This window comes from Rosa rugosa, chromosome 5 (assembly GCF_958449725.1).
Source record: "Rosa rugosa chromosome 5, drRosRugo1.1, whole genome shotgun sequence".
Lineage (NCBI taxonomy): Eukaryota > Viridiplantae > Streptophyta > Magnoliopsida > Rosales > Rosaceae > Rosa > Rosa rugosa.
The window spans coordinates 16911818-17054685 of NC_084824.1; the positions used below are offsets into that span (position 1 = coordinate 16911818).

The 142868-nt window shown below is 39.5% G+C and overlaps 9 protein-coding genes, 3 long non-coding RNA genes, 1 other non-coding gene and 1 pseudogene across 18 annotated transcripts in view; 3 read left to right on the forward strand and 11 right to left on the reverse strand.

The window, feature by feature from the left end:
• Positions 1-383, forward strand: part of LOC133712751 (uncharacterized) — a 2418-nt gene extending 2035 nt beyond the window's left edge. Inside the window, exon 3 of the mRNA XM_062138855.1 lies at positions 1-383. This exon is cut by the window's left edge and continues 81 nt beyond it. Within this exon, the coding sequence (XP_061994839.1) occupies positions 1-166 (166 nt within the window). The 3' untranslated portion in view covers positions 167-383.
• A 31594-nt stretch (positions 384-31977) lies between these two features.
• On the reverse strand, positions 31978-33091 carry LOC133707962 (uncharacterized). Its single transcript, XR_009845463.1, has 3 exons — positions 32906-33091; positions 32461-32653; positions 31978-32375 (listed from the first exon to the last, which is right to left on the reverse strand). It is a non-coding gene; the product is annotated as an uncharacterized LOC133707962 (long non-coding RNA).
• Positions 33092-40826: 7735 nt separating this feature from the next.
• Positions 40827-44357, forward strand: LOC133711026 (protein NRT1/ PTR FAMILY 5.10-like). Of its 3 annotated transcripts, none has more exons than XM_062137189.1 (4): positions 40827-40977; positions 41149-41273; positions 41372-41565; positions 42728-44357. In XM_062137189.1, the coding sequence occupies exons 2-4, from the start codon at positions 41195-41197 to the stop codon at positions 44177-44179; spliced, it is 1725 nt and encodes a 574-aa protein (XP_061993173.1). In that variant the 5' UTR covers positions 40827-40977; positions 41149-41194; the 3' UTR covers positions 44180-44357. The 3 variants fall into 3 exon arrangements, with proteins under 3 accessions (XP_061993173.1, XP_061993171.1, XP_061993172.1); XM_062137187.1 differs by having other exon boundaries at positions 41372-41598; positions 42728-44355; XM_062137188.1 differs by having other exon boundaries at positions 40837-40977; positions 41146-41273; positions 41372-41598.
• A 16378-nt stretch (positions 44358-60735) lies between these two features.
• Positions 60736-63612, reverse strand: LOC133711275 (protein NRT1/ PTR FAMILY 5.10-like; the record flags this gene model as incomplete). The annotated part of the gene is made up of 2 exons (XM_062137425.1): positions 60736-62568; positions 63304-63612. Coding segments are annotated over 2 exons (2142 nt in total), but the record flags the coding sequence as incomplete, so codon positions are not given.
• Positions 63613-63821: 209 nt separating this feature from the next.
• Positions 63822-66826, reverse strand: LOC133712937 (uncharacterized). The gene is made up of 4 exons (XR_009847668.1): positions 66604-66826; positions 65425-65715; positions 64745-64793; positions 63822-63984 (listed from the first exon to the last, which is right to left on the reverse strand). It is a non-coding gene; the product is annotated as an uncharacterized LOC133712937 (long non-coding RNA).
• Positions 66827-71760: 4934 nt separating this feature from the next.
• LOC133711068 (uncharacterized) lies at positions 71761-75671 on the reverse strand. 2 transcript variants are annotated; one of them, XR_009847052.1, is made up of 6 exons: positions 73599-75663; positions 73358-73403; positions 72815-73225; positions 72686-72736; positions 72134-72208; positions 71761-72009 (listed from the first exon to the last, which is right to left on the reverse strand). XR_009847052.1 is itself a non-coding variant. In XM_062137245.1 (6 exons), exons 1-5 carry the CDS (start codon positions 73685-73687, stop codon positions 72181-72183), a joined length of 336 nt encoding a protein of 111 aa, XP_061993229.1. In that variant the 5' UTR covers positions 73688-75671; the 3' UTR covers positions 71761-72009; positions 72134-72180. The 2 variants fall into 2 exon arrangements, 1 of the variants encoding a protein (XP_061993229.1); XM_062137245.1 differs by lacking the exon at positions 72686-72736 and having other exon boundaries at positions 72815-72909; positions 73148-73225; positions 73599-75671.
• A 2640-nt stretch (positions 75672-78311) lies between these two features.
• Positions 78312-80418, reverse strand: LOC133709690 (probable acylpyruvase FAHD1, mitochondrial). The gene is made up of 7 exons (XM_062135508.1): positions 80249-80418; positions 79998-80163; positions 79826-79878; positions 79298-79360; positions 79020-79070; positions 78803-78920; positions 78312-78683 (listed from the first exon to the last, which is right to left on the reverse strand). Exons 1-7 carry the CDS (start codon positions 80342-80344, stop codon positions 78571-78573), a joined length of 660 nt encoding a protein of 219 aa, XP_061991492.1. The 5' UTR covers positions 80345-80418; the 3' UTR covers positions 78312-78570.
• Positions 80419-82438: 2020 nt separating this feature from the next.
• Positions 82439-88417, reverse strand: LOC133712088 (protein GAMETE EXPRESSED 2). 2 transcript variants are annotated; one of them, XM_062138165.1, is made up of 17 exons: positions 88283-88417; positions 87879-88199; positions 87426-87764; positions 86882-87208; positions 86481-86687; positions 86320-86405; positions 86067-86208; positions 85349-85657; positions 84980-85104; positions 84606-84823; positions 84304-84531; positions 83960-84189; positions 83593-83831; positions 83329-83488; positions 82989-83155; positions 82802-82893; positions 82439-82715 (listed from the first exon to the last, which is right to left on the reverse strand). In XM_062138165.1, the coding sequence occupies exons 1-17, from the start codon at positions 88356-88358 to the stop codon at positions 82598-82600; spliced, it is 3384 nt and encodes a 1127-aa protein (XP_061994149.1). In that variant the 5' UTR covers positions 88359-88417; the 3' UTR covers positions 82439-82597. The 2 variants fall into 2 exon arrangements, with proteins under 2 accessions (XP_061994149.1, XP_061994150.1); XM_062138166.1 differs by lacking the exons at positions 87879-88199; positions 88283-88417 and having other exon boundaries at positions 87436-87568.
• A 774-nt stretch (positions 88418-89191) lies between these two features.
• LOC133712807 (uncharacterized) lies at positions 89192-91248 on the forward strand. The gene is made up of 4 exons (XR_009847615.1): positions 89192-89558; positions 90534-90803; positions 90891-91044; positions 91117-91248. It is a non-coding gene; the product is annotated as an uncharacterized LOC133712807 (long non-coding RNA).
• Positions 91249-99276: 8028 nt separating this feature from the next.
• Positions 99277-99368, reverse strand: LOC133713260 (small nucleolar RNA R24). Its single transcript, XR_009847926.1, has one exon. It is a non-coding gene; the product is annotated as a small nucleolar RNA R24 (small nucleolar RNA).
• A 1655-nt stretch (positions 99369-101023) lies between these two features.
• Positions 101024-103682, reverse strand: LOC133711276 (uncharacterized; annotated as a pseudogene).
• Positions 103683-103749: 67 nt separating this feature from the next.
• Positions 103750-105694, reverse strand: LOC133711277 (uncharacterized). Its single transcript, XM_062137427.1, has 5 exons — positions 105205-105694; positions 104896-105080; positions 104683-104787; positions 104415-104598; positions 103750-104318 (listed from the first exon to the last, which is right to left on the reverse strand). Exons 1-5 carry the CDS (start codon positions 105692-105694, stop codon positions 103750-103752), a joined length of 1533 nt encoding a protein of 510 aa, XP_061993411.1.
• A 3313-nt stretch (positions 105695-109007) lies between these two features.
• Positions 109008-113274, reverse strand: LOC133710513 (lipoamide acyltransferase component of branched-chain alpha-keto acid dehydrogenase complex, mitochondrial). Of its 2 annotated transcripts, none has more exons than XM_062136600.1 (8): positions 112832-113274; positions 112534-112689; positions 112284-112409; positions 111193-111566; positions 110785-111032; positions 110490-110578; positions 109778-110005; positions 109008-109484 (listed from the first exon to the last, which is right to left on the reverse strand). In XM_062136600.1, the coding sequence occupies exons 1-8, from the start codon at positions 113000-113002 to the stop codon at positions 109371-109373; spliced, it is 1506 nt and encodes a 501-aa protein (XP_061992584.1). In that variant the 5' UTR covers positions 113003-113274; the 3' UTR covers positions 109008-109370. The 2 variants fall into 2 exon arrangements, with proteins under 2 accessions (XP_061992584.1, XP_061992583.1); XM_062136599.1 differs by having other exon boundaries at positions 112534-112698; positions 112832-113273.
• A 17828-nt stretch (positions 113275-131102) lies between these two features.
• Positions 131103-132918, reverse strand: LOC133711278 (uncharacterized). Its single transcript, XM_062137428.1, has 4 exons — positions 132481-132918; positions 131699-132340; positions 131397-131474; positions 131103-131276 (listed from the first exon to the last, which is right to left on the reverse strand). The coding sequence occupies exons 1-4, from the start codon at positions 132916-132918 to the stop codon at positions 131103-131105; spliced, it is 1332 nt and encodes a 443-aa protein (XP_061993412.1).
• Positions 132919-142868: the final 9950 nt, after the last annotated feature.

Here is a 142868-nt window from a genome sequence, read left to right on the forward strand (position 1 = left end):
TTATAATTCAGTAGGCGGCAAGGATTTCATACACAAAGGTGGTTTGAAGAAGTATGTGCCGTTTCTAGAAGAGGTAGTCGTAATGGAAGGAGTTGCCCATTTTATCAACGAAGAAAGGCCTAAAGAAATTAGTGTACACATCCATGACTTCATCAAGAAATTCTAGTGATGATTGAGATATGCATTTCATTTCCCTGTGTTGTGTGTTGTCACTGTTGTGTGGTGTGTCTTGTACTCCGACTGGTGTTTCTATTGTGCATTTCTTGCCTGGTGCTTAATTGCTAGCTGTTGCGGTCAATTTCATACCATTCCTCGACTTGTTCTTACAGTTGTTTGTGTCTCGGTAATAATCGAATATATAATTTGGCATTTCATTTGTGTAACTTGTGTGATACATCTCTGATCTCTCACTAGGTTCGATCTGCTTTGTTGATAACCGAAATTCTGAAATGTCAATCGAGCTTAGGTGTAGAGAAACTCAGCCATATATATGTAGAATCAAAACTAACAATCTCAACATCACCATTTCCTATTTTCACTCGCCTTTCAACATCCATTGTGCTAAATCGTTGAAATCTTTCGGCTAAATATTGTGATTGTTTCCTTTTGTATGAGTATTAAAGTAAAAGGCTACAAACGATAAGTAGTAGCACAGTCCAGGGCTACTACATGATTCCTCATTTGCCATAAGACCAACTTCACCCAAGTCCATGGCTCTGAATCCAATTAATCAATAGTCAGCTTTTCACCGGCTCGAGAAATACAGAAATCCATCTGTGGCTATAGCCTTTCTTTGTGTCCTAAGAGCGAGAACTGTGGAGACAACCAAAAATGTCTGAGATGTTATCTACGACGATCCGGCTTTCCTGATTACATGCAATCTGCCTATCTCAACGTGCCAAGCAGCAACACAGCATAGCATATTACAAGCCATTCCATAGCCGAATCTCAACGGCAGAACCTCTGATATCTCAATTCTGTTTGTTACACTTCCTAGGTAGTAATCTTGTCATTCAACTTTGCAATTAGGATTACTGAGTACTGTATAATGTTTATTACGACTCTGAAATGTTGGTTTTTTTATAGGAATACTTTACATATTTTCTTTATCTTTGTTATGAGTTTATAATCCTCAATCTTTTTTTTATTTCTTTTTCAGAAAAACAAATCACAAGTTAAAGCCATGAGGCCGGGTGTCATGGGCCAACTTTGCGATGTGCAAAGAGGACCGCGCGGCACTTGCAAGTAAGTAAGTCAGCCAAACTATGCCGACTAGGAACCCCTCCCTAAAGAGCATATCGGACTTACATGAACATGACAGAAGGAAACATGAAAAAGATCGAGGAGACTAAATGCTAAATAAAATAAATTATATAATTTGTAAATTACCAAAACATCCCTAGCACACAAGTAAACCAACCAAATGCTTGACTAATGACCCTGGACATGGTTGCTTGTGGCATTACAAGTGCAGCCCCTAACATCCTCCCCCACTTAAGTTGTCAGCAGTCTCGACGACGGCTTTGATCTTGAAGTCTTCAATCTTCTGCTGGAACTTCTTCTTCAGGGCTTCAGCATTCTCCCAACTGGTTTCTTCATCTCCAAGACCCTTCCACTTAACCAGGAACTGCTGGCATGGGCGCTTTGACACTCTGATCACTCTCTCTGCTAGGATCTCCTCCACTTCTTTCGGCTTGGGTGGTCTGATGTCGACGTGCTCTCGAACAGGCTGGTTGCGTGCTTGATCTTCATGGTCTGGCTGGTGCGGCTTGAGGTTGCTGACGTGAAAGACAGGGTGAACTCTCATCCAGGCAGGAATATCGACTTTGTAGGAACATTTCCCCACTTTCGAAACGATGGGGAGCGGTCCTCCATACTTCCTGAATAGTCGTTTATCTCTAGAGCGCAGGAACCTGAGTTGTTCCGGGAGCAGCTTGACAAGGACGATGTCTCCTGCTTTAAACTCCCTGGGCTTACGGCCTTGATCTGCCCACTTCTTCATTCTCCCCACCGCTTTCTCTAGGTAGGCTTGAGCAATCTCGGCATTGGTTTTCCACTCTTTTGTGAAGTTGAAAGCACGCGGATTCGCCCCTTAGTAGACTTCTTGCACAGTATGAGGCAAGAGAGGCTGTTGGCCAGTGAAAATTTCTAAAGCACTCTTGTTGGTGGATGAGCTCTTCTTCGAGTTGAAACAAAATTGTGCAACATCTAGCAATTGCGCCCAATTCTGTTGATTGGCATGAACGAAATGGCGCAAGTATTCCTCCAACATCACATTGAACCTTTCTGTTTGCCCATCAGTCTGTGGATGATAACTTGAAGATATGTTGAGCTCAAACCCGAGCAGCTTGAATAGCTCGGTCCAGAATGTCCCCGTGAACCTAGTGTCCCGATCGCTGACAATGTTCTGAGGCACACCCCAATACTTCACCACATGCTTGAAGAAGAGGCTTGCTGTGTCTTCTGCCGAGCAATACTTTGGGGTTGGCACAAATGTGGCATACTTCAAAAACCTGTCAACCACCACCAGGATGCCTGATAAGTCTCCCACCTTCGGGAGGTTAGTAATAAAGTCAAGGGAGACACTCTCCCACGGGCGAGTCGGAATATACAGTGGTTCCAATAGCCCTGGAGTCTTTTGACGCTCAATCTTGTCTTGCTGGCATATTAAGCAAGTCTTGGTGTAATCCGTGACATCGTCCCGCATCTGGGGCCAATAGTAACCCTACTTGAGAAGTGCGTGGGTTATCTGTCATCCAGTGTGACCTGCCCACAGGGTGTCGTGACACTGCCTCATGAGCATTCTTCGTAGTCCGTCAGCTTGCGGAACAAACACTCGTCCTCCTTTGGCCATCAATATGCCATCCACCATCCAAAACCGACGGCTCTTTCCTTCCTTCACCATTTTTATGAGGGATTGCTCCATGGGATCATTCTCCAAACTCTCCTTGATACGTTGCTTGATGTCTGTGGCAATGATACTGCTCGACAAAGCGGCCAACACCTTGAGGGTGGCAAGGTCGGCCTTGAGACGTAGAGCATCAGCAACTTGGTTTGTGTGCCCAGCCTTGTGTTCGAACTGGAAGTCGAACTCTGCGAGAAACTCTTGCCATTGAGCTTGCTTTTGAGTTAACTTTGGCTGGGTCAGAAAGTGGCTGACGACAGAATTGTCTGTCTTCACAGGGAACGTTGACCCCAACAAATAGTGTCGCCACGTCCTCAAACAGTGAATTACAGCTAGCAACTCTTTCTCTTGAGCCGTGTACTTCCTCTAAGCTTCCGAGAGTTTATGGCTTTCATACGCAATAGGATGCCCCCATTGCAGCAGGACACCTCTTAAGGCGAAGTCAGACGCATTTGTCTGGACTTCAATGGCTGATTCAGGTCTGGTAAGGCAAGGACCGGATCTTCCATCACTGCCTTCTTCAAATTTTGAAAGGCCTTCTCACAATCACTACTCCAGTCCCATGTCACTCCCTTCTTTAAGAGCTCAGTTAAGGGGGTTGTCTTCTTTGAGTAGTTCTCAATGAAACGTCGGTAATAATTAGCCAGCCCAAGAAAAGAACGTAGCTCTTTCACATTCTTTGGGTTTCGCCACTCCTTTATGGCTTCTACTTTCTCCATATCCATCCTGATTTGACCCCTTTCAATAACGTGACCTAGAAACTTGATGGTCACTTGTGCAAAGGAGCACCTTTCGCGCTTGACATACAACTGATTGTCCCTCAACCGTTGGAACACCAGCTTCAGGTGCTCTACGTGTTCTTCTAGGGTAGAGCTGTACACCACAATGTCATCCAGATAGACCACCACGAACTTGTCTAAGTACTCATGGAAGACTTGGTTCATCAAAGTGCAAAATGTGGCTAGCGCGTTGGTCAAACCGAACGGCATTACCAGGAACTCAAAGGCGCCATAACGGGTGACGCACGCGGTCTTGGGTTCATCGCCTTCTGCAATGCGAACTTGATAGTACCCCGAGCGGAGGTCTAGCTTTGTGAAATACTTGGCACCACTGAGTTGGTCAAACAGATCTGCAATAAGAGGAATCGGGTACTTGTTGCGCACAGTTACTTTGTTGAGAGCCCGATAGTCCACACACAATCTCCAACTTCCATCGTGCTTCTTTTGAAACAGCACGGGCGGACCAAAGGGGGCTTTAGATGGCCTAATGAATCCTGCCTTGAGCAGGTCTTCGAGCTGCTTTCGAAGGTCCGCCAGTTCTGGAGGAGCCATTCTGTAAGGTGCCTTTGCAGGTGGTTTGGCCCCCGGAAGCAGTTCGATCTCATGGTCCACACTCCTCTTTGGAGGTAATTCTTTGGGAAGTTCAGGTGGCATCACATCTACATATCTCTCCAATACCCCCTCAATCTCCTTCGGAATCACTTCTCCTTTAGTCTCATCCCTTATCAGGGGAACGACTACATAGGTAGGCTCATGACGCTTCACGCCTTTCTTGAACTGGAGGGCGGAAAAGAGACGAGGTTCACTTGGTTGTTCGAGTCTTGCTGGAACCACACATGACCTTTCTCCCATAATTGGGCACTAGGAATGGGAATAGCTTTGTTCGCCAACAAGAACTGCATCCCCAATATGACATCAAAGTCGTCCATCTGAACAACTATGAGGTCGGTCTTTCCTTGCCAGTGACCCAACTTGAGTGATACCCCTTGAGATAGTCCAGTTGTGGGTGAGGCCTTAGAGTTCACAGCTTTCATGCGGCCAACATCCTTCTCCAACTTCAGCCCCAACCTCTGTGCTTCAGTTTTTGACACAAAGTTATGAGTGGTCCCTGTGTCAACCATCACACTCTTGGCTATTTTCCCATTAATACTACCATCTATGAACATCAAACCTTTAGCTTGGGACTTCTTAGGTGATTGTGGTCACTTCTCCACCGCACCCAAGAATCTCAAAGCTCCCATGTGACTAGGTTCCTCCTCTGGCTCTTGCTGATCCTTCATTTCTTTCGATTAAATATGAGCCTGTAGGGCAGAGAGGATAGTCTTATGAGGGCATTCATTCACTCTATGAGGTCCTTTGCATAAGAAGCATGCTAGTGGCTTTGGAGCATAGCCTGAGGGATTAAAAGGTCGAGGGGCGAAGACCCTTGTCGAGGCAGCAGACTTGGACGTTGCCGTGTCCCTCGCATTCGCTGCTCTCCTGTCCCCTCCTCCTGAGTTGGAAAATTTGGACTCCGCTCCCCCACTTCTACTCGGTCCAGGCCTTATATTTCTGTTGACATTCGCATTCGAAAACGGCTGAGTCTTAGTAGAGTTCTCTTCGAATGTGTAGTCCGTCAACCTTTCAGCAGCAGCCTGTGTGGAGGCCAAATCTTGGACCCTTTGCCGTTGAAGTTCTGTCCTCGCCCATGGCTTTAAGCCTTCAAGGAAATAGAACAACCGACCCTTCTCTAACATGTCCGGGATGTCAAGCATGAGCACAGAGAACTTGTACACAAAATCTCGGATGTTGTTGGTGTGCTTGAGCTCCCTTAGTTGTCGTCTAGCAATGTACTCTATATTCTCAGGGAAGAATTGAGCTTTGAACTCCTACTTAAGATCCTCCCAAGTGTCAGCGGTGCATACCCCTCTTTGTATAGTTTAGCATCTCCCGACAAATACATTGTCGCCATGTTCACCTTCATCTCTTCCGAATCTGGCTTCACTGCTCGGAAGTATTGCTCCATATCAAATAAGTAGTTCTTAAGCTCCTTGGCATCTCGCGCCCCTCCAAAAGCTTGAGGTTCCGGTATCTTTACCTTCCTGTAGTCCGTCACATGTTAGTTTCCCATTGCACGAATGGTCAGGTTGAGCTTGGTATTCATCTCCACCAGCTCGTTTCTGAAAGCATCAACGGTGGCTCGGACATCTTCTGCTATATTGTCCACGGTGACCTGGAGTGTGTCAAGGGCATCACTCATCGCCCCCATTTGCTCGTTCGGAACGGGAGCTTCTTCCTCATTTCTCTCCCTTCCGCTTCCTTGAGTTTTACATTTTTCAAGGGCCACAACTCGGTCCTTTAGGCTCTCCACCTCTGTTATCCGCGCTGCCAACCCATCTAGGTCGACGCGGTCCAACATATTAGTGATATCAATCAATCTGTCCGGCATCCCCGCAAGTTCTCCGAGTTGTTGGTCATACCAATCGAATCTTTGTTGGTTTGTCATTTTGCATGTCATCGTAGTGAGCTTTCTTGAGCCGAGTTGGCTCTAATACCAACTGTCAGGAGCCAACTTTGCGATGCGCAAAGAGGACCGCACGGCACTTGCAAGTAAGCAAGTCAGCCAAGTGAGTACTTTGCAAGGAACAATGAAAACCACATGATATTAAAAAGGTGCTAGCGGCAAGCAAGAACACAATTGTATAAATGTTTGGCAACCACGAAGAACAAATGAATAATCGAAAGGAAAGATCAAGGAGCAATCTCACGGGACACAGATGATTGAATAATTCCACTTTTATTGATGGTAAGACGGTAAGGGAGGCAAAAGTACATGTGCTTACCTATACTAGTTCTGTAGTCCAAACTATGCCAACTACGAACCCCTCCCTAAAGAGCATATCGGACTTACATGAACATGGTAGGAGGAAACATGAAAAAGGCCGAGGAGACTAAATGCTAAATAAAATAAATTACATAATTTGTAAATTACCAAAACATCCCTAGCACACAAGCAAACCAACCAAAGGCTTGACTAACAACCCTGGACAAGGTTGCTTGTGGCATTACAAGTGCGGCCCCTAACACCGGGCAACCAGCACTAAATTGGTCAAATTGATCAAACTTGAAAGTTGGTAATGGATTTAAAGAAAGACTAGCTTTCCAACTTCTAGATCCAATTACGGAATGACAGAGATTTGGAAGAGAATCTGCTGTGGAATTTGATTCTCTGAGTACATGAGTAAAGAAATTTCTTCAAAGTAGTTCCTTGGGTGGAAAATATATATCCCGAATGACGGTCTTTAATTTCCACGGGATGCTACAAATGTCATTAACACAATCTATGAGGAGCTTTGAATCACCTTCCACCAAAACTTACTTGAGACATTTCTCCTTTTTAGCTTTGATCAGAGCTTTCTTCAAGACAAGGCCTGCCGTAAGAGAAACAGACGAAGTCCCAACATTTCTAACACCAGCAACAAGAGTAGTACAATAATGATTGCTGATAACAAAGCCAAGAGCAGCTTTATTTGAATTTTTAATAGAGCCTTCAAAGTTTATGAATTTACCTTATTTAACAGAGCCTTGCAATGAATTTCATAGTGAACAGAAGCATTCTTTAGGGACGGAGGTTGCTTAACTAACCAATATGGCACACAAAGCAGCAACAGAATAATAATATAATTTGACAGGTTTCTTTTGTCTAAAATTCTAAATATAAAGTCATTTCTCACATTCCAGAGTTGCCAGCAAGTTATAAAGATCTTCTCCAGGCAACATTTTTCTTATGGCTTGTTAATGAAGTTGTTCCTAAGCCAACTGATCAGGCTTCTATCATCACCTGGGACAAACGAAGAGATGTTTTTCTCCATACTTCTGTGGTAACGCAAGAGCAAAAGAAAATTTGCTGATCGATTCATGATTAGAATTACACATGTAGGATCAATATGATAGTTAAACAGTATTGATCATTTTGTTTTTGCCTTTAAGTCTTCCTGATGATTAGCAACGAAGAAAAGACTGTCACTTTAGGAGGCATATTGAGTTTTCAATTTCATTGTAAAAAATGGAAAATAGTAGTTTGAGCATGATCATTTAAATCGTCGCATAAAAGCCAAGTAGCAAATTTTATCTACAGAAAACAAAAGAAAAAAAAGTCTTTGTCTACAGAAAATCTACCGTTAGAAATGAGACCATTATAACTTCATCCTCATAATCCTCAATAGTCCCTTGCAATGCTTCTCTTGGATATGTTTTTTTTTTTTGACAGAAAGAGGTCAGCCCATGATGAGAAGTTTTAAATACACACCCCTAATTACTTAATACACACTCCATACTTAATACGCCACTCATTTAATTTCTTATTCTAATATTTTACTAAATACACAACCTAAAGTACCTAAAATATCCTTAATCTCAAAAATCATGAAATATCCTATTATTTGACTATATTAAGGCTACTATTTAATATGATTAGTATATTCTAGTATATTAATTGATGTTTTGTAAATGACCATATTGATTATTTGTGTTAGTTATTAAGAAATCCATAAAGATTTATTATTGTTCACTTTAAATAGATGCATATAAATAGGTTTTGTATTATTTGAGTTCTCATCCACCAAACACCATGTTAATCACGTATAAAATTATGAGTTGAACATTTAACCAAAACTATATCAATAGTTTCTTCACAATGGCAGAACTACAAAGTTGTCATTAGAGGGGCTAAACAAATTAACAATTACAAAGTTTTTTCACCCGTGATGTTTTATATTAGAAAATAAATGGATTAATCATATCTCTTAGAAAAAAAAATTAACTAAAAAATTGGATCCGTTTTTAAAACATTTAATGTCATTGATTTAGAAATTCTAAATATTATGGTTTCTAACCTCATTTAATTACAATTTATATAAGGAAAAATTAAATTAGATAGAAACTTTATTCTTGTATTAAATTAGGAGGCCATGTATAGAAATTTGTTGTGTTTATCTAACAATTTATACATAAATAGTTTAATATAATGAAAATATGATAGATGTCTGTTTTGGTCATTTAACCTACCTACAAAATCTAATTTGAAATATAAAATAATAGGGATGTGTATTAAGTGATTAGGAGTGTGTATTTAAAATTTCTCGCCCATGATATTAATTCAACAAGCAGTACAAAAACGAAACACCCCTATGGGGTCGACAAAAAGAATCGTTCCTTAGGGAACCCTAAAAACCAATTCTAAAACTAGAATAAGACCCAGGAAACCCCTAGTACACCCACCTTTTAAGGAAAAGTACGCACCATTATTCCAAACAAAGATCAAAAACCTCCGAAGCAAAATAGTAAAATGAATCTTCAGAGGAGTTGATCCTTGCGACCTGTAAATAAAATTAAATAACATTTGGAGTTAGAAGGGGAGACTCCCCTTCCATAATACCTTCCTGTTCCACCCCATCCAATTCAGGGATCACCATGCCAATGGCTTTCTCTGCAGTATCAAACTCGCCAGCTTTATCCCTTTGACTCTTCCATTTACAAGGCTTCTTCACAAGCTCCTCCATCCCAATAGGTCGAGCAGATTTGGGTTTATTCTTGCTTCCGCAGGGATGCCCCAGTTTCTTTTTCTTAGGAGAAACAATAATTTTGTAATACCCCGAAAAATCCAAATTAATTTCCGTGGATTTTTAGAAATGATTTCACGATAGTGGGAGCGAGTACGAGGCTTGGAGAAGTTATGGAATTAGTTCGAACGATTAATTTTCGAAAACGAACGTTATTTAGGAGGTCTCAAAAAGTGACTTTTTATACATTGGGAATTTGGGAAAACTTCATTCATGAAAGTTGTAGAGCGCGTCGATACGAGTTCGTGGACATATGGAATGCGAAAATCGGAGTTCGTATGAGAAAGTTATAAGCGATTGAAAATCGGGAAAATTCTATAAATACAAAAAAAAGTTCCGGAAATTGCATTGGAGGACAGAAATTTCAGAAACCTATATTTTCTCCCCAATTCTCTCCCGAGCCCAGATTTGTTCCTCTCTCTTCCACCGGCCATATCTCCCTCCACAGACCTCCGATCGACTTGATTTCAAAAGTATTTTCATTCGCCTTGAAGTCAGTTAAAACTTCCTAGAAGACATCAAAGTGAGAAAAGAACCATGGAAGGTGCTAGGAGGCCGAGAAGCTGCACAGCTCGAGCTGGAATTCGCCCGATGCTGCTCTTCCTTCACCGGCCGATATCTCTCTCATCCAACCTCGAATCGAGTTGATTCCAAAAGGGATTTTGCTGGGCCTGAGCTATATTACAACTTTGTAGAAGACATCGAGGGGAAATAACCAACGTGGTAGCCGCTACAAGTCGAAGAACACGGTGCAGTCGAGCTGGAAATCACCTCCTTTCCCCACCGTCGTTCTCCCTCCTCCGGCCACCTTTTGCCGTGATTCTTGAGAGGATTCTGCACTTCTGAGGATGTAGATCATTTCCCCTAAGGTGGATTGCATCGATTTCATCTGTGGAGATCGAATTGGAACGAATTCAAAACTAGGGTTCTTCGGGTTTCAAACCTTATAAGGTAAAATTCTACTTTTTGGCTTATAATCTGACTTTGGTGTAGTTATGAAAGTTTCAATTCGAGTTAAGATGAAGAACTTTCGTGTTGGGAGTTTTGTCTAATTTTGACTTTGGATGGGTGGCGGTGCCGCCACTGTGATGGTGGTTTCCGGCGACCTCCGGCCACCCCAAGGACAGTTTCTGTCCATTTTTGTGTTCTACGTGTCGATACGATCGTTTGCATATATAATTCATAATTTTTGGATATCGTATGATTAAGTTATGAATTTTTAAGTTTCGATCGATTTCGATCGTTCGATTTGTGATCTGTGAAGATCAGACCGTCTGATGGAATGGTAGATTCGATATGTTGATCGTATGACTGTCCCGATGACTTTGTGTGGTCACGGGCGAAGATCCGACCGTTGGATCTTCATATAATTGAGAAACAGTGATTAGGGAGGCGATTCGTGAGAATCCGTCCGTCGGATTTTTGTATAAATTTGTGAAGATGTTAGTAAGGACGATTCAGGAAGATCCGACCGTTGGATCTTCGTGATGATTTTTGGAGGTTGATCCTAAAGGCGATCCGTGAGGATCCGACCGTTGGATCATCATTTAATTTCGATCCGACCGTTGGATTGTCGTTTGAGTATGTTTTTGAGTTGTTGGCTAAGTTAAGGTCATGTTTGACTAGGTGATTGACGGTCTTCCTTGGGTGAGCGGTTTCGGTGTGTATTGTGTTGAATTGAAGACGCAGCGGGAATATCGAGGTGAGTAAATCGCACATGGTTCATTCACGAACCGAAATTCGGTGATTTTATTTAATTGGGAAATTGTGGAAATTGTTTTATGAAAATAAATATTTGTTTTAAATTATATGGACTTGATCGACTACGGTCCATAGGTAAGTAAAATGTATTTAAACTATAAAAATGAATTTCGTTATTTTATTGCATGTGAACTATAGTTGGTATTAGTGGTCACTCTTGTGTGGGTGACTACGTATATATATATTTACGTGGAATATATATTGGATGGTGTGACATCGGGTGAAGTATTGATGTGATTTACTGAGTTATATTTTGAGCATTACCCTTTGGAATATGTGATTTATCTTAGATGTTGTGTTGTCTATGATAATGGGTAATTGAGTAAAGTGCGATAGTTGAGTCGTTGAGATGAATTAAATGAGGAGTCGAGTGAATTGAGGAAAGCAGTCATTCGTAAGGTGAACCTTGGCCCAGGTGACACTTTACGATACAGTTAGAGCTCTAGTCTGTCTGCCGTCATACTGCTTGGGGGATAAACGAGTTATCATATGCCCTTGGGTATGACATGACATACTGAATGGGGTGATTAATATAATTAATCATAAGCCTGTAAGTATGATATACTGAATGGGGTGATTAATATAATTAATCATAAGCCTGTAAGTATAATATACTGCATGGGATGATTTATATAAATAAATCATAAGCCTGTGAGTATATATTGAGTAAGAAGTTGTTTATTATTGAGTAGTCATGATGAGATGTGAGTTGATTGATGCTTGAAGTGATGTTGTACACTTCAATTCTTATGCAAAACAAAATTAAAATGTGCTTGAGTTGATTGTGTTACTTTAAATCGTGCAATCCTTTCATTTACTCATACGAGCTTTGCAAAAAGCTTACCGGGTTTGTATTGTTGCAATCCCGGTACACTATTCAAACGGTGTAGCGGGTAATCCTGCAGGTCAGGAGAATCAGGACGGTGATCGTGCGGGTTAGAGAATTTGTTTTAGTTTTACAGCAATTGTAATTGTGAGGTGAGTTATGCTCATTTGAGCCTTACAATATAATTTGGTGAGAGTGTGCTGTAATAAACAAATTTGAGATTTGGTTTATGTAATATCGAGCGATGTGAGGTGTGGTTGTTTTGAGAAAAAATTCAGGTTGTATTTATGTGAGTTGTATTAATTCATGTTTCGGATTTGGATTTGTTATTCAAAATCCGGGGCGTGACAAATTTTGCCATTTTTGTGCTGCAGCATCAAAGTAGTATTCTCATCCACCTGCAACTCAGTGGAGGGAAGAGCCAGATACCTTTTCCCAACCTTAGGGAGTTCGAAGATGGCCTTTCGTTTCGAGCCCACAGAGACCAAACTCGAATCCGGCCACCCCATCTTCATCTCCATTTTCTTCTCAGTCTTCTTAGGAACCGACACTTGCTGCACTGATATCATCTTAGGTAGAGTGGATGGTATCATTGATGCCCAATTCCTAAAACAATTAACCTCAGTCAACCCTGCCATGACCTTCCCAACGCATATAGGTACATCAGAATTCATAGGTGGGTTGAACTCCTCCTCATGCAAAGATGCATGGCCATCGACGACCCCCTGCATCCCATGCAATTAGGTATGCAGCCCAACCAACTCTGGGGCCATCACCACTGCCAAACCAGTATCAATCACGCTCTGGTGCACCAAGTTCAAACTCAAAGCAGCAACATAGCCCGCATCTGTCCCCGGAGCCTCCAGCGATAACCCGGCCATCGTAGCAGCCGGCGGCTTTTGCAGCAACTCCTCTTTCTCTTTTACTAGGAAACCGTCACAGCCCAGAACATCATGTTCAAACAAGCCACAATCCCTACATAAACCCTTCACTTTCTCGAAAATCAGGATGATCTCGAGTTCAACAGTGGACGAAAATTCAACCAGCATCCATGAACGGATCCGGCAACGAGTATCCAATATCACCCGGATCCTTTGCTGCTCCTCCCTACGATGGAGAGCCGTTTGATCAAAGCGAATAACCTGACCAATGGTTGAGCCGATTAGGGTTAGGGCAGCCTTATTGCGCAGGCCTACCGGTAAACCCTTCACCGCCACCCACGTCTCCAGGCTCCACAGTGGAACTGCCTCCACCGGTCCAACCCCATCATAACCACCCAACAGAAGCATCCTATTCCGATAGATCCACGGTCCACCATGGAGAGCACGATTTCTGTCAGCTTCACGCTCAAACTGGAAAAGGAAACGATCACCTGCATCTTGGATCGTCATCCCCGATTTGATTCTCCAAATGGAAGAGATTGTGCCTTTAAAACCAGGAAAGCGAGCTTTTGGTCCGAGAAGACGACCCACCATGTACCAGCGGTCATCCTACAGTGCCGCCGATCCAGCCAGGCCAAAAGAAACCCGAGCAGATCCATTAGCTCAGGCCATGATACAGGAGGAGGAATTCGCCATGATCTCCTACGTTGAGTTTTGGAAATTTTGTCGTAGAAGAAACTCCCACGAGAAACCCTAGCAAAGAGATGTGGCTAGGTCATCGATACCAAATTTTTATAGTTCTTTTGGATATGTTGGATGATGCTTAAAAAAATAATAATAATAAAGGGTTTTTGATCATTTACCTTAATTCTAGGGATTTTTTTTTCCCTTACACCACTCACTTTTTTTCCTACTTACCAATAAAGACTCTAATAAGGTCTTCCCTAATACCCAATTAAGTTTTTTTTTTTAATATACTTTTTTGCCCTAATCCATTTGTTACATAGAGTGAGAGAGAGAAGCCATAGGAGACTTTGCCAGAGTCCCGTCACCGGCCGCTGAACTCCAATTTTCGGTCGCCGGAATATGGTCGGTGGTTGCCGAAATCAAGTCACCGACGGCCAGAATTCGGTCATTCCGGTGACCGATCGCCGCCCACCAGAGTTCTCTAAAACCCTAGCCAGAGGTCCTCAAAGAGGTCGTCAGAGTTCTCATAGGTCACCAGAGAGGTTTATTGCCCATCAATAGAGGTCCAATAGACCTCTATTGGGGGGTAATAAAACTTTATGAAACCTCAAAGAGGTCGTCGGAGATTACATCAGTTCAAAACATTTATTGCCCCCCAATAAATCTTTATTACCCCGCAATAAAACTTTTTTTTTTCTTTTTTCTTTCCTTCTCATCCTTCTGCCGACAGTTCACCAAAAAAAAAATTGATTTGGGCACCCAGAAAATACTCTAGGCACCGAATTTGCGCAAACCATCCAGAAACCTGGTCGAACTTAGGTGCAACTGAGGGATTTAAGCTCGAGACCTTCCTGCCGAGGACGAAGATGATGACGGCGGTGCACGTCTGTCTCAGCCGTCAGATGATGCATCATCGGCTCCAACACAACTTGACTCAAACCCCTCACATGAACCCTACCCGGAAATCGAGCCTGTATCAAATCCGAACACTCTGTTGGACGACGAACTCGTGAATGGATAGTCCGAGCCTGTATCGGAACTGGAAATGCCGCTCAACGTTGAGCTTGTGAACGACTCATCAGAGGTGTCAGCTAGAGAGTTGCAGAAGCTCCGATGCGCTGCCTGGAGAAGATCGAATTCGTTCAGCTCCGCCTGAAACCAGAGATTCTTCTCAACTAAGGATGACGACAACGAGTAGATAGTGGCCTGAGATTCCTCAGTTTGTGTCCTCCTACTCCGATGAAGATGTTCGGCTCCAGTTTCGTCGTGTCTGGTCGACAGTCTCTTTTCTTTTGCGGGCATGCCAGCACCGTCGGGTGCAGTTGTCAGGGGTGTCCCTTGACCTGACTTCTTCAAGCGATTGCAGATGAGGAGAGCACCAACCTCGTCGCGGGAACTTTTGTGCCTCGTGGTGAGGACTTTGCAGTAGTTTCTTCTTGTCACACAATCGATACTCAATATTGTAGATTGAGCAGAGCGAAATCACCGGGAAGTGGGGAGAACGTGCTAAAGCGTGACTGTAGCTTGGCTGGATTGCTAGGGCGTTACCCTTGCTTGGCTGGTTCCGTAACCATTGTGGTCGCGGTACTACAGTCGGCTCCCGAGGAGTCTGGGACTGCGGCACGTTGACAAAAGGTTCGGTGGCACTGACAGTCGGCTCCCGAGGAGTCTGGGACTAGAGTGTGGTCACCTGTAAGAGGAGAAAAGGATTGGTTGCTCCTGAGAGGCTTGGATAATCGTAGAGATTAGTTGATGAATTCGCCGTTTGTTCTTCGTCGTAGCCTCCATATATAGGCTACTCTGTGAGTTATTGGTCCTCAGACAAGTGTAGAATACTCTATTCTGGACCATATGCGTCTGATCTGTAGACGCATTAACTTTGGAATCTCGGCAGATCCCACTGTTAATTGTTAATTGATCGGGATATACTTATAATAGGATTAAAGCTGACTTCCTATTGGATGCGGGCCATTTGGGATATGGTATTTAAACCTATCCCCGCGAGCGCGTCCCATTACTAGCGCACTAGTAAAGTCATGGTGCTATATTCCTATTCTTCTGTGAAAGTGTCTAGATCCCTTCTTGGTTTCTTTATTTCGCCGCACGCCGAGAATGCCAAACTCTCTGGTCTCCACGTGGCTAAGGAATGTCATGATTACCTCAACGTGGTATCCTGCTCATGGGCTCTTCGCGGGATTATCTGAATGGCTTTTCATGGGATTGAAGTTTGGACCTTCGGGTTGGGCCGCTTAAATCGGCCTATAGTGTTCATTCTCCCTGGGCTTTGCCAAAAATACTTTTTGGGCTCAAACAGAAGACAATGTCGTTGGCTACGACATGGTGTTCGTGATCAGATAGAGGGAAAGAGAGAGGAGAGAGACAGAGAGAGAGCCTCGTGATCGGAGAGAGACAGAGAGAGAACCTCATGATCAGTGAGAGAGAGAGAGAAAGAGAGATGACATGAGATGAGAAAGTGGCATAGTGTAATTCTTTAATTAGACTGAGGGAAAAACTGTTATTTTCCTTTAAATTGAGTTAGTGGGAAAATAAAAATATCTTGGTGGTGTAAAAGTGGGCTAATTTTAGTCTATTTTGGTGTTATGGGTCAAGGACAAAAAATAATAATAATAATAAAATAACTGATGCATATTTCCGTATGTACTAGAAAAGTAGAAAGTAGAAAATGCTATTTCAAAAAGAAAGTAGAAAATGCAACACACGAGCGTTTAGGTGATTTTTATTTTATTTTATTTTTTATCTTTTAAATGAGATTGGGAACTGTAGATATCTCTACTAGTGAGACTAGTTTGATATCTCACCAAGCATAAGTAACACCCTCTTTGGGACACCCACAAGTCATGGTGAGGCCCAACCGCTACTTGCATCTTGTAGCCCTATGTTCAAGCTACGCTCACTACAAGAGAAAATGTCATCGGCGACAACTCAAAGTTGTCGTAAAAAGTCTAAATTTCTCGCTGAATTGAAAATGCGACGACTTTGGGTTGTCGCAACCAGTTGTCGCCTTATGTGTTTTACTGATTGTCAAAAGCGACGAAATTACACGGTTGTCGCTTTTTCAATATGCGACGCAATCGGTTCCTCGCATATCAGAAATTGTGAGACACACAAGTGTGTTACCAAAAACTATATGTGAGACTTTATATTTGTTAATATTTGTAATATACGAGACTTCGATTACGTTACATATTTCATTTGCGAGGCTTGTATATTAGTCTTATTTTCAATATGCGACGCAATTCATTCCTCGCATATGACATCTTGTGAGACACACAAGTGTGTTACAGAATGCTATATGCTAGACTTTATATTTGTTACAATTTCTAATATATGAGGCTTCGTTTACGTTGCATATTTCATCTGTGAGGCTTATATGTTTGATCAAAAATTTATACGTGAGACTTTTTTTTGTTGCAAAAAATAACTGCGAGGTTTTATTTTTGTTGCATATATTAATGTGACACATACGTATTTGTTTTAGAAAATTATATGCGAGACTTCTTGTTTGTCACGTATAATTTCGTTGAGGAACCAATTACCTCGCATATTAAGAAAACGACAACTGTGTAATTTCGTCGCTTTTGATAATTAGTAAAACACATTAACCCAAAGACGTCGCATTTTCAATTAAGCGAGAAATTTAGACTTTTTACGACAACTTTGACTTTTGTATGCGAGGTTTCATATCGTTGCAAAATATAATTGTGAGGCTTTGTTTATGTTGCATCTAATAATTTGCAATGCATATATTATTGTTTATCACATTAGTTCTTCTTAAAGAAGTAGTATATCTACAGTGAGCAAAAAAGGATTTATTGGTAGAAAAAAAAATTATCATTGATAATAATAAGAATACAAGAGTAAGAGAAGGGGACATAAAACCTAAACTTCTCCTAATAGAATAGAAAACAAAAGAACAAAAATGCAACTACTAAATTAATACAAGAACTATATCAGAGCCAGCCCATATGAATATCAAAAATCACTTGGGCACCAAAGAGATAAGTAGCATTCAATAACAGAAAAAGAAGCCAACGAAACCAGTAGATCGAAAGCCACATCAGCATATTGCTTGATAAGAAAAGAAAATAACTCATGCTTCTGACTAAAAACTGAACTGTACGTCTTGAAGTAGCTACTAAACTGCAACAAATAAAGACCAAGTAGTAGCAATTAAACCAAAGGAAAAACAGTTAATATGAAAGTAGCAGAGTACCATTCTAAGGGAGGACTGGTGGAGGCTATTTTCAAGTGTTGCCTATCTACAAAACTACCAATTGCAATGATTAAAGAAGAAACAATATAAAAATAAATTTTAAAAAAAAAAAGTTGCAATCATATATATATGTAGTTCAAATATTGCCACCCATACTAGACATGAAAAAGAACAATAAGCATGTACACAGAAGGAGTACGAATTGCAATACCTCACCTACAACTGAATTGACTCTTCTTGAATGGCTCTTCTACTTCAAAGCAATCCACTCTGAACAAAATATTATGATATAAAGTTCAAGACATAATTAATATAAGGAATCTTAATATAATAGGTCTATATAAAATGCAAGAAAAGATTTGTATTTTATCAAAAGACACAGGAAAATATTATCTTTTATTTCATTGTACATGATGGATTTCTTTGTTTGAGTACAAAGAAAGATTACTCCCTTAACACCCCAAAAATGAATGCAATGCGCTTGATCAATAATATATAAGAAGAAAATATTATGTAGAAACACCAAGGAGTACAAATAGAAATATGGTGTACCTTAGGCTTGCCGCTGCTAAAATAAAGTAGAACAGAATAGAAAGATTAATAACAAACACCATAATTATTGTCATTTCAATGCTTCTTGACAAACTCTACGATACTAGAAATTAGAAATTAAACTCTGAGTTTAGAAATACGTGCTTGGCTTCATTTTTGCCGCTAGAAAAAAAAAAAGCATGATCCATTCCGAGAGACTCAAAACTGCACACCCTGGTTAGCCTTCTTCACTCATAATATTCCACCTGAGCTTCGTTAAAGATGTCAATCGCCCCAACGAAAATAAGCACGAAAAACACAAAAGAAGAAATATGATATCACTAAAAATAATAGTTCTAAGATCTAATTGAATAAGTAGGAAACTAATTACCTGTCAATTCTCGCTCTTTGATCGTCTTCTTCTTTTTTCTTCCTTTAGCCTATTTTCAGCCGCTGCTTATTGCTCTTCTCCTGCCCCATTTTTTCTCTCTCTCTCGTTTCCCCTCTTCACCTAAACTTAACCTATTAAAGACTCTTATTAACCCTAATCTTAAATGAATCTTAGCCATCCATCTAAAACAAACAATTTCAGCCATATAAATTGGTGTCGCCCTAAACAAAAGGAAAATAATAACTCTGATAAAAAAAAAAGGAAAATAATTATGTAAAAAAATAATATCAATTAATAAAAAAAGGAAAATAGATAGCAATAAATAGTGTAGCAGCTAGCTAGTAGCAAACCTATTATCAATAATAACGATATACTAAATTCACTATATATATATATATATATATATATATATATATATATATATATATATATATGGTTCTTCTATTAATATATTCATTTTTTTTGTCATTTTAAGAAATCATTTGTGGGACTCATATTTCGATCATGCATTGGCAAATTGATTATTCAATTTTTAGGTTTCTATGAGTAGATTACTTTTGCACACTTTCTGCCAAATTGATAATTGTTAAGGTGACGAACTAGATTAAATCAGTAGACGTACCGAATATGTCAAACCTTAACCTTTCATATTCAGTTATGGTAAATTAGTGGATCCCATAAGCTATCCCTTAAAATGGCAAAAGAAAAAAAAAAAAAAAAAAAAGGATCCCTTAGTAGAGACGATTCAAGAGGTTCAATAGCTATGAGGATAATAAATAAGAACTCAAGAGGCACTTGAAGGGAGACGATTCAAGAGGTCGCATAGATTGAACCTAAGATAAGAGGTCTCTTAGATTGAACTCAATAGGTGACTAGAATGAGTCAACAAGATTGAAGACCAAAGATATCCCGACGCAAAAAGACAAAATAGTCATCTTGAAACTAATGTGCTAGTCTCAAAGGGATCATTATGCATAAACCAAATCAAATATGAGATTTTTCAGTTATCAGTGATTCAAATAAACAGATGGTTAATCTTAGTATTCTCAATTAAGCAAAAACACATATAAGTAGTCACCTAATTGTTTTTATGCGAGAAAGCTTGAGTTGTATAACAAATATGATAGAAAGTTCAAGTAGTCGCATACGCAATAAGCGACAACACATAGAACTTGTTGTCTAATTTGGTATTCTGTGAGGAATTTTCACTTGTCACATAAGCATAAAGAGACAATCATAAGCATAAAGAGACAATCAGTAGAAGCTGTCATTTAATTGGTCTTTTGCGAGAAATTTAAAGTTGTCGCATAAACATTAAACGACAATTCATATAAGTTGTATGAGAGGAATTTCAAGTTGTCACATAAACATAAAGCTAGCGACAACCCATAGAGGTCGTAGCCTAATTGGCCTTTTGTGAGAAAATTAAAGTTGTCACATAAACATTAAGCGACAACTTGTAGAAGTCGTTGCCTAATTAGCTTTTAGTGAGGAAGTTCAAGTTGTCACATAATCATCAAGCGACAATCTGTAGAAGTCGTCGCCTAATTGGTCTTTTGTAAGAAAATTAAAGTTGTCACATTAACATTAACCGACAACTCGTAAAAGTTGTCGCCTAATTGATTTTCAGCGAGGAAGTTCAGGTTGTCACATAATCATCAAGCGACAACCTGTAACAGTGGTCACCTTATAGGTATTTTGCAAGAAAATTAAAGTTGTCACATAAACATTAACCAACAACTAGTAGAAGTCGTCGCCTAATTAGTTTTCAGTGAGAAAATTCAAATTGTCACATAAACATTAAGCGACAACCTATTAAAGTTGTCGCCAAATTGATTTTCAGCGAGGAAGGTAAGGTTGTCACATAATCATTTACCAACAACTCACAGAAATGGTCACTGAATTAGTCTTCAGTGACAAAAATCTAGTTGTCACATAAAGAATAAACGACAATCCGCAGAAATTGTCGCATAATTAATCTTTTGTAAGGAAGTTAAAGTTATTGTCATACAAACATTAACCGACAGTTGGTAGAAATTGTCGCCTAATTGACATTTTCCGAGGAATTGGGTGTCGCATAATGTCAAATGGGCAACAACTATCAATTTGTCGCAAATACCTACTTTATGCCACAAATTGGTTGTCGCTGATGGGATCATGTGCGGCAACTGAAATTTCCTCGTATTTGCCAAGTTTTTGCGACAATTTTTGGGTTGTCACAATGAAATTCCTCGCTTTTGCTATTTTCTCTTGTAGTGGCTACGGTATCCGGAAGTGGCAAATCCGTCGCCGGGAAGCCACCTTCCCGGCCTTGCCAAGTTGCCTCCATAATAGGCCTTTCTAGACTAGAATAGTGATTTTAGTCATCCCACATCTAAGAAAATGTAAAGGAGATGGCTTCCTTCACCTATAAAAGGAATGCCTCCTCCCATAACTCACTCCACTCCATTACAACACACTTTGTAATCTTATTAGGCCGCAAGGCTTGACACACATAGTTTAGCATTCAAGTGGACGTAGTCTCCCGCTAAGGCGGGAGACGAACCACTGTACTTCTTGTGTCGTTCTCTCTCTCTCTCTCTCTCTCTTTATTTATTGTTAATTAGACCCCTCAGTCACAAACATTAACATTGGCGCCGTCTGTGGGAAGGCAACACAAAGGCTTCGTCACCTACCACGAGCTTTGACCCGAAAGAGTCGAGTCAACGCTCGTTCACATCAAATCAGGGCTGATCAACGCCCATCAGGGCCGGTCAACCCTTGGTCAACTCCCATAAGGGCTCGGTCAACGATGGTCATCAGCAGTCAAACAAAGGTCAACGCTGACCTACTCAAAAAAAAATTTGTGTTGATTCACTCTGGACACCCAGAAAACTTCTCTGGGCACCCATGCTTTCTTCTTTCGATTGATCATCAGCACCAACAACCAGCGCCTCCGCTGAGCTCCAAGCACCAAGCTTCCTCCTCCAGCGAGCCCTTCCGCCGGACAACCCACTAGCTCCATCAACGAGCTCCGCCGAACTTCTCCTCCGCTGAACAGTTCCGCCAAGTCCTCTGGACGCATGGCCACATCCTTCAGTGACACCGCTAGTTTCCACCAGCGGCTCCACCTGCTAGCCCAGCGGTAACCCAGCAACCAGCGCCAAAAGCATGCTTCTCAACTTCAATCACCACCAGCGACACCGCTAGGGAGTACGTCCGCCAGCGGCAGCACCGGCATCCTCCGCCAGGCACTGTCAGCGGTGTTAAACTTTATGTTTTTGAATAAGATAGTTAGGTACGTTGGGTATCCTAATTACTAGGAAGTCAGTTTGTTTACCAAGTCTTTACGAGTGAAGTTGAGTAGGAGTCTTATTTTGATTTACTTCCTTAATTTGTGTAAAAACTGTTTCAAGTGCAGTCTATATATGTAATTGAAACAGAGGAAATAACATATGCTTTTGAGTTGAATTGCTCAGTAAGCTTTCAGTTACAATTCTCTCTTGTTTTTAACATTGTGGTATCAGAGCCCCCACTGGGCCTAAGGTAGAAAGAAGCAGCAGCTTTCTTGCAGTAGCAAGTGAACATGGCATCCGACAACAACAACTATGTGCAACCAGCAATTCCACGCTTTGATGGTCACTATGACCATTGGAGCATGCTTATGGAGAATTTTTTTAGGTCCAAGGAGTATTGGAGCATCATTGAAACCGGGATTGCTGAACCAGCCGCTGCTGGAGAAGTGGTGACTGCTGCATAGAAAAGGGTGCAGGAAGAGCAGCAGTTGAAGGATCTCAAGGCGAAAAATTACTTGTTTCAAGCAATTGACCGCACAATTTTGGAGACTATTCTTCAAAAGGACACGGCTAAGCAAATTTGGGATTCAATGAGAAAGAAGTATCAAGGATCAGCCAAAGTGAAGCGTGCACAGCTTCAAGCCCTCCGCAGAGATTTTGAGATTCTTCAAATGAAGACGGGAGAGTCAGTTAATGATTACTTCTCAAGAGTCATGGCTATTGCAAACAAGATGCGAATCCATGGTGACAAGCTGGGAGATGTCACCATTATTGAAAAAATTCTTCGATCGATGCATACAAAATTTGACTATGTTGTATGTTCGATTGAGGAATCACATGACATTGATGAAGTTTCGATTGATGAGCTGCAAAGTTCGTTGTTGGTTCATGAGCAGAGAATTAATCAAGGGGCTACAACAGAGGAGCAAGCTTTGAAGGTCTCTTCCAACACTCCAGTTGCTTTTGAGGGTATAGGATGTGGTCAAGGAAGAGGCAGAGGTAGATTCAATTCCTATTCCAAAGGCAGAGGGCGTGGTCAAGGATCAAGGTTTGACAAATCCAATATTGAATGCTTCAATTGCCACAGGTATGGCCATTATAGGTCAGAATGTCCTAATTTCTTTAGAGGTCAGGGAGAAAGATCAAATTATGCTGAGATAGAAGAAGAAGAAACAACCTTATTGATGGCATGTCATAACAAGGAAGAAAAGTCTAATAATCTGTGGTATTTAGATTCAGGATGCAGTAATCATATGTGTGGCAATAAGTTGTTATTTTCTGACTTGGATGAATCCTTTAGAGATATTGTGAAGTTCGGAGACAATTCTACTGTCTCTGTTATGGGGAAAGGAAGTATCAATGTTCGTATGAAAAATGATGTTGTTGAAAGGGTTCCCAGTGTGTTCTATGTTCCAGATTTGAAAAGCAACCTGCTTAGCCTGGGTCAACTACAAGAGAAAGGCTATCAGATCAGCATTAAAAATGGAGTTTGCCTCATTGAAGATTCAACAAGAGGTGTAATAGCTTGGGTTAAAATGACATCAAACCGATTGTTTCCCATAATTATTCAAGATGATGGTCCAAGTCTCCAAGCTTGTTTCTCTGCAAAAGTAAAAGACTTGGCATGGCTGTGGCATTTTCGGTATGGGCATCTCAATTTCAATGGGTTGCAGACTCTAAGACAGAAAAGCATGGTGACAGGTCTTCCACATATTGTCTCTCCGTCACAAGTGTGTGAAGATTGTATTATTGGCAAACAACATCGTGATCACTTCCCCAGAGGAAATGCATGGAAAGCTCTAAACCCATTCGAGCTGGTTCATTCAGACATTTGTGGACCAATAAATCCAACCTCTAATGGTGGTAAGAGGTATTTTATAACGTTCATTGATGATTATAGCAGGAAGACATGGGTATATTTTTTGCAAGAAAAGTCTGAAGCTTTTACGGCTTTTAAGAGTTTCAAAGCTCTTGTGGAGAATGAAGTTGGAAGAACAATTAAGGTCTTGCGAACAGATCGTGGTGGAGAGTTCAACTCTAAAGAGTTTGCAAGTTTCTGTGAGATGAATGGCATTAGAAGGCAACTAACCGCAGCTTACACACCACAACAGAATGGCGTTAGTGAGAGGAAGAACCGTACAATCTTGAATATGGTTCGAAGCATGCTGTCAAACAAATGCATTTCCAAAAGCTTTTGGCCTGAAGCTGTGAATTGGAGCATCCACATATTGAACAGAAGCCCAACATTTGCTGTCAAGAACATGACTCCTAAAGAAGCCTGGAAGGGACACAAACCAGTGGTGGATCATTTCCGAATTTTTGGATGCATCGCTTTTGCTCATGTTCCAGATGAGAAGAGGAAGAAACTTGATGACAAGGGAGAGAAGTGCATTTTTCTTGGCATCAGTGAGCTTTCAAAGGCTTACAAATTGTACAATCCCATCTCAAAGAGGATAATTGTTAGCCGTGATGTTGTATTTGATGAGAGTAGAGCATGGCAGTGGACTGTTGGTAGCAATGGGAATCATATTTCACCAGATCTTGATAAAATGGATGAAGAAGAAAGAAGTTAGCAGCCACCAAGTTCTATTACCACTCCTGTAGCAGAGTTGCAGTCACCAGTCACATCTACAGAAGTTGAAAATGATCAATCACCTGGTTCAAGACCTCAACGAACAAGAAGAAGGCCAAATTGGATGCAAGATTATCAGGTTAGTGGAATTAATCGAGATGATGATCCACTTGTCCATTTTGCTCTTTTTATGGGATGTGATCCTGTTTCTTTCCAAGAAACAGTTAAGCAATTAAAGTTGCAGAGAGCTATGGATGAAGAGATCGAGGCCATTGAGAAGAACAACACTTGGGAATTGACAGATCTTCCCAAGAGGCAGAAGTCTATTGGAGTTAAATGGGTTTATAAGACGAAGCTCAATGCAGATGGTGAGGTGGATAGATACAAGGCACGGCTGGTGGTTAAAGGTTATAAGCAAGAATATGGGATTGATTATAAAGAAGTGTTTGCTCCAGTTGCGAGGCTTGACACAATTAGATTGGTTATCTCAGTTGCAGCTCAGAATTTGTGGCCTATTTATCAACTTGATGTCAAGTCAGCATTTTTACATGGTGAGTTGCAAGAAGATGTTTATGTTGAGCAGCCTTTGGGATATGTGCAGCAAGGGAATGAAGAGAAGGTGTACAAGTTGAAGAAGGCACTATATGGACTAAAACAAGCACCCCGAGCTTGGTATAGTCGTATAGAGTCTTATTTTACAAGAGAAGGCTTCGAAAAGTGTCCGTACGAGCATACTCTTTTTATAAAGTCTGAAGCTGCTGGGAAGTTCCTAATTGTCTGCTTGTATGTAGATGATCTCATCTACACAGGGAATGATGAAGATTTATTTAAGAGCTTCAAGCATTCAATGATGGCTGAGTTTGAAATGACTGACCTGGGACTCTTGCATTATTTTCTTGGCATTGAAGTGGTGCAATCTGCAACAGGTATTTTCATTATGCAAAAGAAATATGCTGTGGAGATTTTAGACAGATTTGAGATGAAGACTTGCAATTCAGTTGGAACACCAATTGAACCAGGATTGAAGTTGACAAAGGATCCTAAGGGCAAAAAGGTTGACAACACTTTGTTTAAACAAATTGTTGGAAGCTTGATGTATCTTACAACAACAAGGCCAGATATTATGTATGCAGTAAGTCTTATTTGCAGGTATATGGAGCATCCAACTGAGCATCATCTTTCTGCTGCAAAAAGAGTGTTACGCTACTTGAAAGGTACAATTGATTTTGGTATCTTTTATAAGAAGGGAGAAATGTCAGAACTTGTTGGGTTTACTGATAGTGACTATGCTGGAGATTTGGATGACCGAAGAAGCACTTCTGGCTATGTGTTTATGTTGAGTGGTGGAGCTGTTTCATGGTCTTCAAAGAAGCAACAGATAGTGACTTTGTCAAGTATTGAAGCTGAATTTGTTGATGTAGCAGCTTGTGCTTGCCAAGCTATTTGGCTGAGAAGGTTGATTACAAAGTTTGGTTTTGTTCAAGAGGAACCAACTTCGGTGTTCTGTGACAACGTTTCTTCAATTAATTTGTCAAAGAATCCTGTTTTACATGGGAGGAGCAAACATATAGATGTCAGATTTCACTTTTTGCGTGATCTGTGCAAGGATGGTATTGTTGATATGACTTTTTGTAGTAGTGAAGACCAACTTGCAGACATTTTGATAAAGCCACTCAAGCTTGCTGTCTATGTGAAGCTGCGAGAGTTACTTGGAGTATGCTCAAGGAAGGATGTTGATTCTGATGGAAAAGAGCTCAGCTGCTGGAGTTTTCTGTGCTATAAACTGATGTCTTAGGGAATTCAGTTTAAGGGAGGGTGTTAAACTTTATGTTTTTGAATAAGATAGTTGGGTACGTTGGGTATCCTAATTACTAGGAAGTCAGTTTGTTTACCAAGTCTTTAGGAGTGAAGTTGAGTAGGAGTCTTATTTTGATTTACTTCCTTAATTTGTGTAAAAGCTGTTTCAAGTGCAGTCTATATATGTAATTGAAACAGAGGAAATAACATATGCTTTTGAGTTGAATTGCTCAGTAAGCTTTCAGTTACAATTCTCTCTTGTTTTTAACAAGCGGAAGCGCCAAAATTCCTCCGCCTAGATCTATCGGCGGCAGCGCCAAAATTCCTCCGCCGAACTCCGTCAGCGGCAGCGGTAAAATTCCTCCGTCAATACTAAGCGCCAAGCACCATCCGCCCAAGAAGAGCTCCGCTGGCCTATACCTCCGCCACCACTAGCTCCGCCGGATAGCTTCACCGTTGGCCTAACCTTCCTCCGCTAGCCCAATCCCCACTTCGCTCCTCCGTTGAGCTTGCTCTCCACTAAGCTCCAAGTGATATATTCCATATTGTGCATATATATCATTTGATTTTGTTGTCATCAGTATGGGGCGCCACGCTTTTCACTTGCATAATTTTAGTGGCATATAAATATTGTATCTCAATACATGCAAAGTGTACCCCTACTGGGCAATTAAACCATAATACCTTATTGCATATATGATTGCTTATATCAAGTACATACCAAAGCATGATTATTCAAACATAACCACTATGTACCATTTTGGCTGATTAAACACGGCTTATCACTTGGCAGCAAGCTACTTCACCTAGAAATGCATCTGTAATTTCATTACCATTTGTGGTCAACCACTACATCTGTAATTTCATTACCATTTGTGGTCGACCACTACATTTGCTTATGCACTTTGCTTACAAGTTTATCAAAGTACATATGCAAATTATTGATGTTGACTTTACAAATCCACAAATTACTCACCTATTTTGTTTCAAGGAAATCCAACTATTTCTATTGAACATTCAACCTCAACTACGAGTTAACGGACATTATCGGAATACTTTATCCGCCACAAGAAATGGACAGTCATGCTCGGCCAACTCCGCTAGCCTCCAAATCGGCATAAGATAAGTCACTATATCTTATCTTTTACGCTCTTGCAATTAGAGCTATTGCCATGCATTTGCATGCTTTTACTACTTTTAAGCATGCCCACAATATATCACACTTGATATGCATTTACATGCTTCTATGACTGTCAGCATGCTTACCACTTGTACCACTTTTACAAGTACTTGCTATACACATATGTCATGCTTCTATTTAATTGCAAAATTAAATAAACATTGTGACACTTGTGACTTAATTAAACATGCTCGGATAACACTTGCAATGGTTACGACTCGCTTGGGTATCGAGCATGGCCACGACTTGCTTGGGCCACGCCCCGCATGCTCGCATAGCGCCTATCCGCTCAACTACACCCAACTTACTCGAACACAACCTAACTTGCTCAAACATATCCAACCTGCTTTGATTAAGCTGTAGGTTCACAATGCTTCATAGTTCTCATCGAGAGCTACTCCTAAAATTTGATTTGGACACCCATCACACTTGCCACTATCTATTGTGCATGTTACATGGTCATAAGATCCATATAAATATCACTTGCTTATTTATTGTTCGTACACATAGCAAGATTTACATATACTCTATGTAAATATGTGGTCTAGCCTCCCGGCACCGTACCTTGTCAAACTCTCCCCACGGGAAAGAGACCTAAACGGGTCTAGAATCCACGAGTCTATGGTCTACGACCAACAGCCATGCGGTAAGGCAACGCCTCATAATGATAATGACCGCTGCGCTGCATCGCAGTCAAGCTTTTCTCCTTCGGGAAAGAGTAAAGGGACCGGTTAACACAGCCCACGACAGCCATTGATCCGGCGGTTAACCCCCGACGCTTGGGTATCAAAGATTAGGTTCACTACCTAACACCCACTGCTCGTACGCAGCTCCCCTCATCAAATAATTTTCCGACCATACGGAGGTCTATAGCCAGGAGTCGGGGACTCCTCGGAGGGCCTAGCAGGGGCCCACTAGAAAGGGCATAAAGCGTTTTGCTCCGACAAATTCTAGATGGACGACGCACTTGCACTAATTACGCTCTCGCCTCAGTGGCACTGCCGAGCTTTCACGCTCACACCTTCGCGGCAACCCGAGCTTCCGCTCACGCCTTCGCGGCAACCTCGAGCTTCCCCTCACGCCTTCGCGGCAACCCCGAGCTTTCGCTCACGCCTTCGCGGCAACCCCAAGCTTCCGCTCACGCCTTCGCGGCACCCTCGAGCTTCCCGCTCACGAGTTTTCCGCTCATGTCTTCCCGACAACCCCGAGTTTTATGCTCACGCCTTCCCGGCATTCTCGAGTTTTACAAATCACATCCCCTCGATACAATACACATTAATGGAACATTGAATTCTTCTACCATTTGTCGTTCGCAACAAATTGAATTCTTTTCGCGTTCCATTAATACGAGCGACAACCAAACAAACACAAGCGTTCGCGTATTCATCGATAATGAAATTACAAACGCTTGCCTCCATGGCACCCATGCAACTTACACCGAGCGTAACCTCATCAACTCGACCTCAATCGTTCTCTTGCGAGCACCACGCGCATCATATGCAATTCATATGTTCACACAACCACATGCGTGCTCAAGTTTATACTTCATACTCATACTCGGCACCATTTACATGTATACATCGACATGTATCATGCACCTCGTACATTCATATATGCCAACGCATATCAATGCAACTCAAATTTGTTGCCCAATACAACAAGCATTCTACATATGCGAACTTTTGTCTTTGTTGTGCAGGTTATCGAGTCCCTTCTTGCTTACGGAGTTCGGGGACTTTTAGGGGCTAGGCGCCTCTCGGGCGTTAATTATGTTTGGTGACATCATGTGTATAACTCCCCAACCAAGAAGCTACTCTTACTCGGAGACTTCGGGGACTTGTAGATACCTCTACTAGTGAGACTAGTTTGATATCTCACCAAGCATAAGTAACACCCTCTTTGGGACACCCACAAGCCATGGTGAGGCCCAACCGCTACTTGCATCTTGTAGCCCTATGTTCAAGCTACGCTACGGTATCCGGAAGTGGCAAACCCATCGTTAAAAAGCCACATTCCCGGCCTTGCCAAGTTGCCTCCATAATAGGCATTTCTAGACTAGAATAGTGATTTTAGTCATCCCACATCTAAGAAAATGTAAAGGAGATGGCTTCCTTCACCTATAAAAGGAATGTCTCCTCCCACAACTCACTCCACTCCATTACAACACACTTTGTAATCTTGTTAGGTCGCAAGGCTCGACACACATAGTTTAGCATTCAAGTGGACGTAGTCTCCCGCTAAGGCGGGAGACGAACCACTATACTTCTTGTGTCATTCTCTCTCTCTCTCTCTCTCTCTCTCTCTCTCTCTCTCTCTCTCTCTCTCTCTCTCTCTCTCTCTCTCTCTCTCTCTCTCTCTCTCTCTCTATTTATCGTTAATTAGACCCCTCGGTCACAAACATTAACAGGAACAATGATGCTAAGGTTTTCACCATCTCGCACGCATTATTTATTAGAAAAAGATACACTAGGTAATGTAGACTCGTAATACTAGAACTTTGAGTAAGGATGGCAAAAGTCTCCACTGAGGCAGGTCTCCATATATTGGATCTCTACCCTAATGGGGAATAATCTGGGGACAATTAGGGAATGGGAACAGGGATCCCTGATCCCAATTTTGGTTTAATCGGGGATGGCATTGTAATCGTGTCTCCAAACCCGCCCCAATAGTGGTTTATTTTCTTTAATTTTTAATTCAAGAATATATATTTTTGTGCCTACATTTTTTTTTTGTGGTTTAACTTTATATTAAAACGTATATTTCGTAAGATTGAGATCCATTTTAGTATGCATTAGAGAAATAAGAATTTATGTTATTCTGATTTTAATTACTAATAAGAGAAAAAAAGTTTAACTCTTTTTTTTTTTTGGTCTATGTCGTTGAACCTTATGACTAAAATGCTTCTTAGGGATCAATATTGTCAAAATTTTCATTTCTGGTTGAAACTAGGTCTTCTCTTTCTGATAATATATAGGACCATATTGAGATTTATTAGAGATTATTATACAAAAAAACACTGTCAACATCGTTTTCTTGTACATTATAAGCACAATCTATGACAGACCGGGCTCAGAGAAATGGAAGCAACTAAAGGAAATGACAACTAAGTATCCATCACTTTCTTTCGTTTTTGTTTTTAGTACGAAGTACGTCTTCATCAAATTTCGGTTTACAATATCTCCTACAAAGGACAATATATGAAACATAAGATAGAAGAAACCTGAACCTATAGTTTATTGCCCATATAGTGTCGTGATGTTGTTATGTGGAAGCATAACAAATAAGGTATTGATATGAACTTCTAGATTAACAAACAATGATAAAGAAAACAACCAATAAATAACCACAAAGAACAACAAGATTTGTAGTGGTTCATTCAATCGATGTGATTGAGCTACATCCACTTTCGGAGCCGGCAAGATATTCCACTATGATCAATTTGGATAAACATACAATTGGAGTTTATCAATAACTCTCTCTACACAAGATCCCAATACACCCAATCTTATTAACTCTATCTTGATTCAAATAGAGAAGAAGAAGAATACTTACTTCTCATATACAATACATAGCAACACCAACACCGAAGCTCAAGAATCTTCAACTACGGAGTAGCAAAGTCACCAACAAAGAGAGAAAGGCACAACTGGCACAAGGAGTATTCTAGGAAGGCTTCAAATGTTTCTCTCCTCTTCTGCTAGATCCTATGATGGCTGCCCTCTTCAAGACATATACATATAACCATATGTTAATTTAACCTAGGCATATGCACCTCATATAACCTATTACAAAGACATATCAACTTGGGCCAAGCCCATCAAGTGGAGCCAACAAACAACAATCTCTACCTTGGCTTCTCTTGATACGTACATATATAACCTCTAAAGAATCATACATGTATCACATGTAGAACATTATAAACCAGTTTTTTGTTCTGACATCCCTGTAGGGAGAATGAAATGCTAAGAACACCAATCAACTTCAAGCTGAGTTCACAAACAGCAAAAGCTACTTCCAAGTAGAAAAAAGGTTGCTCCTAGAAACTGTGAAAGCTATTCTCATAGACTAACAAAGCTATGAAGATATAAAAGATACAACCAAACTACAAATTACTACTATAATCGAGAAAAGCAAAGAGATTCAATGATACAAAAAGTATGCAGGGTTCAACAATGATATAACTATGTAAAAAATTACTTTCATAGTTGTAAAAATCCACTACTGTAGTTGTGAAAATCTATTACAAAAGTTGTAGAAAGCTACTGTCAATGTTTTAAAAAGCCATTATAACAGAATCTACAGACCTCAGCTTCAAAAGATACTAACAGAGACATAGAAAGCTATTATCACCGTGTTGAAAAACCACTATAACAGTTATAAAGAGCTACTGACGTGAAATCTATCACAACGAAAATAGAAACTACTAACATCAGTTTGAAAATATACTAGCATAGGAAATAGAAAGCTACTATCATTTTGTTAAATAACCATTTATAACAGTTATAAAGAGCATCAGCATTCCTTGAGCATAAACAATTTGATTAAACCTGAAATAATTCCATATCGACATATCCATTCAACAACAACACAAATTTTAAAACTGAATTTCTAGTATATTTCAATAAAATGTGAATTCCACAACTTGGTATAAGCAAATTTATAAAGAACCAATTAGGAAGCTGGAACGTTGACGAACTTTGTTTTAAAGCAGAGAATGCAGACACAATTCGCACAGTGAGGCAAGGCCACAGGGAGGTATCAAAATCCCAATGAGTTATTATTACACATCCCACTGACAATAAATGAAACCAAACCTTGCAAGGAAAGCACCAGCCTAATGGTTGATGGGATGCAAGAGACAACAAGCCCCTCTAGAAATCAGCAAAAATAGTGCAAAAGGTCACCATGGATGTAGTCATTATCTACCAAGCTGACCAAGAAGTAGCTATTATGCACCTGCAAAGATAAATTGTGTCAACATTACTACAGTAAATGCTACTAATTAATGTTTAGGAAAGAGAAATGAATCAAGAAAGCAAACCTCTTCAAGTAATCTCGTAGATGAGTCGCCCCAAGGATACAAGCGGCCCCATCCTCTTGACCAAAATTCAAATGCCTCGTCCTCCCAAACTGCCTGACTTTTCCGGTGGCTTGCTTAGACTACCAGGCTGAGCCGCCTCCGAATTCTTCTAGACCTCGGCGGAAAACTTCTTTGTCAAAAACCTAGGAACATGCTGCAAATTTTTCATATCAACAAAATTTATAGTCTAACTATAATTGTTGTGAATTTCAAATGTGAACTATTATCGACAAATGCATAGACAAATTTGCAAAAGAAAATTTACATGCTTGACTTTGGTTCCTCCGAACGGCACGACGCGACAAAATTTGGACAATCGAACTAAGAAGAAAGAAGCGTCGAAGAAAGTGATCGGAGATTGTGTGATGAAACTTTGAGGAAGAGATTTTGAAAGAGTGCGATTTACCTTTGCAACATGGCTTCGCTGGAGAGAGATTGTGACTCATTGAAGAGGTGCCAAAAGACGGTGGGTTATCTTAGCTGGAGAAATGGATCTTAGTGATCTTAGATCAAGCAACTGTCGACAACCTCAAGATCGAGTGCTTGGCCGGTTGGTTAAGTGGCTAAGGCGGTAGCGGCGGGAGTCGCAGGAGATAAAGTCGCAAGTCGTATATATATATCTTAGTGAAATTCACACCGTTAATTTCAAAGCGGAGCTCCGCTCTGGATAGGATATGTATGTATATATATATATATATATATATATATATATATATATATATATATATATATATACATACATATCCTATCCAGAGCGGAGCTCCGCTTTGAAATTAACGGTGTGAAGTTCGAGTTTTGGGTCACTTTTCGGTCGCACATCCACATCTCGACCGTTCAGTTTTTAGGTACTAGTGTATAGATCATCTCTGCAAATTTTCAGCCAAAATGATGATCGTTAAGGCATTGATAACTTCCTTAAAGCTAGTACGGTTCATGTTGACAGATTCAGTCCATCCATTGGTTTAAGTGAGTTAGATACCTTAACGATAATCAATTTGACTGAAAATTTGCAGAGATGATCTACACAGTAGTACCTAAAAACTGAACAGTCGAGATGTGGATATGCGACCGAAAAGTGACCCAAAACTCGAATTTCACACGTTAATTTCAAAGCGGAGCTCCGCTCTGGATAAGATCTGTATATATATATATATATATATAGCAAGGATCAGAGGCGCACGTCCGTGAAGTTTTAAACTTGCGAACGAAATATTTGTCAGGCATTGGTTGGTTTAAAGAAATTCACCGAGTCAACTTAATTTTCAAAGCTCATAGCGGGTCCCACATATCATCTTCTCTATCTCTCTTGAAGCTAGGATCCAGATCGAACGAGTTCGACTCGTGTGCCAGGTCGCTGTGCCGGTTCTCAAAACATTTCTCGACTTGAAATTCTGCATCAAGCCGAGGGTGGATGGCTTCACCCACATGGTGGCCGGTTCGTTTCCTGTCTTTTTTTTCGGAGGCGGAGCGATGAAAAAACTAGACCCATCTCAAATGGTATGCAATTCCTCAAATTTCAGTCCCTTCTACCATTGGGTTTCCATAATCGTATCTCATCGGTGAATGGCGACATAGAAGATTTTTTTTTTTTTTTTTTTTAATGAGTTGGTAGTTTGGTAATGCTCCTCTAGACTTCTCTTCTAATTAATCATCGTCTCTCAGATACATGTCCTCCCTTTTTGAGTTTTAATCTTCTATCTCAAAATCAAGAAGTTATCTGGGCATCAGTTTCTCAACTACTTAGTTTTCTTTTTTGTCGGCATCAATTTCTGGGCTCAACTATATTAATTGGAAATTCATGTTTGGATTTACAGAACTGTCTGGGTTTGCTTGACTGTGCTTCAATTAAAAAGAAAAAGAATTCGTGATGAAAGCTTTACATCAGTTACTCCAATACAACCAAAAGCACACTATTCCATTCTTGTAGATGTTTAAAGGTTAGAGAAGATCGATGAGAAGGTCAAAGGGGATGGGATTGTGAGAATGGTGGAAGGGAGGAGCTAATGTGAAGTTTGAGCGGAACTAGAGCAGATGGTGGTTGGTGGGTTTCTTTGGGGAATGAGAGATGTGCAGCGACACTAGAACTCTAGAAGTGCTATGGCCTATGGTCATATATATATGAATATTGAGGCCCTGCCCTGCCCATTTACAGTTTCTAATCAATCTGTTTCTTTTTCTGGATTTGGAGATTGAAGAGACAGAGGAAGATTAGGATCAGGAGCAACTAGAAGAGTTAGAGACAGACGCGGCGTGTTGACTAATTGGACTGGGCGAGAGATAGAGAAGATGATGCCACCCGCAGAAAAATTAAGTTGATTAGTTGACTGACACGTATTTCGTCCGCAACTTTAAAACTTCACGGACGTGCGCCTCTGATCCTTGCTGTGTATATATATATATATATATATATCAAAGAGAGAGTTTGAATTAGATCAGAATACAAAAGGCCCCTATTAGGTGAAAGGGCAAAATTGCCAAACAATAAATAATTTAAAGATGTAAGTGGCCTTATGTATACAAGAAAAGCTAGGTGGTCTTATGACTAATTAAGGGATGAAAAAATGAGACAAAGAATATAAGAGATATGTATTAAGTAATTGAGAGAGTGTATTTAAAATTTCTCTAACATTTATGAGTAATTTTCTAAAAATGAAATAAAATAAAAAGAGGACGTAAGCCAAATGCTCAATAGCCACCAGAATACCTGTCATAAAAAAAATAAAAAAAAATTGCCACCAGAATACCTACTTGGCAACCATATGCCTTTTGATTGGTTTGTTAGTAGTTGAGACGAAACTCCAAAACTACTAAACTTAAACTAACTCAAAATTTGTAATTATAAAGAAACTAAAACACACGTTTTTTCTGCTAGCTTTGTCAACGGTCCAAGTGTCCAACCATACATTTCAAAATTATATATCACAATTAAGAGCATGAGCCACGAGGCAATTTTTTATTTTTTATTTTTCATTTTATTTATTTATTTTTTTAATACGAGGCCATACATCTGGAAGATTATTCTTCAACTTTTGTTTATTATCACGTCATAGTGTTCATCGCCTCAACGGACGTCATGTTTACCCAATTGGTAACATCAAGTGTTAACGATTAAGCAACATGCCGTCAGTCAAATAATTAAGAACAAAAGCAAAGCCACCACGCAACTAAATTACCATTTTTTCACTTGCGTACATATCTAGGCCGGTATTAATAATCCTATTCTTTTTATGAAATCCAAGTAGGGTAGAAACACCATTTCAAGTATTTTCATAACAATTTATAAGGTCTTCTCTTCATAGTCTGTTCATATCAGAATTACTTAAGCCAATAAGACTAAGACTTATGATTAAAGTTAATTGACACGCGACATCATGTGTTAAAAGACTAGTAAGTATGTGTGTGTATTTAATTAGGGTCATTCCACTAAGTGATTCCTTTTTTTAGCTAATTTGAGGGATTGATTATTTCACCAACTTTTTGATTACCTATCAACATCTCTACCGTTCAGTTTTTAGTCATAGTGTATAGACCACTTATGTAAATTTTCAGCCAAATTGATGATAGTTAAGGTATCAAATTAGATTGAATGAATGGACAAACCAAATTTATCCAACCTAAACTGTTCATGTTTAAAAACGTAAATCACGATTATGAATGCTTTAACGATCATCAATTTTGGCTGTAAATTTACAAAAATGATCTACAGATTGAGACCTAAAAAGTAAATTGTCGAGATGCCGTTATATGATAGAAAAGTTGGTATAAGAAGCAATCTCTTAAAATGACAAAAAAAAATCCCTCACTAAAAGGATCCTATATGTATATATACACAGGCACACACACAATTATATATATGTGTGTGTGTGTGTGTGTGTGGAGACTCACAAATAAGTTTGATTAGATTTCGAGTCCAATAGGTATTATGAATCACTGTTGCATGCATAAATATGGAAGAGTGTTTACAAACTATTACTTTTAGCGTTCGAATTGACCCCTTAAATACCTTGGTTTCCTGTTTTTTATTTATTTTTATTTTTTATATTTTTTTAGAAGATCATTATGTGATTTTTTTTAGGAAAATAGATAATTTCATTCATTTATCCATGGTCAGAAGGCACGTACATCAAATGCTGTCTTACACCAGAGTCATAAATGATATAATCAATCAAGCAAAGAACATGTGACCCTCACTGCTAACACATTCGCTCACTTATTGAGCCTAACAACAAGAAACAAAATCGTCCCTACCAACTTCCCATGATGTAGTAACCTAGCCACCTAGAGACCTCAATTGGTGTACAACTAGAGAAACTAAGATGAAAGTAGTAGAAGACTCAACTTCTAGTATTAGGCAAGGAAACCTGGAAAAGCCTAAAGCTTTCCCTTGCCCTTGTCGTTAGGGCTGAGATCAATAGCAGTAACTACTGGGTAAGAGAGTCACAAAGTAGCGACATTCGGCTTCTTGCTAGGACGATGATTCTTGCTCCTACTCCCAAGTAGCTTGCCCGACTTCTTCTTCAACATCACTAGAGTGACATCCATCCAGGTATGAAGGAAGTGAGCCTTGAAGGCTGCAGGGTTGATCAGTTGGCGGGTTAAAGGCTTCCCAATCAGAAAAGATTTGGAAGACCGACGAATAGGGCCGCCACCAGTTCTCCCCAGATCAGGAGCATTACCTCCCTCTGCAAGCGCAAGGGACGCAGCACAGCTAGCGGTGATAGCATCCATGGAGGGCATGTGGCTGAGCGAGGGTTGAGGGTGAGAGACGTAGAGAAGAAAGCTAGGAGAAGAGGAGGCGAGGGCGCCGTAGAGAGCTAGGGTGAGAGAGAAAATCTCTCCTAGGGTTTTTTTTTATATTGTTAAGATCATTATGTGATAGATTTAGTTGAATGCTATTTACCGCAGTCAGCTATTGAGTTTATTATAGAAATGAATAGTCGATCAAATGATCATTATTTTGTTATATATATATATATGTGTGTGTGTGTGTGTGTGTGTGTGTGTGTATTATACTACCTCGCTGTGTTGCCGATCGAATCAAGTGTCACCAAGCAACATTTATCTGCCAACTACTATATCATTTAGTAATTAAGAAAATTTATTTCAAAGACTCAAACAGAATACAGGGAGAAATTCCAAATTCATATACCACTCTCCTTTTTTATCAAGGAAAAATGAAAACGATAAGCAACATTCAACTCAATAAACAATTACGCAGTTACTTATAGAGCTAGATTACGGAATATCTTAATAATTGCTGTCCACATTCAAGACATGTGTTTAGAGCACCCATAGGCCATAGTGGGAATTTGAAAACTTTTTCTAATTTTTTTTACTGTCGTTGTCGTAAAATTCAGTCAAAGAAAAAGAAAGGAAAAAAAATGAAAGCAAAAAAGAAAGATATGAACATTCGCCTAGCTTCCCAAAGTATATTATAAGCCCGTAGACAAAGTCTGCTTATGAGGTTTGGCATCTCCGATCCTTAACTTAGTTGTTGGTCTGACTACAAGGCCTTATGTCTACCTTACTAGTATGTTTTGACCTCCACGAGTGCCCTGCGTATGTTACAACTCCTCAATTGTCTAGGACAAATAAAATATCAGGGCCATACCAAAACGGCTGGTCCGTGAGCTATGCTGTCAGTTTAACATGCTCTCATTCTCTCCAACCACGTCATAGGCCAGACTAGTAGTGTTTTTGCCTCTACACCCGACCTACCGATCGGTTTTGCTTCTGGAACGCAGACCATGTTTCACCTTGTAGTTGATGATCTTTTCTAAATCTCAACACTTTCACTTAGTCTAATAACCCAGCTTGCGGACCGTATTAAAAAAAATCTTCATTCTTCATTCACATAAATTTCATACCTCCAAAAAATTTCTCTTTCCGCCCGGCGGCGCGTCCGGTGACGCTTTTCTAGGACGGGACTTGTTGGCCCTTTGGGCTGGTTGTTTGTGATCGTTGGAGATCGAAGGAGATGGAGGGGAGGATCAAGGTTGTTGGCGGGGGTTTCTGTTCTCGTTGGCCAGGTATGGGATCGGAGCGGGCTCGATCGGCGGATGGACTGTCATGGATGCTGGGTCGGTAGTTTGGAGTGGTATCACGGGCTCAGAGGCGGATTGGAGGTGATGAGGTCGTGGCGGCGACACTTGGCTCGGATCGGATTGACCCAATCTGGGTTCAATTGCCAGTTTACGACCTAGAGAAGGGGTTGGTGGGAAGGAGAGGTGCCTCTCCAAGGCGTGATGGGGAGGGCGGAAGGATGGCGGCAGTCCGGGGAAGGTGGTGGAGCGGCGCAGTGGGTGGTCCGGCGGAGGCCGTAGCGGTATCAGGCCTAGGTTGCTTGGCGGCCATGATTTTCTTTGCTCCAAGGTTGCTACTAGGGTTTGGGTTTGGGCTCAATTGTTGGGCCCTGCCCTAGCTCTTTTTCTAGTTAAAGTTATTTTTTATTTTTGTTGCTTAAGGGGTGTATTGTATTTGGATTTGTCTAGACTTTTTTTAAGTGACAGACTTTTTGAAAAGTCCACAGATTCTTTAAAAAGTTGATAGACTGTTATGAATTTCTTAAAACCATTGATTTCAGTAATAGACTTTTATTGATTCATGAAAATCTATATACTTTATTATGAATGACTTCTACAGATTTTCTAGAATGTACAAAATATAAAAAAACAAAAAAATAAAAAACAAATAAAACAAATGCAGCCCAAACACAAAACAAAATAATAACTTGTTGTCTTTTTAATGCTCCAGTATCTTCTAACAGAAATTTACTCAAATAAATAATTGTTAGTTTGTCTAGCGAGTTTGTTCTCATTCCTAATCTCCCAACAACATAAATATACAATATAGATAACTTGATGTTTATGGTTAATTATTCTCATCAATTTTGTTTTCGCCGATTAACATATATTGTAGCAATATTGGTCAATGTCTTGATCTATAATCAATCAATTGAAATTCAATTGTTCAACTTTTTTTTGAACCATAATATAAATTCAAATTAATGAGAATAACTAATTAATAAGATAAAATTTAGTATGATTCAATGTCTTAGGGTTAGACCACAATATTTGAGTTTTAGGGTTTCATAAATCATTTTTATTGCTATTAGGGTTCGAAGTATCACAATTGAAAAAAAAAAACAAAACAAAACAAAAATCACATTCAACAACTACAATGAACATATTGGGTATCAAAAAAGGTTGATATCATAAAAAATTAGAGAAAAAACAAAAAATTAAGAAAGAGAGATGATGAAGGACAAACTTCTTTGTGCGTAGAGAGAAGAACTTTGATAGACCTTTTTTTTTTTTTTAAGAGGAAACTTTAATAGACTTTTTGAAATCTTTGGTCTGGAGGCTGGAAAATTATTGGAGTTTGGTATGTATAGTTAACACTACAAAGTCCATGATTATCCATGATTTTCTAATTCCATAAGTATGAATGATATTTTGAATACCTCTGTACTTTTATTCATTTTTAAAAGTCCTAATTGAATACCCCCTAGATTTTGGTGGAATTCATGAAGTCTTTAAAAATCATAATTAAATACCTCAAGACTTTCATGGACTGTTAAAAGTCTATATTGAATACACCCAGACTTTTAAATTCCATAGATTTCTTTAAAAGTTCTACTAATTCCATATACAATACACCCCCTTAGTTTGTTTGCGCGTTTTGCGAGTAATAAGTCCCTATACTTGTTGTGTAGGGCTAGTCGGGCTACGAGTATTTTGTTTCGTTAAATGGTCGCTACCGCCTAGTGGCAGGATGAAAGAAAACATAGTAGAAAAGTTGTGCTTATGATAATTATGTTACATTGTAATCGTGTTACAAATCGAGTTATCTTTTCGTTATGTCACTGCTACATTAAAACAAATAGAGTAGCCAGTACGACACTCTTTGCTAGTTGGTGTCTGGTTGAATACATTTATTTGGTAGAGACTCCTGAGATTATTTCAGGACGTTCTCTAGATGCGTATTGTAATTAGGGGTTTAGACTCAATGTCTTCCTCTTGTATTCAACAGTTTCATTAATCAAGACTTGAGGGCAGCCACACCGGCTCTTTATTAAAAAAAAAATAATAATATAAAATAACCCAGCTTGCTATAAAAAAATAAAAAATAAAAAAAATACAACAAGTGCATGAGGCCGTGGAAGTATGTAGAATCTACGTTGAAGTATTCTTCCCCTACCCCTTGGCTGGAGACTCTTCTTCTCAGTGAGAAAGACTTGCAAAGTCTCCTCTCAAGTCTCAAATAGAATATTCATCTCCGGTCGATTGTTTTTCCAAGCTATGTTATTTAAATACCCCCAACTCCCATCCCATTCCTCTTCACATTCAAACTGCAGCTTCAGACAGTTCATGCATAGAAAAGGCTGCTCAGCACTTCTGCTAAATTTTAAGGTTTACGTTGTTTTAGAGGTAGCCAAGGCGTCTGTTCTAAATTTTGTGGCACATACGTGGCACACAAGTAATCATCTATCCTTGCAAATCTTACTATGTTATTACTATGATTTTGTTGATCTTATTTGCTTGAACCTAATCAATTTGAATTAGAGACTTAGAGTCCTGGTATTACCAAGTATAATTTCTTGTTCGTTAATTCGGAACTGACGATTGAAAGTTTTTCTTGGAAAAGCAGATTATATATTTAGTACATATACGTAGTTCGATTTCCTCAGTATATAATGTGGAAGCTCTTCAGTTCAATGAGAAAGTGGATCGGAAACTACCTCTACTTTTCCAAGGCTACTTTATGCATCCGGGGTACTAATTAGTTAACTTATACCTCAACTTAAATTGCGCTTAGCAATTTACTTTAAATAATTGAAACTAATTACTTGTTTTGGAATATTTATCTGTAGGTTTGGTCTTGAGCCATAGCTTCGTAAACCATGTGGTAATATCTGTATTGATAACGTACCTCACGGTTGAAATTTGGAAGCCATCAAATGATAATTATCAGCTGGCTGCTGTAGCTATAAATATGCTAGATGGGGTATCATCCATCATGGTGTGTGTCCTTGCTTTCATCTCAAACAGGGTCGGTCCTTTTAAGGTGATTGCCTCCACGAATGCTGCCTATATTCTTGTAAGTACTGCGATCAAACTCTTCAAGTTAGAGTTTAGTTAGGAGGGTGTCTTTCTAAGCTCAATTCTCAAAGGGGTAAAGTGCTTTGTGAAGGGTCACTAGCTAGATGGATAAATTACTGTCGTGTTTACTGAACCTTAGGCCATCTCCAGTAATGAAGGGTTATATTGGGTTCGGGGCTAAATTTTAGCCCTCAAAATATAATTGTTTAATAAATGGTCTCTAGCAATGTAGGGCCAAAGTTTAGTCATTTTCAAAATCTTATTATTGTTTGATTAATTTTTTTTTAAATTTATGATCTTATTAGTTGTTATCATTCTAAATTAGATTTTTTTTTTTGAGATGTCTATATTTTTTGTAACGTGTAGAGGAAAATGAGATTTTAAAACTTTTACTATTTTGTTAAAAAAATTAAAAAAATGGAAACCAACTAGTTGTTGCCAAGTAATGGTTAGATATTCCTAACCTTTCATTTGGAATATAATTTGTGTTGTTTAATTAAACACCACTGATTTTCAATTGACCGGTAGAGATGAGTATAAATTGTCAATTAACCAGTGGGCAAGCTGCTACTTGTCCATCCATGATCCCTTTAAATTTGGACTGGGCTAGCTTAAGGGTTATATATGGCCCTCGATCTTCTAATCCCTTCGGCCCTTTTATGGCTCTTTAGTCATCTTCTTGGTTGTTGTTAGAGATCAAAAAAGGTGTACAATTTAAGAAATAGCCCTTTGAATATCCAAACGATGGGGGTTTTTTTTTTCAATTATTCAACATATTATGTAGTTGATGAAAAAATTACCCAAAAAAAGCCCTTGGGGTTGGTTAGCCCAAGTGGTGGGGATGGGTTGGAAATTTGATTATGATAGATCAAGAGTTGGATTCCTTAATAATGATCGCATGTTCCGAAGAACATCTTTAATTTTTTCTTTAATTTTTTAAACAATTAGCAGGATCTGGGGAGCTCGGCTGGTGTCCTTGCTCCCCTCTCTCTGTTTGGGGGTGATGTACGTAAAAGACCATAGGACCATCGTGTCATGATGCACTACTTAATTTCTTTTGTATGCATTAATGCATACATGCTTTAAACGAAATCACTCGTAATATAGTTGGCATATATATGTTGCAGGGCCTGGTTCTATTGTGGAGTTCATTTAATTATGCGGGCATGAAAGCCAATGCATCTGATGAAGTATTCTACGGAGCTGGCCTACTGTTAGCATTAGGCGAGGCTGGACGGCCGGCTGCTTTGGGTAAATTTCTCGACGACCAATATTTAAGTGAAGCTGATCACAAGATCAAATTACCCGAAACAAAAAGTATTGAAGAAGAAGATCATATTTCGACCAGAAACGAAGAACAAGAAGATCATATTTCGACCAGAAAAGAAGAAGAGGACAAGCAAAAACGAGTGGAAGAGGACAAGCAAAAACGTGGGGAAACCCGTCAAACCGCTTTATGGAGCCATCCCTGGTTCATAGGTGCGGCTGCACCTCTTGCCCTTGTAAATAGATCTTGGAAAACTCAACTACTGCTCTCAATGATCGCGGTGGGAGTTTCTTACTTATTGTTCTGGTATGGCGTCTTCGCGTATTCCAGAAATATCAGAAATGAATCAAATGATCCAGCAGTAGAAGATGCACCAAGAGATCCTGGACTTTGCCAAGCCATCAAAAGTCTCTCACCACCAGAAAAAACAGCAAGCTTGAAGTTTTGGCTCAAACCCAATTCCAGAAAACGTTATTACAAAGAAATGCTAGTCATGTGCTTAGCCTTCATCGTATACAGTCTGGTGGAGGCAACGGGGAGCACCTTCTTTTTCAATCAAATGAGTCTACTGAACTATCACATCGGGAACTTTAAATTGCCCATCATATATTTCGTTATACTCCAATCCTTGTCAAGCTCCGTAATCTCATTTCTCTGGAGGTTACTAGTTCCAAATCCGTCAAAACGTGCTACGTTGGTGAGGATCGGCTGTGGTTTAGTTTGCTCTGTGCTATGTATGGTTGCTGCTTGGCAAGTTGAGATTCGTAGGAAAATTAAGATCAATACGGAATACATAGGTAAACCCAAACCCGACAAAATTTCCATGAGCATTCTTTGGTTAATTCCACAATTCTCCCTGTTAGGGTTTATGAGAGGGTTAGCGGCAGATGGATTGATCGAGTTTTTTGCGGATCGAGTTGATGGTAATGGTAAAAGAAAGGCTAGGTATTATGGATCCTACGCCAGTGAATTAGTCCTGGGTATTGGTACACTACTAACCGCCGTTAGTATTTTGGGGTTTAGACGAACTTGGTTGGTTAATGATATATACAAGAATCGTCTGGATAAGTACTACAGGGGACTAGTATTCATAGGTGTTGCTAACCTTTGCTATTACTTCTGTGTCGCCGTTTGCTTTTATACCAAGGAGGATAACTCGCAAGTAATTTGTGCCGCAGATGGAAATCAACAAAGTGAAATGCCGGGCGAGGACAAAAAATATTATCATCACAAGGTGTCGTCAGGTGGTGCGGAGACTCCGGACTTGGAAGAAATGAAGTCGAGTTTTGAATGTTGTAGTAGTTTCTTTTGATTGTCAATCAGTGAAATTCCCTAGATAACTAATTTGTGTATTTCCTTATGTCCAGAATAGAGTGATTGCTTAATTTGTAATATGGCAAATACATGTATAATTTGTAGCTAAATGTACTTTTTGCATGCATTGTCCATCGCGCAATCTATGTGTGAGAACTTTCTAAACGCGCACCTTCCTCACGCAAACACTGCAATTTAGCTGGTTGTTCCGTGTGATCAATATCATAGCTGTCTAATGGCAAACAAATTGACATATATTAATTAAAAAATGCTCTCTCTCTCGAAGCTCTCTCCTAGGGTTTCCTGGCGGCGGCAGCAGTTTGGTTCTTTTGACTCGGACGGGTGGTCTCCCTCCTCTCTGGTATCTGATGAAGGTGGTCTCAAGGCTGTTGTGCGTTGGATCCTCTTGGCATTGGGAGGCCTCGGCCTCTTTCTTCTTGTTTCTGGCGCTTGGTGCTCCTTTGAGTCTCCGGCGATTGGTTATGATGGGCTTCCTCCGGCATGGAGTGTTGTGGGTCCTGATCTAGCAGGTTGCTCTGGTGGTTGGGCTGCGGGGGAAACGCGCTTCCCTCCTGTGTCCGCCGGCGTCAGATCTGGAGCCATATTTGATGTGTGGCGGTGGAGCGTGCGGCGACCAGGCGATGATGGTAGTGTAATCGGAAGGGATGCAGGGCTTTCGGCGTATGGCTCCTCTACTTCATAGGGGCAAGAGTTTGCTTCTGGAGTGAATGCGTCTGCCTGTGATGACAGGTCCTTGGGGTGGAGCGACGCTGGGGCTGTCGGCGCGAGGTGGTCGTCGGGAGGTTTGGGCACTGACGTCAGTATGGTGGATCAAAGGCTGGATCTAGATCTTGGGCTTGTTGTAGCATGGGCTTGTAGGTCTTTTGGGCCTCGAGTTTTTATCTTTATTTTTTATCTGTTCATTGAGCCCGGTGAATCCCCCGCCTAGGGCTTTCTCTGGAAATATTAATAATATTAGGGTAGGGTCTTGGCTGTGTTCGGAGTCTACCCTGGTAGTGTCAAGGTTACTTGAAGCATTGGAGCCTAATCCTATGGTTACATTATGTTTGAGTAGTCTAGGGTTTTAGATTATTCATTCATGACTCTATTCTGTCGTTGCCCGGAGTCCGGGTGAGTCATATTTGTAATGTTTCCTACTTTACTATTAATGGACTGACACCCCACGCGTTAAAAAAAAAAATATCATAGCTGTCTACTACAGGATAATTAGAAAAAATGATCGTTTTGTGTGTATAATTTGATTTATGAAACGCAAAACTAACAAGATTTGATTTATTTATTTTTTTTATAAGAAAAGTAAAATTACAAGGTAGAACTTCTAATACAACCCGACCCAATCTGGTCGACAAGGGCCACAATTCTAACTAAGGGAGGAAAATTGAACAATTCTTAGGTTCACCCCTGGGTGAACAAGCATATTCACCCCTATTATCGATTAACTCACTTTTACTTAATAAATTTATAATCCAACGGTCCATATCTTAAATTAGCATTTAAAGATCATCTCTGTAAAAAATCAATCGAATCGAAAATCGTTTAATTATCTAATTAAATGAAATAAATGAACGGTTCTAACAACACTTACTGCTATTATGATGAACCGTCCATGTATTTCATATAAATGAATAATTAAAAGGTTTTCAATTTGATTGATTTTTTACAGAACTAATCTTTGTATTACATTATACAACTTGAATGGTTGGATTAGAAAATTAAAAAGTTATTATGCGTTAATCATAAGAGAGGGTGAATATGCTGCTTCACCCCAAGGGGTGAACCTGAGAATTGTTCAGGAAAATTACTTTCCCAACATTCTTCTTAGCTTCTAGAGTGTTCTAAATTTGCTAAAGCATCAGCTGGAAAATTCGCTTCATGAAACACAAGCATTCAAAGCAGCTAGCGATCTTCTTAATGTCTTGAATGATTGGCTTGAGTCTCCAATGAACACCACATTTGTCTTGGATGCAGTCAATGATCAGCTTGGAGTCTCCTTCCACCATGATTTTCTTGATGTTCTTCTCCTTTGTTTTAATTAGTCCTTCTCTTAGAGGAAGTACTTCGATCAGTAGTTGGAGTAGAGTTTTTTTCCAACACACTTGGAATGCGCGCCATGTTGATCTTTGATAATGAAGCTAGTTGCTAAAGACATTGCTTGATTCACCGAATCATCAAATTGATTTTGTAAAATATTAGATGATGGGGGAAGTCATTTAATGATGGCATGGTAGTTTTTGTTTTTGTTTTTTCCCTATAATCCGAGTTGTGATCCCTGTATAAATTTCAATAGGTAGAAGCAGCATGAACTACACTAGCTAAGAGCATTTAGTGTAGCATTCCTAAAAATTGAATCATTTCTGCCTTTCCAAATTTGCCAGCATAACATGAGTATATATCTTGGCAGATAAATCTTGATCATAGGGTTTATTGGTAAACAAATCAGTTGAAGGGTTTTTCTCTTTCATTTCTTACCATTAAAGCTCCACCCTGTCAAATGACCACTCCGTTAGAGATGGTCTAAGCTGGCCAAAACACTCGATAGCCACCATAAGACCTAATTGGTAACCATATGCCTTTCGGTTGTTTCCTAGTAGTTAATTAGATGACTTAAATCAACATCAAGAGAGGACGTAAGCTAGCCAAAATACTCTATAGCTACCAGAAGACCTAGTTGGCAACCATCTGCCTTTTGGTTGTTTCCTAGTAGTTAAATGACTTAAATCAACATCAAGAGAGGTCATTGCCAAAAAATAAAAAAATAAAACATCAAGAGAGGACGTACGTAATTAAGCTAGTCAAAACAATCGATGGCCATCAAAAGACCTAGTTGGCAACCATATGCCTTTCGGTTGTTTCCTAATAGTTAAATGACTTAAATCAACATGAAGGGGAAACTACTAAATTTAAACTAACCCACATGTACTCATAAAAAAAAAAATTAACTCACATGTTGTAACTATAAAGAAACTTAAACACACGCTTCCTCTTCTAGCTTTGTCAAACGGTCCAACCATACATTTCAAATTATATTACAAGTGCATGAGCCATGATGCCATACATATAAAGATTATTTTTCAACTTTTGTTTATGCTCACGTCATAGTGTTCATCATTTCGACGGACGTCATGTTTACCCAATTGGTAACATGAATATATTGTTAACAATTAAGCAACATGCAATCAGTCAAATAGGAAAAACAAAAAATAAAAAACAAAAAACAAAGGCAGAGCAATATGCAACTAAATTACCCTTTTTATCACTTACGTCCGTAGCTACGGCCTGGATTAATAATCCTTTCTTTTTATGAAATCCCAGGTGGGTAAAAACACCTCCTTTCTTTTTATGAAATCCCAGGTGGGTAAAAACACCCTTTGAAGTATTTCCATGACAATTTATAAGGTCTCAGACTTAGAGTTCATCCATATCAGTATTGATCGAGTTTATGAGAGGGTTACCCGCAGATGGATTGAACGAGTTTTTTGCCGATCGAGTTGATGGTAATGGTAAAAGAAAGGCTAGGTATTATGGATCCTACGCTAGTGAATTAGTCCTGGGTACTGGAACACTACTAACCGCCGTTAGTATTTTCCGGTTTAGACGAACTTGGTTGGTTAATGATATATATCAAGAATCGTCTGGATAAGTACTACGGGAGTACGGGGGACTAGTATTCACAGGTGTCGCCAACCTTTGCTATTACTTTTGTGTTGCCGTTTACTTTTATAGCAAGGAGGATAACTTGCAAGTAAGTTGTGCCGCAGATGGAAATGAACACAGTGAAATGCCGGACTAGGACAAAAAATATTATTATGACGATTGACGACGTGTCCTCTGGTGGGGCGGAGACTCCGGACTTGGAAGAAATGAAGTCGAGTTTTGATTGTTGTAGTAGTTTCTTTTGGGGCTAAATACTGTTTACCACCCTGTGGTATGGACCTCACATCAATTCAGTCCCTCGACTTTCAATTTCATCAAAAACACCCCCGAACTATCATTTTCTCGTCCAATAGGTCCCTCAGACTCAATTCCGTCTAAATTGGACGTTATGTTTGACTTTTGAGGGCTAAAATGGTCATTTCAACATAAAAAATTAAAAAAAAATTAAAAAATTTAAAAAATAAAATTTTTTTTTCTGTTTTTTAGTTTTTTTTTTTTTTTTTTTTTACTTTTTTTTTTTAATTTTGTCTTCAACCTATACACCACAAGTTATAATAGGTTTATAAAAACAAAAAAAAAATACTCTAAGTGGTTGAAAGCCGCTCGCTAATCTACGATATTTGTGATATATCTCTGATAAAGTGAAGAATTTTAGGATATATCCCCAATAAAGTGAAGAAAATAAATATCTAGAAATAAAAAACCATGTACTAAAATATTTTATTTAGACTTTATATAGTTTTATTTTTATTTTATTTTTTATATAGTAAAATATCAAAAAACATTATTAAAAAATAGTAAAGGAAATATTAAATATGGAATAGTTAAAAAAATATTCGTCTCTAATTAAACAAATTAAGATATTTAGTTATTTAGTATTGATAAACATATATTTGAGAAATAGGCCTCTTATCCATTCTCATTCGATCACAGCGGGGAAGCAAATAAAAATGGAAAAACTCATATTTGTAAAAAATAATTTTACACTTTATCTGTAAATAAATATCTGTATATCCCCAATAAAGTGAAGAAATATCTGTGTAAAATCATTTTTGATCTATGATATTTGTGATATATCTCCAATAAATTGAAGAATTTTATGATATATCCCCAATAAAGTGTAGAAATATCTGTAAAAAATGATTTTACACTTTATCTGTAAATATCTTTATATCCCCAATAAAGTGAAGAAATATTTGTGTAAAATCATTTTTTACAGATATTTATTTACAGATAAAGTGTAAAATTATTTTTTACAGATATTTCTTCACTTTATTGGGGATATATCCTAAATTCTTCACTTTATTGGAGATATGTCACAAATATCGTAGACCAGCTGGCGGCTTTCAACTACCTAGAGTATTTTTTTTGTTTTTATAAACCTATTATAACTTGTGGTATATAGGTTGAAGACAAAATAAATAAATAAAACGAAGAAACAGAAAAAAAAAAAAAAAAAAAAAAAAAACTAAAAAACAGAAAAACAGAAAAAAAAAAATTATTTTTTTAATTTTTAAATTTTTTTTTAATTTTTTATGTTGAAATGACCATTTTAGCCCTCAAAAGTCAAACTTAACGTCCAATTTAGACGGAATTGAGTCGGAGGGACCTATTGGACGAGAAAATGATAGTTCGGGAGTGTTTTTGATGAAATTGAAAGTCGAGGGACTGAATTGATGTGAGGTCCATACCACAGGGTGGTAAACAGTATTTAGCCCTTTCTTTTGATTGTCAATCAGTGAAATTCCCTAGATAAATAATTTGTTTATTTCTTTATGTCCAGAATTAGTGATTGCTTAATCAGCTATATGATTGATTTGTAATATGGAAAATACATGTACAATTTGTAGCTAAATGTAGTTTTTGCATGTCATTGTCCATTGCGCAATCTATGTGTGAAAACTTTCTAAACGTGCACCTTCCTCATGCAAACACTGCAATTTAGCTACTTGTTCAGTATGATCAATGAATTAAAAGGCGCGCCTTGAGGCGTAAAAAGCGCAAGGCGCTGATTAAACTGAGTTTGTTTTGCTACTGAGGTGACCAAGAGCTAAATGCGTTGCTCAAGCTCTGAAGGTGCAAAAAAGGCGTCGAAAGCGAATGCCCAGAATTTTTTTTTTTGAAAGTTGTAGTTCGATTTGAAGAATAGGAGATCGATCAATTCGATGTTGCTGTTTTTGTTGATGCTGATCGGAGTTTGTTTTGTTTTTCTTAATGTTAATTGTTCTGTACATTTTTCGCACAATAACCCGAATGGTGATCCAAATGGCAAAAAATTGTCGCTGTTGTGATTCGAATTGTGAAATCCATGGCTACTCTGCAACACAGTGCTTTTGCTGACTTCTTTCTGCCATTGAGATCATGTTCTCTTGAAGTTAGGATGGAGACTAATAGAAGATAAACTCCTTTTGAAAAAGAAAGAAAGAAAGAAAATAGTAGAGGATAGGAGTAACCACGTTTGTGAGGCCTTGGAATAGGATGCCTTACAGTTGAAAAATAGTAGTATTCCGATTAGAAGCTAGTGATATATATACTACTAGGATTCTAGTAAAAGTAGGACTGCAAGGAAGATAAAATTCCTTTTCTTTAAACTAGAAAATGGAATAGAGATTAAGTTGCTAAAAAATTCTTAGTGAATAAATTTATTTTCTTATGTTATTAATGTTTTATAGTTAAAATATACATTTTTTGTTTATTATATAAGGCTTACGCCTTATTGAGGCTTTCTCGAAAAAAATTTCGGGGTACGCCTCAGCATTTTAAAACATTGAGTGTGATCAATATCATAGCTATCCACTACAGGATATCTAGAAAAATGATCGTTCTGTGTCTATGATTTGATTTATGAGTCGTTCTGTGTCTATGATTTGATTTATGAAACACAAAACTAAAAAGATTTGATATTGTGGTGGGTTAAAAGTACTTCTTTTTTTTTTTTTAAGGGAAAGACGACAAACTATATTAAATGAAAACTAAGGAGTACATGGAGCGATGTAGAAACATCGGAAGAAAACAATAAAGCATAATAAGATGCACATACGCATCTATAATGAAGAAAAAACAATATAGGATAACAAGATGCATAGACGTAACTAGAATGAACGGTAACCAGGATGTGACTTGATGCCGAACGACATCTCTGCACTGCATATTTCACGAGAGCAGTGTAAAAGTAAATGTAATTACCATAACCGGTGATATGATCACTTAGGAGAGGTGATTCACTCACCAAGAGTTCGAAAGTAACCGAGGATGTCAAGAACTCGAAAATTAGCAAACGAACTCCTAAGAACCAAAACCAATACCAAATCAATACGAGCAGCTATCTCGGATCTAAGATCCGAATTTGAATGCGACCCGGGTCCCAAATGAGGATCCAAATCCGGCCCGAGAACAAAATCAAATCTACCAAAGCAGACTTGACAGAAGCCCAAGTCCATTTGAATCAGATTTGAACTCCCAAGTACATGGGCACCCTATCAGGCCTTCTCTGGACATCCACACGTCCGCGCTCCCACTATAGCTGTCGAATGTCACTGGTGGAAGAACCTGTTGCGCCACCACCACCAACCTCACGCAACCCAAGAAACGCCTGGTCCTGCTCCGTTGCGCGACAGATCAGAAAACCCTTCACTGGGAGGACTTGACATCACTGTCAACCATCCCCTCGAGCTGTGCCGCCGCGCTGTTAACAAGGCCAGGCAGACACCGGATCTAGAATCCAAAGGTCGATCTTCCAACCATCAAGCAATCGCCTCCGGAGATTCGAATGCGTTGTCTCCTTCCACCGCCAAAGCATTGCAGTGGCACCCAGAAGCCATATCGCCCCAATCGGAGAGGATCCGAACTCAAAGTTGATAGAACCCGGATCCATATCGCTCTAATTAGAGAGGATCCGAACTCAAAGTTGATAGAACCCGGATCCCAAGTTTAGTTTGGATCCACCAAATCACGGTACCGCCCACCACCACCATCATTGAAACCAAGGACTAAAATATCGATAATTTCATTCTTTTCAGTCTCCGAAATTATCGTTGTATACCACCATAATATCGCAAGATGTATACCGATATTTGCCGAAATGTGCATATTTGCCGAAATTTAGGGAATATTCCAAAATATTTCTCAAAGAAAATCCAATAAACCTTGAACATACACAGGTTTCAAACCTGTGCCCTTCCAAAATAAGGTCAGGAAACGCACAAAGCCCCCAACCAACTCGATTGACTGTTGGTTTTGGTTCTACCACACTCTTTTTTCTATTAGAATGTATTTTCCATGGAAAAGATTACTAATTTTTTTAACAATTAATTTAAACTTCTAAAATATAATTTCTAGCCTTTCAAAAAAAAATATATATAATTTCTAGCAATTTTGTATTTTTAATTTGTTGACTCTAACATTTCTAAATAGTTTAATGCTTTACAAGATCTCCTAAATACTTTTGTCACGTTTTCGTAATATTAATTCATTTGTATTTGATTGAATAGTTCTACAACTTTACTAAATCTCTAATTATAATTGGTACCATATATTTTACTGGCGGCAACATACGTACTCTAAATTACTATAATTCACTATGAAATGAAGGTTGTTCGCCATTTTCTTTCAAATATAATAGATAATGAACAAAGAAATAGCTCACAAAGTTTCACTTAAAATTTCAATAATTTTATCTCTATTTCCACCATTTTTTTTTTAAATTTATCGATATCGATACTTCCGTCGAAATTTTCATTTTTTAGAGTATCGATATTTCCTCGATACCTGATATTTTAGTCATTGATTGAAAGAGAGTGCAACCGCAGTTGTACGAGAAAAGCCCAAATGGGGTGAATCCCATCGCCAAAGCGATGAGATTATGGTGGAGCGACCCGAAGGTTGAAGAAGAGAGATTCTCGAGTCCAAAAGACCCGTCAGCCAAGGACCATGGACGCCATCGTCGCAATCCAAGGATATCAGAAGGCGAAATCCTAGGGTTAGCGGCCGCAAAGGGGAGAGAGCGAGAGCTCTCATATTTCTATCCTCCTATGTTTTCTTTGTTCAACTTTATATACAAATGCAAATACGTGGTTAAAAGTACTTAAATTTTCCTGAATGATTATTATTGCATGAAAAATGCTGGATTTTTTTTTTTTTGAAGCAATATGACAACTCTTTTATTGATTAGCAAAATCATACATAACGATTTACCCTGATGAGATTGATAGAAAAATCATTACCCGAACAATTCCACATTTTAGAGAAAATTAAGCACATCCAAAAAACAGTTCACAATCATTCATGAAAATTACATAGCACGGATGATAAGAACGCCCTTGGCGTCATATTTCTTCATTCATTGAAGTCCCGATAGAAAAGCCCAAAACTAGGCCCAATTTCCAAACCCTAACAAGGCTTGCAAGCCAGGCCCAACTATGAGCCCTAATCCATCCACTATGGGCACCCCAGCCATAGAGCTACCACCGCCACCCAAGATGCCAGCAACGACACCACAGCCACCAACCCCGATTCCGCCATCACCATCATCAAAGCCGCCTCCCACATCGTCGCCGCCACCAGCGTCGACGTCACCAGTTCGCATCACCAAAAGATGCTCTCCTCCTCCCTAGAGAGTTTTGCATCTCTCATAACAAAAGAGGTAGCATGAAAAAGGCTGGATGAGCAGCTGCAAATTAATTGCAACAAAATGATATTGCGTTGGCTGTTGTGTCTGTGTGTGTGTGTGTGTGTGTATTTGATCTAGTTGTCAATTTGCTCGAGTTATATTCAATTATCACTCCTGGTATCTAGCAATGTGCAAGTGATTTTCGGTCAATGCACAATAGATAGCTTTTTAAATAAGCCAAGCCATTCATTAGAATTATTATAAAGTCTTTTAACATTGTCAAATTTCAGTAGTGTTTCTGTTGAAGAATACGGAACGAGACTAAGTGTGGATCATGAGAGGGAGAGAGAGAGAGGGACACAAGCATGTATAGTGGTTCACCTTGCCCTTGAGGCAATGCTACGTCCACTTAGATATTTTACTATGTAGTGAGGCCAAGTAGCCTTTGATAGTGATACAAGTGAGGGGATCATGGATCCATCCTTTCCAAGAAGGGGAGGACTTCCCTTTATAGCTAAAGGAAGTCCCATTCTATTCTATATTTCCGATGTGGGACATAATACACATATTGCTTCTCTTGAAGCCTCTTGAAGATCATGGGAGGGTGGCCTCCCTACGAGGTACCGGCCGACCTCCACCATAGTGAGGTAGCTCGTGTGTCGGACTACCGGATGCATGTCGTGGTTGGCCCCATCATGGCTTGTGGGCCCCGTACGAGGTCGTTGCTTATGCTTGGCGGTATGTGATATAGGCGGTATGTACAAGTCCCCCAAGTCCCCGAGTAAGAGGCGCTTCTTGGTTGGGGAGTTTAAATATGATGCCGCCAAGTATGAGTGATGACCTTGTTGAACGCCATACCCATACTAGTCCCCCAACTCCGTAAGTAAGAAGGGACTCTACGCGTATGTTAGTGCCCCGGGGCCCTCATCAAGCTAGTACCTACAAATAAGATGAGTGCACACAAAGCATATTGATTGCGCTAGGGCAATCTAAGTGACATTTGAGTCAAATGCATCGAGGTGCATGAATGTTTATGTGAGATGCATGTTACACATGGTGTGGATGCTCATATTATGTAATGTTAACATAGACGTATAAGTCAAAAATGTATGTGGTTGTGATAGCATACAAAGTGCATATGATGCAAAGATGTGTGATGAACACGATGACACATAATGATATGTAATGTTGTATGCACGTGATACATATGTGTTGGGATCGGGAGTGTTATTACTCGTCGAGTCCCCCAAGTCACGTAGTTAGTACAGTCGAAGTTTAGGACTTGAGTTATGTTCGACGATACCGGTGAGGTTGAGCAAAGAGTTCCGGCATCGTAGTATATATTGACAATACTAGCGAGACTATGGCGTGACCATGATAGTCCCCCAAGTATAGGTTAGAGGAAGGATCTCTAACTTACTTAACCCGAACGTATAAGCCATAACCCGATTGTTTGGCTCATGTGTAACGGGAATGTAAGAGTTGAGCTCGCTCATGTTGAGCGGATGATAGGTTGTGAGAGTTTTGTCCTATGGTCTTATTAATGGGATGTATAAGAAATTTAATTGTTGCGACCAACAATAGGGGAAAAATTTCAATATTTCCATTAATAGACCGTAGCACGAAAAGTATGAGCGTGAAGCTCAATGATAGTCCCGGTCGGGAACTACCTCCACTTGTGATAAGTGGTATGAATAAGTCCCCCAAGTGTACAGAACGCTCGGGAGGTGAGATGATTCAAAAAGCAAAGGATTGGACCTTCGCTTACCCCGCCTCCGGTACCAAGTGGGGTTTTCTGAGGGCTTGAGCCTATGGTACCCGATAGGGTAGAATGAGGATTTGGGTCTATGATACCCGGAAGGGTAAATGAGGACTCGAGCCTCTGATACTCGGAATGGTAGAATGAGGATTTGGGCCTCTGATACCCGGAAGGGTAGATTGAGGACTTGAGCCTCTGATAGCCGGAAGGGTAGAATGAGGACTTGGGCCTCTGATACCCGGAAGGGTAGATTGAGGACTTGAGCCTCTGATACCCGGAAGGGTAGAATGAGGACTTGGGCCTCTGATACCCGGAACGGTAGAATGAGGACTTGAGCCTCTGATACCCGGAAGGGTAGAATGAGGACTTGGGCCTCTGATACCCGGAAGGGTAGGATGAGGACTGAGGACTTGGGCCTCTGATACCCGGAAGGGTAGGATGAGGACTTGGGCCTCTGATACCCGGAAGGGTAGAATGAGGACTGAGGACTTGGGCCTCTGATACCCGGAAGGGTAGGATGAGGACTTGGGCCTCTGATACCTGGAAGGGTAGAATGAGGATTTGGGCCTCTGATACCCGGAAGGGTAGATTGAGGACATGGGCCTCTGATACCCGGAAGGGTAGAATGAGGACTTGAGCCTTTGATACACGGAAGGGTAGAATGAGGACTTGGGCCTCTGATACCCGGAAGGGTAGATTGAGGACTTGAGCCTCTGATACACGGAAGGGTAGAATGAGGACTTTATGCCTCTAGTACTCGATGGGGTAGCATGAGGGCTTGATGCCTCTCGTACCCGATGGGGTAGCATGAGGGCTTGATGTCTCTCGTACCCGATGGGGTAGCATGAGGGCTTGATGTCTCTGGTACCCGATGGGGTAGCATGAGGGCTTGATGCCTCTGGTACCCGATAGGGTAGCATGAGGGCTTGATGCCTCTCATACCCGATGGGGTAGCATGGGGACTTGATGCCTCTCGTACCCGATGGGGTAGCATGAGGGCTTGATGCCTCTCGTACCCGATGGGGTAGCATCAGGGCTTGAGCCTCCTTAACCCAATGGGGTTGAATAAGGGCATGTAGGCCTCCTTTACCCGGTGGCGTGGCCCCGGGTAGAATCAGAGATGGAGTAGCTTTCGCCCCGGGTAGCTTTCGCCTCCGGTACCTGGTGGCGTGGCCCCGGGATGAATGATGGCATTGGCCTTGTAACCCCGTTGGGGTACCTCGCCGATTGGAGAGGATTTGATGTAATGATATGACCTTGACTTACCCCTTGGGGGTACCGCGCTCGGGGCGAGGATTTATGAGATGCATGTTGCATTTATTTAGTGTCATATGTGTATATGTAGCAATTTAATTGATTTGCAATCAAGTTAAAAGTATGACATTAATAAATAGGCACAATGAATATGCTATTGAAAGTATCAAATGTTGTAGGCATATGCTTAGATTATAGAAATCGTTATTAAAGCGTATAAAGCATTGTATCATGAGCTCAAATTGAAAGAGCATAAAAAGAAGAAGATATAGTTACTTATCTTATGCCGATTTTGGGTGGGTTGCAGTAGGAATTGGAGTTGTTCAAGCATGACGCTCCATTGTTTCGGTGAATAAGGTGTTCCGGTAACATGTATCAACTTATCATTGAGGTACTCTTAGCAAGTAACTAAATGCTTGATAGTTGAAACAAATTTTGAATATATGTACCAATTGAGCAAAATGTATAAGCGATGTAGTTGTGTACTAAATGATGGCATAAATTTTGATGGACAATGAAATTTTGTACAAATGTATTTTTAGGTGGAATAGCATGCTGCCAGGTGACAGGTCTTGCTCAATGTGTGTGTAGCAAAGTCTATGCACAGATACACTAGCTATGTTTAATAACCATGCTCTTATATGTACTTAATATAAATAATGATATAAGCAAAATGTTGTGCTCATTAGAGATACATTTTGCATGTCTCGCTTGGAAGGAGTCAAGGAGATGTGATATTTAGATGCCACTACAATTATGCAAGTGAAGGGTGTGGAGCCCCATATTGATAACAGAATGAAATGGTATGCACAATTTGGAACATATGACATTCATGAAACATAAGGTTTGAGTATGGCTATAATTTTTTATTAACTAAAGAATGTGATGGTACATTCATGTTAATAAAATGCACAGTGATGAGCATTGGGTTTCCATTCACACCTCATAAGTTACGAGGCTCAAAGTGCATATAGTATTGATGGGTAAGTAGGGCATGATGCTTGATAATGTAGATTTGGTGAGATAGTTGGTATTGTCATAGGGATGCCAGCCCATGAGAATATGTGATAATGATAATTGATGGAATCATGCTATAGCAACCAAGTGTATTTATCATGCTTGACATGTGCATTAAGGAAGCCATGTGGTATTGTCACCGTGTGATATTGCATGTGGTAGGTATGTACTAAGAACCTATACTTGACATGTGTGCCTCCTAGGATTAAAATAGGCATGACTCATGGCGTTGTCAGAAGCATGTTTCTAACAATTAAATGATCTTTATACATGCTGCCCTGTTTGACTTTGATATTTTGTGAAAGAGTAAGACAGGGACTTATCTGGATGAAGAGATTTATTCAATACGATGCTCTAGCATGAGAGCACAAGCCTCAAACAAACGGAGGGCCGGCTGGGTTGTGTCCTCATCAGATTGAGGATTAGCTCGATATATGAAGGAGCTGCTTCAAATGGGAACTCCAGTACGTGAACCCCAAGGTCCGGAAGAATCCAGAAACAGGCATGGGTGTAGAGAGGATGCGTTGGTGTCCACAGCAAAGGTGGTGCTCTGCTTCTTTTCCCCTTCTCTCTTCATGCCTCAGTACCTGTATGTTATGGTACCGGGAGGTTTCTAGACCAAGGAGGAGCAAGGCACCGGGAGTAAGGCACCAGGACCAAGATTGGTGCCGCTTCGAGCAGAGGTTCGAGACCGGGAGCGACGAGTCACCGATGGGTGCTTTTGAGAAATCGAATCCGGGACTTGGTGAGGGCTACCGGTATGCCAAACTTGCTACCTGGAAGTGAGGGTGACCGGTGAGGCAGCAGGTACCAGTGAGGGCAGCGGGTACCGGTGTGGTTGCTTGAGCTAGTATCCGGACGAGAGCACTTGGAAGTTGTGATCGACAAGTTGGACCCATGGAACCAGCGGGTGCCGGAGGCTTTGAGCTGAACCCAGCAGGTGCCGACACCAAGAGTTGAGGTTGCCGAGCTGTGAAGCTGCTGCCGGGTTCACCAAGAGGCGGTGAGCTCGCTGCCAAGCGTAGCCGGCGACGTAGCCATGAGGTTTACAAATGTGATTAATGGAAGAGATAGGCTCCTGGCGGTGTTGTGTCAGAAGTTACCGAAGGGAAGAGGTGATCATTGCTGACCAGAGAAGGAAGGAGCTGCTAGTGGCGTGGCCGAGGTTGCTTTTTTTTTGTTGAAACTGATACTCTTCGGTGCTCAGAGAGCTTGGGTTTACGAATGAGGCCAGAGGGTACCGGAGAGTCACTCTGAGGTGCCGGAAGCCAGTCCAGATCGGGCCACGGAGAGGTGGAGAAGCTATAGGGTTCCAGATTTGGTCCCTAAGAGGTGACCGATGAAGCTTCTGGTGAGTCACCGAGAAGAGAAATGCATCGGTCTCCGGGGTTGGTCATTGGTACCCGATGAGGTGAGAAGCTCGGCTACTTGCAGCGGTGACCGTCGCCGAGATGTTGATGACCTCCCGGAGGATTAGAAATCAAAGAGGCCCGGACGGTGATCCGGGGAGTCGCCGAGTTGAAAATGATGCTGGTGAGGCCAGCGGGTACCGATGAGGGTTACTGAAGGCGACGAAGCTTCCTATGTGCCGGGCGAGGAGGGAGTGCATGGGGGCTGGTCATGAAGAGAGACTATGGCCGATGAGTTTGGGTTTCAAGGTTGATTCCAAGCAGAGGATGGGGTTGTTGGGATCGGGACGAGTATCACATAGCCTTGAGATGCGGTACTGACCCCCAAGTGTGACTAATGTCATGCGGGCATTAGATGAATAAGGCCTTAGTATGGTAGGCCATGATTGAGGTAAGTTGATGTGCGAGTCTTCATGATGAATGGACGAGTAAGACAAGTACCCCGTTGGGAGAGGCTGCATGGATGAGTAAAAAGCAAGAAAGTCGTTGGCTCCAGTACCCGGTGGCTCATGAAAGTCCCGGATGACCCATAGTACCCGATGACTCGTGACAGTCCCGGATAAAAGTCCCGCTAACTCAAGTACCCGGAAGCTAAGTTCATGTACCCGGAAGCTTATGTACCTGATGGCTCGGAGGCTTGGGGAGGAAGTTGGGGTATCTGGCATGTACCCATGTACCCGATGACTTGTGGTACCCGTACATGACCCGTGGTACCCGACCATGACTCTTGCTCAAGGTCGGAGGTGTCTTGCGCGTACATGATTGATGGTTCCCGTACATGACTCTTACTCAAGGTCGGAGGCTCGTTACCCAAACATAGGGACCCTCCTTCTAGCGCCAATGTTTCTGTTGAAGAATACGGAACGAGACTAAGTGTGGATCATGAGAGGGAGAGAGAGAGAGGGACACAAGCATGTATAGTGGTTCACCTTGCCCTTGAGGCAATGCTACGTCCACTTAGATATTTTACTATGTAGTGAGGCCAAGTAGCCTTTGATAGTGATACAAGTGAGGGGATCATGGATCCATCCTTTCCAAGAAGGGGAGGACTTCCCTTTATAGCTAAAGGAAGTCCCATTCTATTCTATATTTCCGATGTGGGACATAATACACATATTGCTTCTCTTGAAGCTTCTTGAAGATCATGGGAGGGTGGCCTCCCTACGAGGTACCGGCCGACCTCCACCATAGTGAGGTAGCTCGTGTGTCGGACTACCGGATGCATGTCGTGGTTGGCCCCATCATGGCTTGTGGGCCCCGTACGAGGTCGTTGCTTATGCTTGGCGGTATGTGATATAGGCGGTATGTACAAGTAGTTTGTAAAATAGTATGTTAAAATCATCAACTCGAGATCCCAAGTAAAGATAAAGAAGTCATTTTCCAAAGTTCCAGTCCACTTCACAGAAAAATTAGCTGGGTACAAGTATGAAAGGGTTTATAGGTAGTTGGTGTGAACGTACAACACCAAGCCGTTACGTAGTGAACTTAACAAGGCAGCAACAAGCTAGGTTCAAATTGAACAACCTAATATGATTTAATAACAGTTATCATGTAGTTATCATGATGCTGCATAGTATCTCATTAATTATTCCATGATGCATACATGAGGTACATATCATAAGCATAACTAAGTATCTTAAGCACCATAGATCGATAAACGTACGTAAGACATTGTACTCACGAGTGGTATGGATTTCTGGAAGCTTCAGTCATATCCGGCCTTTCAGATATGCTAGCGGCAACCTAAACTTCAGGTAATGGTTAATGAATCTCAAGACTTAACTGTAGATTACAAAGATAATGAATACATGCACACATTGTAGCAAACAGAATTACATGCGAAACTTAAGGAGAACTGGAGAAGAAATAAAAATATCCCAACTTGTTTGAGGATCAGATCCCTGACTCTTCAGATTCAAATCCACAAACTGCTGCAAGAAGTCTGCATTATTGTGGCTGGTACAGCTGTGGATTATATGGAAGCGAGTAAGAAGGCTGTGGTGGGTACAGCTCTGCAGGCAAGCCCGACTGCTGTGGGTATGAGTTGTACGCCTGCGGCCGGTATGGCTGTGGTGGGTACGACTCTGCAGGCAGGCCCGGTTGCGGTGTGTATGAGTTATACGACTGCGGAATGGCTGTGGCTGGAATGACCATGCTGGTGGGTATGATTGCTCCGGAGAGTATGCCTGTAGTGGTGGCGGTGGGTACTGTGGCAGATAATACTGGGTTGGCAGTGGTGGTGGTTGGTGCTGCGGAGGAGGAGGCTGCTGATGGTAAAGAAAGTCTTGCGGCTCCTGCTGTAAAGCCGGTGACGGCTCCTGTGGTGAAGGCGGTGATGATTCCTGTGGTGAAGGAGGTGACGGCCCAGGTGGTAAAGGCGGCGACGACTCCTGCTTCTCAGTTCTGTGCGAGTTGGTCTCATTTTCTTCGTCTTCCGTAGATTCTTGTGATTCATTATTGGTGTAATAGATGGTGGAGACAAACAAGTAGTAGCAAAACCCAATGAGACTCATGAATGTTAATGCTCTGTAATACTTGTCCAAACGGCTCAGATTTATGCTGTCATCGAACCATCTTCGTCTAAACGCCAAAATGCTAAGTGCCGTTAGTAACTTTCCAACACCTATGACGAAGTCGCTGGTGTGGGATGCATAGTAATCGACCATTACTTTATCATCAGGACGCGCCACTCGCTCAACAAAAAAGTCAATCAACCCATCTACTGCTAGCCCTTCCATGATCCCCAACAAGGAGAACTGTGGAACTAGCCAAAAGATGCTCATGGGAATAACCTCTGAAGTGTCTCCAACTCCTTGCTTCTTAATTTCCTTCAACCTCCGGATCTCAACCTGCCATGCTGCGACGCAACACAGCACAGTACAAGCCAGTCCACAACCGATTCTCACCAGCGTAAGAGCTCGCGATTTCTTTTTCTTTGGAATCATTAATTCCCAGAGATATGAAATTGCGTACTTCGAAAATGAGCTGATTACATTGAAATAAACTGCAACGTCATAGTTCTTGATTGGAATACGCAAGTTACTCATTTGTTCAAAAAAGAACGTACTTCCTGCTGCAGTAACAACACTGTATACCAGGAAGGTTAGCCACATCGCTAATATTTGTCTGACAATATGCCTTGCTTCCATTTTTTTTTTTAAACTCCAAATATTCCCTCTTGCTGGTTCTGGGAGCTCCTCTTTGTCTAGGCAAATTTTCTGCCTTTGTACTTGTTCCAAGTTGTTCACTTTTATGTCTGTGCCACTCTCCTCCCTTTCTGCTTCTTCTATAGGATACATGGTCTCTTCAATATAATTTATGAAATAAAAGGAGTAGCCACAACAGAAGATTAAGTAAAAAACTGCCATCACAATTGTTGAAATCATGAAAATTTGTTCCCAAGTTGTTTTTACAAGGAAAAGCGGTACGACTGCACCCAACAACCAGGGAAGACCCCATAAAGCTTCTTGACGGTCTTGCAGTTTTTCATCGTCTATGATTTCTGTTTGGTCCCGTTCCCTTGAATATTGCTCGTCAAGAAATTCATTCAAGGCAGCCGACCGCCCTGCTTCGCCCAATGTCAGCAGTAACACAGCACCATAGTATACCTTGGCAGCTGTATCTGCGGTCATATGCTCAGCAGAACGCCACAGTATAGCCAGTCCCTAAAACAAGAGGAAATCAATATGTGTGGGCTTATCAGCTCTTAGTTTACTCTTTAAGTAGAAAAGACAATTTTTTTTTTCATTCCACCAGTCTCACGATGTCAGTAAGATTTGAACCGGTGATGTTTGTGATGTCAGTTATTTAAAATAACTGATAGACCACAACTTAATGGCAAAGAACATTCCTTTTTAATCTTCATTTTTTCTGTTTACGTAGATTTTGTTTTATTTCACAAATCTAAATTATTCAAAGATCTTTTTTTTATTTTATTTTGTGTGTATCTAAAGATTTATACACTCATGAAGAAAAAGAAAAAATCCCAAACACTGACAAATTGTTAAGGCAAATTGGAGGTTGTCTAGTCTTTACTTGTATAAAAAACTAAAAGATAGAGAAGCTCAACAATAAATTTACTGTCTAAGTTACTAGAGAAAGTACAGTACAAAAAGAAAATAGAAACAAAAAAATTCATCTAGCCTATTTAAATCATCCTTATTATCAAATGTCCCTAGCTTGTGAGTCTTTTTATTTATTTATTTATTTTCTATAAATATGTTCTTGCGAGTCTTGAACTCTTAAGTTTAACAAATTTTCCAAAAGCAAGTGGGTATATATATATAGTTTTCAATTTTTGAGGACCAGATTGAATCTGGTCAAAAGTTTGGGGAGCTATGGCAGTCAAGCCATTAATTATAATTTCTACGCAGAAGTAGCTTAGGCTAAGAGATACTTACAGCAATATAGGCAGCGTTTGTGGTGACAATTATATTATACGAACCCCTGTATGTACGCGAGAAATGAGCTAAGATGATCACCAAGATGTCTGAAAACCCTTCTTGCACATTTGTAACTACAGCAGCTATTTGAAAATGTTGATTCTGCCAATTAACAGTGAGGTACATTATCAAGATAGACACTATCGCATGGTTTACGAGGCTGTGGCTGAAAATTATTAATCCTGTAATATCGTAAAAGACAGAAGAAGTTGCAGAAGTTAGTTTGAAACTTTGAATCACCGAACATGGTTTCAGAGAGTATATAGATTATATACTCTCTGAAAAAGATTGCAGAATTACACGCATGTTAACAGATAGAGATAATTAGGTAATACCTCGAATACACTAGAAAATATGCCCGCGCTTTGCTGCGGAATTTATTGTTACGAATGTGGAAGAGAGTAATTGCTTGAATGGATGGTAATGTTGTTAATATTATAGAATTAGATACCAGAAATTTTTATGTAAGGCACGCAGGGAAAAATTCCAGAGGAATTGTTTTTATTGAAATTATGTTCTGAAGTGAGGTACATTTTGGCCAAAATTTTGTATTACAATGCACAAATTGAATTGAAGTATGCTCCTGAAATAGCTGTTGATGGAGTTTTGTCTTGAATGGATGGAGTTGTGTGTACAGTCCTGCAAAATATTTGAAGAATTAGTAAGAATAGCATTATTATATTTGAGGTTAACGTTTCTTATTCATAGAAGTAAAATAGTTTAGAGAAGGTAAGGGGAACATGAATGGAATGACACGATTATATGTGGATTGAAAAGCAAATGCAGATAAACAACTAAAGTTCAATTAACCACAGTTCTGCAGAAGCTTCTGTATCAAGGAAAAGTAATTTGATTGAAAAAAGAAAAGGATCAGAGTTTATAGTCGGAAAAGCACCACATCCTTGGACATTTGTGCGATTGGTAATTAGAAACAGTGCAATGATAAAACACAACAGAACATTAGTTACTGGCAAATGAGGGGAGTATACTACTTTGCTGCAATTGAACACTATGCCTCTATTTTTACATTAGTTAGACGTTGAAGCACAATAATTAACAGTTTAATGGTAAGAAATTAGCTGATCATTAAGGAAGAATCACGGATACTTTTAATTTTAATTAAACTGAAGATGCATTCATACATGTATAGAGCTTTTAATTAGCCTAGGGATGCTTATGAATATTGTATATTAGACAGAAGATGGATTAGAGACGGTAGGTGTTCATCTTAAAGCACCGTTTATATAGAAACTGGTTCAGGATATCAAATTTGTGTGGAATCCAACGTGCAATCTACTGTCAACATGGTCTGTTTCAAGTTAATTGGCTTTAAATCCCAGACATATATTATATGGACAAAGAAAGCTGAAGCTGAAGTATAAGATATTTAGTCACTCACAGTGAGGTTTCCGGTTTCCGGTCAAAATCTAGCTAATTCATCAGTTCGTCTGCCACCAAACAATAACGGTAGTTTCATCAGTACACCACAAAATTGAGCATGACTAAGTCACTAAGGTGATCTAGCCAAAAAACCTCCACTTAATGCAAGTAGTATCATAAAGCATTGATATAATAACTAATCTTTTGATCACAAAAACCCAAATTTTACGTCAAATAAATACAGCAACAATGATACAGAAGCTTAATATCCCACCATATACAACTTTCCAGTCTAAACTACATAAAAACAATAAATTACATTTTTAATACCTAAAAACAAATAAAGAAAGAAAAAATGGTAAAAGCAATAATCTCCACTTCCATTTGCAAAGTCTAATCCTTGAGGATCAAAACGCAGCATACCAAATATGATCAATAAACTGTGTACTTTCTTTGTAGCTATCTTATTTCTCAAAACCCAACATACCAAAAATATGACATTATAAGAACGAAAGGTGATTCAACAGAGCAAAAACACCCAAATATTCCAATGAACAATATTTAGAACTGCGGAAGACAACCAAACAACAGATCAAACCAAAAACCCATAATAACACAATATTGAGATCCAAGTACAATTGACCGTGACAATCGCGCGACAAAATTATCAAATCAAAGCTTCAAATTCTGGAATCTTACCGATTTCAATCCTTATTCTTCTTTCCTAGATATTTAAGTGAACAATATTTAGAACTGCGAAAGACAACCAAACAACAAATCAAACCCAAAACCCAATTCCAGCAAAAAACAACAAAAACGCAACCCCCAAAATCTAACCAAATGAAAGCTTCAAACTTTAGAACCTTACCGATTTCAATCCCTCTTCTTTTCCTTTCTACTACAGCTTCAAACTTTCGAACCTTACTGATTTCAATCAAACTTTAGAACCTTACCGATTTCAATCCCTGTTCTTCTCTTTTTCTACCACAGCTTCAAAAGAGGAAAAAAATTGTCATCACCAAAAGAGGTTAGACTTTCAGACCAAAAAAAAAAAAAAAAAAAAGGAAAAAAAAGGAGGTTAAACTGAACAGAAAATGTGCAAGTGCTTTCATATGAGGATAAACTGACAATGCAGCATGTCATTTCGAACCAAGATATTGAGTCCTCTGTAAACAATCTATACATTTCTTCCATATTTCTTAGGCCAGAAAAATCAACAGTGTTTTAAATACTAACAACTAAATACAGACTTTAAATGGCAATCAATTAGAAGAAATTATAAAACAAAGACACAAATCAAACCTTGGAAGAAAAAAAAACTCGACTCATCCCAAAACCTTGGAAGAAAGTATCCCTAAATTGCCTAAATAACAGAGAACAATCCCAGATTTCCTACCATATTATAATCCAAAAAAAGAAAGAAAAAGAAAGGAGATTACCATATTACAAAACTTCCTTTCAATCACCATTTTTGGATTTATTTCCACAATCATATTAACAAATTTCATTTCCAACCAAGTGAATCCTGGATTACGTCTATATCAGTGGCATCAAACAAAGTTGTCTGTTAAACCAAGGATTTATCATTTTATAAACATGTACAACAATGATGATCATAATAAACATGATAAATATACCATCGATTTGAATACCAAATTTGACTTTTACCGAAACAAACAGTATCTTCCTTTACTTTGAGTATTGAAACCATCTATAGACATAAGCAGACTATTTATGTGTTGTTGAATTTAGGCAGCAAGGGCTTTAAAGTGTAAAAGCAAAGGAGGGACCCAAAACACGAAGAGGAATTTTAGATTCACTTCAAATCATAATAAACACTGCAATCTAAGTACATTAAGACTGAAAGCGAAATTTTACCAAGGTTCTGCCGATGTTGATTGCGATGGATAAGCCTGATATCGGCGAACAGTGGGTATTGACCTTGATGGAGGCTTCTCGAGCTGAAAAAGAGTTGGAGACGTCGATTTTATAGCAAGGGGGCAAAAATGTAATCCTTGAGTTAATCCCTTCTGAATACTGTTTGCTTGCAATCCAGAATCATCTTGAGGCTTCATTTTGTCTGGACTCTCCAATTCAGACAGTGGAGGAGAGCGAAGGAAGAAAACAGGAAGAGACGAATGGCAACGCAGTGATTACAAAAAAAGATAGGGGCAAAACCGTCATTTCCTAATATGAACAGTAGTAACAGTACCCACCCAACCGGCCTTTCGTATATAGTATAATGTTGTAGCTTTGGAAAAGTAGAGGTACTTTCCAAACCACTCTTTCACTCTCCCCATTACAGAGAAGTAGTACTACTTATTTTTCTTTTGATACGGATCGATGTACGTTCTACACTTCTACTATCTATAAAAGGAAGGCGTGTGAGAGGTTGGAATATGAGACCATAAGTATTGACAGCCAAGAAGAAGAAGAATTCTTCTTCTTCTTCTAATTAAAAAACAAGTCAACACAAGACCTTCGTCCTTCGTCTATCTTTAATAATCTCTTGAAAGTATTTTAATTAATTCATACATGAATTGTTTGAATGATCCACATATTATTGAAGGAGGTGCTCGTGACAATTACCCATTTTTTATTTTATATTGAACAATAGTGTGATTGTCAGACTGCAGCTGTCCCCTGTGTTTAATGACTTAATCTCATTATGAGTACAATTTTGTAATGAAAACAGAAGACTTATGATCAAATATCCTTGGTAGTGAAAATATCGCTGCAATAGTCATCCGAATATTAATTTCAATTCAGAGTAGTGTTCACCTAATCAGGAATTTACTAAAGAGAGTGTAATCGATCATTTTTAAATCATTTCTAATAGTGAGGGAAAAAAAATTTGATCGAAAGAGGTCAACCCAATATTATAGTTCAGCAAGCAGTACCACAAACAATACACATCTTAGTAAAGCCGACACAAAGAGCCATCTTTTAGGATATATAAAGAACTTATTCTAGACATATAGAACTTCGCACTTTGGGTACACCCACCTTTTAGGAAGTCTACGCATCCTTATTCTAACAAAAATCAAGATGCTCAGAAGCTCTTAAATAAAAGGTTTCAACCGAGCAACTGGTCTAAGCTATCTCCCTCAACTCGAAAAAAAAAAAAAAGAGAAATTACTGACTAAAATCAACCTACAAAATAAAATATAGATAGCCCAAACCAACCTAGGCCAGATTAGTCCCAAAGCCCAACGAGAGGCCCAACATCTTGAAACCCCAGCAGTTGACTCATCTGTCACCCAGTTCGTCGGATCATAGTCTGATACTTGTCGACGTTAGCGAGACATCTATACTTCAATCAGGCAAGAGGAAGTCCATATTCCGATTTAAATAGTTCTGGGCGACTCACAATGAGTGTGAATCGGTGATCTAACGTGGATGGCAGCTAGGTGTAGACGATGATCCAATGCAGCAAGTCTATCAGCGCATTAAACACACTGGACGTGAACTGACAGTATGGCAGAGACAGACATTCATGTTTCGACAAGTGGAGATGAGAGCAGTTTGATCTTATCTAGATGGACTGCTTCGTAAACCATATGATGCCGCTGACCATGGGGAGAAGCAAACTCTTCAAGCAAAGTTTCAAGAACTACTTACTCAAGATGAAACAGTGTGGATTCAACGATCCCGGGTGCTTTGGCTGAAAGGTGGAGATAGAAACACAACCTACTTTCATAGAAGAGCATCCAATCGAAAGCAACGAAATAGAATTTTGGGATTGTTTGATGTCGAAAACCAATGGGTCAGTGATATTGCTGGCATTGAAAGGGTGGTCAGTGAATATTACAAGACCATGTTTCGAACTGAGGGGGTGAACCACAGAGCATTGGACCTTATTCTTAATATTGTCTAACCTAGGGTAACTCAGGCCATGAACGATAAGCTTCTAGCACCTTATTCTGATGAAGAGATCAAAACAATGTTATTTCGTATGCATCTCTCTAAAGCGTAAGGCTCAGACGGAATGTCTCCTTTTTTCTTTCAGAAATATTGGAGTAAAGTGGGTTCAGATGTATGCACAGTGGTGAGATATTTCTTGTCTTCAGGTGTTTTGCTCAAAGAGGTAAACTTTACACACACCACACTTATCCCCAAGGTTAAGAATCCAAAACATATGTCGGATTTAAGACCTATAGCTTTGTGTAATGTTTTGTATAGAATTTGTTTAAAGGTGCTAGCAAACAGGTTGAAAAGAATCCTGGGAGATATAATATCGCCACTACAAAGTGCTTTTGTTCCGGATCGGTTGATCTTTGATAACAAACTGGTTGCAACTGAAGTAGCACATCGCTTTCATAATAACCGCAGAGGTGGAGATGGAAATTTTTCATTAAAACTGGACATCAGTAAAGCATATGATAGACTGGAATGGCCTTTCGTACAGGCCATGCTTTTGGAGATAGGGTTCGACTCAATTTGGGTGGATTTGATTATAAAAAGTATTCAGACTGTCAGTTATTCTTTCTTAGTGAATGGAGAAGTTCGAGGTTATGTAAAACCATCCAGACGCATTAGACAGGGTGATCCATTATCACCATATTTGTTCATCTTGTGTGCAGAAGGCCTCTCATCTCTAATTGGGCAGTTTCAAGAAAAATGGATTCAAGGCATCACTCTTGCACTAGGGGCACCGCAACTTCATCATCTTCTCTTTGCAGATGACAGCTTTCTATTTGGGACAGCCACTTAGAAGGAATGTCAACAGTTTCGAAATATTTTATATACTTATGAGATTGCCTTAGGCCAAAGAATTAATTTGCAGAAAAGTGAGGTAGCTTTCAGCAAGAATGTTGACTTAGACAAGCAATATCATTTGGCAGACCTGCTGGGAGTTCAAAGAGTTGATAAACATGAAAGATATTTGGGACTACCTACATATGTAGGGAGAACAAAAACAGCAGCTTTTAGTTATTTGAAGGAGAAGTTGACAAACAAGGTGGTCAGTTGGAGAGCAAAATTATTAAGTGGAGCTGGCAAAGAAATTATGATCAAAGCAGTGGATCAAACAATCCCAAACTATGTAATGAACTGCTACAAGTTACCTATTAGTTTGTGTGAGGATCTACAACAATTGTGTGCAGGGTTCAAGGAGAAACAAAAGATACACTGGAGGTCTTGGGATAGGCTGTGTGTGCCTAAGAAAAAGGGTGGCATGGGTATCAAAAATTTGCATTGGTTCAACATGGGTATGCTAGCAAAGCAGGGTTGGAGATTAGTTAGGAACCCTAGCTCTTTGATTGCAAGGATATATAAAGCTCTTTATTTCCCAAATAGTGATTTCCTAAGTGCAGAGTTGGGTGAGCAACCATCATTCCCTTGGCGAAGTATATGGGAAGGTCGAGCAGTGCTTGCACAAGGGCTACTATGGCAAGTAGGTAATGGAGAGCATATTGACATATGGAGAGACCGGTGGCTACCAGATACATACCCTCGAGGTCCTAGTTCACGACAACCTCGAGATGCCCAAAAAGAGTATGTGACTTGATTAACCCAGCCACGAGAAGTTGGGATATTGATCAACTTGAGCAATCGTTCTCACCGGCGGATAGGGAGTTAATTTTACGAATCCCACTCAGTAAAAAAGCTCCAAGAGACAGATTAGTGTGGCACTTTAATAACAAAGGTCTCTTCACCACGAAGAGTGCATATTATGTTGCACCAGAGATGGCTTTGGGCTTGGTTCTTGCTCCTCCTCAAGCTCCAAACCCGTATGCTAAGCTATGGTTTGATATATGGAATGCAAAAGTGCCGAACGAAGTTGCACTTCAGGTATGGCGTTCATGTGTGAATATATTACCTAACCGTACTTGTCTAAGTACGAAAGGTTTTATGGGGATGTGATATGTCCCACATGCACAAAAAGAGATATGGATGGCAGCAGCAATACCACAATCACAAGGTGGATATGCGGATATGAAGGACTAGCTGCTCCAGTTGGTGACTACTTTAGGTAAAGAGGAATTTGCTAAAGTGATGATGTTAATATAGGGTATATGGAGGAATCAGAACTCCTAGGTGTGGGAAGGCAGCAAGCAACATCCCCGTGATGTAGTGTTGATGACTTTTGGATGGTCGGAAGACTTTGTCAAGGCCAATGCCTCGAATATCCCACAGCGAACAAGGAACCAAGCTTGGGTAACGCCACCAGAGCACTGACTAAAGTGCAATGTGGATGGGGCGTTCATGGCACAAACTGGACGAAGTGGAGCTGGGGTCGTATTTAGGGACACTCATGGCCAAGTCCGTGCAGCAACTGTTCGCCAATTGTCGTCCATTACCACACCTTTCCATGCAGAGTTACAAGTTTTGTCTGAGGCAATTCAAATAGCTGAAGGTATGAACTATAACAAGGTTATATTTGAAACAGATTGTTCCCTGTTGGCAACGACAATGAATCAAGAGGAAGGCGACACGTCTGTGTAGTTTTCTTCTTGAGGATACGAAAGAAAGATTGCATAGTCACTACTAGAGAAAACCCATTCAGAGACAAATTTATTTTGTCTCTAATAGCTGAGAATTCGTCCCCCAAAAAAATTTGAGACGGAACCGTTTTGTGGCTAAAGTCGTCTCCTAAAGCTCATCCCAAATTGTTTAAGGCAACGACCGATAAATTCCGTCTCCTAATGTATTTGGAGAAGAAATAAAAATTGTCCCCTATTCAATGAAATTTCATCCCCCATTCTCATTGAGCATTGTGAGAATGGAGGGAAAATAAAATAAATTGGCGTCAATAAGAGGAATAGGGGACGAACTCACTCCGTCTCCTTTTATTTTCAAAATTTAAATTTTTTTTCAAATTTAATTGCGCCAATTAGACAAATAGGAGACGAAACTCACTCCGTCTCCTTTTATTTTTTATTTTAAATTTAATGGTGCCAATCAGACTAATAGGGGACGAAACTTAATTTGTCTCCTTTTATTCTCAAATTTTAAATTATTTTTAAATTTAATTTTTATTTTTAATAAATTATTAAATTATATTAGACAACAAATCTAATAGTTGTCGCCAATTATATAAATATAATTTGTTTTAACCAAAAATTTGAATTTATTATGGATAATAGTAATAAACAGAGCCTAACATCAACTCTTTTTTCAAATCCAACAAACATGAACAAATTGAGCACTTTCATAATATGCTTCACAAGTCTTCAACTATAAATAATATCTGTAACTAATTAAGATCAATAATGCAGACGGCTTTTGATGGAGAACCAAAGGCATATGGACTATCCTTGAACATGTGTCTGATCAGTATACCTGCACCAAAAGCCTTAATAATAAAATACCATACTGACATTGAGTGAGACAATTAAAGACAAGCAAACAAACATGAGATAAAGCATGTGATCAGACCTACAGGCCCAAATAAGAAAGAGTTTACCTTAACTATAAGGGGATCAAGGTAGGAGCCTACCACATAATTAACCTTCATGCTCCTAGCCACATATTGATCCAACTGCATAATGTAACGAAAATCGAACACCAAAAGTTAATATCAAGAATGAAAATCCATAAGTAAGCTAAATAAAATTATATTTATAGTAAAATATAAAGAATGGAAATCAATACCAACTTGAAATTTAAACCAGGTTAAAAAAAAATGGAGAATTCCAAGAGCATCCGACATTGATTAATCCAATTCTATAAAAGTGGATATTTAGTAAGATACAGAGACAATAAGCAGTTGTGATTTTGATAAGATAAGAAAGCAAAGTCTCCCTGCACACATGGTCAACATCATAAGTAAATAATAAACAAAAATGGAAACTAACAGACCATACTGACAAAAAGACCAAGTTAACAGTAATATGTAATTATGCTAACGACCAAAAGATGTTTAATTATGAGTTAGGAAGGCATAACCATATAGGAAAAAGTAACTAATGATGATTTGCATGCACTTATCGAGCCACGTACATTTAAAATCATTTACCTTCATCCAAGTCACTGTATCCATCACTTTCTCGAGTGTTATCTTCATCTCCTGATAGTAATTCCTCATCAACAAAGTTCAATAATTATTTGATATGAATTTTATATGTAATGAAAAAGATTCACATACCTCAACTCCCAATTTCTTGTCAAGTTCCAGTAAAATGAGTACAAAGAGTTCAAAATGGCTTGGCTGTGCTCTGTTATCACGTTACTCCAGCAGATCTTGCATAAAGAGATAATAGAGTACCACTTAGGTTCAGACCCAGGTCTATTATACTATTTCAACAAGTGTTCAATATAGGGTAAATTAAATACTTAAACTCAAAATTTGACATGGACCAGCCCTTGCTGCAACTTCTAATCTAGATGATAGGCCTAGTACTCGTTTGATTTGAATCATTACCAGATAAGAATGCCAATGCCTACTTTTGGGAATGAAAGTTGTAAATGAGTTACTAACCTGCCAATGGGTATCCACAAAATCTGACATCTCTCGCACTTTATTCCTTAACTGAGTCTTTGACGCGGCTGGGAACTTCTGTTGCAAAGCATGTAACACCTTAGGTGCCACCATATAGTAAGAACAATGGTAAAACACTAACAACAACAGCATAGCGATATTCCACTGCAATAAAAGGAAAGGAAGGGAAGAGAGAATAAAATGTGCAACCTGAATCCATTTCACAATTGGTTTTCCAGCACGACCAGCGGAGTGACTGCACAGGCATAACCAAGCCAAATCAGCACTTAGAGAACAGAAAAACAATCATCGGAATAAAAAATTCAACATAACTATGAACTTCACAGTGACTTCAGACCATAAAATGAAACTCAATAAAACCCAGATAGCTATATAAAGATAAAGGAAAGAAATTTAACACAATAAAGAAAAGAGAGAACTTTGTACAAACCTCAGCCCTGTATGAAGCCAATGAACAACTCCTTCCGACTGGGATGAAGGCTTAGTACCGAATTTCTCGTCAACTCTTAAGATCTCCATAATTGGAACTTACCCATACTATCTAAGCCAAAATTAGCCTTTAAAAAAAGAAGGTAAAAGCTGAAGAAGCAAACACCAATTACTCAAACCAAGTGTTTAAGAACCTCAAAACCGCAGAACAATGCAGCTGTTCTTTACAAACTGCCTATAAAAAGCTGCAAGAAGCCACTAATCTTGTGGCAAAACTGAAGCATAGATAAAATAGAACAAACTGAATTCCTCCAAAAACCCAAAGATTTCATCTGATGCAGCCAAACCAAATTTCATCTTTAATATCATACATCTCACAAAAGATTCAATCTTTCCTACCATCAACTCAAGCACGTACACGCTGCCAGCTTTCTAATTCAAATTTCTATACAACACTGTTTCACAGAGATGAGCAGAGCCCATAACCCCTTTCAGTTCATCATTTCAAAAACCATAATAAAGAATCGAACTTGATTAAGCAATCGAAACATCCATGCCAATAGCTCAAAATTTGTGCAAACAAGACCAGGCCCATATATCAGGCATCCAAAAAAAATCAGTAAGAAATCGAAATGATTACAATTTCAGATGGATAAAGTAGTCATAAACTAAGTGGTGAACAAAGCCCAAGTCTTTTGGACTGAAAGCTTGGAAATAGAGACTGATAAAGCAAAGCAAAGAGTAACCTGCTTGTGGGATGACTATTGAGCCAAGCCTGGCACCCCTGATAATCAACATATAGTTATAAATGATTAAATGAATAGAAACTCCGGCAAACACCAGAGGTTTGAAAGAAAGAGAGAGACTTTGTTCCGAGTTTTTACCGATCGGAGGAGGAAGGGAGGAAGAGGGAGAGGGAGAGAGAGAGTGATGTTGGGACTTGGGACTGCAAAGTGCTGCCAGTACTGGTGAGAGGAGAGTCGAGAGAGAGTAGAATTGTCGGGGCGGTGCCATCACGCCTAACGCTTAGGCGCCGTCTAGGCGGCCTCCCAGACCCTTTTCAAGAACACCGACTGTTGTGTGTTTTGCCCGATGAGATTTTATCCTTCTATCTTTATTAAAAATAAAATTAAAAAAACTTTAATAAAAGATCAAAATATATCCTTTATTTTTTTTTAATACTTGTAATTTTACTTGTTTATCCTCTTCCATTAACGTGGTTTTCATAGTATATCTATGAGGGGTATTTACGTAAAACATTATATTTTGACCAATAAACACCTAATTTTTAATAGATAAAGTAATTAAAATAAAAGACTTCTAATACCCTAAATACATTAAACTCTTTTCATATAATGTCATCAACAAAAAAACACTCTTTCATATAAAAGATGATCTAGAATCCGGATTTTCAAAATAGTTCTCTTAGATTCTTAGTATTAGTTAACAATGCAAGTGTCTTCTAGTCGAGCCTTTAACCTTACTACAACATCAACGAACAAAGATTAACAGTACCAAAACTTAAAAAATAAAAAATAAAAAAATTGAAATTCTGCAAGATTGAAAGCTCTAGTTCAAGATTTAAGGTACTAAATGAGGAGAAGAAAAACTAGACAGTCGAGATAGATGAGACGAATTGCATGACAGAGACACTGCTGCTAGGAGTTATTGGTGTTTGGAGGTTCGTACGAGAAATCACAAAGTAGTAATCGTCGAATAGTTCAAAAAACTAAGATAAATAGAGAGGCTGAATATATGTGAGATCGAAACTACATCGTTTCAATCCCAATCAATTGTTGCACACTATTTACTTTTGTCAAACCCCGTCCAGATGAAAAAAAAAAAAAAATCCGCTAACAAAATTAGGGAATTATGTTTTACCCCTAATTCTTTTCGCCCAAAATTTGAAATTCGGTGCAACTAACCTCTTAAATTTTACCAATTATTTGCAAAATCTAAAATGCATAGGAGACAAAATTAAATTTCGTCCCCTATTAAATTTTGGGACATATATTTTTTGTCTCTAATTTAAGCTTATTTGTCTCTAAGTAGCATCAATGGAGAGTTTTGAACAACAAAACTTTTAGGGACAAAATATTTTTTTTTGTCTCTAATGATGTGTTTGGGAGACGAAAAATTAGTCCGTCGCGAAAAAATTTGTCTCTAAATGGGTTTTCTCTAGTAGTGAGTCATGGGGAGTTCAAAGTAACCATTGCTCCACGTGAAGCTAATGTAGTGGCTCATAAGTCAACAAATAAAGCATGTAATAAATTGGCACCTCCTTCAAATTCATGAAGTAAATTGGCTTGCTCCTTCTGCTTTTCAATTAAAGGTTAATACTGATGGTGCTGCTCGTGGGACGCCAGGGCTTGCAGGCTATGGAGGTATTTTTCGTGATCACTTGGGCAATTTTATGGGTTGTTTTGTTGGTTCCATGGGTATTGCTACTGCTCTAGAAGCAGAGCTTCAAGCCATTATTCATGCAGTTACAATAGCATCAGGAAAAGGATGGAATTCTCTCTGGATTGGGTGTGATTCCGCGGTAGCAATTCACTTTCTTGCCACTAATAATTGCTCAGTCCCTTGGCGTCTATCTGTTGATTGGGTCAATTGTTGTACCATTCTCTCCTCTATGCAGATACGTTTTTCACATATTTATCGAGAAGGAAATCAAGTGGCTGACTGCTTAGCTAACTATGGGGTGGATCATGAGGGGCATTATTGGTGGGACTCTTTCCCTTCTTGTGCTTCGGCTGCCTTTGTTCACAATCTGCAAGGTTTATCGAATTTCCGTATTCGCTAATTTTGTGGTGCTTGATAGACTTCATGAAAAGGTGGGTTTGGGTTATGGTGATTTCTGCTGCATGGTTGCTGATGAACTATAGGTGTGTTCCATATATGTGGTTGCTGCGTGGTCACATATATTTGCATGGTTACTGCATGTCCTTCTTCTTTCCATCAGTTTGTAACTATTGCTTACTGCTCACTTTGAGTACTTTACTTCAGTTTGTTCTCCGAGAGGTTTTGGTTCATGTCCCCCTCTCTCTTCTTGTAATTTCTTTTCTTTTATTAATAACATAAAATAGAGAGATGGGCGGTGGGTTCCCGGTTGCAATTGCCCCCTTTCTTTCGAGATTGTGGGTGGGTGCCAGTCACCCCAAATCGGCTATCGCAGAGGAACTAATATCGCCTAATCCTCTATTTAATTTATAAAAAAAAAAAAAACAAAGCATGTAATAGTGATAACCAAACATGATTTGGTACTGCTCCCCAAATTTATAAGGGATGTCATTCTAAACGAATGTACTCGTTGATTGATTTAATGAAATTCATTTAAAAAAAAAAAAAACACTCAACTACATTTGTCTAGGGGTTTAGGGCTTTGACTTAGATTCTACAAAAAGGAGAAACTAATGAAAACGACTTGCAAATACTTGAGATTTAGGGCTTAGAATCGCGTGTGAAATAAGTGCAAATCAAGATGGACCCAAAAATTCTGGACTTTACCGAGCCATCAAAATAGTCTCTCCACCAAAAGAAGAAGGAAGGTGGAAGCTTTGGCTTAAACCCAGCTTTGGAAAAAGAAAGGCTAGGTACTGTCCATATTAAAAAGCATGGGATTGGTTTTGTTTTCATTCTTTTTTATTAGGGTTTTTGATATTATGAAGACATCCATCACTCTTCACGTCCTCAATCTGTATGTTTCCTTTTGTAATGAAATAAATGGAAAGTCCCTTCTCATACGTCTTCGTCTTCGTCTTCGTCTTCATTGCTTCCTGACTAGCTTCTCCGTACGTATTGCATCTTTCCCCCCGTTCACACAGTGTTTTACACTGTTAGTTGAAACACACCTTTACTCCCCGCATTTACCTTCTTTCACGTACTCGGTTTCTTCTCTCTTTAATTAACTTCTGTCATAATAGTAAATATAAATACAAAGATCGGCCGATCTCTTTCTCCATACTTTCCCCCAGCCTGGGAGTACTGTAGCCATTGATATATCCGCTTTTTATTCGACTCGGAGACCTTAGCTATCTATGTATCATAGCTGCGTACTGTACATGTCTAGGGCTACTTCTACAGGAAGGGTTTTCAATCATATCCATCCATATCCATGGTCATTAGTGCTACCCCAGAAGAGACAAAACCAAACGGAAAAATTGTTTTCTGTAGCCATTTACTGCTGAGAGAGGGTTTGGTGGGATAGATCGACTCCATTAATTATCCATTGGCTTAGGTTTTGTAGCTTATATACTCCTCATTACAACTCAGTACCATTGCTGGGTTATAACACCCACGAGAAAGAATGATGAAAAGTTAACACAGACTAACGTTGACCACGTGCTCTATCATTAATTACTCGTAAAACGTAGAACCGTAGAAGTAGTAAGCCGTGTGTGATGTGTCTATGAGAAATGGGTAAAAATGTATGACAACAACAGTAAATATACGTCTTGCTCGGTCCTCTGGCATAGTAATCCTATGTTGGAACAAGAACAAACATAAGAGCTTGGTACGGTCGTAGAATTGACCAATGGCCACCTAGAAGACCAAAGAGAAGTGAGACTGTGTCCAGCAGAACAAGCAGGAGAGAATGTCCTGATGAAGAAAACAAGGAAAAGACGAAGGATGTAGGGCTACAGGAGGTCAATGATGATATCTTTGATCAGTTATGTTGTAGAAGAATATGAACATGTCGCGTGACAAATTGCGATTGTCGGAAATTTTGATATTTCTCTTGTATTTTCCAGTGACAAAGTACCTGTTACTTGTTTATTCCAAATCAAATAAATACACAGATGTTGAATTTAGGCATCATACAATCCTTGAACTGACAGTATATGCTAAAAAAGACTAGTACCCTTCGTGTCTGCCTCCAAGCTAAGTCAGTTCTCCGGTTTCAATCAACATTATTTCTCTGTTCCTGATGGAACTATCAAATGCAATAACACTATGTAGCTAATTCAAATAGCTCAAGAACTTCCTTGCCTCCGTTTGTCAACATTGAATTGTACATCCACAAGGTTTGTTATTCCCGCAGTTATCTTTTGGCCTGCTTTTACTGGACCAACACCCTTGGGAGTACCTGCAGAATCAGTTCCAGGAGCATAATTTGTTGGAAGATCAAAAATATTAGTCAATCCTGACCAGATGCCATAACTGAGGAAGAAGATTAAGAAGACAACATTGGATGTAACTATGCACCTGTTAGTATTACATCTCCTTCCAGAAGTGTCATAATGGAACTTATGTGGCTGATGAGAAATGGGATTTTAAATATCATATCCTTGGTTGAGCCTTTTTGCCTCACTTCTCCATCTACCTGTGGCGAAAGCAAGTCAATTTGAACACAACAATTAGGACAGACCAATACAAAACTCAGCGACTAATTAAGTCATAAAGAACAGGAAGCAACAAGAACCTTCAACCAAAGTTCCAAATCGTCAGGGTCTGGCACCGTTGCTAGGGACAACTGCATGAAGTTTGAAAAGTTAAACTATTGGATGTGCTAACAAATATACTATATACAAAAACAGATGATCTGCTCATAGTGGCTGAATTTTTTGTCTAAAGCTCTGTCAAACTTAGAAAGCAAGACAATCAATGATAATAATATTACAACACATCCACACAGAATATCGTTTATAACAGATCTCAAATAACAAAAAGAAATTAACAAAATGCACCACTGAGTTTTACCACAGAACTGATTGGTGTGAAGGTGTCCTGCCCTTTTGCTATGGTCCATGGAAGACCTGCAGACTGCCATAGGAAATAACTTGTGTTAACACACAACAACATGAACAGTGGTGTACTTACACGACGTGTATGCACAAACATACTAATCTTCTAAATCAATTTGGATAGGTAATATAGAGCAAAGCATGTCAAAACCATGGACATCCTAAACAAGATTGCAGGTCTAGAATTTGAACTGATGCACTCTAAAAAAGTTAGCTTGCTAGTGTTTTAGACAAAGTTATATCAATATTAAGGTACCCTCGGTTTATTAAAGTTTTTCATCCAATATTTATTTGCCTCTACCAAGCATCATTTGCATTGATCCCAATGATATGGATATGCTAGTCCATACACTTCTCTTCTTACTATTTTAAAGAGAAGCGAGCAAACCACAAATTCATGTGGAAAAGCTATTGATTGGAAAAGGAATAATATGTGCATCAATTCACAATACAAATTAATCCGTCATATATATATGATGATTACCTTAGCAGTAGCTTGAATCTCTCTGGCAGTCATATCAAGAGCAAGTGCATAACCTTAAACAATTCCATCGTCACTAATCAGATTCCAACTCAAACAAGATCATCACTTTAAAATCAAATCAACACAAGAATCAATCGATTAGTAAATAACAGCAGTTGATAAAAGAAATTACCACCAACGTAATCCATGGCCTTGGCCTGGGGAACATCGCGAGCTTTCTTGGATATGATGACGGCCAGCTCCACCTCATAGTCCAACGACTGCAGAGGGTGAGGGATTTCGATCGTGCCTCCGTTTTCCAAGTAAGACGACGTCGGTTTGAGAAACAGCACAGGCTCCTTCACGGATCATCAGAATCAAGATTGGAAATTGAAACGGAAAATGAGATGCGGATAAGAGTGGAAAGAGAAGAAAAGAGGGGACCTTGGGGACGGCGTTGCCGAGCTCTTTGGCGTGGGCGGCGTAGTTTCTGCCGACTCCGATGATCTTAGTGCCTACTTGTAGAAGCCTGCTTGCCATGTTCAACTGTGTTTTCACTCCGACGACGACGATGTTAAACTGAAACTCTCCGCTGTCTTATTTGTATACTTCACTTTGAGAAACCAAAGAGTCGAGCTGTATTAGCCAATGTCGAAAGTTCAATGATTTTTTTTTTTCATATTTTCAACAAAATAAAGATAACTATAGTTTTTTTTTTTTTTAATTATTAGGTATTTAAAAAAAAAAAAACTAGGTATTTTCATCATCAAAACATTATATATTAAATCTTTCTTTAATATATAGGCTTAGGAATGGCTGCCATACTTTTAGCAACAAAGAATTTATCAGAAAAGACTTGGACGAAACGCTTGTTGACAATTTGGTCTGTAATGAATACAATGTTGGTAAAAATGTTCCCTACAACCATATACCAAATATACTGCTGCTGATGATATTCATTGGAGAAAGTTTTTCGTCATATAAACACACACAAACGTAAGGAATAGCTTTAAAATTCAACCCGTGACAGAAAAAAAGATGAGAGTCGAGAACGGGAGTGAGAGCGAGAGCGTGCCCTCTCAAAACCCTAGCGCCGCCTCTTGTAGGCTGCTTCCAGGGAGGTCTTCGGCACCTCCAGTCCCAGGTTTCTCTCAACGCTTATGCCTTGCGGCGGATCGGTTCCATACTCGGTGTAAGGAATGGTGGGTTGCGGTAGTGGCGATCCTCTTCATTCTTCAGCCGAGACGTAAACGTCTTCGGGATCATAGCTTGAGGAGGAGATCTGGGATCTGGTATGGACCGGGGCACCATTCCTTTAGGGTTTGGCAGGTCGTTGATGGCGGGTTAAGGTTGCTGGTGGCGGCGCTGCAGCGCGGTGGCAGAGTCCTGCTTCGGCGAGTAGCGCGGCGGCTGATGCCGAAGCCGCTGGTGTGGTCCACGGGGGTGGGCTGGCTGCATGTGGCGGCGGGATTGCTTACTTTCTGGGTTGATCTGCTGGTAGCGCTGGCTTGGCTGTTCGGAGTTGCTTTTTTGGCTGCTCGGAATCTCGGGTCTGGCGATTTGGAGGTTGCTGGTATGGTGGCTACACTGGGTATGGATGACATATGCATTCGGCGACGGTCGACGACTGCAACGGGTTCCTGGGCTGCTGGGCCCAACTCAGCCCATATGTTGGGTTCTGATTCTCCTTTGGGTTGGATTTGGGATCCAGGAGACAGTGTGGTTGAATTTCTGCTAAATTGTCAAGAGGCTTGCCCTAAAGCTAAGGGCAAAAGGAAACTCTAAGTTTCCCGTTTTTCTGTGCCTAGTATTTGCTTTCTAGAGTCTAGTGCTATGTAAGTTAGCTTCTCTAATTGTACAGCAATTGAGGTCTCTAGGCGATTGGGGTTGCTATAACAAGACGCTTAGATAGTTTTGGGTTTTGGGCATCTAGCTAGGCACTGTAATAAGTGAGCGCATTTGTCTATAGTGAGGGTTACTTGTCATTTGCTTGGCAGCTTGTGCCATCTAGAACTGTTGGTATGAGACAGCTTGTGGTGTATGTGCCTTCTGGCCATGGATAAGTTAATGAAGTTATCTATTTCTAAAAAAAAAACGTAAGGAATAGCTTTATCAACGACTAATTCTTCAGGATAGGTGTGCTCGAATTTATTGTATACAAACTTTGGACAAATTGAAACTTTGATATCTAAACTTTCAAAAGTATCAGTTTCGTACACTCAACAGCCAAAATGTATGAAGAAGTGCAAAGTTGATATACCAAATTGTCGATTTTTCAATTCTTATAAAAATATAGATATGGATTACTGATAACTAAAATTCAATAATCCATAATAATTATCTCAAAGGACCATTCTAAGATTAACGTGGATACTGAGGAAGCAGAGATGTTTGGTCACTAAACAATTCTGAGTTCCATCATGCGGGCTAATAAGACCCATTTGGTAGCTAATCTAACTTTGATTTTTCAAGTACATAATATTGGTCGTCATGTAGTATCCCTCATTTACATATGAGTGATTTAATCAATATGGACCTTCTAAACACAAATTAAAACTAAATTTACACCCAAGACAAAAAAAAAAAAAAAAAAAAAAAAAAAGGAAGGAAGGAAGAAGAAGAAGGTTGCTGGCACTTTCCTTTTCTACATGTGCAAGTGTTCATAGGCACAACTAGTAAATACCACACCATTATGTTACAAGTTGATGACCAGAAAGGTTAGTGATCAGGGTCTTGCATTGAGTAATTTCAACAATACGTAACTGTTTTAATAAACTCTCACACAGTTGCACTTTATTCCTTCTCAACACAAAAGGGCTTAAAACTAGGCGCAGGATTCTGCTGAATGCGTTCACCGGTAGCCTTATATGCTGCCTTGCTTGATTCCCCATTTCCAGATTGACGGCAGGACCTGAACCAAAGCAAATTACATGTCAGATATATCCTTCACAGTCCTATGCTATGTTCATTATTGACTTGAGTATTTAAATTCATTACCGTTGTCTAAAGTTGGGACGTTGGCTGCCAAGCAGGGGACTTGAACAAGACGCGGTAAGGTGAGTTGCATTCTCTGATAAACTTTCACTCGACTGCCAAATCAGCAAATGGAGAGCTGAGCTTTTTGAATAGGTGCAAAATAATGTGCTATATCAAGTTGGTAACAGTCATGACATAGCATACTTACAGTTCCTTTGCCCAAACTATGTGCACTTGCTGGGTCAGCTGGAGTCCTGGTAGCTCTGTTTCTTCTTTCATTTACAAGGATAGTTGCACATTTGCATGTGAAAAACATTAGTGCTGCTCCCAGTGAAAACACTATAACGGACTCAATGACAATAGCTGATCCTAAGCCTGTATCAAACACAACAGACGGCTTACAAATGGGAGATTTCAAGAACCAAATTGAGCTGCACTAACGAGATGTCTCGACAGAAGCACTTTAGCTCTAAGTTACTGATGTTAAGATCCAAAGGTAATACCAACAAGAAGTACTCATAAGTCACCATAGATCGATTTCAACTCACCACGAGACACAAGGGAACTCATCGGCCTTCTTCTTATTAGATTAACAGAAGCCTCAGCAAGTAAGGGCACTGATATCTTTTCGGAACAGTTACAATAACACCCATAGTTTCCCAGGTCATTCAGTGTCACTGTCAAAATGGCATCTTGCTCTCCTCCACCCTGTGCAAAAACAGAATATGTTGGACTCAACACAACACATGATTCCAGGTTTCAACAAAACAAGTGATTCCAAAAAAATGTAATTGAGTTAGGAGTTCACACACATGATAAAACAGCTGTTGCATAGCAGTATTGCATTCATTAACTGTTGCATAAAATCTGATTCCCTTAGCTTTGACCTTGAAATGCTTTGAGATGGTAACATATGTCTGAAGTGGTAGCCACTGGTAGCTATTCTTAGTCTTCACTTCAATTGTAGTGATGAGCTCAGCTGGTAGGCTGGTTACCAAATATCCATCATTAACTTCCATAGAGAAGATGACCGAAAAAAGGGATTCATTACCTGAAAGATAATTCAACAACAGAACATCAAACTTGCCATATGAGAATTATTCATGTGAGGCATATGATTCAAAATTTCCATCTCCAGTTTACTTCAATACATAAAAGTATGATCTTATCTAACCATACCAGGGAACGCAAGAAGATCTGGGTCTCCAATATAGAACTGAAACTTGTCTGTTTCTCTGTCATATATCAGTGACTCATCTTCATTACTTTTCAGAATGATAAACTCAGGTGCATGAATAAAGGGAGGATCATTGATAGGTTCCACAAAAACTGGAATATGCAAGTCATTTACTCCATTCCTATTCCTCGTAGTGAGCCGAATAGTATCATAGCCACAGAAGTTCTCGTTACTGACTTGAGGAAAATGAAAAATAATGTTACTGATATGAAACAAGAATGCAAACAAAGGTGACAAAATTCAACAGGAGTCTTTGTGATTGGGGGATAAGATCTGTGAAAAGTACCCATAGTACTGTATTGACTTAAGGGCAAAATTGATTACTTCCACACTGCCTTGTAATATCAACCCCTTCACTCCTCCATCCTCTTTGTACACAGAAAGTCCATTCCAAATGGGCTCCCAGAATTGCATTAGCATCGGAGACAGAAATACTGTCCCAGATTGCGCACTAAGATTAACAGAGATGTTCTCCATCATGTCGGAATATCTTATCATAAATCCAGAGAAACCACTGCAAATAGCCAAAAGCTATAATTATACAGCAATCCTTAAGAATGTGTTATAGATTAATAGCAAGTACCTTACCCAAATTTTGGATTAATCTTGTCTTCAGTAGCTTGCAATTCACTTGGAAAAGAAACAAATTGTGGTGGGATGGTGAGAACAGATATGTTTACAAAAGCAGTAGCAAGATTGCCGTTTATATCAGACATTGTGTACACAAAGGAATCATTTCCATAATAGTCTTTATAAGGTGTATACCGGAGGAGCCTTCCATACTCAATAAGGGAACCATGACCTGGCTGGCAAACATCAACCAATCAAATTTCCAAGAAAATTCTTTTGTAGTTTAGGCTGTGTTTATGTGAAATCGATGGTAGATCAATTTAGTTGCTCATAATAGGCACCATCCTACAAATTATCTGGGAGAATAGAAAGGAGGATCATGATGGTTGTACCTTGGAGAATTCAACAACACTAGCATTATTTCCAGCAAAGTAGTCATTGGCCAAAACATCAAAAGCAGTTGACTCATCCTCCCACACAGAAATTGTATCATTTTCGGCTCTGGGAAAATATTCACCTGCAGATGACCACATCATTCAGTCCATTATACTATGACAATAGAAGCAAAGTTAATATTCATTGTACTAGAAATTGAAAATGAGTGAAATATATCCAATGTATCATCTGTCTAGCATGCTTGCAAAAATATTAACCTATAAGATAAGTAAAAAAAGCACGAATGGCAATCAAATCGATATACCATTAGACCTCATCAAGAACAGGAGCTATGCTTATTTAACATCTTGTTACTCTTAACTTACTACTGTAGACATTGACCCCAAAGGGGCAGGCAGAAATACGTTTGCCATCAAATGAAGCACACATCTCATAAGTTCCAACCTCCTTAGCTAGATAGTGTACAGTGTATGACCCATCATTATTGTCCACAAACAAGGAACTTGAAAAGCCAGAACTGTTTACAGAAACAAGCTCTAGTTTCAGCCCAGATTGTTGTGACAAGACGGGATTGAAAAATGAATCCTCGAGCTTCACTACTACTTCATTATTAATCGTCCTTGCCACCTTGGGAGAAAATTTGACAACGGTTGAGCATGATGGATCAACACTCCCTGCACCAAATTTGGGAACCTATTCATCTCAGGTGAAATAAGAGGCTGAAACAGTGAAGTAGTTCGTGCAATCATTTACGACTGACAAGATTACAAATAACATTAGTAATAAAGTCGTCAAGGTCATAAGAAAAGTCAAACCATTTCCATAAACATCCTTTCACATGATGTGACTTATACACAATAGAGGATTCAAGCCGGAAAACAAACATTTCTTAAGACTCTGGTATTGACATTTACCTATTTAATTAGAAGTTAAAGTTTTCTAAGTCTGTATAAATCAAATGCGACCTTTGTGCAGTAATGCCAGAGAAATGCCAGCTCATGTTATGCTCTATTAGCATTGGCTTAGTTCATTTTCCATTTTTATCTGGCAGTTCCTTTCCACAAATGTTAGCTGAAATCATACCTGCTATAACTTCCTTATTAAAGGGACGGCCTCCATTCAGCAAAATATTTCCACAAAACACATAAATTTTATAAATCCCACTCTTGTCAGGTGTATATACCACATTGAGAGCAGTTGCCAGAGTGCTGAAGCTCCCGACAGTCTGAATTTAGAAACTGCATAAAGTTAGAATCTAAATGCTTAGGGAAATAATGTGTAAAAGTTAATGCATCTGTGTCTGTGTGTTGTGTATGCATCTACACACTCTTCTTACAGAATTTGTCAAGGTCATAGATGGTGAAGGAGCAAATTCTATTTGGCTGGTTGTACCATATCTTATTCCTTGAGCAGGTCCACTGCCTAACATAGAGATACAAAATTTAGTGAAAATAGTTAACAAGGGAAATAACTCAATATTTGCTAACTTGCATGTACCATTGATGATCTGGATAGGAAATATGCTCGACTGCACATGATAGGAGTCAATTTCCCTTACAATTTGTATTTCAAGCCTTTCGATTTCAACTGGAGAGGGATTTTGATAAGCATCATTCAAATAAACTGAGAATTCTGATCTTTCTCCTGCCACGGAGCTATTTAAACCAGTTCCATTAACAACACTTTTTGTCCCATTGCAATAGCCTATCCAAATGTACACAAGAGAGGCATGTTTAAGGAAGCGTTTTGACAAGATCCCCCGAGCACGGATTAGTCTCTGGGCCTAGGAAGCCTTTGAGGACACCGTGTGATTGACAAATCAAAAAAAAAAAAAAAAAAAAAAAAAAGGAAGAGGAAGAACTAACACCGACATGTTACTAAAACAAGATGAAACTCACCAACAAAGACGGTATAAGCATATGGCATATTAGAGATGCTTTTATCATGCTTCATATCTGATATAGTCAGCAAAAAGTTGCCTGGTTCCAGATTAGTAAAAGAAAACAGCTGAATTCCAGCCGCCACTTCTTCAAAGTGCAAATCTGGAACAGGTATTGACAAATTCGTCTCTGTCTCAACAACTTCAGCATCAAATTCATATAGTCCTGGAACAAGGTTACCATATTGATCTTGCTGGTATATAAAGATTTCCATCTTGGAATATAATTGCCATGCATTTGGTTCAAAATCCCATTTCACCACACAATTGGAAACTTCAAGAGGTCCTGCAGTAAAAATCGACTTACAATAACTCTACTATGGAAAAAGAGCATATCTGTGTGAAATAATCACATAATTGAATGGCTTCTTCATTGCCATTATAAACCATAAAAAGAACTGTTTAAGTCCTAAATTGGAGATTATCCAACTCATCTTAATTTATGCAGTTGCCTCGACAAATATTATAAGCTTATAATTATAAATATTGCTATGGTACGTCACCTGGGTTCACCTTAAAGGGTAGTGGACAGCCATTTAAGCTCTGATTACCACCTTCCACATGCAACAAGAGGTCTCCAGCTTTTACCACAATGAATTCCATGATGATATAACCAAATTGGTTCCAACCAAAGTGGGTGATGTTCGGTATGCTTGCAATGGAATCATTTGCATGAAATACAGACACTGTAAAATTATGTACCCTTGGATCTTCACTGGTTTCATTGATCTTATTCCCAAATGCATCCTTCGGAAGTATCTGTACTCTAGCTTGCGCACCAGCTTCAAACTCGTGGACGAAACCCATCCATGAAGCAACACAGACAGATGGGTATAACTTACCTTCAATCAAAAACAGCAAAAAGCAATTGGGTTAGTTCAACACATACCTCAAAAAGACTAAAAGAGCTAAACTGAATAGTTAAGTTCTTATAATGAAATTAAACAAACCAAAACCTGGATGAACTTGGAAATGCAGAGATGAATCAAACACTTTGTAGTGGTCCTCATTGATCAACACGTTGAACAACCCGGCTGTTATTGTAGTAAAGAAAAGCTTCCAACTAGTAGGGTCTCCTTCAAAATCTGAAAGAACCCCAGATACTACAGAGCTATTCCCAATTTTTCCATCTACTGTAAGAGTGGGCTTGAACGCATTCTTGTCAAGCTTGTCAAAGTTGTTTAGTGCTCTGATGCTTATGGTGGCGATTTCGCCGGCTTGATATGTGTCTTTATCGTCCAGCCAACTGAATGTGAACTCCGGCACCGCTGCGTTGTCTGAAACAAAGACAAACACAGAAGGCTAAAGACAAAGATGAGCCATTTGAAGAAAGGAAGAGAAGTTTTTGACTGCGAGTTACCTGAATATGAAAGCTTGGAGCCAACTGAGAAAGCCAAGAGTGAGATGAATATGAGCAAGTTCATTTTGAATGCCATGGGAGAAAAAGTGAGAGGCTTGGGCTCTGCAGAGGAACAGTAAACTTCCTTTTTGTGAAGGAAACTGGAAATTTGATAAAGAAGAGCGGTTAGTGACGGTTGAAAACGGTTTTATACAGTGCTTTGTCAAACCTCTCACTTTGTCCACCAATAACTCTGAAGACCAGACACTTTTTTTTCCCTCCTCATTTCTTTTCTTCTGTTTTCTTCAAAGGGAAATGATGGAAAATGTCACATTAAAATGTGAAATGATAAAAATGTCACCTAGTTTCCCACTTGATAAAAAGGTCTATTATAAATTGTTAGCAATATTAATTTAGTCCTTATTAATAATGAAGTGATGTTAAAAAATGTCAGTTTGTAATATTTTCGTTTCCCATTTTACCCTTAGTATTAGTATACCCGATTTGTGTTTCAATTTCAAAACCAGATCAGTTCTCTCTGTCCCTACGCTACTCCCCTCCAGCACTCTCCGCCTCTCCATTGACCCACTCGCCGTCTCTGAAGTCGATGTCGTTTTGCACTGGTCTTTATCCGGCTGGAGCTGAGTCGCCGGTGACCACTAGACCTCCATTGCGACTGGAAAGCTACCTAGAGACGAAATGGAAGGTGACGACAATCATGAAGACGGTAGGAGCTGCGGCCGAGATTCGGTGCTCGAGACTCGATCTGTGCCTACAGCTTCTTCTTCCTCATCGCGGATTTCGTTCTCATTTCCCGCTCCCAAAACCCTAATCCGAACGCTGCGTCGGCTTTTCCAGTGTCAGTGAGTCCTCTCAATTTTCAATTTCAGACGTATTTTTCCTTTAGTTTCTTGAACCATTTTTATGCGTTCCACTGGTTAATTTTGTTTCTGTTACTGTTTCTTTTGTTTCGATGCTAATTGTTGATATTTTGTGTTCGTTTTCATGGATTTGGGAGCAAATGCTGGAGTGGAGGCGAAAGATTGTATCAAGATCAAGGATATGGCATTCAAGGCCTCGGGAACCTACAAAAACTGCAAGCCGTGTTCGAGGCTGTGTGGCGACCACCGGAACGGGAACTGTTCGGACTCTGATATGTCAGCAAAGTGAGTTTGTGATGTGAACTGAATTAATTTGTATACTGATGCATTTGATTGCAAGATATTCATGGAAATGATGTAAAGCTAAGTGAGAACAGTGGCAAGGTTCTTCTGATTGTGAATGTTGCTTCAAAATGGTAATTAACTTGCTCTATTGTGTGGATGAGTTTCTTAGATATTTTCGTCTTTCTTCCATGTAGATCATTACCGGTTTCATGTTTGTTTAAATTTAGTGCTGACAAATTGGAGTTAAATGGATACAAGTGTTGAAATCTATGACACAAATCTTGCGTCTCAAACACTTTTGTGGATCTGATGTCCTGGGTGTTTGGCGAGTCTACCCCATAGTTTCTAATGAACAAACCTCCTTTCTGGTTTCTGGACACAAATATGGAGAGTATTTAAGAGGGTCTTAAATATTCATAATTTTTCTGTACTTTTGACCTGTAGTTTGCAATAAAAGGAAGAGATTGGGTACTTGCAAAAGTCTGATCTTAGCGATGATATGTATGCTTCCTAAGATTTTTGTAGTTTTAAAGTACTTCATGGATGTGTATTAAAAATATCTTTGGAAACGCCTGGCATTTCTGTAGCTTGTTTTATTTTGGTATAAATGATAGTGTTTAACTTGTTTACAAAATTTAGGTAGTGAGAATGTTAAAAAAAGAACTATAGAGGAACTGAGTTCCTTCTAAAGATTGTGGTACATGTCTTCTGGTTGTAGTACATGAGTTCCTTCTCATGAAGTCACAGTGACCTTCCCCTAGTAGGTAAAAAATTTCATCTGGCATTTTATATTTATAGAAAAAGTTCAGTTGGAAATGATCTTTACAAAAGTGTAGGAAGTGATGGTATCTCAAAGTCATCACAAAAGAAAAAATAATCAATCTGAGATCATATGTTCGTCCTGCAAGCTTCAAAGGATTCGAGTGGTAACTGTACATGTTTTTTATGCGAAGATGATGAACTATACATTGTAGATGTTGCTACTCAATCTAAGTGTTCAACCTGTAATGGAACTCTATACCTTTGTTCTTATCATATTGTGCTAGAACTCTATGAGCTCTGTTGTTTCTTTGTTCTTAATTTTTTTTTTAATTGAACTTTTGCAGTGGTTTAACATAATCCAACTACAAGGAATTGAATATTTTGTATGAAAAGTACAAAAAAAAAGGCCTGTGACTACTTGCAGAAATCTCATACATTATTTAATTCATGTGTTTCATTCTTATCCGTGAAACTTTGGTTTTCTTTTTCTTGCAGGTTTTGAGATCCTGGCATTTCCTTGCAACCAGTTTGCAGGACAAGACGTTTCCTGGAATGAGGAGATTCAGGAAGTTGCATGTACGAGGTTGAAAGCTGAATTTCCAATCTTTGACAAGGTAATCTTTACAATTGAACAGGAATTAAGCCAGGAAAGAAAAGCTCTCGGCAATGAAATATTAATTTATCATATGTTGCTCATATAGGAAGAATGAGGCTCCCCTTTACAAGGTCTTAAAATTGGAGAAAGGTGGTCTCTTTGGAAATGGCATCAAATGGAACTTTACCAAGTTTTTGGTAAACAAAGAAGGGAAGGTTGTGGAGAGATATGCTCCCGTGACAGCACCTCTCAAAATTGAGGTCAGTTGTTTTTTTATTTTATTTTACCTTTTTGGTTTGAGCCAATATGGTTCTGAAGTTTTGTATGTGCAGAAAGACATCCAGAATCTATTGGAATCTTCTTGAGTATCAAGGTTTGACAGGTTTCCTTAAGAAAGGATTACTATTTAGTTGCATTAGTGTGAACCTTTTACTTTCTCTTGAAAACAATTCCTAGGTACCGACATTTGGATCTTAAATCTTGTTTTCCCATTACTACAAATCATCATTGCCATGACAGCCTTTCATTAATAGAATGGTTCAAATTATTTTAAATAGAAATATAATTGCACTGCTAGATAAGGGGTTGATTAGATGAAACTTGCAACTGCTGGACTTGTTTAGTTAAATTCTCTGCAACAGTAGTTGTGCACTTGGCTTTCACTTCAAAGTTCTCTTGCTGTTTCATATAGTATTGTGTGCACAATTAATCTTGGGTAGTCAGGGGCTCTATGGTCCAGTTTGCTGTTTAGATAATGTAGATACCTCTACTAGCAATGCTAGTTTGCTATCTCACCAAGCATAATTAACACCCTCTTTGGGACACCCACAAGCCATGGTGAGGCCCAACCACTACTTGCATCTTGTAGCCCTATGTTCAAGCTACGCTACGGTATCCGGAAGTGGCAAATCCGTCGCCGGGAAGCCACCTTTCCGGCCTTACCAACATGCCCTCACAACTAGGCTTTATGCACTAGAATAGTGTTGATTGCATCCCACATCTAAGAAAATGTAATTGAGAGGGGTTCCCTTACCTATAAAAGGGACCCCTCCTCACACTTAGAATCCATCCCATTACATCTCTTGTAATCCCTTTGGGCCGCAAGGCTCAACACACTAGTGTAACATTCAAGTGGACGTAGTTTCCCGCTAAGGCGGGAGACGAACCACTATACATCTCGTGTCAATCTCTCTCTCTCTCTCTCTCTCTCTCTCCCTTTCTCTAAAGCTAACTAGAGACCCCTCGGATCTGTAACGTTAACATTGGCGCTAGAAGCACTCAACCTTCCTTGCCTTGTATTCTCAATCAAGCCTTACATCCTCCGCTACCCATCTTAGCGGTAAATCAAAAAAACAAATTTTGCATCAAGTGCAACTTAGGCTCTTTGCTTAATTCCAGGTCAAGATGAGGCCCCTCCGCCAACTTAAAAAGCTAGTCAACTCCGGTCAACGCCAAGTCAACGCCCAACTCAAAGGTCAACGCTGACCAAACATCGGTCAACGCTCACAAGCACGGGTCAACTCCGGTCAACGCTGACCATGGTTGGTCAACGTCAACCATAAAAAAATAAAAAAAGTTTGGGTGCCAATTCTCTCTGGACACTCAGATATCTACTTTGGCCACTCTCCCTTCTTTTTTCAGCGACACCCAGCTCCCTCCTTGGCTAACCCACCAGGAACTGCCAGGAACTGCATCAAGTAGCCTAACCCACCAAGTCTCCACTGAGAACCATCTTTTTCGCTGAGAGTTATTTGACAGAACCAAGTCCCCAAGCCGACACCGCCAGGCAACAACTCCCGCTACGTTGCACCACCAGCAGCCAAGAATCCGCTAAGTACCATCAGCGGCAAAGCTCCGCGGGCTCCGCTCAACTGCTCCGCCAGAGCACCATCAGCGGCACTTCCTCCGCTGAGAAACTCCTCCGGCAAAGCTTCCACTGAGCTCCAGGGATCCACTGACCTCAGAGCCTCCGCTTAACTCGGCGTCTCTGCCGCACTTTGGGAATCAGCCGAGCTCCAGACCTGCTCTCCCCGCCTCAGCATCTCTAACGGTCAATCACCGTTGAGCAACTCCGCCGCTGGCAAACATCCGCTAGCTTGGCTCGCCGGACTCCCTTTGCTGAGAAAAGCCACCGCTGAGCTCCGAGTTTCCCGCCGCACTTTGCTCCGCTGAGCTCGCTCTCCAGGAGCACCATTCTCCAACAGGCATCGCAGCAGCTCCGCTTAACCGCCGGTGAAGGCCACTGCTGGCTAAATGCTTCGCTCCGCCGGCCAGGAGCTCCGCCACTCAAGAGCTCCGCTCCGCTGGACAAGGGCTCCGTCCGCCAAAAAATTCAGCCGAACTCACCGCCTCCGCTGCACTCCAGCTCCGCCGAGCCGAATCTGCAGCTCCACCTCCGCCAGTCAACACTCAGCGGAGCACTTCCGCTGAACAACTCCGTAGCTGCTTCGTGCCACCTAGAGGGTTTCCATCCTCCGCTCCGCCAGCCACCGAGAAGCCACTGACCTAGCTGGGAGCACCGCCATGCAGCAGCTCCGCTCCGCTTAGCTTCGGTCCTCCGAGTTACTGGTCAGCACCAGTTCATCGATCACAGCTCGTGCATTCCCGCGCTACCCAATCTATTCCAAACACTCAAAACGCAGGCCATTGCCTCATTGTAGAGATAAGTTTTTTATATGTGTTTCGAGCATGACCAAACATATACTATATTCTCATGGCCATGCATCTTAGCCACACTTTACTCAACACATATAAATTGGCCATGCATACACACATGTGCGTCGTAGGCTATCATCTTTTGGATACATGGCATGCACATGCATATTGTAGAATCCATGATTAATGATCATACATCATTAGCCTATGCTGTTAACCACATATCAGCCACACCTACATCTACACATGTGCATGCAGCAATTGTTCAGGGCATGGCTATTGACCATAGCCATTATGTCTTCCATGTGTTTACAATGATATCGAAGTACATATGCAAATTATTGATGTTGATTTTACAAACCTACATATTAATCATCTATTTTGTTTCAAGGAAATTCAATTATTTCTATCAAACATTCAACCTCAACTACGAGTTGACGAACATTATCGGAATACTTTATCCGCCCCAAGCAATGGACCGTCATGCTCGGCCAACTCCGCTAGCCTCCAAATCGGCATAAGATAAGTCACTATATCTTATCTCTCCCGCTCTTGCAATTTGAGCTATTGCCATGTCATGCTTTCATAAGTTTTGAGCATGCCTACAACATTTCCTAGATTTGGCAACACTTTCTAGGCCTTACATGCTAGATATGCCATGCTTGACATATCGATCTCAATGATCTCTACGCATGTTTCAATGCAAAATGTTATTAGCGACTTTACTACAAGTACATGCTATACACATATGCCATGCTTCTATTTTAATTGTAACTCAATTAAATAAACATGGGACAAAATATTATTACTTGCTCTATTTGTTTGTCATTTTTTCATACAAATACAAACGTTACGAGTCTATGGTCTACGACCAACCGCCAAGCGGTAAGGCAACGCCTCATAATGACAATGACCGCTACGCGACATTGCAGTCAAGCTTTTCTCCTTCGAGAAAAAGTAAAGGGACTAGTTAACACAGCCCACGGCAGCCATTGATCCGGCAGTTAACCGCGACGCTTGGGTATCTAAGATTAGGTTCGCTACCTAACGCCCACTGCTTAAACGCAGCTCCCCTCATCAAACAATTTTCTGACCATCCGGAGGTCTATAGCCAGGAGTGGGGGACTCCTCGCAGGGCCTAATAGGGGCCCACCCGAAAGGGCAAAAGCGTTCGCTCCGACCAATTCTAGATGGACGACGCACTCGCACTAATTATGCTTGATATACGGCACAAAGCTACGCTTTGGTATCAACCCGCAAGAACACCCTCCTTGACTGGGGACTTCGGGGACTTATACGTACATACAGCCCAGCATAATTAGCAACAGCCACGCTCATGCCTCAAGGCATCACCATCGAGCTACCCGTTAATGCCTCAGCCTCAGCGGCACCGCCAGGCTTTCGCGCTCTTGCCTCAGCGGCACCGCTAGGCTTTCGCGCTCGTGCCTCAGCGGCAACCCTTGAGCTTTCGCGCTCGTGCCTCAGCGGCACCGCCAGGCTTTCGCCCTCGTGACTTCCCGCCACCACGAGCTTCCGCTCACGAGCTTACCGCTCACGCCTTTGCGGCACCCCCGAGCTTCCACTCACGAGCTTACCGCTCACGCCTTCGCCGCACCCACGAGCTTCCGCTCACGAGCTTACCGCTCACGCCTTCGCGGCACCCCCGAGCTTCAGCTCACGCCTTCGCGGCACCCCCAAACTCCCGCTCACGAGCTTACTGCTAACGCCTTCGCGGCACCACCGAGCTTCCGCTCACGCCTTCGTGGCACCCCCGAGCTTCCGCTCATGCCTTCCCGGCAACCCCAAGTTTTCCACTCACGCCTTCCCGGCATTCCCAAGCTTCACACTCATGTCTACTCGACACACCACACGTTAATGGAACATTGAATTCTTCTACCATTTGTCGCTTGCGACAAATTGAATTCTTTTCGCGTTCCATTAATACGAGCGACAACCAAACAAACACAAGCGTTCACGTATTCATCATTCACAAATTACAAACGCTTACCTTCGCACCGCTCATGCAACTTACACTTATCATATGCAATCCATATGCTCACACGACCATAAGCGTTCTCGAGTTTGTACGTCATAATCGATCGTACTCGGCACCATTCGCGTGTATGCATCAACATGTATCACACACCCCATACGTTTATATGTGACAACGCATATCAATGCAACTCACATTTGTTGCCCAATGCAACGAGCATTCTACGTATGCCTGTTTTTTGTCTTTGTTGTGCAGGTTAACGAGTCCCTTCTTGCTTACGGAGTTCGGGGACTTGTAGGGGCTCCGTACCGCCCGGTTACTTATGCTTGGTGACATCATGTGTATAACTCCCCAACCAAGAAGCTCCTCTTACTTTGGGACTTCGGGGACTTGTAGATACCTCTACTAGCAAGGCTAGTTTGCTATCTCACCAAGCATAATTAACACCCTCTTTGAGACACCCACAAGCCATGGTGAGGCTCAACCGCTACTTGCATCTTGTAGCCCAATGTTCAAGCTACGTTACGGTATCCGGAAGTGGCAAATCCGTCGCCGGGAAGCCACATTTCCGGCTTTGCCAACATGCCCTCACAACTAGGCTTTATGCACTAGAATAGTGTTGATTGCATCCCACATCTAAGAAAATGTAATTGAGAGGGGTTCCCTTACCTATAAAAGAGACCCCTCCTCACACTTAGAATCCATCCCATTACATCTCTTGTAATCCCTTTGGGCCGCAAGGCTCAACACACTAGTGTAACATTCAAGTGGACGTAGTTTCCCGCTAAGGCGGGAGACGAACCACTATACATCTCGTGTCAATCTCTCGCTCTCTCTTTCTCTTAAGCTAACTAACTAGAGACCCCTCGGATCTCTAACGTTAACAGACAAAGTACTCATTCTTGTTTTCAGTAATTGAGTATGTTGAATGACCACACCTTCAAATAACCCTCTTTGCCGTAACCAGCCCCTATTTTGCATTTTTTTTCTTTATTGATGTACTGAGTAGACACTAAATCTATACTAGGTTTGATGCTGAAATATGCATATAGGCTGAGATATTCATGTCAGTTACATCCAATTCAGGGCACTGGTTAAGTCACTGGCCATGTTACTGATCATGTAACTGTCAAAGTCACTGACGATTTTCTCATTTTCACAATTTTGTACAGGATCTATAGATAGAAGACATGGGGCGGGGTAAAAGAAAACGTAGGGAAGAAAGTGAAAAAGAAGATTATGAAGAAGAATCAGAAATTCCAACGAGGAAGAAAAAGGATATGAAGAAGAGTAGCAAGGACATACGAAATTTTAGAAATTTGTTTAGGGCTTAGGATAGTGACTTGGCCAATTGTAAACTCTAGCTTACTAAATCAATTAGTTTTTTATATCTTTTTATGGTGTCACTATTATGTTTAGTTTTTCTTAATGCAACATTATTTTTATATATCTTTTGTGTCAATTCGAGTTTTAGGCATCTTTTGAATTTACCAAGCCACTGTCACTGGCTATACCATATTGCATGTCACTGCCTATGTTCAATGACGTGTATAACAATGACATGGTAAGTGACACGGTCAGTGATTGTGTCAGTAACTTGACCAGCTACATGGCCAGTAACTTGACCAGCTATATGGCCAGTGACATAGTCAGTGACTTGGCCGGAGATTGACATGTCATCGACAAAGTCAGTAACATGGATATAATAATGACTCGACAAGTGACATGTTATTGACAGTGACTTGGTCAGTGACATGACCAGTGATCTGGCCAATGACAATGTGGCATGGCCAGTGACCTAGATATAACTGTGGCTTGAAAATTCCAAAATATGTCAGTGACTTGTATAACAGTGACATGGTCAAGGACTTGCAATGTAACAATGATTAGCCAATGACTTGACATGTTCTTGTTCCATTTTTAAAATAAGAAGGTTAGCATTGAGTTTGCAAGTTACATGACCAGTAACTTGGCCAGCTACAGATCTGACCAGTGAAGTCATAGGCCATGTCAATGACAATGTCAGTGACATGATCAATTACATGGTCAGTTACATATATTGTAAGTGACTTGGTCAGTTACATGATCAATTACATAATCTGTGACTTGAGGTTAACAGTGACTTGACCAGGAATTGAAAGTGACATGGTCAGTGACTTTGCCGATGACTTGAGGTTAACAGTGACTTGGCAAGGATTGACAATGACATGGTCAATGACATGTTCATAATTGTGACATGACCAGTGACTTGAGATTATTAGTGACTTGGCCAGTGACTTTGTCAATGACTTGAGATTAACAGTGACTTGGCCAGGGATTAACAGTGACATGTTCATAACTGTGACATGGCCAATGACTTGAGATTAACAGTGACTTGGTTAGTGACTTATAGGGATTGACAGTGACATGATCAGTGACTTTGCCGGTGACTTGAGGTTAACAGTGACTTGGTTAGAGATTGATAGTGAAATCAATTACCATACTAAGTGAAAAACAATTAACAAAGTCGTCTAACAAAAGTATTATCTCTCATACTAGATACAAGAACAACAGCAAAGGGACTAGTTGGACCACAAGAAAGTTCCCATAGCAAACTTCCTCTTATGCTGGCCATTCGTCTCTTGTGGCCTAGACGACACCGCTTCTATGCCGCCTCCACTCATTCTGATTTTCTTGTTGATCTAGCTAGCTCCTTTGCTTATGTACTTCTCTCTGTAACTCTACGACCCACAAAGCTTTCAAACTACTCAACAGCTTGAAATCACCTGCCAATTTTATCAAATGTAGCAATTAACAATGGAATAATTCAGTTTTGCTGACAAGTACACAATGTCAGGTGACATTAACAAACAGGAATAAAAGAAAAGTTTCATTACAGACAACTAGGCAAGTAAACCTACATTTAAGAGAGACAATAGCACTACTACCTCAACCAAGTCTGTTATAGAAGAGGCAATGTTTCTTATTCAAATTTTATTGACTCGTATTATTCAGGTACTTGAATTCGTCATATGTAAAGAACATGATAATACCCAAGGAAACATTCAAGCATAATCTAAAGTCTTATTACCTAGCATAATTAAAGAATCAAAGACATTTTAATATTTCATTTACAGAAAACAAGATATGAATCAGGAAGAAAAAGATTATAGAGGAGTTTTGTCACAACGTGTTGTGATTGTGGATTTTCGTGGTCAACAGTGAAAACTGTAAAAAGGAGCTAAATTGCATCACCAGGCCAAGGAATACTTCACCAAAAACAATTCCAAGTAATCTGATAGTTCATGTAGATAAACACTTTCTGAATCATAGTCATCTTACATTTTGATAGTTCATGTTCCTGACAACCACTTTCTGTTTTAGTTTTCACATATCCTATCACTTCATTCCTATATTGACACATATAAGTTACTCCACCTAGGGAGATAAAATGTTGACCTTGAGAAAAATCAAATTCCGTTTTGAACAAACTCCATTGTCAAGGACAAAATGCAAACAAACTACTGTTTGACCAAAACATGCATCGAAACCAAACGACTTCCAAATTCTATCCGAGTCCAACAAAAAATTGAACCTAGAGCGAGACAACTTTACATTGATAGCTAATTCATGCACAATCCTAATAACAAACTAAGCACCTCAGTTTGTTCATTCTCCAGCAATAAGACAAATAATAAGTGGAACTCAACCAAAATTGCTTTAGTCATTCAACAAAAGAACAAAAAATAGTTAATTCAGCTAGACCCTATAGCAACAAGATAAGATTTTTTTTTTTCAACTCCAAATTCCCTAACGCTTCTCTTAATTATATCATCCCTTGGATCATAATCATTATACCTAAATGACTGCTCAGAAGCCAAGCATAACAAATAAATTTCATTGAAAACCTCGCACAAAGTGAGATCTTCTTATATGTTAGCTGCTCATCACTGCTAGTATGGTGCAAAACAGTCGCAACTACCAAATGGTCAACACACTCAAGGCAACCGGAGTACCACACCATGTACATTTACATTAGAAAACTAAACGCATCACATACATCATTGCTATTATCATTCATTTCATTCCACGGAACAGTGAATGGAGTATTCGGTACCTGGTTGGTAACAGCCTTGGCCATGCGACGAAAATCCTTCCTCATCACAGACTTGTGAACCAAACTGGTTAGCTTGTTCTGCTTCTTGGTCTTAGTGGTGGCGAGCACCACTGACTGGTCTTTGCCTCCAGCCTGAATACTCAACAGTCTTCTTGTTTGCCAAACCTACTCACCAAACAATCCAAATCGAATCACAACAAAATCACATATTTGTAGTGTTTATTATTAGATGAATTAGAACAAATCAATCCTAAGTTTGTTATTTTCTGAGGTGGAGTTAAATTACCGGAATGCTTTTAGGAGTGGAGGTTGTAGAGGTTGTTAGGCTCCTAGTTGAAATGGACCGACGGACGCTGGCTTGGCTCCGGCCGAACTGCTTGACCAAGGAGTTGTTCTTCTTAACAATCTCCCAGATCAACTATCCTGGAACGGTGGCCATTGGAACCTAGCAAAAGCTGTACAAATGGATTATTAGATAAATACAAGACTAGAATCAGAGTTTTGATTTGTTCGAAATCGAATCGAAATCCTAGCTACAAAAATCACGAAGCAGGAATAACTCTCGTAAAGCTCAAGAACGAAATCGGACCTCCTGAGGATCTCTGAAGCAAGTCCCGAAAATCGGCGCCGCCTCTACCAGATCTCTCCATCTCTATAGAGCTGATTCGAAGCTCCCGCTCCGGCGAAGAAGCGCAGAAACGACGACATAGGGAGACCGGGCGTACTGGAAGCCATTGGAGAGAGAAAGAGAGAGAGAGAGAGAGAGAGAGAGAGATGAATGAGTCCGAATGGATAAGGGTTCAGTTAACCCGGGCTTGGGTAACGGGAGGAAAAGAGAGATGTCAGTGGCAGTTTTTGTAATTATTGTTACTTTTAGTGGCAGGTTGTAAAGAGGTGACCTTAATTATTATGGAGACATTTGTGTGTCCTGAATTATAATAAGGCACTTCAAAATGACCTCTTTTATCATTAGCCCTTTATTCAATCCATTCAAAAAAAAAAAAAAAAAAAAACCGTACCTTATCAGCGTGCTTATTGCTCTACCAATAGTAAAAGCGTTTCGTTAATTTTTTTTTATGAACTAGCCTCTTAATTTGCATTTTCTTTTTGTTATATACTAGCCTTCCTGCACGCGCATCACGGAAGGGCCGCGCTCGCGCGTGCGTATTGTCCTTCCTCTCTTGCTACGCATGTTTGAAAAGTGCAATATAATTATGTGTTGCATATTACCTCACTCTTACCCCATATAGATATTATAAAATATTGTATATGTCTTTAGCAGTGAAAAACATAAAACTTTGTACAAAAATATGCACTGCTATATACAAATAGGTAATTGGAATTGGATAATTACTTATTATTGGAATTGGTTAACTACCACAAAATAAAAACATACTTAAAGGAAAAGAAACAGAGCTTAAGAGTACATACTGTGCATGCTTCTTTTTGTTCTACTCTTTCAAAATAAGCCCACTGAGATAAGCAATGTTCATTTTTACTGATTTTCCCATGCACCAATCACATAAAATATTGGAAACATGTCTCCTAAAGGCTTCGCCTCTTTCAAATTTTTTCTTTTGTTGAGGGCGACGATCTCGTACCATTCCTACGCATAGAAAGAATTACACAAAAGTTACAGGTTGTAATATAAAAAGTTTCAATCAAATATGTACTAATCAATAAAAATGTTGAAGTACCTATAAAGATGATCTATCATTTGTTTTTGAACGAAGCAAAACTTCTTTAAATACGACATTCTTAGTAAATACGCCTTCTTCACCAAATATGTATCCTTTTTTAACCAGAACTTTTGTGGTTGACTCTGATACTCCTCTCGACAATGCCACATATAATTGTCCATGACTAAAAACATGATCTGGGAGGTAAACACCTACATGTGGAATAGTCTGGCCTTGAGATTTGTTTATGGTCAAAGAGAAGCTTAGTTTGACTGGAAATTGCTTTCTTGTTAGTTGAAATGGTAGCCCAGCATTTTCTGCACTTTTCAAAAGAATTCTCGGTAGAAAAACTCTAGTCCCAGCAAACTGTCCTGTACGTTAGTATCTCAGCATCAATCAGATTTTGGTACGAACCATGACACAACAATCTAGTACCGTTACACAATCCCAATTTAGGATCAATATTCCTTAAAAGCATGATTGGAGCACCTACTTTCGAAGTTAACTTGTGGGGTGGCAGCCCACCTGCGGTTATTGAGTTCAGAAACTCTGGTTGGTACAAATTCCTGATGTCATCTTCAACAGAGTCAAATGAGTACAATGCAATTTCTTCACCAGGAAACATATTGATTATCTTGTCATTCAACACGTCCACATCGTCGTTTATAGGAGTAATCAATGCTCTATCCACCATGTATATTGCATCATTTACATGATCACCCAAATTGGGGAAAACTTGATCAATAATTTGATTGATAGATTGGTCACTTTCCCATGGAACCACCATGCATTCCGATATTCTTATCATTTCGTCATTAATGACTCGTTCACTCCCATCACCAACACGAAGTAGAAATTCTGCAAATTGGTGGTCATTTATGGATCTCATATTCGGCCTCAATTTCAATATCTTTGTTTGTGCCCAAAATGTAGATTTCGCAATGGAGACTTGAATGAGTTCAGACTTCGTTCATTTAGGAATAACAGGTAGGACTTGGCGAAAGTCTCCCCCAAAAATCATTATCTTTCCACCGAATGGTAAATTGACATCCATTATGTCTCAAAAAGTTCGATCAAGTGCTTCAAAGACATGTCGATGTGTCATAGGCGCCTCATCCCAAATAATTGCAGTGGAATCATGGATTACTTGTGCTAGAGCAGACTGTTTGCTTATGGAACACATGGATGATGCATCTACATTGAGTGGAATCTTGAATCTCGTGTGTGATGTCCTCCCACCGGGTAATATATTTGCAACTATTCCAGATGATGTTGTGGCTAAAACTATATGATTCATTCTTCTCAGCTTTGCTAGCAATGCACGATATAAGTACGTCTTCCCAGTACCTCCAGGACCATCGATAAAAAATAATGTATTTTCTCTTCCCTCAACTGCAGCCATTATGGTGTTGAATGCGATCATTTGGTCATTATTAAGGTGGTCAAATGCATCAATATCTTCTTGTGGGATATTTATAGAGAGTTCGTCTTCAATACTTCTCAACATTCCTAGACTATCTTCTACCTCACTTGTCATTTCGGGCAGATCAAATTCTCTAGTGGTCTTATTAAATTGTTCCAGCATTCTGTTTAGATCTCGAAGTAGTCTGTTTCTGACAGAAATATCGACAATATCACATGAAGAAGAATAATCTTCGATCATGAAAGGATAAACTTCGTCCCACAATTTTCGAACACCAGTTGGTTGACTATACACCAAAATTGTGATGAATAATCTTCTCAAAGCTGATGGCATTCTAACTGCAGAGGCCTCTAACAAACATTGTCTGATGCTGTTGTCATCTTCCAGCAAACCTCGTTTCTCTGCCGCTTCCTTAAAAGTTGGTTGTAGAACCCCATTAATAGTAAGCAAATCACGAAATGTTCTCGGTCCTCTGATATGATTGAGAAATGTTCTCGCAGGTATAATTTCTCACATTCGAAAGGTGAAACACTGTATATTCTCCCAATAACCTTGTAGTTGTTCCTTCTTTTCACCCAAGCTTTGTGCTTACTATCCCACCTATAGTATTGAGGGAATTCTCGATACAGATATCGCCTTGCATCCGGATCCATACGGTTCATGGTGAAATATTCAATAAGCATAGACTTTTGTGCATGCTCATCTGCTAGAATGTCTTCTATAGTCTCATCTGCATCGAATCTTATTTGTTGCATGTTCGGAAGATGTATTTGTAATATGTCGACTGTTGAATATATTCTGTTCATTACAAATTTAAATATCCTCCATAAAGCTTCTGATGCACAAACCCACCTTGCATCAACAAATTGTCTTATTTCATCGAACTCCAGGTCAGATTGCACTTCAACTACAACTCTATCAGGACCTTTGTAGACATACTTATATAAGTATTTGACACTTTTTATGCTCCCACATATCTCAACATTGATGTGACAATCATACCGTAGCAACAACCACGGGTTATAGGGAACAACCCAACTGTTATCCACCATTGTGTCTCCACATCTACGTAAAGGGACTGGTAAGCGACTTGCGCGTCTTCGATATATAGGATATGCATCATTTCCTTGCACAGTGAAATTTGCAAATGCTTTTGGATAACTTTTTATTGCATCTCCCATTTTTCATACATGAAGACTGTTGGTTCAAAGTTCCACATGGACCATGAATCATATGTTTCAACACCAGATCATAAAGTTGAGTCTCTTCATCTTTATCTGGTATTTCGGCTCTAAGAATGCGGTCATAATCTTCAGGATTATTTAGCTTATCATTTTCATCTAACATGACCAACATGTGTACATGTGGTAGTCCCCTTTTCTGGAATTCAACAACGAAAGCATGAGCAATAACTCTTCCCAGTACCCCTTTGTTGATGATGTCTTCTTTCAGTTGCTCAAGTTTGGAATGATATACCCTGACCTCTAAATCTGGACGATCTTGTGATGTCTGGCCAGGGAGTAGCTCACTTTTAATTTCTTCCCAATTCGGGTTACACGTCATAGTGATAAACAAATCTGGTCTACCATATTTTTGAACCAAAGCCATTGCATCTTGGTACCGTTGGTACATATCACGTGGGCTTCGAACAAATGATGATGGCAGAATGGTCCTAAGACCGACATTACCTAAGAAAATGTGAATTTACATTATATGTTTCTAGAATTGTAAAACTAAAAATTAAATATGTGTAATGTAGGTGGAAGCAAAAGATTAACTCATACCGGCATTGTTTTCCCCTGCATTTAAAGAGTCTTGAAGTCCTTGATAAAATTCTTTACGAATTGTATCTTGATTATTTCGAAGCCATCTGAGTTTTTGTGATTCAATTTTCATGTAATTATCTACAACATACTGTTGTAAGAGGCGTCCACCCCGAAGTAGAGGATTTTCATCACTTGGGCGCATCTGCAAAGTAAAGTTTAAGCATGTGCTTAAGTGCGATGTTTTCGTTTGATGCAATAGGAACTAAAGTAGATAAAAGGTACTAACCTGTAACATATATGCATAATAGTCACAACATGACATAGGTCTTCCATTCTCGTCATGACTATTAATATCCCACCCATATATTCCATAAGGTAATAATAATGGATACTGCATGGGGTCGTAATATCTGACTGAGTCTTTAACATTCCAGAGTCATCCACTAATTGTTTGGACAATTAAATCTCTTCCATTTGGATTGATGTCGGCCCCTCCAACTATAATAGCAGCAACTTGTGATGCAGATGGTAAACTATACTGACGTTGATTAGAAGGTTGCTCTCTTATGATGAGCCTGCAGTTGAGCAAGTCTTCGCGTTGTCCTAGACTTCGAAAGTGGTGGACAAATGGATTATAGTGATTCAATATCTGTTGTATCTTTTCAACCAGTCCCCTGTCTAAAACTGCACTTTCAGACAATCTATTGTCAAATTCATGCTGTCATATTTGTAAGCTTGTAGATATCGTGGTCTCGTCCCTTCACTTGGTAAAAGTCCACCAATCTTAATATCTTATGATATATAGAACCTTGAGCACGAAAAGTATAAATTCCACAGCCTTGAACATTAATGGATTCATCAACATGCACACCCATTGAAGTGAATGCAAACACATTATTGTAGGCTCGGATATTTTGTCTGAACTTTCTGCCGACATCTGTTTGGTCAAAAAAGAGCTGGATCATCTCTGGTGGAGAGGGTATTACAGGTAGAACAATATTTCCTTTTAGACAACACAAATTGAAGGTTTCTCGATGAAATAACCGTGCATTGCAGTATGGACATGTTCTTAGTGCAGGTAACCGACAAAATGGGACACCCCATCCCTCATTGAAATCTCTGGCACAGTTGTGATTTACTATTGCTCTCCTTGTACGCTGCACTTGGTTAACACTGCTGCCACACTGATCCTCTTGGTTGTTCTCTGGCTCAGTGTTGTTGTTATGATCCTCATGATTATTCATAGGCTCATTACTATGTCGGTTATCATCATGATTATTCACTGTGGCATTAGGCATCTCTAGTTATAAGCGAGAATATTCAAATTCAGATACATAAACACATAATCAAAATTCACTAACATGAATGGGTTGTTCCTAAATATGTGGTAAGCGTACCGTAGGGCACAGCAATCTGGGTTTGATTCCGCTCTGTTATATTTTCTGTGTTTGTTTTCTACGTTAGCAATAACCGTGAATTGGAAGAGGAATGAGTACTGATGCAGATCGTGCCCGGGCAATTCCATTTGCATAATCCATTTGTACTCCGATCAATTCCCACGTCGTCCTGAGCCTCTGTCTGTGTTGAGATCGTGCCCGGGCAGTTCTCCTCTAATCTGGAGATCGTGTGCAACTGTGTTTTTTTTTTTTTTTTTTTTTTTTCTAATTTCTTCTTTCTGCCGCAGAATCCTTTTGCCTTACTTTTTGTTTGCCTTTTAATTTATTTTCCAGATTACCATCATATCCTTCGTACAATATCTACATATATGTGGAGTTTTAATAAACCAGGGGCATTACAGGTACTTCAAAAATTTAACCATTCTACTTGAGAATTGGCTTAATTAATAAAGATTTACGTAAAATTAATCTGAATTTTTTTTTTTCAAATATTATACCCTTTTCAAACTGCAATTGCAGTTCTAATGTAGTTGGGAAAGAACTGCTCCCATGTGATTTTTTTTTTTTTCGTTTTAAACTATTATAAACTAGGGATAATGACCATTTACACAATTTTAGGATAAAAATTGCCCACTTACCCAAACACTCTAAGAGATCATTTCCCTAATACCCAATTAATTTTTTTTTTTATTCCTTTTTATTTATTTTTGGGACATTTTTGCCCTCTCATTCTTTGTCACTTAGAGAGAGATGTCATCGGAGACATTGCCGGACTCCGGTGACCGGATTCTGGCGTCTGAATTTATTGCCCCCTAATAATACCCACTAACCATATTATTGGCTCCCAATAATCATATTATTCCCCCCAATAATCTTATTATTGCCCCATAATAATCTTATTATTGCTCAATAAATATTTTATTGCCCTCCAATAATCTTATTATTATCTTCCAATAATCGTTTTATTGCCCACTAATGATCTTTTTTTTTTTTTTTTTGAAGAATATCATGTCGATATATTAATAATTCTCAGGCCAGAAAGGACTATTACATATCCTCCCTCTACCGACTTTGGGCAGATAAAGAGTTTGTGGTGAAACCACAGCGATACATAGATTAGGTCCGATCATTTGACGGTACCCATGCTCACTTATTCAAGAAAGCCTATTTAACTATGGACAGTAATGCATAGTAATAGGCAAGTAAATGTGAAAAAATACTAAGTAAAAAATGGGTATAGAAACCCATTAGTTATTGTGGACCCAAGAGAGAGCAGGCCCAACATCCATTGTAGAGCCCTAGGCCCAGTCATCAACCAGCAAAGCCCATCAAGAACAAAACCTAGCTGTTCCCAAGTTGTTCCTGCCGTCGACAGCAATATTGGCACCGGCCGGCCAAGCATCCATGCCGACCAATGCGAAGGTAGTCCCGCGTCCACCTCCTTCGTCAGACTCCCCGAGATCTGGGCTTGGATGGGAGCCCAAAGACAGCCCAACCACATGCTCCTCCACTGTGATCTGGACACCCAAACTCGACTGCGCTTCAATTGAAGTTTCAGCAGCATCTGCAATACCGGCCATGACCAATCCCCGAGCGCAGCATGATGACCCATAGTGCCTCCCCGCGTGAATGTCACAGAAGAGACCCGATCATTGACCATCCACCAGAGCAGGGGCCAGCCACCACTTTTCACCACCGCAGCCAAGAGCCCCGCTTCGTCTGCGGATATCAGCCACGCTTCAGTGCTGCAGTCGAGATCAGCATCGCCACCGCATCCATTCGGCAAGAAGCATAGCCACTCGTCGCCAGAGTTATAGATCGAGGGCTTGCCTTTGCTTGCTTCACCACTGGCAACGCCCAATCGGAGCTTTTCCCCTCGCCTCCAGAACGAAGGAGATCTATCCATATTCCCCAGCAAAATCGGGGCTCTTGCAGATTGGGATTGAGAGAAGCCTAGCCTTGGCCTCGTGGAGGAGACAGCAGCTGTCATGTCCGATGAGTCCGATGAGAAGGGAATCGGAATAGGTGTCCATCGACGATGGAGGGGAGGCCAAGGGCGGCAGAAGCGCAACCCTAGCAGAGCCATAGAATACGTATTTTCAATTAATCACATACTTGCCCACTAATGATCTTATTATTGCCCAACCAAATCATAATAAACAAAACAATAACTTATACACAGAGGAATCCAAAACGCAGCAACTCAGATCAAAACAAATGATACACAGAGGTTTATCTAAAGCCCTCTTCTCTTCTGTTTCTTATCTAAAGAGTCCTAATCCCTTCTGGGTTTAAGAGACAAGTGAGTCCCCTCACTCTTTTTCTGTACAGATGTATTTCTTGGGTGAATCTGTCAAAATTTTGAAATTCAAAACACCAAACATATATTGAGACAAAAATTGACACGAATACCAACAAGCTAGGCTCTCAGATCTACCATGGTTTTTTCGACAAATCTCAGATCTACCGTGGTTGTGAACGAGAGGGCTACCAAGAGAGCCAGGAGGAAGGTCGCTGCCTCTGCTCCAGTACCACATCTCACCGCAACGACTCTCTGTCGAAAGCCTACCCTACCTCCACCGCGACACCAAAATCCAAACTCTGCTCCCCAATTACTCACTCACTGTGACTTCGTCTCCGGCTTCCGAAGCCTATTTGTTAGTCAACGACTTTCCGGTCGACCCGAATTCGGTTCTGGACGACGAGTCGATGATCATATACACCGTCGATTCTTTTAACTTGAGTTTCTGGAGGCTGAAGAAGCTCCGGCGACGGCTCCAATCGATGGAATTTCGGGTCAGCCACACCTGACGTTCGGGTCAGTTGCGGATCTGCTGAGGAACGACGAAGCCTCCATGGATGGACGGAGAGAGAGAGAGAGAGAGAGAGAGAGAGAGAGAGAGAGTCTGATCGGAGGGGAGAGAGAGAAGTTTGTAGTTTATTAATTAGATTGGAGGTAAAAATGTCACTTACGTTTAAATTGGATAAATGGGAGTAAAATTTAGTTAGTGGAGTAAGTGGGAATAACTTGACTCAAAATTGGGCATTGAGTCAATATCCCTACATTGGCAATTTCAGGTATTTTGAAATTTAATAAAAGAAGGGCAATTTCAGGTATTTTGAAAATTTAACCTCAAGGGTTGTGTTTTTTTTTTTTTTTGAGTAATACTGATCGTTCTTCATTTTCTGCAAACTAAGTCAAAGAGCACATCTATTTATCCAGAAAAAAAGAGCACATGTATTTATAAACAGTTGATCGAACTCCTCGTCACAAATAGCTTTCTTTGGCGCATCGTCACAAAGTTTACGTGGGTATGATACGGCTATTTCCGACATTATTAGTATTTTCCGACATTATTAGTATCCAAACTTGAAATAAGGGAGGATTTGCATTAGATGAAGCACCAGAGAAAGATGGCCTACTGAACTTGCACCTACAGCACTAGAACTTCTCTTGAGCGGCCTCCTCTTGCTTTCGTAAAAAGCCTGAGAAAATGAACTTTGCAAATGGTGCATCCTCCTTCCAACTCCAGCTGTTCAGAAACACAAGATTAGATTTAAGCACATGACCAGTCATCTATGTCATGTGCAACATGAGCAGCTCTGGATTCTCTATTAATTGTTTCCACTCTTTACAGAATCGGGCAACAGTTGCTCCGTCCAGCACTCTATGATCAGCGCCTATATTAACCTGACAAGAACAACCAAACATAACATTAGACGGGCCAAAGCCTCACGTTCCACCATTACAGATAAACATTTCACTCACTCTGCTGAATGATTCATTCAAAAGTCTAATAGGCAACATGGATATGGGATTTGTAATGGAGAGGGACTTGGCCATTCTTCTCTTGCTTCTTCAGCAAATTGAGTAAGGGCATTGGCACACAATGCTTAGAACATGATAATTTGTTTGGAACGTGTAGTAAGTTTAGACGTTTTCAATTAATTCAAAGCAATCAATACAGAATCTTAAATGCTCACCGTCATAACTGATGCAGGATATACACTTCCATCATCTGCATATTGTGGAACCTTCTGAATTCGTCCAATTGCAATAATGGCAACTTCTGGCAAGTTGAGAAGAGGGGAACCATACTTCCCACCAATAGCCCCAATATTACTTAGAGTAATTGTTCCTCCAGATATATCTTCAGGCCTAAGCTTGTTTTCCAATGCCAATTGTAGTAACCGTGAAAGTTCCTTTGTTATCTGTGTGCATCATACATATAATTAATGAAGTCCATTCATCATTAAGCTACTGAAAATTAGACGTCCTTTAATTATAAGCATATGTCATTCTATTTAACCAAGCATAGAGGACCATTAACTAAACCCTTTTCCAATGCCAATTGTAGTAACCGTGAAAGTTTCTTTGTTATCTGTGTGCATCATACATGTAATTAATGAAGTCCATTCACCATTAAGCTACTGAAAATTAGACGTCCTGTAATGATAAGCAAATGTCATCAGTCTATTTAAGCAAGCATAGAGGATCATTAACTTTGCATATAGAGGTAAAATGCAAGCATTTGCTAGAGTCAATCATCTAAAAGTCCTGAATTCAAGCTACAACCGTGAATATATTCTCAAATCCTGGATCTCCTACAATTGAACCAAGCAGGGTATATATTTTCTGATATACAGTGGGATTAACAGTTGAGGGGTGAGGGATGAGGGGTCATATAAAACTGACCTCCAAGATGGAAAGAGACTGAACATTCTTTATGTTTGGCACAACTAGACCATATGGAGTATCCATGGCGATTCCGATGTTGTGGGAACCTATACAAATTTTCAATAGTTAAAATATAACTCCAGAAAGTCTAGTCAAATTTTCAATAGTTAAAATATAACTCCAGAAAGTCGAGTCTAAGAAGAAAGTAATTAGCATGTTCTCTCGGTCAAACCAAATGATCAAGTTCAAGTAGAAATGTGGCCAACATTCAAAAGATAATTGCAATGGATTAAGCAGAAACAAATGTACAAACCTTTTAGGATGACCTCAATTGACTCCTCAGTGAAACAACTGTTCACTAATGGATATTTGCTTATGGCCATTGAAAGTGTCTTTATCAATGATGGAAGGAAGGTGTGCTTAACACTTGAATCAGAGTTGCTCCTTTGGAAAGACGCTTTTAGCTTTCCAAGTGCATTGCAATTTATCTCCTCAACAAAATGAAAATGTGGAACTCTTGCAGCCATAGTCATTGATTTGAACATTGCGCGCTGGAAGCCCCTGAAAGAACAGAAAAGAAGTAAGTTGCATGCATACTTCACTTCCTTTTGATTAATATCACTAAAAGTCACAAGCTGTACACGAATAATAAAATTTGCAAGTTCCAGCCATGGATCATACTAATGAAAGGAGGTATTCCAGTTCATATTTGCATACTTACCTCAAGGTAACTGTCTTATCTTCACATATCCACCCAGCTTTAGCTGATTGATGCGAGTAGCTCTCTTCTAATCCGGAAAATTCATCAGAACTAGAAGTCGAAGAGGCAGATGAATCTTCAATAATTCCCTTCTGCAAAGCAAACTTAAGGACATCTTCTTTCAATACTCTCCCATCGTCACCAGTTCCATGGACTTCATTGATATCGATACTGTATTTCTTTGCAAGGTTCCTAACGGGAGGTGTGGATAGAACTCCACCTATGTTCTGTGTGTTCCGGTCAGAATCTAGTGACTTTGTATTCTCCAAACTATTGCAAGACTGCTTTGGAACCTCAGATTCCTCAACCATCATTTTCAAAAGAATTTCTCCAACCTAAGAATTCATTAAACTCAAAAGCATAAATAAGAATGTCAAATTAGGATAAAAGCTAAATGATTTAAGTCACCAATAAAAAATGCCATGCTGTCACTCCTTAAAATTTTAAAACAGTAATTGTTACTACATGTTCATATCTACAGCATATGCAAAACCCAGAAAGGGCATAACCAATAGCAAAGCTATTAGCCCTATGCCAACCTCTCTGCCAGACATCCCAGTAACCCACAACTCTGACTCTGCCCTTTACGCAAGTCTAGTTTTATAGGTTTATCCTATGATTAAAGATGTTAGTGTGATCGAACAATACGTTAACCCTCTCCTGCATATGTACACTCTCTTCATTACCAAAAGACTCAAGATTGTAATGCAACTTATAATAGCTTGTTGGCAATTACAAATTTTCAAATTCAGCATCTTTTGCTCTGGTACCATGATGAGTTTTGTTAGTTCTCCCCTTACTCCAAAAACTTGAGCTGTTAGACTGTGGAACAATTATCTTATACTCTTGACATAACTAACACATGCATACTGGTATATAAACACTAGATATCAGATCTCAACCAGTCTTCTATCCTTTCTGTTTTTCAAAGAACAGATAGTAATAATATCTTGAGGCAATACCTTAAACTAATATCTCTATGGCCATGAAGTTACTGAAGTACAATCCCTCAATAGTGGAAAAAGAAACTAAGGCGCAGTACATATTCTCACCTTCACAATGTCACCAGGAACGTAGTGAATCTGAGCAACTCTTCCTTGATAACGGCTTGTTATCTCAATCGTTGCTTTGTCACTTTGAACCTCACAAATTGGCTGAAAGGCTTCCACTTGATCACCCTGCCAAAATCACAAAAACAATATAGTCTCCTCCTTCAACAACCATAGATGCCTCAACAATATATACACTAATTTTGACATGTATGGTAAGATAAACATATGCAAAAGCAGCTCAAGCACTGACCTCTTTCACAAACCATTTGAGGAGTTCACACTCAGCAATGCCTTCACCGGTTTGAGCCAACGGCACATCAACTATACCACTACCACTAGTTACATCACTCGAGGCCTGAGCCTGACTCGAACACCAGCTCCTCTTCACATGATGAGTAATGCTAGACTGCAACAACTGCACAACCAAATACATAAAACGATCAAGATCACAGATAAAGTTACAAAATTTATACAAAATCAGGCAACTTTCGATCTTGGACTAATCATTCTATCAAAACCCAGACCAAAATCTGCTGAAAGAGACTCACTTTGGGTATCCCATCAACATATCGAAATGAGGTGGAAGATGAGAATACACGAAAAAGAGAGGTGTGATCTGAGCACACCGTCGCCGGCGATAGGCCCGGAGCAGTGCGCGAACAGAGCCACCGGTGGCCGGTGACCCAAGCCCGCTTGCTCCAGACCCTCCTACCAATCATCTTTGGTTTTGGTTGCCGTTCAACAACTCTGAAACTAATAAATAATGTGTCACTGCTCACAGTGGTGAGTAGTTTCTTTTTTGTGAAAGGGGGTATTTGAGTTTATGAGAACGAGAAGGAACCCTTCTCGTTTCTGACCGGATGCATGCAACTGAACTGATTGATTTTATGTACTTTGTTTCTAGGATGATGACGATGATGTGGGATTGACTCGGATGATTCAGCTGGAGATTGGATAACCGTTTGAGCATTTCCTTCCTTTTTGGACTTCTCTTACGTGGATGGGATGGGTTTGGAGTTTGGACCCCTTGCTGCTGTTTTTGGGCTCAAGGCTTTGTACCCTTTTAATTCTGGCCATATCTCTACTTACTTGCCCTTCAGTTACTTGGTTGGTTGGACCTCTAAGTTTTACTTTTATTTTTTATCTTTTTATTGAGTCCGGGGCTTCCTCTGTGTAGAGTGTTTCTTTATTTACGTTATCAAATTGGAGAAGGGTCTTAATTATGTTCGGAATTTTCCCTAGTAGTATCAGGTTACTTGATTATTTGACGCTTCACTTTAAGATTGCATTATGTTATTTTTTTTTTTTTTTTTTTTTTTTTTAACTTTAGGATTTTCTTTCGTGGATCAATATTCTTGTAACCCGGTTAATCGAGTGAGTCATTTCGTAATGTAGGGTTAATAGATTGACACCCCTCATTGATAAAAAAAAAAACTCCCGCAAATCTCCTAAATATTATATATACTAAAACTATAAGAGGCGGATACGTGGTAACTTATTTTATAATTTAAATTATACTCTAAATATTATCCATTATTAGATATTAGTGGTGAAAATTAAAGATAAATTATTAGTTATCTCTCTCTCTCTCTCAATTCTTCCTAGTTAAAAATTCTTGATTACTACCCCATTTTAAAATGGGCCAATTACATATAGGGTTATTTTTTAGTGTTACATTACCCAAAAAGCCACCAACTCTTATTTTTCCTTTCAAAAGCCGCCAGAGTAAAAATTGTCTTAAATTTTGAATATGAAAAATCAACATATTTGTAACACCCAGATTTGCACCTTATCAAATCAAGCACATTACAGTGCCGCGTATTCTTAGGACCTAAGTTAACATTTTCTTAACACTATTCCTAAGAACCTGCAAGGCAAAAGAAAAGAAATTAAAATACATTAGTAAATCAATTACGAAACTTGAACGCGGAAGCATTTGTTTTAAATGAGGTGAAAACTATTTATTTCGTCAAATTTCTCTGTTAAAATAATTTAAAATTTTTCAAACTTGAAAAAGAACCACTAACAAATAACAGTCTAGTTTAAAGTCAAAAGTACAATGAATTTACAAAAGAGATATTTTTCGACCAATCGAAACTCGTCAAATAAATTATACGAGAAAAGGGAAAATAAGGAAACTGGTCATGCGGAACAAACTTTGCAATGACACAATTTCAAATACAAAGTAACTAACCCAACCAGCATCATCCAAATGTCCTATCTTCGTACACAGTACTTGCATCCACAAACTATTGTAGGGCTAAGCTTTCGTCCTCTAGGCTCAAAATGCTCTACCCAACTAGGTGTGAAAACAATTAAACAATGGTGCCAGCAAGTAAGTAAAGAACGATGTATATAATAAAATGTTAGAAACCACAAATCGTTGTTCGTTTATAAAAATATAGTAGGGCCCATAAAGAAAAACAGACCTGATGACCGATCTCTATGCCAAATTTTCCATTAACAAAACTGCAGCCCTAATTTTTTTTTCCTCGCTTTTCAATCTATCTATCCCTCTGCAACCCCAAACTTCACAGTTCGCTCTCTCGCCCAAGCTCCGCAACACCTCGAACAGAAACCTACTGTCGAGATCGACGAGATTAGCTTTGGACCTTACAGCCGGCACCGACGAGCTCAGCTCCGGAACTTACCCTCGAGACCGACGAGGTCTGCATTGGAACCTAGCTACTGCCGAGACCGACGAGCTTCTCCTTTCTGTCGAAGATCTCCTCATCCTCTTTCTTCTAAGCCTGACCAGTCAGACAGCAACACACCCAGGTATTTCGCTTCTCTTTTTTCAGCTCTTGATTTTTTTCTTTTCTTTTCTGATTTTGCAGTTGTGAGTTGATAACTCAGTGACGATTGGATAATTGCGGTTTTAGTTAGCACGTCAGTTATTTAGGGTTTCATTTAAGGGTTAGTTCTGATTTTAGATTTTGTGATACACTGTAATAAATAGTCTTTGTTTTTTTTTTTGAAAGGATAAATAGTCTTTGTTTGCAGTGAGAAAATTGGCAAGTTCAATGGAGAAGCTATCCCACGTGGCCTGCCAGGAGGTACCTGGAACTCGACTTTCTCTTAAACTCTCTGGCCTTGAGGTCAATGATTTAACCAAACAACTTATCAGTTGCCGCCTAAATTAATGATTTTAAGCTATTTATGTTTGCTAATTAGAATATGTTTAGTAGAGCACACTAAATTCTTAAGCAAATGATACTAGTTTTCAATTATCAACAACAAATTAATCAATTAGGTTTTAAAGTTTACTACTTTAGGCCGGTTGCATAAAAATAGTCCCCAATAATTAAAGTAAGTATTAAGGTTTTAGCTTAGGGTGCTAATTTAAATTGTTAGGTAGCAGCTTATATACCTATCTAATGTAGGTAGGTATAATGATTATAATAAGAAGAGTGAAATTCACACTCCCCATGTCACAATCTACACTTCATATTTCTTTTTTTAGTATTTTAAATTTTGTCTTTTTGTTTGTGGATTGTAAAATATGTGATGTTAAGTATTGAAAAGTGAAACATGGACTGTAGATTATAAAATGGGAAGTGTGAATTTCACTTCCGTATAACAAATATCTAGTGATCACCTCACCATTATGACATATATTAAATATTTAGTAATTATCTCCAATAGGCTAGCTATTTTAACAAAAAGTTACAAATTTGACTAGTTTTGAGACCGATCCAAACCTCTCTTGCCTAAGAACTCAATATCTCTACTTACTCGCCCTGCAGTTACTTGATTGGTTGGACCTCTTATTTTTATTTTTATTTTTTTATCTTTTTATTGAGTTCTGAAAAGCCGCCTCTGTGTTGGGTGTTTTTTTTTTTTTCCAGAACATAAATAAATTGGGGAAGGTCTTAACTATGTTCGAAATCTTCCCTGATAGTGTCAGGTTACTTGGTTACTTAGAGCTTTACTCTAGGATTGCATTATGTTAGATTGCTTTAAGGTTTTTACATTAGAATTTTCTTTCATGACTCAATATTGTAGTAACCTGGTACGGTGAGTCCTTCATTTATATTAATAGATTGACACCCCTCATTGATCAAAATATCTCCAGTAAATCTCTTAAATATTATATAACTAAAACTATAAGAGGTGGATCCGTGGTAACTGTTGTAAATATTATTATCTATATGGCTGTCCACGTAAATACTCATTAGTTGTGTACTTTGATGTAAACCCTACCTCTATATAAAAGAGGCTAATGAGACTGAATGAGAACACTTTTACTTCCTCCCAACTATTCTCTCTTTATCTTTTCTCTACTTTATAACACGTTATCAGCACGCTTTGCTCTATTTTGTTTTTATTTAACTCTATGATGATCCATGGGGTTAATGGTGCAATTCTATTGCTTTGACCAATAACTTTGATCTATGAGTTTTATCTTGTATATTGATTTTATTTATCGCAAACTCGTTTGATCAAACCTTCGGATTATCAATAACGATAGCTCAGTGCATGATACATATGATTTGTTTTATTGGGTTTATCATCTACATGTTCTTCTTTATCTAGTATATGAGTATACCTGTAGATCTTATATATATGTGTGTCTATCGAATTGCTTGGATATACATGATACCATGATGACCCGTTAGCGTTCATGTTCAATGAAACGTCCTTGATTACTGAGGTTCCGCCATACCTCATTAGGTTTTCATAATTACCTATGTTTCCTTTACATACCATCACTAGCTATTAATCATGGGCATCGATGGCTACTGTTTCTTATACTTAATTATGCCCATTACAATTGTTTTTTTTTATTTGCTAATATTATTGTTGGTATGCAGACTATATATATAAAGCTTTCGATTGAGAAAGCTTTAACGAATGTTGTTGTATCTTTATAATTTTACAATATTCGATTTTGTCCATGATTAAAAACTGATCTCTAACTCTTGCTTTCATGGGTTTTATGCCTTCAAATTTAATATCAGATTAATTGTTCATGTGCTGATGTGAATCTGTGTGTTTAGAGCATGTCACAGATGTTGAGTATGAAGGGACAATTCTATTAGTGTACTGGGTTCGTTATAGTAGACAAGATGTCTATCCCTAATAAATAGTAAACTGATCAGTATGGTTGAGAGACCAATATTAGATCAGTTTGTTAAAGATTCATGGGGGTCTTGGTTTCTAACTTGTGACGGAATGGGTCGTCTCCATTTATTAAGTTACTTTGACTATTCAGTTGCTTTTTATTCTTATATTTTGAATTCATATGCTGCACAATTTTGCTAAACCTTGATAATCATTCATATATTTTGGCATGCCTATGTGTTTCCTTTCTTTCTATGTCAAATTTTTCATAACGAAAGGCCACTGGGTCATGTTTTTCAATTTGTTTTACAGCAAATTAATAAGATTTATATTATTCAATATATAAATTACTAGCTTTATAGCACTGTTAGTCCTCAGGATGTCATTACTATGATTAATTATTGTCTTGTAGGCTATAACAATTTGGCATACTCAAGTTTATATAATTTTAAGGGAAAAACTTATCCAGTTACACAATTCTATGCATATATATGATCTGGGCATATATAAGTATTTTAATTGGAAGAACTTCATGTATGTATTTATCTATGTTGACCATTTGATTCACTTTATTCTTTCATTTGATTTAAAAATTGAAATGGTGTACTCACACCTATTTCTAGTTGTAATTTTGTAATCAAAATAGATCGAGACCTGAAGTCTCTTGATTCGATTGCAGAGGGCCTGAAGTTCCTCGAGAGTTACATAATCAAATTGCAACATGAAATTTTCTCAAAGCTTAATGAGGGCCAGAAGTTCCTCAGAACTATAGAATGATCAAAATCACATGTTACTTGAACTCTAATCATATGGGGCCTGAAGTTCCTCAAGGGTCATGAAATGTAAATTGGAAAATTATGACATGAAGCTCTTCAGAACTTATGCAATTATGAGGGCCAGAAGATCCTCAGAGCTATATAATCAAGTATATGAACTCAAATGTTTCTTAATCCCCAATTATCAGAGGGCCTGAAGTTCCTTTAATTTTTTTTTTCTTATTGGGGTTCCCTCCTCCGTATGACAATGTGATTTTGAAGTTCAATTTTGAACACTTGGCTAAAACTAGAAGCCATGTTCTCCACAAGATAAAATTATGTTCTTGTGTGATTAGAGGAGAGAAAAAAGATGATCATTTTGTGAAGTTAAGCAGACCAGAAGTTCTGTGTAATTTCTTCATTAATGGAACCAGAAGTTTCCATAGTTAATTTTAATGCATAGTTTATCTATTTATTTTTCTTCCCTGCAATTTTTCTATTTTGTTATGTACTTTAATTACAGTACTTATCTTTCAAATTAATTTTTTTTGTTACTCATATGGACCAGCAGTCCTATACCTCGAACATATGAATTTCGAATGTAATATTTTTGAACCAGAAGTTCAAAATTTCATAATAGAACCTGAAGTTCTAACAGTAAAACTCAAACCCGAAGCTTTGAGTATAAAATATAAATTAGTTAAAAGTGAACTTGAAGATTCACTTTAGTCACCTCGAGCCTGAAGTTTCGAGCACCAAATTTATTTGAACCCGAAGTTCAAATTACGAAATCTTAGAACTTGCAGTTCATAAAAAAAAAAAAAATTTGAACCTGAAGCTTCGATTACACATATATTTCATTCATACTTTATTTGACTTTATGTCAACTCGAACTAGAAGTTTTGAGTAAATTTTCATATGTCGATTGATACATTCGTCTTTATGCCTGCTTAAAGCATTCCACCTTAGAACCTGAAGTTCTAATTGTGCAGACTCGAGCCATAAGTCTCGAGTGAATATATAGACAATTTATCATAAAGTTTTAATCTGGTTCAACCTCAAACCTGAAGCTTTGAGGGGATTATTTTGACACCAATTTAAAAGTAAGTAAGTCGATTGACATGGCTATACCATGAAATGTCACCAGAAGTGGATCATGGTAAGAGAGAAATCAGGAGTCAATGTAAATATTGCCCTACCATCCACACATGTGAGGAAATTTTAAATTGGGCATGTGTCACCTATGGTACACTATATGATAGATGTTATCACACCATTTTCAAAATGGCATTAGTCAAATTAAAGCATTGACTAATAAGAACATTGAGATTATCACACATCCCTGATGTCTTTTGCTTGCAATAAGCAAAGTTGAAAGCACTATTAAGTTATTCCTCAGATTTATTGTAACCTCTTGAGTTTCCATTGAAACTAAATGTTTCTTAATCCGATTATATATCGAGGAACCTAATGTCCCTTAAGAGGTTGTTATAAATGAAAAAAAATTGAAATCTCAAGTTTCTTGGATCTCCAATTATATGAGGGCCTGAAGTCCCTCCTCTTTATGACTACACATTTATATGTGACACAGAACTTGAGGTTCTCCACGTGATAAAATTACTTTTTATGGATTGTAGTCTTTAACTCGAAATTTCGAGTACATCATTTTGGCCAGCAGTTCAAAATGAATTTGGTCCATTGCAATTATCAATATTTCACAATTGATGTTTACTAAAGGTAAGGTGACATTTATATCAAGAGTTGTAGATCTTGATTTATCTCTCCAAATGAGCTACTATCATGGTACCAAATTTGAAATATTGACGTATTAAGTACCTTCTATATAGTTGGAGAAGACTTTTTACTATCTCATATATACTGTGTCAAATTTCTACAGTAAATTGAGGCATATAATGTTATGACCCAGAAGTTCATTGAACCAAATACACTATTTGGCATGATTGATTACGTCATCTTTTGGCTACCATGTTGCGTAGAATCACTTACAAGTTTTGATGACTATTAATCTTACTCACATGCAAATTGTTTATTTACCGCATATTTGTGAGTTGTCACTTTAATGAGACTATCCTCCTGCCATGATGGGGAGAAAGATTGTTCCTGAAGAACGACATGAATTAGTGTGAAATATTTATCCACTGTCTCATTTTGATTTTGAGAAATATCTAAGCTAGTGATTTGTTAAAAGAAAGTGACAAATTTATATGCTAAATGCAAAGTCATCTGCTTGGGTTAAAGTCCTTGAGACCAACCATATTAATACAAACAATGTAGACTCCATTTGATTTGTGGGATGCAAGTGTATCCAATTGACATGGTTCTCCTGAAGAGAATGTCATTAAACAATATCACAGCTCCTAATATGGCTACACATACAAAGGGTATAGGTACGCCATTAGGAAATGATATCTTGGAGATACAATAATAAATCAACATGGTTGATGCTAATAAACAAAGCATGTTTTGACCTAAATCTTGGTTTGGGTTCGCCACCAACCAATGAGCATCTTCACTCCAAAGAAAGTGATAGATTTCTGAACACATCTTTTGAGCATGGTCAAAATAAGACAGTCTTCCCGCCGTTAGGGGGAGGAAAGACTACTGTCATTTGAATAACGGCGTGAATTTGTGTGGATTATATCCACCAGGTCTAAAGTTTTAAACTCCCAAAAAGGGAAGATCATACAAGCCCTATAGTGCTCGACATGAGATTATACGTAAAAAGATCCACATTCTACATAATTCATCTATGAGAGATGATTGTCCTAGAAGTGACAATGTATGCCCCAGAAGTGGCATGGGTACCCAATATCAATAAGCTTATTATAGCTAATGCATGCATATAAGAATGTGTGGGATCTATAATTGTTGATATCAATGATAATTTACATTTGGTAGCTACCAAAAATCATTAAGGCCTGTATTGATGCTATACCACGTTTCATTATGAATGTCGACAAAGTATATTATTGGCCAAATTGGAAAGAGGCAATTCCAATAAAATTGAATATTTGAAACGTGATGAAATACTTGGATTTTTAACCCTACATGGTACAAAAGGGTATTTGTCAAAAGTGAAGATAAATCACTATGACACAATGTCTATTTATAGAGACATGAGATTATGATTATCTTCCCTTATACGAACGACAATTTTCTATAAGTACAGTGTTACATATAGCTGTTATATTGACGAGAGATTTATGGCATGTTGTCATTGTATATTATGAAGATCTTAAGACACATTGCTAAAAGCAAAATCTCAAAAGCAAAGTGTCATAATAAGCGTATTGCTTATCAAATCCTCAAGGGATTCAAATACATGAATAATTCAAGTCCATGAAAAGTTGAAAGAGCCTGAAGCTCACTCATTGAATCAAATAGTCTAAAGCGAGCTCATATGTACTCATTTCGTTCTAGTCAACGAGATCTAAATTGCTTTAATGAGTACTATGACGAGACTACTATCGAATTCGAATTATGATTATAATGTTGCAACATATTCTAACTTTCACAAAGTTATGAATTACTTAGAGCTCTTGAAGAGCTTATATGAGACATATCAATACGTAAAGATATTGATGTGTATGGCTAGGTATGCCATGATGATTTTTCAATGTTTTAAACTATACAAAGTTAAATGTTTCAATTTCTTTATATTGTTTAGCTATTACTTTGTGTATGAATTTGAGCATATGAGATTGTTTCTAACTTTATCATATGAGGTAAGACTTAATGAAAATCGTCTACCTTTGTTGGTATTGCTTAACCTTTGCAGGTATGAAAATTTGTGATGAGCCCCTATATGCAAAGCACACATGGTCTCACTTCAGTGATAGACATATCAAACTACTGCACATAGTACACGTAGCTTATCGCATACATAAATGAGGCTTACAACAATCAGGGGGAGATTCTCATCAGGGGGAGCATCCAGAAGCATGCTACCTAGGACATATGCGTGTTGTGCTCTTTTTGTCCGTCGACCAGGGTTATTTTTGTCCCACTGGGTTTTTGTTACCTGGCAAGGTTTTTAACGAGGCAACAATAAGCGCGTCCAATATCATCATTCATTGGTGGACATCCAAGGAGGAGTGTTGTAAATATTATTATCTATATGACTGTCCACGTAAATACTCATTAGTTGTGTACTTTGATGTAAACCCTACCTCTATATAAAGGAGGCTAATGAGACTGAATGAGAACACTTTTACTTCCTCCCAACTATTCTCTCTTTATCTTTTCTCTACTTTATAACAGTAACCTATTTTATAGTTTAAATTATACTATAAATATTATATATTATATTAGATACTAGTGGAGAAAATTATAGTGTGTTTGGATGAGGGAAAAAATGATGGCATTTAATTGAAAATGAGGATTTCATAATTCCTAAAAGCCAATTCCCTTGCTTGGCATTATCAGATTGGAAATTTTAAATTTCCATGTGAAAAAAAAAAACGAAGGAATTCATTATTTAAATTTCCCACTTCAATTTCCACCAAAATATGTGTCATTTACGAATTCCTTTGCAGTATTTAATTTTTATTTCCAAAACAAGGCTTTTTTCTATTTTATTTTTTATTTATTTTAAACTTTCTTAATTTATTACACATTTCAAATCCTAAATAGATACAATTGCAATTAATGGAATTTTAGATTGATGGAGTTAAAGATTCCATCATTTATAAATTCCTACGGATTTTATAATTTTCTCATCCAAACGCACCCTTAAAGACAAATTATTAGTTATTTTTTTCTCTCTCTCTCTTTAAATTCTTCCTGGTTAAAAATTCTTAATAACCACCCCATTTTGGAACGGGTCAATTATATATAGAGCCATTTTTTAGTCTTACATTATCCAAAAGGCCACCAACTCTTTTTTTTCCATCAAAAAGTCACCACAGTAAAAATTGTCTTAAATTTTGGATATCAAAAATCAACATATTTACGAAGATTCCTCCAGAGTAAAAAATCACCAATCACACACACACACACGAGTACTCATTCTCTCTCTCTCTCTCATTCTCATCGCCGGTAGCCTCATCCGCGACAATCGAATCTGGCAGCCTCCTCCGTGGCCTCGTGCTTCTTCTTTCTCATCCGCTCGTCATCGTCTCCTAGCTCTTCATCTCAGAAGCCCTCGACATCTAGATTCTCGTCTCCATCTCCTTTACTGGCCTCAAATTCCACCGGAGGCAAGATCGTCGAGGAAGCAACCAATGCCGAAACCAAGCTCAAGGTCTGCGAGGGAGGGAAGGGGAGAGATGCAGAAGAAGAGGTGGACGGCTCAGAAGAATAGAACTGACCTTTCTGAGAAGGTTTGAACTTGGAGACGGAGTTGTTAATGAGAAGGAAAAATCTACTCTCATCAACACCAAAAAGCTAGTCTCACCAACACCGAAAACTACTATCACAAACATCGAAAGCTACTACATATTCTAGCAAAACCTAACCCCCAATTCCAACAACAACAAGCATCAAATTGTCAATTTTACCCCCAATTATTCAATTCAAAACTATTGGTGTTGAAATAGTAAGATGGAGTGAACTTGGTCACTGTTTCCCATGATTATAGAGCCGAGGCTTTGCCCTATCATAATCAATCTAGCACTATGCCAAAAAAGCTATCAGACGACAGAAAATGTATGTCGTTTGATAAAAAAAAAAATCTGTTGTCTAGTATGGTGTCGTCTCTTGGGGGTATCAAACTACAAATCTCCTCCGTCGTCTGATTTTATCAGACGACAGAAGGTTTTCAGGTCGTCTGTTGTCTGATGAAATCAAGATATGTGCTTCATGAATTCAGACAACAGTTATCTATTGTTTATAATGACTTACAATAACAGTTTTCTGTTGTTTGTTTTGTATTCTAATAATAGTTAATTGTCGGTTAAACTACCAACACAAGACAGTTATTTGTTGTTTTACATTTATTTAAGATACAATTATATGTCGTTTGAATATATATGTAACCATAGATTTTTGGTTATCATTGTTGATAGTATGTTATTGAGACTACAATTTTATGTGGTCATTTTTGTTTTGAGTCAATAGAAGTTTATACATCTCTGTCTTTGTTTTTATTGTAAGACTACAATTTTTTGTTGTTTGAGTGAAAATAATAACAGTAGATTCTGTCTTTGTTTTTATGGTAAGACCACAATTTTCTGTTGTTTGAGTGGAAAAATAACAATAGATTTTTCTTGAATTCTGTTGTTTTTAAATAGCTCCAACAACATATTTTGGCTTTTTTTTTTAACCAAGTAATTCATTCATCTCAAGCCAGAATGGCACGGATACATACCTTCCCTTGCCAAACTCAAGGGCAAGTTTAGGACGTGGTATGCTAACACCACCCATTAGACAACCAGTGCTCACTTATTCAGCGAGCCTAAGAACTATGAAAATTAACACATAGCAATTAGGCAAAGTTCAAAAATAAAACTAAACTAAATTTTCTCCTTGCCCATAACACTTGGGCTAGGAGGTTTGGAAGGAATGTAGAAGTGATTTTCTGAGTCGATCTTCCTGGATCCCAAAGCCGAAACCCTGAAGAACCCGAGCCTAACAGTTTGGTCCACCAAAGAGCCCACAACCAAAGGGTACTTTTATCAGCATTGAACACCCCAAACCCCTTTGATTTGGGCACCCAGACTAATTCGGGCCACCAAATCCAATTGGGCACCCACAATGATCTGGGCACCCCCACTTATGCCTCGTTGCGCATCACGGCCGACGCTGCCGTCGTCCATCGTCCACCTATTGCCGAACTGCTCGCAGCCAGGTCCTCAGACCAGATTGCCCCTTAGACGTGACCTGTTTTCCCCACCGCTGAACTCGACGCCATGGTCGCACTTGCAGAGCGGTGCACGACGATCATCACCATAACCATCTTAGAACTGAGATCCGAGTATCTTGCCTCCGCCGCTTTCTTTGATCGAAGATCCCACTGCACTTTGCGTTGGACATCTTGCCCAAGCCATTCTTGCATCATAGCCCAACCAGAGACAGTCATCCTCTGCAACCCAAGCCTCAATCTCCACCTAGCGGCGGTCGGAATAGCCAGTGACTCATCAGAATCACCACATCCACACAGGGCCTTGAGGCTTCCCCTCGCCGGTCGGATTTTCCAACTAATCGCCGCCCGCCAATCGTTCTCCCTAATGAACTCACTCCGGCAAGGGCTGTTCTCAAAGAGGTGCAAGACCATTCACGCCCCGGAATGTTGCAGATCTGATCGGGTGTTCGTCAAACATGGTTGACGTTGGAAAGCTGCGCACAAGCTACATGTTGTGGAGAGGATTATTCTGCTTAGGGTCGGCGACTTACTCCGATGTTGGGACCCAATGCCGAAGCGGCTAGGGTTTAGAATTTTCTCCATTCAAGATGGCTTTTTACAACATATTTTGGCTTTGATTCAGTTGTTGCATGGTATTTTAGATGACACGTATTCCTATTGTGTGACAATTACAAAGTAATTTGAAACTACACAAATGTCACATATTATTCAATATGTCATTGTAGACAACAAATACATCCATAATTGTTCCATATATAAACCAAATGAGCGCCAGTTCAATAAGCTCATAAGGGAAAAAGCCACTACCTATAGCAACTCTACTAATCTGGGATATGGATGATGCATGTCCTAAAGCAGCTACAAGGAGTTGGATAAGTTGCAAAAGCTTTTACTTAGGTTGCCCTTCTAACTCCATGTCTCAGTTCTTTAAAACCTAAAAACACTCATAGTAGCATTTGGGCAGAAATAACGAGAAGTGCTTCTTGGGAAGTAGTTGACAGTTCATGTACCAGCCTTGAGTCTCCTGCTTGTACTTATCATTTTCAAATCATCACCATGGTGGTTGACAAGCATATATGGGAAAAAAAAAACATTAAGTAATTGTAATTTCAGCATTTTTTGATATTCAGTTTGATTCTAGCAATAAGGTCAGAATTAATAATATATATGATGACTCCATACTCTCTACCTCTGAGCTAGTGATGATGTACCAAAGTTGTGCATTTGTATCCATCAGTTATGGTTTAACAGTAGTCAGAAATAATATCTACTTATTTAGAACAAAGTAAGAAACATCATGCATGCCTGCAAGTAGTTGAGGAGATATGTGTTGTTTACCTAGGAGCAACAATAAACTGGAAACCACTTTCAGTTAACCTACGAGCAAAAAACAGAAAATGAAAGCATCAGATAAGGGAAACAATTGTGTTACATTCTACAAAATAAAAGGTATTCAATATTTTCATGAAAATCCACAACATTCATAGTATGCACAAGTCACTATTCAACTACATGCCATAACCATTTCTATTAGTCTATTACACTAGACACATTTGTAATTTTCATGGAAAAATGTGCAGTACATTAATGTATCTATACCCTAGTTCAAACATTCTACGTAGTGGTACTACTGGTAGACCAACTCCATGTAGTGATGGGTTGGATCAGCCTAGTCTATAATGGATATGGAGCTGGTCTACCATTAAGGTACTGTTGAAATGAAAAAAAATACAGACCCATTGCAATGAATTTTGTTCATTAGAAGAAATATGAGTGCTTTAATTTAAATAAAATTAAAAGCCTTTTATTTCGAGGAAAATAGGGGACGAGTTTGATAGCTAGTGAAACTCTAAACAAAAGAAATAATTAAGCTGCTTATATTGGGTTTGCGAAGCATCTGACTTCTAGCTTGTTTAAAGTCTAGACAAGCAGTTAAAAAAAAAGAAGAAGTTACAACCTTGACGTCAAAAGAGAAAGGAGATAAGGTGTCCAGGCGTCCAGCTAGTTCACTTCAAGCTGAACTCTAAAACTCCATGTCTTATACAAATCAAATTCATGATCGGTGCAATATAAAAGCACTACATGAAAAGAAAAAAAGGAGGACACAACGGAGCACAGCAGCGTGGAAAAGCAGAAGGGGAAAGCAGCTCGGAAGACAAAAGGTTCAGACCTCCTTCCATCGATCTCCACCACCTCTTCTTTTCTGTTGCAGGCCCTCCCACAACGACACCTTCGGGTGTCAATGATGTCAAAGACAACATGCCGGAGCAGCGTCTCCGATGAACCATGCCGGGCAGCGTCCCGATGAACCATGCCGGGCAGCGTCCCGATGACCATGCCGGGCAGCGTCCCGATGACCATGCCGGGCAGCGTCCCGATGAACATATCGGAGCAGCGTCTCCGGTGCAGGCCTTGCGCTCTCAAATCCCAGCAGCAGGCCTTCCCATACTGTAGCAGCGACAGCTTTGCTCTCTCAAATCCTGGCAGCAGCGTCTCTGTAGCAGTTTCAAACTCATTAAGAAAATCAATGCTACAGGCTTCACCGAATTTGCTGTCAAATAACAATAAAACTTTGCTGTCAAAACAACAATAAAACCATAACCATCCCTGCTCCTTGTCAACCACCAAGGCCAAATAGCCAATCCCAAATTCCATGTCTTCTTCCCAAAAGCACCAACTCAAATAACACAAAAAATAAACAGATAGATCGACAGAGGCTCACCCTCAATTTGAAACTCTGGAACTTTGAGTGCAGCTGCTGTCCTTGCCTTACACCTGCACAGAGGGTTTATCAAATTAAAATCATAAAGTTGCAGCAGTAGGAGTTGACAAAGCAAAAATGAATGCGGTGCTAGTGTTGAAGATTGAAGGAATTTTAATTAATATGTGCTTGGTATGAGAATTTTAATTAATATGTGCTTGGTATGAGAGTGTGGCCAACAAAAGAAAAAACAAAATTAAAAGCTGTGAAGAGGTGCCGACATAAGAAAGCAAAATAAGAAAGATCTTGGTTTGTGGTCTTCCAAGGATAATTCAATCATGCCTTCTCTTTGTGCAAAGTGTGCTGGAGTGTGATTATACCACAAAGTAGAAAAGACAAAAGAAGCAAAATTAATATAAGCCAGTTTTGTTTCTTTACAGATAAAAGAGGGGGCTTTTACATTCAGACCAAAAGCATCAAAGCAAAAACAATACTGGGGTTCCAAGGCAGTGATTAACAGGCCACGATAGAAGGCCAAGTGGTTTTCTATCTAAGAGTTAAAACTGGAGCTAAGAGTTTCGGTGAATCAAGTCTCAAACCAAAAGACATATTCTTCTTCAAATAACATGCATGAAGCTAGAAAGAAGAATAATTAACTTTGCTACTGCAGAATGATAACACAACACCTGTTCGATAAAATGCGGCAGCTAAATTGAACACCCAAGGTGAAGAAATAAGCTCGTAAGTAGTGGGTACTCCTTCGAAATCACTCTGAAGCACAATAGAAATGTTATGGAAATTAGGGTCTTTGAATTATGAAGACAAAAGCAGGGAAAAGTGAAGAGGTTCCTTACCCAACTCTTCATAGTGAGAAGCAATAAAGCCAAGAGCAAGCTTCAAAGGTGGAGAAGTCTTGTCTCGCAGAAGACATAGGTGCTTCCATCTCCAAATTGCATCTTCAGATCGATTGGGCATAAATCCCAGCACCAAAACTTGTCTTCGCCTGGGTTCTGAATCGGGGCGATGAAAAAGAAGAAATGAAAAGAAGAAGAAAATGGAGAAAGGAAAAGAAGGAAAGCAGTTGGGCCTCCGAGCTTCTAAAAGGCCTTGATGGATGTAGACCAAGGAAACGACTTGCATGCAAAGCCCATCTCAAATTTGGGCCCATTCAAAAAGTTCGGCGAGGCTCAACACAACGGGTGTCCAAATCAAAAATACCCGAATGTCAATTTCGTAAAAAAAAAAATCCTTTGAAGCCCAAAATGAATTTTCTTTTGGTACAAAACCAAGAAAGCTCAAAGCCACAAAATATCAGAACTACAATGGTTTGATCCCTTCACAGGGTATGTAGGCAATCTAGCGACTCACTAGATGCAACCACAAATTCAAATCGAATCCCTGACTCCACCAGTCAAATTCAGCCAATCCGAATCTCTGACTCCACCAGTCAAATTCACCCAAACACCAGAAAAATAAAATAATTCCCAAATTATCCAAAAGCAAATGCAAGGGCTCTAAACCCTCACAAATATCTCAAACACAAATCTAAAAATAAATAGGTCATCTACCCATTTAAATCCCAAATGCTGGAACTACGTGTGGTTTGATCCCCCGAGGGTATGTAGGCAATCTGGAAAGATGCAACCGCATCCTAAACACTATTCCTATCCCAAAAATCCAAGCCTTCCAATGGGTCATTCACTCATTGGAACTCTTGAACTACGAATGGCTTGATCCCTTCCCGGGTACGTAGGCAACCCATTCCAAAATTCGGGTGCAGCCGTAAAAACAAACAACCACACATTGGTTTCTTTATAAATGGAATCAAAGGGTGTTTCCTTGTAACAAGGGATTGTAATTAAGAGACACATTCTGTCTTGAATGGGTCGAACCCGAAATAATTAAAACTCTGTTCTGTTAATGAATACGAGTGAAATTACGTTGGGTGACATTTTACACTTTGTGCAATTTTTAACTCAACATGTACTTAAGGGAAACATTCATTAGTAAGGTAGTCCAGCCATACATTTATGTATTAATATCGTGCCTTACTGCCTACTCATCCATTAGAGGGTATTGAAGAATTGATAGTACTCAAAATAAAATATGGATAAAATTCTCTTAGACATACCATGCTACCTTATCTTTGAGCCATTTAAAACTTAAATAGATGCACATCTTATCATAAACATGTTGGAAGAACCATTCAAGAAAATAGAAAGAACAATGAAAAGGCAAATACAAAACCTTGGTTTGGACCAAGCAATGAGCAACATACAAGTTTAAAGATAGTTTGACAAACCTGGCAATGAGGGCTAAATTTAGCTATCTCCTTTATCCTAAAGTCATCCTGCACAAATATGTCAAGCCATTTACGATCCATTATATGTCAACCAAAGCATAAACCATTACAAACAAACAAAGATTCTTATCCCATGCCTCAAATGCAGTACATGCAGCTCTTAGTCTCTTACTAATGCTCAAGAGAACACAATCTATAAGCTCTCAAGGTCACCTATTGGGTCAAGTAGACGATCCCGGGCAGGCATGATAAAACATGTTAACTTTATTGGGTAAACAAGCAAGGTGAAAACCCTTGCAGATATTACTGAAACAATATTCAATATTGTTAACATACACCTTGTCCCAATAGCGATCAATTGCTATAATCGCTACCAGAGCTGTTCCACTAGAGTTAGTACCATTATGAGTAGACTGTACTAAATATTACAAAGAGTTAAGGGAAATGTAGGATATAGAATCCAGCACTGAAACTTTGGGAATAAAAAAAAATTTGGATTAATTTTAGTTTACCCACTTCAACTTTGGGGCAATCTTCATGTTAGTCCCTGTTCTTTTAATTTCATCAGCTACACCCCTGAGCTTCCAAAATTAATCAACCGTGTCCGATTTCGTAAATTCCGTCCAATTTTTCCGTCAACTGCTGACGTGGCAGGAAATGGGTAGGAGAAATGGGCCCACAAGAAGGACAAAATGGACTTTTTGTATCTTTTACCAACAAAAGCAATAAACATCCTAATAATCAAATACAACCATACTTTTTTCGCTCCAAATATATTACATATTCAGATAGGAGGAAGAAAAGTTCACTTTTTTAGGTTAAGCTGGGCATATGAACACTGATATTGTAATAACCAAACGTAGAGTTTAATAAGCTGTAAAATAACACAACCTACTCTTAATTAATAATAGGAATAATACTGACATTGTCTTAAGAATTAGCAGCCAATAAAGATGCATTTCACTGTTTTACATCCAAACAACAAAAAAAGAAGTTAGAAATAGTTGCTTTGTCCAGATTAGCTCTAATCATCATAACAAAAGACTAGAGCCATCAACCTTGTGACACAACACAAGGTTGCACAAAATAATGCAACACTTCATCAATTGATATAAAATAACCTGGCTTGCTAATCCTAGCCTCCTAGGTCTATTTTCCAGCCTCCTTTACAACTCTAATCCTCTGTGATGATCTTGTTGGGTGTTGAAGACTTTGCAGAGGCAGAAGCTTTACTGTTTGCTGTAGCAGCACGGGTAGTGGTTGAAGCTGTGCTCGATTTTGTTGCTGCTTTAGCAGTGGTTGATTTTGCAGCAGCAAAAGCTGCTGCCTTCTGTGCATCCCTCTTTTTCTACAGTAAGACATTAAACCACAAATTAGAAACCTTGGTTTTTTAGCAGCCACTACAATTTACAGAAACCACAATAACCAAAACATAGAATAATTCCAACACACAGCCCCAACAAATTACCTTCATCTTGTCTGCTTTCTGTATAACTTTGGCCCTAAGCTCGTTCTTTGTCAAAGGAGGCTTTTTGGTTCCCTTAGCCTACATTCAAATGTACAGTTGTCATATTACAGATATAAACAAGTTGAACAATAGAAAGCAAACATATCCTAAACTTGAAATACCTTGGATTGAGATGAGGTGCCCTCTCCAGTTTCTAGCTTCCTCTTTTTGCTCATCTTCTCCTTAGGTGGCAAGTGCCTATGGCAGGTCTCGACATTGTGCCCCAAAACCCCACAGCTGCTGCACTTAAATGATTTCTATACTCTTCCCAGCTTGGTTCCCTCAGTAGCTTTCTTTGAAGCATCCTTAATTCTCTTGGTTTTTGGCCTACCAGGCTGTCTGTTGTACTGAGGAGGAAGAATTGCAGCATCATCAGTCCTTTCCCAAAGATCCATTCCATTTACAGGGCTGATGGTGTTTGAGTAGATGGCCAAGTATGTCTTTGTCCAGTAGGAAGTATCAACATAATCCTCAGGTTTTTCCCTCATGTAGTGGATGGCAGATACAACATGTTTGCAAGGGATCCCACTCAAATCCCATCTCCTACAAGCACAACTCCTTCTCTCAATATCAACTATATATCTTGCTCCTCCAATGCTTTCCACTTCGATTTTTGAGCTTCCTGAGCCAAATGGGATGCAGTCTGTGGCAACTTTCACTTTGTTCTTCTCCAGTATTTCTCTTGGTTTGGGGCAGTTGGTATCCTGAACCTTCATCATCTTGTCCCTCCTAATGTGAATCCTCTTCATCAACTTGATCCTCATTTCCTCAAACATGCTGATTACAGGTTTGACTCTTGCGGGCAGTGTGAAGGCATTGAAGCTTTCACTGAGATTGTTGAGTAGAATGTCACATTTAAGCACTGTGTTGAAATGTGACCTAGACCAGTGCAGGTCTTTCAGGCTCTACAAAACGCACAACATTGGCAGTTAATGTATTGAAAATTCAATGTCAAGAATATAAAGAACATGAAGTGATAATAATGGTAGCATTACAAACCTATGAGATAGTTATAAGCCCCTGGCTCCATTTGGTTCATTAGGACCATCTCCTTAGTAAAGTAAGCCATTGTGGTTGACTTTGCGATGGCCCATAATTGGTCCTTCAAAGCTTTCCCTGGAAACTTCTTGTTGAAATTCGGCCATAAATGTCTTACACAGAACCTGTGCTCCGCACTTGGAAAAACCACCTCAAATGCTGGTAAAAGGCCCTTTTGTTTATCAGATATAAACGTCCACCTAGCTCCATCACTCCTAATGTCCAAGTCATTAGCCAACAACTCCAGAAACCATATCCAACTATCCTTACACTCCTGCTCCACCATTGCATAACCAACTACCCAAGTACTGTTGTTAGCATCCACTCCAACCGCTGACAAAAGTTGACCTCCATAAGGACTCTTCAGATGACAACCATCTAGTCCTATCAATGACCTACAACCTGCTTTAAATCCCTTCTTCAGTGCACCAAGACAAACATACATCCGCTTGAAAACAGGTTTCTGGCTAGGGTTATTATAGTCGCATTGGATGTCCACTGTTGCCCAAATCAGAAGCTTCGAATCTCAACCCAACAGGTCCACATAGCCCTTAAATCAACCAAGCTAAATACCTAAACCATTAATCATGATTTCTAACACACAATTTGTTGTTCGAAACTCACCGTAATGGGGGATTTCATTGCCTCATTCTTCCGTTCTGGGTACCAACTCTTCAATCTCATTACCAGCCATGTGCCTTCAACCTTGAACTAGATATTGGGGTGGGTATTTTGAAAACGGAGTTATAATCGAAACCGTAATCTGGGTTCAGTTAGGGTTTTAAATTTTCGGGACCGTCATGGGAGCGTAATGGAGTCAATGGTTTTGACTGAATTAGTGGTAATGGGAGCGTAATGGAAATTGTGTTTTTGGGGATGAAAACTTTTCTGGGGATGCACGCCAAGAGGAGGGAAAACGGTCACCAAGGGTATTATCGACTTTCTCCTACCCATTTCCTGCCACGTCAGTAGTTGACGGAAAATTTGGACGAAATTTACGAAATCGGACACGGTTGATTAATTTTGGAAGCTCAGGGGTGTAGCTAATGAAATTAAAAGAACAGAGACTAAAATGAAGATTGCCCTAAAGTTGAAGTGGGTAAACTGAAATTAATCCAAAAAATTTATACAATCCAACTTACATGATATAATTCATTTAAAAACTTTAATCAAAGTTAAATGCCTCAAAGACTAATCAGTTTAAAAGTTGTGGCGATACAACCTATGAAATAATGCCAAGGAGCCAAGCCCCCACTCCCATAAACCTGCCACCAACAAAACACATATATCAACTCAAATTCAAATAACCCAATTGCTCACAGGCCCACAAACTTTGAAAAGCATATGCACATGTTACATGATGTTTGAACATGCAATTCTCTAATGCTCAATACATAATATGATGATTTATTTCAATCAATGTCATCGTAGCTAGGTTCATCAACAAATGTAGCAGTTGCTTTAATCAACAAGAAAAACCAACAAACAAACAAAGTAATGGCATTTCTATTCTTCTATTATACAAATGTCTAGACCTACAGCTATCTCTGAATCCAATAGCATAAACACACACCAAGCTTATCATTTTCAATGTTTATTTCTAGTTTTACCCAAAACATACTTAAAGCAGACTTTTGTTATCATGTACCAATCTAAAGAAAAATTGAAGATCCCATTTTCTAATTATAAATTGAGAGAAAAGAATCAAATTATTATTGCAAATTGCTTTCATATTACCTTAGGAATCACGAAGGCATCCAAAATTAGGAGGTCATTGTTAAAGAATGAGGCCTTATCGTGTTCTGAAAGCGGGTCGAAGAGGAACAAATCCATCACTTCCTCTTTAACCAATTCTGCAAAAATAAAAATCATGAGCAAAATGAAACCAGAAAACTCCAAAACCAGAAGAACCCTACAAGCCCAAATTAAAAAAAAACATTGTCTTTGAGAGAGAAGCCTTCCAAGGACTGGATCGAATAGAGGGTTAAGTAGGAAGAGAAAGAGGAGGGGCGATGTAGAGATGAGGTCGTCCATGGCCTGGATGGTGTTCACTTTCATGCCGTCACCATGGTACTTGACTATAATGGTCTTGGCCCTGAATTTTTGGATGAAGGATAGGGACTCGGAGAGAATCTGAGGAGGTTGCGGGGTTTTGAGAAAGAAAATTATGGGAGAGATGGAGACAAAGAGAAAGGGGATTTTGTCTCTAAAGGAGAGAAAGAGAATGTGAGAGCGAACGAGCAAAGATGGGAAAGAGAGAGAGAAAGACAATGAGTTAGTGTGGAAAAAATGTGAAGTCGATCTTTCGCAATTAAGCCAAAAAAAATAATAAAAAGATTTAACTTACCTTATTCAGACAACACAATTTATTAACTGTGTTGTTTGAATATCACCCCATTGACTAGTCAGCTATAGGGTTTGAGCATTTGAGAGGGAAAAGCCTAAAACTTGTTGGAGGGAATTCTGAAATTTCTGCTAGGGTTCAATATAGAAAATTTCAATCTTTTCAAACGACATTTAACTGTTGTCTGAATCTGACCATATCTTCAAAATGAAACAAGTATGGTTTGTCTGTGTATTCAGACAACACATTTAATTTATCTGTCGTCTGATAGCTTTTTTGGCATAGTGTAGGGTACGTGGTTTGCTTGATCTATTTCCGCTTGTACATATGGACTACCTAACCAATTGGATTACATATTATTGGAAATTGAATTAGGGATGATGATAGAGTGCGAGAGAGAGCACTGTATATTTTGTGGGTGAAGTAAGTGGCATGGACTCCAAAGCAATCGACTACTCAAGTGGTCAATGAATCAGGGAAGAGTCTTGGTTGCCGGTGAAGACGACGCAGTAAAGGTCAGGGTTTCGGACCTGGATGGCTTTGATGGTGTACCATTTTGACAGTAGTTACTATTGTAATTATTATTAATAAAAATGGCAAGTTTATTGTTGATTGCTTATATATAATATTTGATTGAACACGATCCAAAGAATATAAGTTAAAGAGAAAGTAATATAAAGAGTTAGATGTGTGAGACCTTTACTCTTTTACACTCTTATTGTTGGTATATATATACCTTCTAGGCACAAGTACCGGAAGCACAAGGCTCATCTAGCTATCAAAGGGTAACAAAGGAACTCCCAGCCAGGGATCCTGATACCCCTCAGGGGCAGTATCGGGAGCCAAGTCATCCCACACCAAATGAAATGAAATCATGCTCCCCCAAATCCAGTACGTAAGGATCTTCTCTAACACCCAAAGGAGGTAACTGTTTACTATCGCTTTCCATTATCTTTATCGTATAACGATACTAACTTAGGCATCGGAGCGTCGAAGGCCGGCACACTCGGTCTTCCCTCTAACCTCTGTTTGTTTTACAGATAAACGAGACCGATAACGATAGTGGCAGAGCAAGACATCTCGTGATTTAGCTGGATTAGACATCCCTCAGTACAGCTGAAACATTTGGCGCTAGAAGGAGTCCCCTCGGACCCTTGCTGGCAGGATAACGCACTCTACCAATGGCTACCAGCACCTCCGATATGCACGACAATGATCAGTCCCGAGAGGGAGCAGCCCGCGAGGTTCAGCGCACGCTCGAATTCCTCAGCCCAAAAAATGAAACACGCTCGGTCATGACGAACGATGCCACCACCGCACTCGAGATCGCAATGCGTGACCTAATGGAATCGCGTGCGCAGGCAGAGATCGAGTACACGGCGGCTGTAGCAGCCCGTAGGGAGGTGGAAAACATAGCCAATCAGAACCGCATTCTTCGCGATGCATTCCAATGAAGAGTCGCGAATAACGAAGCACTTGATAGGGCCCGCCATGAGGAGACCCTGATATCTACCATCGGCGGCGTAAATACACCTGGGGCTATCCTAACCACAAATCCGAGTACTGGCCTAGCTGGCACCTTCATCCCACCCACATCAGAAACTTCTAGAAGTCTCGCGAGCCCTACTCCAGGGAACACAGGCACAGGGCCACAGATAGTATACCGAAACTCATCCCTCTTCCCCAACCAGTTAGGCACATCACCACCACCTCAACCCGTGCTTGACATGGCACGCACATCGGGCACTAACACAACTATCGCCACCACAAACTGTGCCCCCACCTAATCCCAACACAAGACTGTTAATCCAAATGAGGGAGACTATCGTTGCCCTATAAGCACAAATCGAGAACGCAGAAAGCAGATCTGGATGGCAGCCGATAACGGTGGGATTCTAAGGGAAAATGGGACCATTCACAACTTGGATACAGGCCGAAAAATACCCCTAGGAGGCAAAGCCTTTCAAAATCGAGAAATACAATGGCACGCAGGACCCATACCATCACCTAGAGGTATTCCAGTCCCTGCTACATGGGACACGATACACTAACGCAATGGCCTGCCATGTATTTGAGGAAACTTTAATGGACGAGGCCTTATGTTGGTTCCTCAACTTGCCTACCAACTCTATTGATAGCTTCCCGGAACTAGGGGACAAGTTCCTCTGACAGTTCATCTTATGTGGTAGTAGTTATCGCACAACGCCCGACCTGTTCCAACTCAAACAGAGGCCCAATAAGTGCTTGAGAGACTTTGTTCAAAGGTGGCAGAAGCAGGCTCCGCATTGTCGTTCTCTTGACCCTGCCCTAGTGGCATCGACATTCAAGCAAGCCCTCCCGCAACATATGATGACTTACTCAATGTCGCCACCGCCTTTGTTCAGGCCGAGTATGATACCTTCAGTCGCGACATCGGCTCCAGCACAAATCCTGTTAATGTACCCCAGCCCAATAACCTTAACGGTCGCAACGACAGTAGGAACAGGGATGCCAACAGAGATAAACCCGTTCAACACAATGAAAGAGAACCAAGGGAGTCGCCCGCTTACAGCAATAAGAGAGATAAGCAATATGACAAAAGCCTCGAGAAAGCCAAGCATACTTCGTCAAGCAGTCGATACCGCGACGCACCATATAGCAGCAATCGATACAAAGAAACCCCAAAGTATGATGCACCCAGATACGAGATATATACCACACTCACTACTTCTTACGAGGACATCTGGAACAACCACAAAGATATCATCCCACGCCCACCAAAACACAAACCCGAACAAAAGAAGCCGCGAGACAACTGTAAGTACTGCACCTACCATGAGGAAGCCGGCCATCCCACCAACATCTGTTGGGCGCTAAAGAATGCCATCGAACACTTCATCCAAAACGGTAAGCTCCTACAGTATCGCACTCCCATTACGGGAGCCAATGCCATTGAGGTCTATGGACAGATATTAACCATACATGGTGGCGCCCCCCGCACCGAGACTCTTCACCTAACCAAAGCGCCAATGCCCTCGGGGGCAAGAAATACTGGGACAAAGTCATGGATGCCACACTCCACAAGTGGATTGGGACTCAATTGCATTCAATCGCTAGGAAGACAACATAAGAAAGCACCACAACAACCCCTTCTTGATCACTATGGTTATCGACCACTATCGATACCACAGGGTCTTGGTTGACAGCGGCGCGGCGGTTAGCGTCATGTTCCGCAGTTGCTACGAAGGCCTGAACCGAGACAAAAAGAAACTCACCCAGGATCACGAGCCCTTGATCAACTTTGCAGGGGAAATCACACAACCCTTGGGGTCGGACAACTTGCACATAACACTCGGCTGAGGAAGCACTATATCGCCACAATGACAACGCACTTCATCGTTGTCGACTGCCCCTCATCCTACAACATCATTCTGGGGCGAGACACCATCTGGGGACTCCAATGCTTTGTGGCAAGACACATTCCTAAAAATAAAAATGCTAAGTTGAACAAAAATCACCAAATAAATTTCCTTTAAGAGAATCATAAGCCCAATAGCTTAAAAACAATTTTTCCCTACCTCAAGCTTATTAGGTGGCTTTTGCAGTATCATGGGCCTCAGCAGCTTGTTCCAATTGATCTCCCCCTTGCTTATCTTTCATGTTTGTTGTCAAAGATTTTATATTATCAATTTCTTAACATTTTGACAAATTCGAATTGGAAAAGAAGATGAACAGATGAACCCGAAATATGCTGATTGCTGATTTCTCAGCAACCACTACTCAGACTAACGTACAGACCTCAATACATATCCGATTGAGATGATTTTCGGATATGTTTTTTTTTTAAGGAAAGAATTCATGCCTCCAAGAGGATTTGATTTCGGATATGTTATGGACAAGACAATGATGAACAACTTTGATGAAGAACGTTTTTCGATCTAAGGCTCGGATCAAGGTGTATTTAGGCATGCAAATCGGCTCACGAACATGGGTAAGAGAATACTGAAAAAGGAAGGAATGAGGCTTAAGAGCATCTCCAATGGAGTATTCAAATGAAGTGTGTCAAAATTAAATTTAAAGGATGACTTGGCAATGTTATTTTTGTTCAACTTCTTCTCCAATAGATGTGTCAAATAATATCAATATTTTATTTCTTTTTAAAATTATTTTATCTACAAATAATTGACTTGTTAATCTCTTTCTTCTCTCCTGCTTCTTTTCGACTGCTTCTCCTTTCTGGTTCTTCATCTCCTTCACCATTTCTCCTTCTTAATTCCTTATTTATCCTCTTCTTCTGGTTTTTGTTTTTTTGTTTTGATGAGAAACATCAGATGCCCCGAAAGATTACTGCTTTTGGGGGGTGAATTGATGGCCAGTGATCGGTGGGTCTTGGCCGGCGATGAAACATGCCCATTGGACGGGGTGAGGGCTAGAGTCGATGGGGAGATGACGGTGGAGAAGAGGTGCAGCAGTGAGGTCATAGATGAAGAAGGAGCTGCGAGAGAGAAGAGATGGGAAAGCCAATCTCTAGAGAGAAGAGATCTGGGTAGGAATCTGAAAGTTTCAGTGTGGGTAGGAAGAACGAGAGAGAGAGAGAGAAGAGAAGGGAAGGAAAGAGGGAGAAGGAGAGAGAAATAATAAAATAATAAAAGACAAATGAGCTTGGTGCTGTCAAATTTGACAGCCTAAGTGAAGAGGTCATTTCCACATCAGATTTGGCATATGGGATGGAGTGACTTCATATGTCTTTTATTACCGTTTGAAGCCTCCACGTGGATTTGACTACTCCATTGGAGATGGTCTAAATGATCGATCATGTCAGAGATCAGATGGAATGATCGGTGTAAGTGTTTTTCTCTAAGGTCTAGAATGGGCTGGGCTTAACATCATTTGGATAATATTTCTATACTTGAGAAAATCATTACTCAAGGAAAACCTCAATTGTAGAGAGAAGTAAATTGTTTAAATTAAAAACTAATATGGCAATTTGTAACAAATTTCGCAAATAAAATTTGACACAAACTAAAGTTCCTCAAATATCAAAAACTACTTGTTGACGTAAAAATAATTTGGGGTATTACAATAGAACCAAAATATGAACATAAATGATTTAAATTGTGTGTAAACAAATGATGATTCTGCGCCACCATAGTTTTCCCCCTAAAATAATAGATATACCAAACAGACTGAAAGAAAATATCATTTACGCCAAATCTCCCAAGGTCGATAGATAAGCTTCTCAGTTGAAGTTTATTAGACCATTGACACACACACACACTCATATGCTTGTGGCTTGTGGCTTGTGAGCATGCCACGTTTTGATGTAATAATTCTTATTAGTGAAGTTAGTGCATCACATTCACATGTTAGTTAGTTGATCGATTTCTGGTTTCTAATCTAACCCTCTCGATTTAGAAAGTTTTTCTCATGCAGATAAGGTTTCTCCATTTCTGATCATCTCAACAAACAGATACCAAACTCCATTATTGCTTTGCAAAAGTAATGCATTTTATAGCAAAATGAAATATCTTGTTTTGTTAATGTATTCATCTTTACAAGGGGGATGCATGAAACTTGATTAGGTAATCAATATCTGTTAAGTCACTCACACAACCAATCCCTCACATCATAATAATCGATCTCCTTCCTTATATCAAAACGAAACTATCTTTCAACAACAGCTAGCTAGCTCGCTCGATTTCTGAATATTGCTTTACATATTTAGCGAAAGCAAATATTGAGCATTCGTCCCCATTAAGTATGGTGTAGCTAACGGTGCTCGAGGGGATCAATTACTGAATTGATCCCTTTGACAATAGCTTTTATGTTTCACTTATGCAATGTTTCTAGATTCACATAACCTCTAAGTTCTGTCCACCATCATTTGGTCTAGTGGCATAGTCTCCTATTTATAAGTAGAAGGTTGTGAGTTCGACTCACGAAAGACTAGCTGTAGCAAAAAAAAAAAAAAAAACCCTGTAAGTTCTAATAGATTTAAGCCACAAATGTTTTAAAGTAAATTTGGTCTAACAGAGATTCATTTATTCCACTAAAAGATTTGTGTGTTCATTTACCCATTTTAACATAAACTCATTTACTCTACTAAAAAATTTGTGTGTTCATTTACCCATTTGAAAGTACAAAATTTTTTTTTAGCCTTAACCCAATTATTAAATTACGTACAACTTTAACATTCACAGTCAGATTCTCTCTCTCTCTCTCTCTCTCTCTCTCTCTCTCCAAGCAACACGGGATCAGAGGCTGAATCAGGGCCGTCGGTGAATGAGTAGTGCTCATCAATGTTAGAGTCTGGTAGTCCGGCTCGGATTTGGTGACGATCGGGTTGCCGGCGGTCAGTTCAGGTAGGACAAGCTCGCTGAGCAAGGTAATGAACCTGAACGAGTCTCGGTACCCGTCGAGCGCGCCATAATATGAAAATACAAGGACAGAAAGTGTTTTCTGGAAAACGGGGATTGCAAGGCAAGTATCAATCCTTACTGGGCAGAAACCAAAAATAACAAACAGAACACCATATTTTTGGTTACGCAGTGAAAACCTCAAATATGAGATTAAAAACACTGCGGGGCTCTTACTCTTGAGAACCCAAAATAAAAATTAACTTATGATGAAGGATATGTTCTTTACAAACTCGAATAGCACTAGCTTGGCTATAATGATTAGACAAAAACTAATACGAAGTTTGTCTTCCGTCTTGAACTCCTTCTTCACTTGAACGATCACCAGCTCTTCTTTCTTCACAGCCTCTCTACTGTTCTCAAGAGAATATATGCATATGAAAGATGATCAAGAACACTTATACATGGACCAAGTGTCTTTGATTCTTATGACCAAAACTAATATTAACCAAGCAAGACTCACAACTAATTCTTGCGATCCAAGTGCACCTTCTGACCGTGTATATTTCTGAATATATCATAGACCAACGCCAATACTCAATGCCCCAAGATTCTACCCTAATTAGACTTTAATTAGGAAAGGAACTTTTAATACAAGATATCCACCAAATCCTAAAGAAAATCAATTAGGAATAGATCGACAAATCCTAAAATGCCTAGGACTTCAATACCACGATTTTATCAATTAAAAATATCTTTAAAAACGTAATTACATAAAACCCAAAACCTACTTCCCAAAAACGGACTCCCAATGGAACTGACTACTGACTCGGGGATTGCAACATGCTTATGCAGATGCATTTACCTGAGATTCTCCTAGATCAGTTTTGATGAACTTTGTAGGCTTCTTCAGTGCTTTGTATAGCGATGCCAACACATCAAGTGTAAACCTTATACCTACATAATCTATTTTCCGACACGAGTTTTTGAGGTTCTTTCTGCTAGAGATGCTCATCACCGCCGTGTGAAATTTGGAGTAGAAGAGGTCAATGAAGGAGTATGAGGTGGAGTTTCTGAGGCTGGATGCCGGAGCTAGGGACCCGTCGCCGAAGCGGAGCGATGAAAAGTTAATGAGGCATTTTGTTGGAATTCAGTGAAGAAATCACATGAGAGGGCGTTGCGGGGTGGTTTGGGTGATTCAGGTAGAGGTAGAAGACTGGGAATTGGGTATAATCAATTTCCAGGGTTTGGTACTTCTCCATTGTGCAAGTCAGTAGCTTAAGTCCGAAGATTTTTTTTCCGCAATGGACGAACAAGCTGTTTGGCATATTTCGATCCTTTGATTTGAAACTAAATTAATTTCCCCATTAATATAATGACCAAGAAAATGTAATTCCTTCGATCAAGTCGTGCTTCAATTCCTTTACATTGCCTTTCATCGTTTAAAATTATGTTTTTGAGGTCGGCACGCATGGTAGGTTGGTTAGTTTGATGCATGGTTGGATGAACACTTGATGGTTAGTTTGATAATGGATTTAAGCTTGTGATAACACGTCGAGTGAACATGTAGAATTGAACATATAAATTGATCATTTGTGCTTGGAGTGTATTCGTTTTGGTTTGGGAGTTGATGCAACTCATACTGAGCATGCAGTTGGTATTGGTTCTTTGCTTTCACTTTAGTTCTGTAGAAATTCAACGTGTTATACGCATTGT

What these genes read in the sequence shown, in the direction of transcription:
- LOC133711026 (XM_062137187.1), top strand. Translation starts at nt 41,195, where the DNA reads ATGTGGAAGCTCTTCAGTTCAATGAGAAAGTGGATCGGAAACTACCTC. An exon ending in GGCTACTTTATGCATCCGGG is followed by an intron (nt 41,274 to 41,371) that starts GTACTAATTAGT and finishes ATTTATCTGTAG; the next exon opens with GTTTGGTCTTGAGCCATAGC. An exon ending in CGAATGCTGCCTATATTCTT is followed by an intron (nt 41,599 to 42,727) that starts GTAAGTACTGCG and finishes TATATGTTGCAG; the next exon opens with GGCCTGGTTCTATTGTGGAG.
- LOC133711068 (XM_062137245.1), bottom strand. Translation starts at nt 73,687, where the DNA reads ATGGAGATCTTAAGAGTTGACGAGAAATTCGGTACTAAGCCTTCATCC. An exon ending in CAATTGTGAAATGGATTCAG is followed by an intron (nt 73,226 to 73,357) that starts GTTGCACATTTT and finishes GCTTTGCAACAG; the next exon opens with AAGTTCCCAGCCGCGTCAAA. An exon ending in TTGTGGATACCCATTGGCAG is followed by an intron (nt 72,910 to 73,147) that starts GTTAGTAACTCA and finishes TCTTTATGCAAG; the next exon opens with ATCTGCTGGAGTAACGTGAT.
- LOC133709690 (XM_062135508.1), bottom strand. Translation starts at nt 80,344, where the DNA reads ATGGCAAGCAGGCTTCTACAAGTAGGCACTAAGATCATCGGAGTCGGC. An exon ending in GGCCATGGATTACGTTGGTG is followed by an intron (nt 79,879 to 79,997) that starts GTAATTTCTTTT and finishes GAATTGTTTAAG; the next exon opens with GTTATGCACTTGCTCTTGAT. An exon ending in AGGAGATGTAATACTAACAG is followed by an intron (nt 78,684 to 78,802) that starts GTGCATAGTTAC and finishes CTGATTCTGCAG; the next exon opens with GTACTCCCAAGGGTGTTGGT.
- LOC133712088 (XM_062138165.1), bottom strand. Translation starts at nt 88,358, where the DNA reads ATGGCATTCAAAATGAACTTGCTCATATTCATCTCACTCTTGGCTTTC. An exon ending in ATAGTTTGGGCAAAGGAACT is followed by an intron (nt 82,894 to 82,988) that starts GTAAGTATGCTA and finishes CTGATTTGGCAG; the next exon opens with TCGAGTGAAAGTTTATCAGA. An exon ending in CGTCCCAACTTTAGACAACG is followed by an intron (nt 82,716 to 82,801) that starts GTAATGAATTTA and finishes GCTTTGGTTCAG; the next exon opens with GTCCTGCCGTCAATCTGGAA.
- LOC133711277 (XM_062137427.1), bottom strand. Translation starts at nt 105,694, where the DNA reads ATGCCTAATGCCACAGTGAATAATCATGATGATAACCGACATAGTAAT. An exon ending in TTATACTTTTCGTGCTCAAG is followed by an intron (nt 105,081 to 105,204) that starts GTTCTATATATC and finishes CTGAAAGTGCAG; the next exon opens with TTTTAGACAGGGGACTGGTT. An exon ending in CACAAGTTGCTGCTATTATA is followed by an intron (nt 104,788 to 104,895) that starts GTTGGAGGGGCC and finishes GACCCCATGCAG; the next exon opens with TATCCATTATTATTACCTTA.
- LOC133710513 (XM_062136599.1), bottom strand. Translation starts at nt 113,002, where the DNA reads ATGATTGGTAGGAGGGTCTGGAGCAAGCGGGCTTGGGTCACCGGCCAC. An exon ending in AATTGAGGTCATCCTAAAAG is followed by an intron (nt 110,579 to 110,784) that starts GTTTGTACATTT and finishes AAATTTGTATAG; the next exon opens with GTTCCCACAACATCGGAATC. An exon ending in AGTCTCTTTCCATCTTGGAG is followed by an intron (nt 110,006 to 110,489) that starts GTCAGTTTTATA and finishes TGATGCACACAG; the next exon opens with ATAACAAAGGAACTTTCACG.
- LOC133711278 (XM_062137428.1), bottom strand. Translation starts at nt 132,918, where the DNA reads ATGTATGTTTGTCTTGGTGCACTGAAGAAGGGATTTAAAGCAGGTTGT. An exon ending in AGGGAACCAAGCTGGGAAGA is followed by an intron (nt 131,475 to 131,698) that starts GTATAGAAATCA and finishes ATTTGAATGTAG; the next exon opens with GCTAAGGGAACCAAAAAGCC. An exon ending in AGAAAGCAGACAAGATGAAG is followed by an intron (nt 131,277 to 131,396) that starts GTAATTTGTTGG and finishes GTCTTACTGTAG; the next exon opens with AAAAAGAGGGATGCACAGAA.